This window comes from Hypanus sabinus, chromosome 7 (assembly GCF_030144855.1).
Source record: "Hypanus sabinus isolate sHypSab1 chromosome 7, sHypSab1.hap1, whole genome shotgun sequence".
In the NCBI taxonomy this organism is placed as follows: Eukaryota; Metazoa; Chordata; class Chondrichthyes; order Myliobatiformes; family Dasyatidae; genus Hypanus; species Hypanus sabinus.
In genome coordinates, this window is record NC_082712.1 from 10,313,724 (window position 1) to 10,457,902 (window position 144,179).

General features: G+C 44.8%; 3 protein-coding genes across 3 annotated transcripts in view; 1 reads left to right on the forward strand and 2 right to left on the reverse strand.

The window, feature by feature from the left end:
- Positions 1 to 5,553: 5,553 nt before the first annotated feature.
- Positions 5,554 to 32,127, reverse strand: LOC132396279 (sialic acid-binding Ig-like lectin 15). Its single transcript, XM_059973801.1, has 5 exons — positions 32,047 to 32,127; positions 24,478 to 24,858; positions 21,448 to 21,840; positions 14,550 to 14,652; positions 5,554 to 12,739 (listed from the first exon to the last, which is right to left on the reverse strand). Exons 1-5 carry the CDS (start codon positions 32,105 to 32,107, stop codon positions 12,706 to 12,708), a joined length of 972 nt encoding a protein of 323 aa, XP_059829784.1. The 5' UTR covers positions 32,108 to 32,127; the 3' UTR covers positions 5,554 to 12,705.
- Positions 32,128 to 57,798: 25,671 nt separating this feature from the next.
- LOC132396280 (uncharacterized) lies at positions 57,799 to 84,310 on the reverse strand. Its single transcript, XM_059973803.1, has 5 exons — positions 84,224 to 84,310; positions 74,758 to 75,123; positions 65,589 to 65,963; positions 63,747 to 63,846; positions 57,799 to 58,454 (listed from the first exon to the last, which is right to left on the reverse strand). The coding sequence occupies exons 1-5, from the start codon at positions 84,282 to 84,284 to the stop codon at positions 58,439 to 58,441; spliced, it is 918 nt and encodes a 305-aa protein (XP_059829786.1). The 5' UTR covers positions 84,285 to 84,310; the 3' UTR covers positions 57,799 to 58,438.
- Positions 84,311 to 114,034: 29,724 nt separating this feature from the next.
- The window catches only part of LOC132396558 (dual specificity testis-specific protein kinase 2-like), a 122,831-nt gene continuing 92,686 nt past the window's right edge, over positions 114,035 to 144,179 (forward strand). The window contains exon 1 of the mRNA XM_059974200.1: positions 114,035 to 115,723. Within this exon, the coding sequence (XP_059830183.1) occupies positions 115,505 to 115,723 (219 nt within the window). The 5' untranslated portion in view covers positions 114,035 to 115,504. The remainder of the gene's footprint in view (positions 115,724 to 144,179) is intronic.

A 144,179-nucleotide genomic window follows, 5' to 3' on the forward strand; every position in this document is an offset into this window, starting at 1 on the left:
GAAATTCCCCCTCATTTTACCCTTAAACTTTTGCCCCCTAAGTCTCAACTCATGTCCTCTTGTTTGAATCTCCCCTACTCTCAACGAAAAAAGCCTATCCACGTCAACTCTAACTATCCCCTCATAATTTTAAATACCTCTATCAAGTACCCCCTCAACCTTCTATGCTCCAAAGAATAAAGACCTAACTTGTCCAATCTTACCCTGTAACTTAGGTGCTGAAACGCAGGTAACATTCGAGTAAATCTTCTCTGTACTCTCTCTATTTTGTTGACATCTTTCCTATAATTCGGTGACCAGAACTGTACACAATACTCCAAATTCGGCCTTACCAATGCCTTGTACAATTTTAACATGACATCCTAACTCCTATACTCAATCCTCTGTTTTATAAAGGCCAACATACCAAATGCTTTCTTCACCACCCTATCCACATGAGATTCCACCTTCAGGGAACTATGCATCATTATTCCTAGATCACTCTGTTCACTGCATTTTTCAATGCCCTACCATTTACCATGTATGTCCTATTTGGATTATTCCTACCAAAATGTAGCACCTCAAACTGATCAGCATTAAACTCCATCTGCCATCGTTCAGCCCACTCTTCTAACTGGCCTAAATCTCTCTGCAAACTTTGAAAACCTACTTCATTATCCACAACGCCACCTACATTAGTATCATCTGCATACTTACTAATCCAATTTACCACCCAGTTTATCACGTCTGATATTGAGCTGCTAATCCTGTCCCTCCTGCAACCAAGGTTCACTAATGGTTACAACATCATAACTCCAGTTGCTGGTCCATGCCCTGAGCCCATCTGCCTTTCCTATGACACTTCTTGCACTGAAGTATACACAGCTAAGGACATTAGTCGCACCGTGTTCAACCTTTTGATTCCTGAATTTGTCTGAGGCCCTAAGCAATATCTGTCTCCACAACCTTCTCACAAACTTCCAATCTATTTCCCATACCCCTGCAAATCTAGTTTAAACCCGTACCTGCACCCCACCCCCCACAACCCCATACGGCACTATTGTCCATTTCTAGGTCAGGTGCAGACTGTCTCTTCTTTTTTTGCAGTTTGTCTTCTTTTACACGTTGCCTACTTCTCAGTCTTTGCATGCAGTTTTTCAATGAATCCGTTGTATTTCTTTGTTCTACATGAATGCCTGCATGAGAATGAATCTCGGGGCAGTAGATGGTGACATCGCCCCACTTTGATGATAAAATTACTTTCAATTTTGAAGGAATCTGGAAGCACATTCACAAGTCATCCACAATCTCACTAAATCACTAATTTATGTATTTGTTTCATGTGAAATGAACCATTTGCATTAACAACCAGCATTTAAGAATATTCTGGGGGCAATCCAGAAGGGTCGCTGGAATTGGTTTGGATCTTTCCCGTGAGCTACGCCTGAAACTTTACTCTATTCCACAACCTCCTCCACCCTACATGCCTTCAACTCCACCTCCCCGATTCCCTCTCAGGGTCAGACCCTCCTCTTCCACCCACCCAACTACCATCCTGAGCCCAGTTAACGGATGTAGGCATTTCGGTCATCCGGCCTTTCTCCACCCGTCAAAATGATTATGGCTGACCATCCACTTCAGGATGCTTATACCTCAGTCACTTTGTATTAAGATATTACGGAGCAACTCAACTGATCAGACAGGAATAAACAGTCAATGTTTTGGGCCGAGCCCCTTCATCATTACTGCAATGTTTATTCTTTTCCAAAGAATCTGCCTGACCTCCAGCATTTTGTGTGTGTTACGTTGGATTTCCAACATCTGCAGGATCTCTTGTGTTATTGATTTGGCATTAGGAAATTGTCTTATCAACTTAGACTCTTTTGCATTCTTGAATGGAGACAACTGTGCACTCAGAGATCGGGAAATTTCTGCTCATCTCCGTCTGAAACCCTATGTCCCAAGGCTGTGGCAACAGGTTCTAGACTTTACAGTCAGTGTGAGGAAATTCGTGTGAAGAATGAATCAGCAATAGTCACCTCGCCCTGAGATTGACACCAGAACCCTGCAAGAGCTTGTCACCCACACCTTAAATGCTGACCTTTTTCATTTGCTGTAGAGGGTCGAGGAATGATTAAACCACAAGATTGACATTTATGACTCAAAGGAATCAGGACGGAGAGTAAAATTATTCTTTGAACTTAAAGGAGCAATGGCAACGTGTGTCTCAATGCATTCACCACGTTCTGTGCAAATCAAACTTAGCCCGATCTATTAAACTGCACCCTTGCCCACTCCACATGACACCCCTCCCCTCCCCCTTCAACCCACCCAACCCAACACCACCTCTCCCCCTCCCCCCCCCCCCCCCCACACACACATCAACCTTAAAATTATGTTTTTTAAGGTTGGAGCAATTTGTAATCTGCTCTCGTTTGCAGCAATGGAGCATTGTGAGCCATTTTTGGGTCCTTTTTCTAAGATCATATGTACTGGTATTGAACAGGATCCAGAAAAGTTTCAATAAAATGATTCTGGGATTGATTGGATTAACATATGAGGAGCATTTAATTGTTCTGGGACAATAGTCGCTAAAGTTTAGAGGAATGGTGGGGGTGATCCCATTAAATTCTGACGAATATTAATAGGTAGAGCAGTTGCTGGGACTAGAGGCGACAGCCTCAGATGACAGGAACGTCGAACTAGAACAGAGATGAGGAGGAATTTCGCTGGCCAGAAGGTAGTGAATCTGTGGAATTCATTGCAGCAAATGGCTGTGGAGGCAATGTCATTGTGCATATTTTAAGTAGAGCTTGATAGGTTATTAACTAATCAGGGTGTCAAATGTTATGGGTTGAAAGCAGAAGAATAAGATTGAGGAGGATAACAAATTAATCATGATGGAATGGTGGAGCAGACTGGATGGGCCAAACGGCCTAATTCTGCTCTTATATCCTATGGCCTTAATTGTGACTGGCTTTATAAACAGACTGAGAACGAAGTAATACAGCCCACAGTCAACAATGTAAAAATACTCTCTCGGCTTTGTCCCATTGGGCCGGATCTCCTCCTTTTGAATAATATGTAACACTGCTTGAATTCATATAACATCTATACATACAGCTAAATAATTCACTACAACACACACAAAATGTTGGAGGAAACTAAACAGGTCAGGCAGGCTCTACTGAAATGAATAAACTTTTGACGTTTAGGGTCGAGACCATTCATCAGTACTGATATGGAATGGGGAAGAAGCCAGAGTAAGACAGGGGATGAAGGGAAAGAGTACAAGATAGGTGAAGCTAGGTGGTTGACAATGGGAGGTGAAGAAGGAAGCAGGGATGTGATAGGTGGTAAAGAAAAAGGGCTGGGGAAGCGAATAATCAGATAGGAGAGGATAGTGGGTCATGGGCGAAAGGAAAGTACAGTAGGAAGGCCACGAGGGGGAGATGATTAGCCGCTGAGGAGGTGAGAGAAATACGGGGATGGCAGAGTACAGAATTGAAGAAGGTGGAAGGGGAAATAGCTGAAGAAATCGATGTTCATGCCATCAGGTTCAAGGCCACCAAACAAAATATGAGGTGTTGCTCCTCCAAGCTGAGAGTGGACTCGCCGGGCCAGTAGAGGAGGCCATAGACCATCATGTTGGAATGGGAAAGGGGGTTGGAGTGCAAGTGGTTGGCCACTGGCAAATCCAATGTTTTGCAAGTGGAGCGAAGCTGCTCGACAAAGTGTTCCCCCAATCTGCATCGGGTGCTAATTTGCATCATTTCATGTTACCAGGATAAAAAAGTTAAATGCTTTAGTTCCTTAAAAATGTTGTTACAGGGATCAACAAGTCAGGGTGATTTCTTCTGATGAATTCCTTTCTATGTTCCTGGTGTTCAAGCAGGGCGCTGACAAGTAAAGGACAGAAAATAGGTTGCCATAGTTGCAGAGTCATAAAGAACTAGCATGGAATCTGGCCCTTCGGCTCATTAGCTCCACGCTTAGAAAATTAGAAAGGAACTGGGTAACATAGGTAGTTTCTAAGGTAAGGACATGTTCGGCACAGCTTTACGGGCTAAAGGACCTGGATTGTGCTGTAGGTTTTCTATGTTTCTAACTGTTATTCTGCCTGGTCTCGTTGATCCACACTGGGACCAATTTTCTCCATGTACATTACTAATTCCAACTTCTCTTAAATGTTGTCACAGATCTGTACCGTACAGAAATCAGCCTGTGGACCCTCTTCGTTCATGACAATCTTTCATCCATCAACACATCCCATTTGACCCCATTAGTTGCGTAGACTTCTCGACCTTGCATATTTATGTGACTGTCTCAATGTATCAAGTGCATTCCAGATAACAAACAGTCCGTATATAAATGTCATTCCCACAACACCTCTTTAAACCCCTAACTCTCTATCTGTATTATTGTATTTTGGATCATCTTTTTTGCAACACTTGTGGGAAATGGGAAAGACTCCTACAAACAGCAGATCAGATAATTGGTGGTCAGAGATGATCGTCATCTACTAATAATGAAGAGAAAACACTAATGTCCAAGAATGGAGACACCAACAAAAAATGATGGTTACTGCCCGGTCCGTCACAGGACTGGGCAGTACCCACCCTCTCCCCCCATCACCACTGAACACATTTACAAGCAGTGCTGCCCCAGAAAAACAACATCCATTATCAGGGATCCCACCACACCACCATCCAGGTCATGCTGTCTTCTCTCTGCTGCCATCGGGAAATAGATCTAGGAGTTTTAGGTCCCACGCCACCAGGCTGAGGAACAGAAATTATCCTTCAATAATCAAGAATCCTGACTAGCGTAGAAAACTGCCCTCACCTTAACACAAAACTGATCACTGAACACAACTTATTGGCTCAATTTCAAGGACCATACAAATCAAGTTTTTTGTATGTTTGCCTATCTATCTATCTATCTACCTATATATCTGTCTGTCTGTCTATCTATCTATCTATCTACTTATCTATCTACCTATCTGTCGATCGATCTATCTCTCTCTCTCTGTCTAACTATTTATCTATCTATCTGGCTGTCTATATAAATATCTATCTAACTATTTAACAAATCTATCTGGTTTTATTTATTTGTATTTTTTTTATATGGACACGGTTTAACTTGCTTTGCACATTGGTTACTTTTCAGTCTTTGTATATAGTTTTTCATTGATTCTACTATATTTCTTTGTCCTGCTGTGAATGTCTGCATGAAAATTAATCTTATGGTCGACCATGGTGATAAATACATACAGTACTTTGATAATAAATTTACTTTGGACTTGCAAGGAATCTATACCACATACACAGGTCATCCAAGGTCGTATTAATTCAGATTCAGATACGTTTATAGATTTATTACACCATTTGTGTTAATAGTCAGCACTTAAAGATGTGCTGGAGACTGCCTGCAACTTTTACCACAATTGAAAGTTGGGCCCTTTCCGAGTGCTGCATCTGAAACCAGACTCAATTCCACAGAGTCCCCCTCCCTCGACCCCACACATTCCCCCAACTTCTCCTCCCTGTTTCCCTCTTAGAAACAGTCCCTCCTCTATCCATTCCTGAGCTTCATCCCTCAATGCGTATGGCCCAGATCCACCTCCCTGTTTCCCTCGCAGTTTCAGTCCCTCCTCTTCCACCATGTTAACATGTGTAGGCCATTCGGTCATCCAGCCCAGCAGTCTACACTTTAATGGATGACCATCTACTTCTCTGCTGGAGACAAAAATGTCTGTTCTCTATTTGGGTGTAAAGAATTTTCTACTCAAATTTGTAACTTCATCACACTTGGAAATATCTGCTCATTTCAGACTATTACCGTGTGTCCTGAGGTTCTGGACTTTACAGCTTATGTGATGAAATTAGTGTAAAGAATGAATCAGCTATTGGTGCTTCCCCCTCCCCACCCCCGAGACTGACAATAACAGATTGGCTCAGAGCCAATCTGTCTTCTTTTAATGACCCAGCACCCTGAGTCCAGACAGCGGTAGGAATTCTTTCCAATATTCCAATATACATAGAAGAATAGAGAATACAAGAAAGTGTATACAAAAGGTCAGAAAAGATTTTTAAAACAGTTACATTTTGTCTGATCATAATAATAATTACATTACCCCGTAATCATATGTTAATCATTATTTATATTAAACTATACTAATTTATTACAAAAAACACTCTAACCCCTACCAAGAAAAGGTAAATACCTTCTTATATAATAAAAATTAATAATAGCCAACATCTGAGCTTAAATAACAAATTGAAGGCTTTGAAAATAATTCAGTAAAGGTCCCCACATTGTTTGAAAATCTTGACGAGATTCAGAAATTGAACAATGAATCTTCTCTACATCTAAACACGACATAACATCATATAACCATTGAGCATGAGTAGGAAGAAAAACATAAAACAAAAGCATCCTCCTAGCTATAAGAGAGCTGAAGGCCAAAGTATGTAAGTCAGATGTCTTTAGCTTAAAATCTTGTCCTGTAACAATACCAAATAGGTCCATCAGAGGTTTAGGCTTAAAATTGACTTTAAAAAGTAAGGAAAAAGTTTAAAAACTTCCTTCCAATATTTTTCAAGATTCGGACGTCCAAAACTTACGAATTAATGAAGCTTCTCCATTATTACATCTGTCACAGCAGGGAGGTATATCTGAATAAAAACGAGATAGCTTATCCTTAGTCATATGAGCTCTATGTACCACCTTAAATTGTATGAGGGAATGAAGAGCACATAGTGATGAAGTATTAACCAGTTTAAAAATTTCATTCCAAGTTTCCTCAGATAGCGATGCCTGTAAATCGTGTTCCTAGAGATTTTTAATTTTGTCTGAAGAAACATTCCTCATCTCCAGTAACATGCCATAAATCTTAGGTATTGAACCATTATGAAAAGGTGTCAAACTAAAAATTACGTCTAGTAAGTTCTTATCTGAGCTTATAGGGAATGTACATAATTGAAATCTTAATAAGTCTCTGATTTGTAAATATCTAAAAAAGTGACTTTTGGGTAAACTATATTTAGCCAACAATTGCTCAAATGAAGAAAGGTCTCCTCCAACAAACAGATCCCAAAATCATTCAATACCCAATCTGTCCTTTCCTTAAAAACTAAATCAATCATAGAGGGTTTAAAAAAAATAGAATAAATTGAGCTTGAAAGGGAAAATCTCAATAAACCAAAGTGTTTTCTAAATTGTATCCAGATCCTCAGAATATGTTTAACTATTAAATTATCAGTTAGTTTGCTTACAGATAAAGGAAGTGGGGATCCAAGAAGAGAAATAATAGAAAATTTGTCAACAGATTTAGCTTCTAATGAAACACTTACCGGAAAATCTACATGATTAATATAATATAGCCAAAACATAAGATATCATATATTAACTGCCTAGTAATAAAACCTAAAATTAGGAAAGGCTAAACCTCCAGACCTTTTTAGATTTTTGAAGATGAACTTTACTTAAACAAGGATGTTTATTTTTCCATATATAAGAGGATAAAATAGAATCAAGAGAGTCAAAAAAGGATTTAGGAATAAAAATGGGTAAAGCCTTAAAAAGATATATAAATTTAGGTAGAATATTCATTTTAATAAAATTAATTCGTCCAATCAACGTTATTGAAAAAGGTGATCAATTTAATGGTATCTTTTTTACATAATTCAATAAAGTAAGAATTTTTTTCTTTAAACAGGTGTTTGGAATTCTTAGCAACTGTTACACCCAAATAAGTAATTTGATTACTTACAAATTTAAAAGGGAGAATAGCATTAATTGATACCCAATTATTTAAAGGAAATAATTCACTCTTATGTAGGTTCAATTTATATCCTGAAAACTGGCTAAAACTGAGTAAAGAAAGAATGCAAGGTAACGAGGTCTCAACATAAGAGATGAACAGCAATATATCATCCGCGTAAAGCGAGATTTTATGAGTAACACCTCTCTTTAAAATACCACAGATATCATTAAATTCTCGAAAAGCAATGGCAAGAGGTTCTAAAGCTAGATCAAAGAGCAAAGGGCTCAATGAACAGCCTTGTCTAGTTCCACAATGAAGTTTAAATGGTTTGGAATTTTGATCAACCAGGGCAGAAGGACATAAATAATGTAATTTAATCCAATGAATAAAATCTGGTCCAAAACTAAATTTTTCTAAGATTTTTAATAAATAACGCCATTCAACCCGATTAAAGGCTTTCTCAGCATCTAATGATATCACATATTCCAATATCTCCTGGGATTGAGAGTAAGTAACATTTAATACACGGCACATATTAAAATGAGAATGTCGTTTTTTAATAAAACCAGTCTGTTCATCAGAAATAATAGAAAGTAGAATTTCTATTCTAAAAATTCGAGCCAGAATTTTAGAAAGGATTTTAGTATCAACATTGAGTAATGATATTGGCCTGTATGAAGAGCATTCAGTTGGGTCCTTCTACTTCTTTAGGATAAGTGACATACAGACTTCATAGAAAGATTGAGGCAAGCTACCCAATTAGAAAGAGTCAGAAAGACTTAAGTGCAACTGCGGTATAATTAATGAAGAAAAAGCCTTATAAAATTCTCCAGAAAATCCATCTGGGCCCGGAGCTTTCCCCGAGTGTAATGAACATATTAGCCTCGGCAATTTCGTCATAAGAAATGGGTTGATCCATCTGTTTACAGTTATCTGCAGAAAGTGCAGGGATATTTATTTGATCCAGAAATTGTTTCTTACAGTATTATCTTTAGAGGAATCAGAACTATAAAGTTTAGAATAGAATTCTGTAAAGGTATCATTTATTTCAGAGTGATCAGTTGTCCTATCCCCGTTTGTTCTGCAAATCTCTTTAATTTGTCGTTTAACTACAAAAGGTTTTAATCGGTTGGCCAATACGTTGCCTGATTTATCTCTGTGAACGCAAAATTGAGTTTTATCTTTAAGAAGTTCAGTTTCAATTGGATACGTTAACAGAAGATCATATTTAGACTTAACTTCAACACTTCTTTTATATAAAACAGGATCTGGAGCTATAGCATATTTTTGATCTAATTGTTTCAGCTGGTTGGCTAGATCTATTCTTTCTTTATTAGCTTTATTCTTAACGCTCGCAGTATAAGAAATAATTTGTCCTCTAATATAGGCCTTGAAAGTGTCCCATACAATAAGATTAGAAGTCTCTTCCTTCCTATTCTCTTCAAAAATAATATAATATGCCTCTCTATAAATTTTAAAAATACCTTATCAGATAACAAAGTTGTATTAAAACGCCAAATTCTGTTTGTTTGAGGAAAACCAGGGAGATTTAAAGATAGAAATACAAAAGCATGATCTGGAACAGCAAACTCTTCATATTTACAGGAACGAACTGATGAAATCATTTGACTATCAATAAAAAAAATCAATCCTGGTAAATGTATGATGAACATGGGAAAAAAACGAGTACGCCCCATCTAAAAGGTGTAAGAAACGCCAAATATCAAAATGCCACATTTCAATAAAAAAAAGATTGAATAAACAAAGCTGATTTGTTAAGAGACGCTGGTTCAGAAGATGATCGGTCTAAGATTGGGTCCAAACAGCAGTTAAAATCTCCTCCCATCACCAAACAATAAAGACTCAGATCTGATAGAAACAAAACAAAAACGCTCGAAGAATCCTGGATCATCTACATTGGGGGCATACACATTGGCAAATCCTATTAATTTATTATCTAGTTTTCCTGAAACTATAAAAAAAGTCCATTAGTATCAGAGACAACTTTATGTTGGACAAAGGAAAGTGTGTTATCTTTAATAATCGAAACTACTCTAGATATGTCGTGAACAGACAAATGAAAACAAATACCCTTCCAACGCCTAAAACAACGTAGATTATTACATTTGCGTAGGTGAGTTTCTTGTAGAAACATAATAGGGGCCTTAAATTTCCTGATATAAGCAGAAATCTTATTAATTTGACAGGATGATTTAACCCTTTCATGTTAAAACTGAGTAGATTAATGGTTTGGTCTATTTTTAGAATAATTTAAAGAAAGGGTTAAAATGTAAGTTAAAACGAATCCTTAAACCTTGTGAAATGGTAACCAAGCAACAAGTTGGGTGAAAAAAATTCGAAATCAGCTTCTGAGAAAAAAAACCACCTCCCAAAGAAAGAAAGTCGACCCATAGGAAGCCGACATCTACAACACAACCCCCCAAAATACCTCGTGATCGCTCCAAATAGTTTCAAGTTGTTTATATTCCAATCTAGTCTAAACAATTTCCAGACAAGAGATTCAATTCTCGCATTTCAAAAATACAGTATTAAAAAATATAAAAGGAAATTGGTTACAAAGGTTTGCCAAAAGTAAACGTTACCATTATTCATACTGGAAGACATTAAACGTTTAATCTTATATCTTCATGAAAAAAGGATAAGCAGTTAGCTTTTAAATTTAAAAAAAAATCTTTAAGCTTCAGCATTCCAAAGAAACCATTCGAAGGGTCCAGCTTTAATGTGATTCGCAGGCAAACTAGGTACCCAAGGGATGGGTTAACCCTTAATAAAAAAAATTCCAGCAAAGATTGTTTAAACTTAGCACATACCTGCATTACCTCGAGCAAATAGTCTTCGGGAATCTTAATATTGCACTTTCTAACGAACCATGCCGTTTTGGCGGGATTTGTGAGCTATACGTTTCCCAGGTAAAGACAGACTAAGCAGCTAGCCTTCGGATTTTACAAACCTTTCTGCTTCAGCTTCTGCTTTCGAAACCATTCGGAAGATCCGTTTTTCAGTGTGATTCTGAGATGGGCTGGATAACAGTTTAAAATCCTTATTAAAAATTTGGACATAGTTCTTTGAACTTATCACATTCCTGCATAACCTCCAGTGTGTAGTCTTCCACGATTCTAATCTTGCCGCCACGATAGGGAAGCATGCCTCTTCGACGAAATTCACGTATTAACGGATCCTTTGTTTTTAATTCATGAAAGCAAATGATTACAGATATTGGTCTATCTCTGTTATAACGAAACACGGGGGACTTGTGAACTCGGTCAATCACAGGCAAAGATGCCAAAATTTCCAGAAATAATTCTTGCAGAAAATTTTCAAAGAATTCCATAGGATGATTACCTTCGATTAATTCTTCGAGACCCAGAACCCGTAGGTTGTTCCTTCTACTTCTATTTTCTATGTTGATAATCTTCTGTCTTAGTTTTTCGTTGAACTTTGGTTGCTTTTCACAAAGTTTTTGCAGTTCATCCACTTCCGTTTCCAGAGACGACAATATTGCTTCGTTAGTTTTTATACGTATATCGTGTTCCTTAAGTGTTTGCTGAATAGAATTCAATATACCATCTATTTGTTTAAAGTCACAGCTGAATTGTTGAAACTTCTCAGAGTTTTCTCGTGTATGACTTTGCAGCAAATCCATAGTAGAATCCAAAGAAGCAGGGAGATCATCCTTTTTAGTACCTCTGCCACCCCATAATGTAGCCATAATGGAAAAAAAAATCACACTTAAAAAGGAGGTTTCAAGACAGATTGGAAATAGTAAGCTAATTAGAGTTGGAGCAACAGAAAATTGCTGCTATTCCATCGGCCACCACCAGGAAATCTCTGCGGTGGGAATTCAACCCCGACTGGTGCTCAATGCCATAACCGCTACTCTACTGAGTCACACGACTGAGCTTGGAGTAGGTTAAAAAGTTGGGTCAACGTTATGGGCTGAAAGGTCTTGAGTGTGCTGTGCTGGTCTATTCGGCGTGATAGAGCAAGAGCTGGAAAAGAACTAGGCCATTCTGCCCCTTGCCCCGTTCCTCTTCTCAAAAAAGGTTAGGCTGCATTTTAAATTCCCATGCTGTCTGCATCTGGAAGAACTTTGGATTTAAAACATCTGATTCCAACAACAAAATGGATGAGGAAACAGGTCTTTTCCCAGGTGGCAGTCAGTAATTGGAGGCCAACTAGAGGCATTTGTGTTTATGCCCAGTTGTTCAAAGTCGACAGCAAGTAAGTTGATGAGGGAAATAATTTTAACACCTCCAGCTCTGAGGGTGGCGCAATGCCCGGAGGAGATGACAATTTTTCTATGTGACTTGCAGCAGTTAGTCGGGAGGGCAAAGGAATGGCAGAGGCAGTTTAATGTAGACAAACATGAGGCTAAATATAGCAATGCAGATTGTTTTCTGAATGGTGAGAGGGAGGAAGGAAATGGATTTCCCGGTACACGAAGAACAGAAGTTGAGCAGTGATTATCTAGAAAGCAACTGTTACGTTGACATTCATCGCAAGGTATTTTAAGAACAGAAGAAAGGATGTCTTGCTATAGCTGTACAGGGTCTTGGTGAGTCCCTGTCTGAAGTCTGTGTAGTTTTAAATTTGTCTGAGTTGGGGTGATTTGTCACAGAGCGAGTGCAGTGAAAGTTTATGAGGATCCCAGGGTGTGCAGAACTGACCTGATGAGAGGTGGAATCAGTTGGCTCCATAGTCCCTGGAGTTGAGAGAAATGAAAGGGAACTCATAGAGCCGAGTAAAATTCTAACAGGACAAGACAGGCGTGACAAGAACAAAATTGCTGAATGTCAGAGGGGCTGGAACCGGAAAACACATAAAATCGGAAAGCAATTTGGAAATAAGAGCAGAAGTGCCCGCACCCAGAGTGTGGTAAGATGATGGAGCGAGGCGGGGCGGGGCGGCTGCACCTGATTCTTGGCAATCTGGTCTTCTCAGCCTCCTGTGTTGGATGACTCTTCTCCCTTTCTGTGGACAGAACAAGACCAATTAACACAAACCCTGCAGTTGTAAAATAAGACCTAATCCGGCCTCCCCATTCACTTACAACCTTTGAAGGGATTTAGATCGAGACTTGAACGGGATTTTCCACAGGATAAATATTATCGTTGGTATCAGTGTTTGACAACAAAATTGGAGATGAGCCCAGATACATAATGAATTGGCAGCTTTACAGTGACACACAATATACAGTGTCTATGAAAAGTATCCCCCCCCCGGAATTTTTCATGCTTTATTGTTTCACAACGTTGAATCAAGGTGGATTTAATTTGGCATTTTGGCGCTGATCAACAGAAAAAGACTTTTTCATGTCAAAGTAAAAACAAATCACTACAAAGTGATCTAAATTAATTAAAAATATAAAACACAAAATAATTGATTGCATAAGTAATAAACCCCACCTTCAAGTTAGTATTTAGTAGATGCACCTTCGGCAGCATTTACGCCCTTGAGTCTGTGTGGACAGGTCTTTATTCAATTTACACATCTGGTCATTGCAATTGTCCTTGTATTCTTCCTTGCAGAACTGCTCAAGCACAGTCAGATTGCATGGGTATCATGAGTGAACAGCCCTTTTCAAATCCAGCCACAAATTGTCAATTGGATTGAGGTCTGGACTCTGACTTGGCCACTCCAGGACATTAACTCTGTGTTTTTTAAAACCATTCCTGTGTAGCTCTGGCTTTATGCTTGGGATCATTTTCTTACTGGAAAACAGATCTTCTCCCAAGTCGCAGTTCTCTTGGTGTTCCTCCAGGGTTTCCCTATATGTTGCTTTATTCATTTTACCCTCTACCTTCACAAGCTTTCCCAGACCTGTTTCAGTGAAGGATCCCCACAGCATGATGCAGCTACCACCGTACTTCACGGTAGGGATGCTGTGTTTTTGATGGTGTGGGGTGTTTGGCTAACGTCAATCATACAGTAGGTAGTGTTGGTAGTAAGGAGGATGGTCTTGGACTAAGGGATAATACTGATAAATAGTACCATACTCAGATTAAGACCAGAAGACCAGAAGACTCGGAGCAGAATTAGGGCATTCGGTCCTTCTATTCTGGTCTTCTAGTCCATCGTGGTTGAGTTATTATCCCTCTCAACCCATTCTACTGCCCTCATCTCGTAATCTTTGACACTCTCACAAATCAAGATCCTATCAATCTGCACTTTAAATATACCCTCAGCAGATTGTGGCAATAAATTCGTTGAATCCTTTGCTCTAAAGGGACATCTTTTTACAAGTGGAAGATGCGATATTTTGCCTATAGCGCAGTTTTTGGAGAATAGACTTTGACTGTTATCTCTTATGATTATTGAGAAACAGAGAGAAATAGGCATACAAGGTGTTAGTAAATGCAAGGTATTGGGGACATGACAGGCAGAGGTTGTAAAATAAGTAGGAAACGGTTTGTCCATAATATAAGAGAAATGGGCACAATATACTGAGCTGCTATCCTACTGTGGCACTCTTCCCTCCTACATGTCCCTCCATTTTTCTATCATTCGGTGGCATTTACCAGGTACATTCGATACGAAAGGTTTTTTCAAAATATGAACAGCCGTTAGACACATTTGAAGCAGTCACTTTTATGATGTAGAAAATGCAGCAACCATTTTCTGCATTATCAAAAGCTCCCAGGCCAACAATGTGAAAATGAGGTGTTCATAGGCAAATACCGACTGGACGCTTCAAGTTTTTTAATCACTTCCCAACGCCCACTGACTGTCTGAGTGAATTGGATTTCACGGCATGAGCCTTCGGCATTAGTACATACAGTACCTGAGTTTGTCACAGTAGAGAACGGCGCCCATCACTAAAAGGGCGAGAGTTTTCAGTCCGACTGGGATACACAACATCAGCACGGTTTCAGAAGCGCCTGTCCCTGAAGAGAAAGTGAGAGAGGTCAATCCAAACTCAGGCAAAGGGGAAAAACCAATAATTTGCACAGATTAGAATCTGTAGATGTGGATCTGAACATATAATTTAGCAGATTTATACTGACAGAACTACGGAAGATTAAGCATGTATGAATGAACAAGTAAAAGATATTACTAAGAATGTAGACAATAGACAATAGGCAATAGGTGCAAGAGTAGGCCATTCGGCCCTTCTAGCCAGCACCGCCATTCACTATGATCATGGCTGATCATACACAATCAGTACCCCGTTCCTGCCTTCTCTCCATATCCCTTGACACCGCTATCTATAAGAGCTCTATCTAACTTTCTCTTGAATGCATCCAGAGACTTGACCTCCACTGCCTTCTGGGGCAGAGCATTCCACGTATCCACCACTCTCTGGGTGAAAAATTTTTCCATATCTCTGTTCTAACTGGCCTACCCCTTATTCTTAAACTGTGGCCTCTAGTTCTGGACTCACCCATCAGCAGGAACATGATTCCTGCCTCCAGCGTGTCCAACCCCTGAATAATCTTATATATTTCAATCAGATCCCCTTTCATTCTTCTAAATTACAGTGTATACAAGCTCAGTCACTCCAATCTTTCAACATATGACAGTCCCGCCATTCCAGGAATTAACCTTGTGAACCTAAGCTGCACTCCCTCAATAGCAAGAATGTCCTTCCTCAAATTTTGAGACCAAAACTGCACACAATACTCCAGGTGGGGTCTCACCAGGGCCCTGTACAGCTGCAGAAGGACCTCTGTATTCCTATACTCAATTCCTCTTGTTATAAAGGCCAGCATGCCATTAGCTTTCTTCACTGCCTGCTGTACCCGCATGCTTGCTTTCATTGACTGATGTACAAGAACACCTAGATCTCATTGTACTTCCCTTTTTCCTAACTTGACTCCATTTAGATAGTAATCTGCTTTCCTGTTCTTTCCACCAAAGTGAATAACCTCACATTTATCCACATTAAACTGCATCTGCCATACATTCACCCACTCACCTAGCCTGTCCAAGTCACCCTGCATTCTCATAACATCCTCCTGACATTTCACACTGCCACTCAGCTTTGTGTCATCAGCAAATTTGCTAATGTTACTTTTAATCCCTTCATCTAAATCATTAATGAATATTGTAAACACCTGCGGTCCCAGCACCGAACCTTGCGGTACCCCGCTGGTCACAGCCTGCCATTCCGAAAGGGACCCGTTAGTCGCTACTCTTTGTTTCCTGTCAGCCAGACAATTTTCAATCCATGTCAGTACTCTGCCCCCAATACCATGTGCCCTAATTTTGCCCACTAAACTCCTATGTGGGACTTTATCAAAGGCTTTCTGAAAGTCCAGGTACACTACATCCACCGGCTCTCCCTTGTCCATTTTCATAGTTACATCCTCAAAAAACTCCAGAAGATTAGTCAAGCATGATTTCCCCTTCATAAATCCATGCTGACTCGGACTGATCCTTCTACTGCTATCCAAATGTGTTGTAATTTCCTCTTCTATAATTGACTCCAGTATCTTTCCCACCTCTGACATCAGGCTAACTGGTCTATAATTCCCTGTTTTCTCTTTCCCTCCTTTCTTGAAAAGTGGGACAACATTAGCCACCCTCCAATCCACAGAAACTGTTCCTGAATCTATAGAGCATTGGAAAATGAGTACCAATGCATCCACGATTTCTAGAGCCACCTCCTTAAGCACCCTGGGATGCAGACCATCAGGTCCCAGGGATTTATCAGCCTTCAGACTCAACAGTCTACCCAACACCGTTTCTTGCCTAATATAAATTTCCTTCAGTTCATCCATTACCCTAGTTCCTTTGGCCACTATTACATCTGGGAGATCTTTTGTGTCTTCCAATGTAGAGATCACAATGACAGGGGTTAAATGTTAGAACAAAAAATAAACCTACAGTAAGACTATAGATCATAAGACAAAGGACATTCGGCTCATCGAGTCAACTCCGCCAGTCTCTCATGAATGACTAACCGTCTCAACCCCATTCTCCTGCCATCTCCCCATAAACTTTGATGTCCTTGCTAATCAAGAACTTATGAATCTCCACTTAAAGGCCAAAGACGACCTCCACATTCATCTGTGGCAATGATATCCACACATTCACCACCCTCTAGCTAAATACATTCCTCCTCATCTCTGTTCTTGAGGGTCGTTTCTCTATTTTGAGGCTGTTCTAGTCTCCCCCACTATATGAATTCTCTCCACATCCTCTCTATCCAGGCCGTTCAATATTCAATAGGTTTCAATGAGTCCCCTCTCCTGTCCCACTCATTGTACTAAACTAGCGAGAATAGTCCAGAGTCCAATCTGTGTTGGGAGCAGAGCACTGTGAAGAGTTTACTCGCAAGTCGGCGAAGCTATTATCAAAGGATTGCTTCGCGGGAGTTCGCACATTCCAGAGGTTCGATCAGCGTCGAGAGCACAGCACTGCGAAGTAAATGAAAGTATAGAAGGGGCAAGCGGGACGGCCATTGTTTGGAGTAGGCCAGCGGTGAGAGTGGGAGCATCAGGCTTGGACTCAGGCCACAGAAGACGCCAAGGCCAAAGAGTCAGGTTCGCGGATTTGGTATTGGATTCCCATTGTACTGTGCAGGCAGAATGGCAGATATGGCAGTGGAATGCTCCTCTTGTAGGATGTCGGAATTCATGGAACATGATAGTTTCCCTGATGACTACACCTGCGGGATGTGCAGCCAACTCCAGCTCATGAGAGACCACGTTAAGGAGCTGGAGCTGTCGTTGTATGAACTAGGGATCATCCAGGAGGGAACGCAATTGGCAGATATGACTTTCGAGCACATAATTACACCCAGAGTGCAGAATTCAGGGAGTCGATGGATGAATACCGAGAGAGGTAGAGAGAGAAGAAAGTCAGTACAGGGTCCCCTTGTGGCCATTCCCCTCAGCAAAAGGTATACCCCTTTGGGTACTGCTGAGGGAGATTACCTATCTAGGCAAGGCAGCAGCAGCCAGACCAATAGCACTGTGTTTGGCTCTGAGCCTCAGAAAGGAAGTGTGAAGTCGGCCAGAACAATAGTCATAGGGGAGTGTATAGACATTATCAAAGAGGATGTGCTGGAGCTTTTGAAAGGTATTAAGTTAGATAGGTCGCCGGGACTGGACTGGATATACCCCGGGTTACTCTGGGAAACAAGGGAAGAGATTGCTGAGCCTCTGATGATTCTCTTTGCATCATCAATAGGGACTAGAGAAGTCCCAGAGGATTAGAAGGTTGCAAACATATTCCCTTGATCAAGAAAGGGAGTAGAGATAATCCAGGAAATTATAGACCAGTGCGTCTTACTTCAGTGATGAGCAAGTTGTTGCAGAAGATCCTAAGAGGAAGGATTTATGAGCATTTGGAGAGAAATAATCTGATAAGGGACAGTCAGCATAGCTTTGTCAAGGGGAGATTCTGCCCTTGTATTTGGATTTCAGTAAGACATTTGATAAGGTTCCCCATTCAAGTCTCATTCAGAAAGTAATGAGGCATGGGATCCAAGAAGACCTTGCTTTGTGGATCCAAAATTGGCTTGACCATAGAAGGCAAAGAGTGGTTGTGGATGGTTCGTGTTTGGCATGGAGGTCGGTGACCAGTGGTGTTCTGCATGGATCTGTTCTAGGACCCCTCTCTTCTTTGTGCTGTCTATCAATGACGTAGATGAAGAAATAGAAGGGTGGGTTAGTAAGTTCGCTGAAGACACAAAATTTGGGAGTGTTGTGGATAGTGTGGAGGGTTGTCAGAGGTTACGGCGGGACATCGATAGGATGCAAAACTGGACTGAGAAGAGGGAGATGGAGTTTAGTCCAGATAAGTGTGAAGTGATTCATTTTGGTAGGTAAAATTTGAAGACAGAATATAATAATAATAATAATAATAATAATAATAATAATAATAATAATAATAATAATAGTAAGACTCTTGGCAGTGTGGAGGATGTGTGGGATCTTGGGGACTATGTCCATAGGACACTCAAAGCTGCTGTGAAGGTTGACAGTGTTGTTCAGAAGGCATATGGTGTGTTAGACTTCATCAACTACGGGATTGAGTTCAAGAGGCATGATGAAATGTTACAGCTATATAAGACCTTACTTAGACCCCACTTGGAGTACTGTGTTCAGTTCTGGTCACCTCATTACAGGAAAGATGTGGATACTATAGAGAGAGTGTAGAGGAGAATTACAAGGATGTTGCCTGGATTGGAGAGCAAACCTTATGAGATAGGTTGAGTGAACTCGGCCTTTCGTCCTTGGAGTGTCAGAGGATGAACGGTGACCAGATAGAGGTGTATAAGATGATGAGAGGCATAGATCATGTGGATAGCCAGAGGCTATTTCCCAGGCTGAAATGGGTAACACGAGGGGACACAGTTTTAAAGTGCTTGAAAGTAGATACAATGGGGATGTCAGAGGTAGGATTTTAACATAGAGAGTAGTGGGTGCATGGAATGAAATGCTAGCGAAGGTGGTAGAGGTGGATACAATAGGGTCTTTTAAGAGACTCTTCGATAGATACAAGGAGCTTAGAAAAATAGAGGGCTATGCGGTGGGGAAATTCTAGGCATGGTCGGCACAATATTGTGGACCGAAGGGCCTGTAACGTGCTGTCGATTTTCTATGTTCTGTGTTCTATAGTCCCAGAGCCATCAGATGGTCCTCATACGTTAACTGTTGTATTCCAGGAATCATTCTCGTGAACCTTTAATTATATGTAATTATTGTTGGTTGAAAGATGGGGGTGGATCTTTTGGCCCTAGTTGGGTGAGTTTAGAAACTAAATCGGTATCAGCTTATGCTCTGGGTTCTATTTTAGGGACTTCTCTCCCTTTTGCTCTTTCTAAATTGCCGAAACGAATTGACAACCCGATAGTTAAACATACTTTGTGTATATGGTTTCAATTTCGGAGATTTTTTGGGTTGACTCAATTCGTTTTAAATAGTCCTATGGTATCTAATTGTTTTTTTCACCCTTCTGTTATAGATCAAGCTTATTCGGCTGGAAAACTAAGGGATTACTAAGATTTTCTGATTTATTTTTAGATAATTGTTTCATGTCTTTTGAGCAATTATCCAACAAATATAACTTGCCCTGATTTCATTTTTTTTAGATATTTACAGATTAGACATTTTTTAAGTTCTGTACTCTCTACGTTTCCAAATTTTGTGCCTTCAGATATTTTGGAGAGTTTATTTGAATTAGACCCTTTTCAAAAAGGGCTTATTTCAAAACTTTATAATATAATTATGAAGATACGTTCAGAGCCTCTTTATAAGACTAAAAAGGATTGGGAAAGAGAGCTTAGTCTTAGTATTTCTAGTGAGAATTGGGATAGAATTCTTCAATTAGTTAATACATCATCGTTATGTGCCAAACATTCATTAATACAATTTAAGGTCGTACATAGGGCCCATATGTCCAAGGATAAATTAGCTCATTTTTACTCTCATATTAGTCCTATTTGTGATAGATGTCATTCTGAAATTGCGTCTTTAACTCATATGTTTTGGTCTTGTTCATTTTTGGAGAAATATTGGAAAGATATTTTTGATATTATTTCTGTGGTTTTGAATATTGATTTACAACCTCATCCTATTACCGCAATTTTTGGTTTACCAATCTTAGACTCACTGCATTTATCTTCTTCTGCCCGTCGAATGATTGCATTTCTAACTCTGATGGCTAGAAGATCTATATTGTTGAATTGGAAGGAAATTAATCCTCCCACTGTATTTAATTGGTTCTCTCAAACTATGTTATGTTTAAATTTAGAAAAAATTAGAAGTGGCACTTTTGAGACTTCTATTAAATTTGAAAAGTTATGGAGACCATTTATTCAACATTTTCATATGATGTAATATGACCCTGTGCCAAGTTCATTTGATTTCCCAGCTTTTAGCTTATGTATTTTGAGAGGACCGGAAGTGACGGCATTGATGAATACTTATTTTTGTGAGATATTATAAACAGCCCCCTTTTTTTCTCTCTCTTTTTTTGCTTCTTTTTTCTTCTATATTAGTTATTAGATTAGATTAGCTAGGTTTGCATTATATTTTTTTGTTTTTTTTCTTTCTTTTTTCTGTTTTCTTTATATCATATATTATGAAATATTTAGACTTACTATGTTCATACATATATTTTATGGCTTATGTCTTGGTAAACTCATTTATATTGTAACTATTATGTATGTTTTTTTCATATGCAATGGAATTTATATGTTGGTAATTTCTTTATCAATATATCATTTGTATTCTGTCCATATTACTAATATTAATAAAAAGATTTAGAAAGAAAGAAAGGATTATATGTAATTATGCAATATTTATAAGATTGTTGTATAACATCTTTACTCCAGTAAACACTCCCTTACTTACCGAGATCCCGCCGCTTTACTAAGTTTCTCCATGTTTCCCTAGATGAACATTGGACAATCCCTTATCCAACTCTCGTTAGGGTTATTTACTCCATTATTAAACAAAACGACAGAGTGTTGTATTTCTGGTCTGCCATACTCCAGCTGGTTCTCTTGGCCTCTCCGTGTTTCACTGAACCCTTCTCTAAACCCGCTACCACTTTTATCTCCCCCCTAACCCCGCTCTCCATGTGACAGCCCAGATTCCTACTGTCCAGACTGTCAGAGGCCAGGCTACAGCCGCCTGATCGTCGTTAGATGCGTCTTCCATTCCTCTTCCCCTTCCTCCCTCTGTCTTCCTCCCCATGCCTTGCAGAATGTGTCAATGGTTTCTTACCTGGTCTGACCTGCAGCCGGATCTCACTCTGAAACACATGGATATATGGGGGATTGAGCTGCTGTCCGTGGAAGTGTGGATAATGTTTGTCCAAGTCCCTGAACTCAGCCAGACACAGGTAGCCACCGGTGTCCTCCGCACTCAGCTGCTTTATCCTGGTCGAGGCGTTTCCCAGTTCTGGGTCCCCGACGAGCTCGTACCGAGTCACTCCGTTTTCCGCTGCCCACGATCCATTTCCTTGGTGCATGAAGGTGACGATGTGTCGGTAGGGTTCCTTCCTCATCCACGTCACCGTGTGTGCGGTGAGGCTCTGCCGAGGCCGTGTGAACACACAGGGTAACGCGGCCGAAGCTCCCTTGGTTCCAGTCATCACAGAGACACTCTCTTTGGGAGCTGAGGGAAGGACGAACATTTTTTTGCGTTACAGCAACTGGAAGGTGTGAGCTGGTTTTCAATACTGTAGTTATATTTATTAACACTGTTTGTGGACTGTTTGTGGCACTCCCATCAGGGGAAGAGGCAACGCGGCGTCCATGCCAAGACCACTAGACACAAAAACAGTTACTGCCCCAAGCTGTCAGACTGATCAGCACTTCCACCCATTAACCCACTCCACCAGCACTCTCCACAGCCCCTCAGAACCCTTCATCCCTCCACCAGCTGCCACTTCACACTTACACTCCACCCGTCATCCCTACGCCGACGTAAGTGTTTTCATAGGCTCTACTGCGACCAAAAAGAGTTCCTCGGGCCAAGAGACACTATGCGACTTTATCATTTCCTGTCAGAGTCACCTTGTCTACAGATACCAACCACCACTTTATGTACGTACAGTCTACATATATAGGTTAATCTTATCTCCAGTATATATGGACACACTCAGTTTCGTGTACCTTGGGCTTTAGAGGGATTGTTTTTATATTTATTGCGTGTGTGTGCTTTGCTTTTATAATTGTGTTTGTTATATTTATTGTGTATTTCATGTTGCGTCGGATCTGGAGTAACAGTCATTTCTTTTTCCTTTACAGTCGTGTACTGCAAAAAGGACAATAAACATTCTCGGATCTAGTATTTCGTAATTTGTAGGTTTTAAAAAATAGCAGGACCCAGTGGAGCGTCCTTTTTGTCCGAGCTGTGTTTGAGCTGCGGTGCAGTAGTTAAGTATATGCATCGAGGCTTTGGTTCAGGAGTCTGAGCAAGCAAGTTCAGCTAAGATTTTCCTTAGAATCAGTCACGTTATTAGAGCGTACTTGAACGTATCTAGGATCTTGCGGGACGCTGGGAGTATTACAAGAAAGATTTTTAGGTAGGTGGTCACACCTACGGTGCTGGCTGCAGATAGTTGGATGACCACCAGGAGAGGCTGGGGACGGAACCGTCAGTACAGGGCTCCCCCGTGACTGTTCCTCTCAGCAGCAATTCTGCATACATATATACATAGTACTGCTAGAGTGGACGGGGAGTTGTGGTGAACTTTTCTAGGCGCAACAGCAGAAGCCAGGTCGCACTGAGACTGTATCTGAATTTCAACGTGTATGTGAGATGCCAGAGAAGGCAGTAGCGAGGGGGACCATAACAAGTCCATAAGACATAGAAGTAGAATTGGGATATTCAGCCCGCTGATTTTTCTCTGCAATTCGATGATGACTGATGTATTTTCCCTCTCAACCCGATTCTCCAGCCTTCTCCCGGTAAACTTTGACGCTGTTACTAATTAAGAACATATCCAATTCCGTCTTAATATGCCCAATGACTTGGCTTCCACTGATTCATCACTCTCTGTCTAAAGAAATTCCTTTTCATCTCTCTTCTAAAGGGATGGCTTTCTATTCTAAAGCCGTGGCCCGATCCTAGATTGCCCCACTATATAAAACATCATCTCCACGTTCACTCAATCTAGGCCTTTCAATAATATGAGGTACGTTTTAATAAGATACTCATCCCACACTTCCACCTCCCCCACCCCGTCTTCTAGCGAGTACAGACCCAGAACCATCAAACACTCCTGATACGTTAACCCTTGCATTCCCGGAATCACTCTTCCGAAGCTCCACTGAACCTTCTCCAGTACCTGCACATCTTCATTAGGATAAGGACAGGGCCTTTTTTTTTTTTTTGCAGATCAATTTCCATCTACTGAACTGCCAGATATGGCAGTTTTGGATACGAACATGAATATGCCCGTTTTGGAGGGATGCGGATTATGTGTGGGTAGATGGGATTTAATTCGCCAACATGGTCTCACAGACTTTGCGGACCAAACGGTCAATTCCTGCACTGTGCTGTTTTACTTCCGATATTCCACTCTTTGTGTACGAAAAAAAGTGCCAGTGTAAACCTCTTTAAACTTTCTCGCACTTTACCTGAAAGCAATACGTTCAAGTATTTGCCTTCTCTGGTCCCCTGGACTGTTGGTTTTTATAATTCTGCTGCTTCGTTTTCTGGAGAAGGGGAAGAATTTGGAGATTTTCTGGGCACCTGTAACGTACAGGAGAGTTCCTGGAATTCCCTCGGAGTGACAGAGAGCTTACAGCCAGAAAGGAGAACATTCGGTCACTTGTCAAAGTCCCTGACTCTACACTGTCTCTATTCGCAGAGTTTAAATGCTATCAGATCACTCACCAAGTCCCATGCCCCCGCCCTTTGCTGCTCGTAATAAAAGAAGCCAATATTGTCCAACTTCTCCTGTTCACAACCACTTCCCAATCCATTGATCACTTCCTGAATACTCTCCAACACTTCAATACCCTTTGTCAAATGCAACTCTTAGATCAGCACAGAAATCTCCTAATGTGGGCTCTCCAAAGTTTTATAAAGCTGCAACACTTTTATAGCAAACAGCCCGACCAACTATACCAGAGCCAACGCTATGCAGTTCCTCAAGCACACTGCCCAACAGGATTTAATGGAGAGGGACCCGGGTCAGGATCCCCGACGCTTCGCTCCCACGTGGAGCTGATCAACATTTATTGATCAGGTTTGGACCATGGGGATCCGAGGCAGCTACAGTACCTGAAATTTGGTCCTCACCTGTCACAGAGAGCTTCGTTAGAACCACTGATCGAAGTTTATAAATATTGAGCTCCACCCGGCACTGATACTGACCACCGTCACTCCGGTTCAGACGCTCCACCATTATCGAGGCATCTCTCTTACCGTGGTTCCCCACGAATCCGAACCGCCCTCCTCCAGCTTCCTGTGTCATATTGCACCGGGAGCGGCCGGGAGCGAAAAATGTGCAGTTAAAAACCACTGGTGCAGCACCTGATCCTATCTTGGACCAGATGACAGAGCCGTTCGGGGCGACTTCAATGCGTGGGTGGGTGAAAGTACACGGTAACACAGCGGAGGCCCCTTCCACCGCAGAGACCACATCAGCGCCGGACATTGACCAAGCACCAATCGAATAGTCTGCAGAGAGGGAGAGACAGACAGAAATGGCGTGAGTATGAGAGAGAGAGAGAGGAGAGAGAGGAGAGAGAGGAGAGAGAGGAGAGAGAGGAGAGAGAGGAGAGAGAGGAGAGAGAGGAGAGAGAGGAGAGAGAGGAGAGAGAGGAGAGAGAGGAGAGAGAGGAGAGAGAGGAGAGAGAGGAGAGAGAAGAGAGAGAGAGAGAGATCAAAACAGCTGGTGAACAGAGTTTCAGAAGAAAACTGAACGGCAGTCTGAGCTGTAGTCCCACGTGCTATCGTAACATATCGGAGAGCCTGGTTTTTATATCGCTACAAACTCAAAATCCGGTTTATTATCACCGGTATAATACTATACCATAAGATATAGGTGCAGAAGTAAGCCATTCGGTCCATTGAATCTGCTCCACCATTCAATCATTCCAGTCATTCCGCTGCCTTCTCCCCATACTCTTTGATTCCCTGGTTAATCAAGAACCAATTTGTCTCTGCATTAAATGCACCCAATATCCACAGCCGCTCGTCGCGACAAATTCTACATACGTACCACCGTCTGACTAAAGTAATTTCTCTGCATCTCTGTTCTAAATGGACGTCCTTCAATCCTGGAGTCGTGCCCTCCTGTCCTGGACTCCCCTACCATGGGAAATAACTTTGTCGTATCTAATCTGTTCAGGCCATTTAACATTCGGAATGTTAGATTCCCCCTCATTCTCCTGAACTCCAGGGAATACAGCCCAAGAGCTGCCAGACGTTCTTCATACAGTAACCCTTTCATTTCGGGAACCTTTCTCGTGACTCTTCTCTGAACCTTCTCCAATGTCAGTATATCCTTTCTAAAATAACGAACCCAAAACTGCAAACAATATGGTCTCACGTGTGTCTCAACGTTACATCCCTGCTCTGATATTTTATAACTCCAGAGTAGAATGCCAACATTTCAATCGTCTTCTTCACAACCGACTCAACTTGGAGGTTAACCTTTAAGGTATCTTCAGCAAAGACTCCTAAGTCCCTCTGCCACTCTACATTTCGAATTCTCTCCTAATCTAAATAATAGTCTGCCCCTTTATTTATTCCACCAAAGTGTATGATCATACACTTGGATGGTATGACCATACACTTTAAAACATCGCATTTCCTTTGCCATTTCTTTGCCCATTCCCTTAAACTATCGCAGTCTCTCTGCAGGCTCTCTGTTTCCTCAATACCACCCGCCCCTCCACCTATTAAAATATTTTTTTAATTATTTTAAAATTATTTAATGAACAAATATAAAATACATGATTTAAAGTGAATGGGAGTAACGTAAATAAATGATATTTGGAACTGAATTTTGTGTTAAAAGATTATGATTTTTTTTGTTTTTGATGTGACGATCGATGCCAAATATGTTGTTGTATAGGGAAGAGGGGTAAGCGTAATAAGCTGTAGCTTCAGCCTACACACTTTCGGTCTGTTTTAAAGAATATCTATGTGTTTTGTTGCAATTTTGTCCTATGAAATCATTCTTATGAAATCATCATTGTAAATGGTGTTTTTTGTTATGTTTGTGCTGACCAAAATAAATTAATTTCATTCATTCTATCTTTGTATCATCGGCAAATGTAGCCACAAATCCATTAATCCCATAGTCCAAATCATTGGCATACATTGTAAAAAGCAGCAGTCCCAACATCAACCCCTGCGGAATTCTACTGGTAACCTTCAACCAGCCAGAATAGGATCCCTTTATTCCCACTCTCTGTCTTCTGCCGACCACTCATGCTCCAATGCTCCCCTCATGCTAGTAACTCCCCTGTAATTCCATGGGTTCTTATCTTGCTAAGCAGCCTCATGTGCGGCACCTTGTCAAAGGCCTCCTGAAAATCCAAATACACCCCGTCTACTGCATCTTGTTTGTCTACCCAGCTTGTAATTCCTCAAAGAATTACAGTAGGTTTGTCAGGCAGGATTTTCCTTTAAGGAAACCATGCTGCCTTTGGCTTATCGTATCATGTGCCTCCAAGTGCTCCGTAATCTCATCCCTAACAATCGATTCTAACGACTTCCCAACCACTGATGTCAGGATAACAGGTCTATAGTTTCCTTTCTGCTGTCTCCCACCCTTCTTAAATAGTGGAGTAACATTTGCAATTTTCCAGTATTTCGGTACAATGCCAGAATCTATCGATTCTTGAAAGATCATCGTTAATGCCTCCTCAATCTCTCTAGCTACTTCCTTCAGAATCCGAGGGTGCATTCCATCAGGTCCAGGAGATTTATCCACCCTCAGACCATTAGCTTCCTGAGCACTTTCTTAGTCGTAATTTTCACTGCACCTGCTTCAGTTCCCTGACGCTCTTGAATGTCCGGTATACTGCAGATGTCTTCCACTGTGAAGACTGATGCAAAATACGCATTCAGTTCCTCTGCCATTTCTGCATCTCTCATTACAATATCTCCAGCGTCATTTTGCATTGGTCCTATATCTACCCTCGACTCTCTTTTACCCTTTATATATTAAAAAAAGTTTTTAATATCTTCTTTGATATTAGTCGCCTGCTTCCTCTCATAATTTACCTTTTCCTTCCTAATGACCTTCTTAGTTTCCTTCTGCAAGTTTTTAAAAGCTCCTCAATCCTCTATCTTCCCACTAGCTCTGGCTTCCTTGTATGCTCTCTCTTTTGCTTTTACTTTGGCTCTGTCTTCACTTGTCAGCCATGGTAGTGTCCTTCTTCCCTTTTAAAAATTCTTCTTATTTGGAATATATCTGACTTGCACTTCCCTCATTTTACGCAGTAACTCCAGACATTGCTGCTCTACTGTCTTTCCTGCAAATGACCCTTTCCAGTCAACTTCAGCCAGTTCCCCTCTCATGTCATTGTAATTTCCTTTATTCCACTGTAATACCGACACATTGGATTTTATTTTTCCCTCTCAAATTTCAATGTGAATTCAATCATATTGTGATCACTGTTCTCTAAGGGTTCCTTATCCTTAAGCTGTCTTATCACCTGCAGATTATTGCACAACACCCAATCCAGCGCAGCCGATCCCCTCGTGGGATCAACAACAAGCTGTTCTAAAAAGCCATCCCTTAGACATTCTGCAAATTCTCGTTCTTGAGGTCCAGTACTGACCTAGTTTTCCCAGTCCACTTTCTTGTTAAAATCTCCAACGATTCTCATGACATTGCCTTTCTGACAGGCCTTTTCTACCTCCTGCTGTAATTTGTAATCCAAATTCCGGCTGCTGTTTGGAGGCCTGTAAACAACTGCCATTAGGGTCCTTTTACCCTTAACTCAACCCATAGAGACTCTACACCTTCCGATCCTACGTCCCCTCGGTCAGCTTCCTACCTTTATATCATCGAGGGGGGACAGGTGAGAGCTGATCCCGAGAAGATCCGGGCAGTGGCGGAGTGGCCCAAACCCACGGACCGCAAGCAACTCCAACGGTTCCTGGGGTTTGCGAACTTCTTTCGCCGGTTCATCAGCAACTACAATCAGGTGACGGCCCCCCTCACCCGACTTACCTCACCTGCCACACCTTTCCTTTGAGACTCCGAGGCGGACTCAGCATTCGCCGAACTGAAGAGGCATTCCACGTCTGCCCACGATCTGTTTCAACTGGACCTCTCCTGTCAGTTCATTGTGGAGGCTGACGCCTCTGACTCCGGGGTGGGAGCGGTACTGTCGCAACGTTCGGGCCCGGATCAGAAACTACATCCCTGTGCCTTCTTCTCTCGCCGACTGTCTCCCGCTGAACGAAACTACAACGTGGGGAACCGGGAGCTACTAGCTGTCAAACTGGCGTTGGAGGAGTGGAGGCCCTGGGTGGAGGGGGCGGAACACCCGTTCATCGTCTGATCAGACCACAAGAATCTTGAATATATCCAGTCCGCCAAACGCCGGAATTCCCGCCAGGCCTGTTGGGCATTATTTTTTGGCCGGTTCAGGTACTCCCTCACCTATCGTCCGACCTGATGCCCTCTCCCGCCAATACGTTTCCGAGGAGGATCTTCCCAACCCTGAGACCATTCTTCCACCATCCTGTGTAGTGGCTGCTCTCACCTGGGAGATCGAGTCCAAAGTCAAAGAGGCCCAAAGGACGCAACCCGACCCAGGCACCAGACCTCCCAATCGCCTCTTTGTACCCGATGCTGTTCGATCACAGGTCCTACAGTGGGGACACACTTCTCGCTTCCCCTGCAATCCCGGAGTCGATCGGACCCTGACCCTCCTGAAGAAGCATTTCTGGTGGCCCTCCATGGACGCTGACACCCGTTTCTATGTTTCCATATGTTCCGTCTGCGCCCGTGGAAAAGCCTCCCATCGGTCACCTGCGGGATTATTCCATTCCCTACCTGTAGCTGGGCGTCCCTGGTCCCACGTCGCTTTAGACTTCGTCACCGGTCTACCCCCTTCCCGCGGAAACACAACTGTCCTCACCGTGGTAGACCGATTCTCCAAGGCGGTGCATTTTGTGGCCCTCCCTAAACTCTAATCCTCGCAAGAAACCGCAGATCTTCTAGTCCGCCACGTCTTCCGCCTGCACTGAATCCCCGCGGACATCCTCTCCGTTCAGGGTCCCCAGTTCGTCTCGCAGGTATGGAGAGCCTTCTGTCGAGCCCTAGGAGCAACGGCCAGACTTTCATCCGACCTCCACCCCCAGACGAACGGGCAGACGGAACAGGTCAACCAAGACCTGGAGGAGACTTTATGTTGTGTAACGGCAAACCACCCGTCAACCTGGAGTGACCATCTCCCGTGGGTTGAGTACGCCCACAACTCCCTGGTGAGCTCTGCCATTGGGAGGTCCCCGTTCGAGTGCTCCCTTGGGTAACAACCCCCCGCTGTTCCCCGCTCAGGAAGAAGAGATCGCGGTACCGTCGGTTCGGGACCATGTTGATCGGTGCCGGAAGGTTGGGGAGGAGACTCGCACGGCCCTACTCAGATCGACAAACCGAAATAAGAAAACAGCCGACTGACACCGGACTCCAGCACCAGAGTACCAACCGGGGCAGATGGTGTGGCTTTCCGCCAAGGACATCCCGCTCAAATGCGAACCTAGGAAACTCGCCCCCCCCGCTTCCTGGGACCATTCAAGGTCGAAAGGATTACCAACTCCACAGCGGTTCGCCTCACGCTGCCTAAATCCATGCGTATTCACCCAACCTTTCATGGGCCCCAGATAAAACCTGTCTCCGTCAGCCTTCGTGCCCCCCAGCTGAGACTCCTCCCCCTGCCCGGCTCATCGACAGCCACCCGGCATACACTGTCCGACGACTGCTAGAGGTGCACCGTCGGGGCAAGGGCCTCCAACACCTGGTGGACTGGGAGGGGTACGGTCCTGAAGAACGTTCCTGGGTCCCCCGCTCCTTTATCCTAGACCTTTCCCTAATCTAGGACTTCCATCGGGACAATCCAGACAAGCCTGGAGGAACACAAGGAGGCTCCCATTTGGGGGGTGGGGGTACTGTCATGGTTCCGGTTCCCTTTAACACTTCTTTCTCCCTGATCATGCTCCAATTTCAGTCAATTGCTGCTAGTTACCCAATAATGGAACACCTGGCTTTCATCAGCGACTGGGAAATAAATACGATGGCGACTCTATCACAGGTTGCTAGTTCGTTGGTCAATTCTCGTGTGATACTTCGTTCCCTGTACCGATTAGAACCGGTAGTTAAGAGTTCGCCACTGACTAGGAGGGCCGTGATGGCCTGTCTCTCTGCTGTGATCGTTATATGTTATATGGTAGTTCTAAGTTCCGCTCTAATTTCTATAAAGTCCCTGGGAATCCCGTCCCCTTGTCAAGATCCGTCTGGTTTCCTGCTCGACGTTCAGGTCTACGCCATCCTCCCCAAATGAGTCGACGTGCCAGTGTCCTGCACTTGGGTTCTCCTCCGTCGCCCCGTGTAACACTCCCAGACTGACGAGCACCATCTACCCGAAGCATCGGTTTTAAGGCGCCAGAACCCGCCTTCGCCCCCTTCTCCTGTCAGTAGAAACGGTTCCGCCGGGCTTAGAGCCGAAGCCACACGAGAAGGCCAGGAGTTGGACTTGGTTGTCAGAGGCTATTTGAGGCGCCTGCCATGAGGAGCAATTTTAGGTAGTGGGAGCTTGTGCGCACTACCACTCCTCGGCTTGACAACCTTAGAACCAAGGTTATATATAATAACGGATACCCGGGAGTGGGTTACATGCTGGAAGCCTGTCGGGGTTTCGGGGGGTTGTAATTGTCTGTTCCCGGAATCTGTTGGCCTTAACAATCCTTCAGAGGGGAACAGCTTGGAGATTCGAGGGCTATGGGTAAGCCTAGTAATTTTTAATGTAGGGACATGCTCGGCACAGCTTTGTGGGCCGAAGGGTCTGTATTGCGCTGTAGGTTTTCTATGTTTCTATTCTGAGGCACCGGTTACGAACAGAAGAGTTCTAAGAATTCCCTCGGAGTGACAGAAAGCTTGCAGCAGGGTAGGAGGACATTCAGCCCATTGATTTCATACTGCCTGTCTATGAGAACAACCCACCCAGTCCCGTTTTCCCCCATCCTCTACCCGCAGCCCCACGAATTCCGTTTCAGACACTTGTCCCGCTCCTCTTTTCAACGCCCACTTCCAGCCCCACGTTTCACTCCGAACACGGTCAGAGTGGGAATAATGTTCCCGAGCAATTGTTTAGTTATTTAGCGATTCACTTTCGTTCTGTGACGTAATTTCCTACCACGCCCATCAATGGGAAGAGCCTCCCATAGTCCAAACTCTTCATAATTTTAACTTCTCACCTCCCCTCCTCCAACTAGGAATCCCTCCGACCTCCTTAACTGTAGGAGATCATCCGGAGTGTGAATTAGAAGCAGGAGGCCATTCGGCACCGCTAGATCTCACCGCTATTGAAAAAGTTTTCGGCTGATCTATTTAAACTTAACACCCGATCCTCCGCCATCGCCTCCTGTTTATCGAGGGTTCCACTCTGGGGTACAAAACTCTGGGATCTATATGTGTATTTCTCCAATTGCCCGACTACCAGATCACCTCCACCTGAGGGTGTGCAGTGTGTCAAGAAGGCGGATCAGATAGGAGCGCTTACGGTTGGACAGTTTCCCAACAACCTCCCACTCCCTCTGTGTGATACAGCGCTCAAACATCTGCAGAACTGCCACAGCGGAAACCCAAACAAGGAGATAATGAGGATAATGGGAAACACTTACTGTATCCCCGGACTGATACGGAAAGCAGAACCGTGCAGAGACAAAGCCGGAGAGAGCGCATCGCCAACGCGTTAGTCTGGTGTCCTTTTTTCCTTACTAAAGCTGAAATACAGAAGTTGCACGAAGTGTTCGTCATTTCCTTAAAGATCCGCAACTCTTATAAATTGGTTATAATTAGATAAATCACTGATTCATGACTGAACAGGGTTGGTATGTTGCAGGAACACGTACACGCCTTCAGCCGTGAACATATGAAAACGGAAGAGACCTTGGGGAGTTCGGAGAGTTCAGACGTGTTCCTAAAACTGAACTTGAGAGAGCAAAGGGTAGCAATAAAGTTTCAGTGGCATATATGATTAAGGAGGATACCAAAGCATTTCAAAACTCATTTACTCGCTTTCACCAACTCGTGAATCCCTTTGGGATGGGTCTGGTGAATTTCCATCATTTATTCGGGCTTCTGCAAGAATTCTGATTTCGCACAAGCAACTTTGAGTGAGGGAAAAATGCCCTGCTTCTCCGCGGGGGTGACGAGTTCATGGAAGGCGGTAACCAGAGTTAATGGCTGGCTGGAGTCGTCATGATTCACCATCTACGGTTGTGTGATCTCAATAGCTGCCATCCCAATCTGGGCATATCGTCTCCCTGACATCTCTCCAAAATAATTCCTACATTGAGCGATTGGTGAAAATTAAACAGTTCATACTTACGACCACAGTGTTGGCACTCAGTAATATTTCACTTCGAACTCATGAGTCCCTTTTGTGTAAAAGTCCTTTACCCCACAAAAATTCAATCTTATTCTTACAAACAAAAGCATTCTGAAACAAGTTTGATACTACCTGTTGTGGTAGTCACGGTTGAGTCTCGCAAGTGCAAAAGTACATCACATTTTAATCCCTTAAATACAAAGAGCTGTTGGCATGTGGGCCTTCGTAAATCTAAATATTGAGTACAGGAATTAGCAAGTTATGGTGACATTGATGTTGGTGAGTATTTGGGGATTTCGGGTCACGCGGGGGGGGGGGATTTCGGGTCACGCAGGAAAGATATCAATAAGTTTGAAAGAGTTCAGAGAAAATTTACAACATGTTACCGGAACTCGAGTACCTGAGTTATAGACAAAGGTTAAATACGTTAGGACTTTATTCCCTGAAGCATAGAAGAATGAGGAGAGATTTGACAGAAGGATACAAAATTATCAGAGGCATGGAGAAGGCCCATCAATCCGCCAAAAGCAGACCTGGTTTTCAGCAGAACATTTTAATTTTGATTCCCATTCTCGTTCTGACAGGTCAGTCCATGGCCTCCTCTTATACACCAATGAGGCTTCCCTCAAGCTAGAGGAGCAACACCTTATATTCCAACTGGGTAGCCTTCAAACTGATGGTATGAATATTGATTTCTCCTTCCAGTAAAAATAATCTCTCACCCTCCCCTCTTATTCTATTCCCTGGTCTAGCCTCTTACCTCTTCTCACCTGCCTATCACATCCCCTGGTATCCTTCCTCCTCCCTTTCTTTTATAGTCCACTCTCCTCTCCTATCATATTCTTTCATCTGCAGCCCTTTACCTTTCCCATCCAGCTGACTTCACCTATCACCTTCTCGCTTGTCCTTCTTCCCTTCCACCCACCTTCTCATTCTGGGATTCTCCCCCTCTTTTCCAGTCCTGAAGAAGGGTCTCATCCAGAAACATTGCCTGTTTACTCATTTCCATTGATGTTGCCTGACCTGCTGAGTTTCTCCAGCATTTTGAATGTGTTGCTCTGGATTTCCAGCATCTGCAGAATTTCAAATTATGGAAGGTATAGATAGAATAAATGCAAGGAGGCCTTTTCCACTGAGGTTGAGTGGAAAAACTGCCCTTTCGAGTTCAGTTTTAGAACTGGAGGTCATGGGTTAAGGGTGAAGGTTGAAATGTTTAGGGCAAACATGAGTGGGATTTTTTTTTCATTCAGAATGAGGTCAGAGTGTGGAGCAAGCCGCCAGCAGAAGTGGTAGATGTGGATTCGATTTCAACACTAAAAGAAACTTTGGATAGAAACTGATGTGAGTGATATGAAGGACTATGGTCCAAATGAAGGTCGATGGGACTAGGCAACATAATGGTTCAGTACAGACTAGATGGGCTGAAGAGCCTGTTTCTGTGCTGTACTGTTCAATGATTTTATTACTCTACATTGAGGTAGATTTAAGGCCGATCATATTTTACAATAGGTCTGATAGCAGTTGGATTGAAGCTGTCCTTGATGCTGGTGGTATGTGTTTTCAGGCTTTTGTATCTTCTGCCTGATGGGAGAGGAGAGAAGAGAGAATCTCTGAGGTGTACGGGCTACTTGGCTATTCTGGGTCTTTACTGAGACGAAGTCCATAGAGAAGAGGCTGGTTCCTGTGATGTGCTGAGCTGTGTCTACAGATTCTTAAGACTGCGTACAGAACAGTTGCCATACCATGACCTTATTTGTGCAGACGGTACACTTTATGTGGTGCATCGATAAAAATTGGTAAGATATATCCAGGATATACTGAATTCCTTTAGTCTCCTGAGGAAGTAGAGAAGGTCCAGAGGCAGTTCACAAGGGTGATTCCAGGAAAGAAAGGTTTATCATACAAGGAACATTGGATGGCTCTGGGTCTGTACACATTGGAATTTAGAAGAATGAGAGGGGATTATCTCACTGAAACCTTTTGAATTTTGAAAGGCCTAGACAGAGTAGATGTGGAAAGACTGTTTCCCATGGTGGGAGACTTTAGGACAAGAGGTCACAGCCTCAGGATAGAGGGGTGTCCATATAAAACAGATGCAGAGAAATTTCTTTAGCTAGAGGATGGTGAATTTGCGGATCTTATTACCACAGGGAGCTGTGGAGGGCAGGTCGTTGGGTGCATTTAAGACAGAGATTGATAGGTTCTTGATTGGACATGGCATCAAAGGCTATGGGGAGAAAGCTGGGCAATGGGGTTGAGGAGGGGATAAAACGATCAGCCATGATTGAATGGTAGAGCAGACATGATTGTCCAAATGGCCTAATTCTGCTCCTATGACTTATGGTCTTAAGTTGGTTGGGTTTTCTTGGTTGGGTTTTCTTTGCCATAACATCAATGTGGTTGAAGCAGGATAAGCTATTGTTAATATTCACACCTAGGAACTCAACTCTCTCAACATCAAGGTCATTGATGTAGAATGGGGCATGTGTAATGTCATTCCAAACCCACAACCTTCCCCACAGTCTGAAGTCAATGAACATCTTTTTTGTGCTGTTGACATTGAGTGAAGGGTTCTTGCCATGACACCAAGTCATTAAGCTCTCTGTCTCCTACCTGTACTCCAATTTAGAGTCTGCAAAGGCTGGTGGGACCCTGATAGAGACTACTGAATCTTTGCTACCTCAGACAAGGAACCAGCTGCCTGGAAGACAGCATAGGAGGGCTTAATTTATTCAGAAGAGTTGCAATGATTACAAAGCAGTTGCGATGAAGAGTCTTCAACATGAAACATCACTCTGTTTCTCTTTCCATACATACTGCCTGGCCAGCTGAGTATTTCCAGCATTTTCAGGGGTTTTTTTAATTTTAAATTTCCAATATCTGCCATTTTATTTTGAATTTCATGTAACTACCAACTAGTGATTCTTTGTATCAATGGAAGGGGAAATACTGGAAAACAACTTACAGAGCAGGAGCTATTTACAGAAATGAGGCAACAGCAGTTTGACCCAAATTTATACTCCTGAAGAACAATTCCAACGAAACCACAGATACAAATTGCAGCATCCAGCAAGTCAGCTGCCATTACAAAATGCCTTTTGCAGGATATGGGTGAATTTCAACACAAATTAATAAACAAGTTGGCAATTTGATTAATTTTGCAGATGTGGCAACAAATTATTGCAACAGAACAGTACAAGGAGAAGCAATAACGGAATGCAATATGAAGTGTTCCAGTTACAGAGAACATGCAGCGCTGGCACACGATAAGGTGGAGTGCCACAACAGAGTAAATTGCAAGGTCAAGTGTCAACCTAATCATACAATAATCAGTATTCTTATTACATCAGTATAAGTTTTAGGCACATGTATTTATAGTAGCTGGGGTCAATGTGGAGTGGAGAGTGAGGTTGTAAATCTGGTGGAAGCAAAAGGTGTTTGGAATGGTGAGGGCAGAGTGCTGTGAGAGGGGTGTGGGGTATGTGGCAGAGAAGGAGTGCGAGAGGCAAAGGAGTTGGCAGTGCAAGTTTCCATACCGTGAAGTGGTTCAGCATGTTAGGGTGCTCTCTATTGCACATCTGAAGGAAGGCATAAGTATTGATGTGCATAGTGTTCCTCTCTTCAGCCTCCTCATAAAGAGAGCTTTCTTGAATTGGATCCTTAATTTCCTCACATGTGGACCTCAGTCAGTTTGAATTGGCAACATCTCATCCACGGTCTCCATCAGCACAGGTGCACCACAAGGCTGTGCACTTAGCTTCCTGCTCTACTTGCTTTACTTATAAACGTGTGGCTGAGCACAGCTCTAATGCCATATTCAAGATTGCTGACACCACTATTGTAGGCAAAATCAAAGGTGGTGACAAATCAGCATATAGGAGGGATACTGAAAATCTGGCTGACTGGAGCCACAACAACAGTCTCTTACTCAATGTCAGCAAGACCAATGAGCTAATTATTGACTTCAGGAAGAGGAAACCAGAGACCCATTAGCCAGTCCTCATCGGAGGATCAGAGCTGGAGAGAGTCAGCAACTTTAAATTCCTTGGTTAAATCATTACAGAGGACCTATCCTGGGCTCAGCATGTAACTGCAATTACAAAGAAAGGGCAGCAGTGCCTCTACTTCATTAGAAGTTTGCAAAGATTAGGCATGACATCTAAACCTTTGACAAACTTCTAAAGATTGTCATGGAGAGTATGTTGACTGACTGCATCAAAGCCTGGTATGGAAAAACAAATGTCCTTGAAAGAAAAATCCTACAAAAAGTAATGGATCACAGGTAAAACTCTCCTCACCACTGAGCACATCTATACAAAATGTTGATGCAGAAAAGCAACACCCATCATCAGGGACCCCCACCACCAGGACATGCTCTGTTATTACTACTGCCATCAGGATGAAGGTACAGGAGCCTCATGACTCAGGCCACCAGGTTCAGGAACAGTTATTACCCTCAACCATCTGGCTCTTAAACCAAAGGGGATAACTTCACTCAACTTCACTTCATCATTGAAGTGTTCCCACAACCTATGCACTCACTTTCAAGGACTCTTCATCTGTTGTCCTCAATATTTGTTGCTTACTTATTCATTTATTATTATTATTTCTTCATTTTTGTAGTTGCAGTTAGTGTATTTTACACACTGGTTGAATGTCCAAGTTGGTGTGGTCTTTCATTGATTCTATTATGAGTAATAACAGAGGAATTGATTTATTAAGAATGCCTGAAAGAAAATGAATCTCCGAAATGTATATGGTGACATATATGTACTTTGATAATAAATTTACTTTAAATTTCAAACTGTGATAGTGTAGGATGTGTTCTTGGGACTATGAGAGGTTGTGTGAGATGTGCACTTCCAGGAGTTTGAAACCACTGGTAGGTTCCATCATACAAAGACATATAGAAGCTCTTCTTGAGCTTGGTCCTTTCTGGGATTGTATGATTTGCTAATGGGAGTGGGGATAAGGGAGCATGTAGATGAGGTGGGAGTCATATGGGGTGCTTTATCCTGAAAAGTGCTCTTCTATTAGCCTTCACCCAGGCAGGTTTAAAGTGTTGCATCACACTCCTGACTTGTGCCTCATGGACGGTGGGTGTCAGGAGATGAGGAACTCACTGCAGGACACACAGTCTTTGACCTGCTTTGTATTTATGTTGTGTTTCTAGCCAATTGTATGCCACCGAGGATACTGACTGTGGGGAACTCGGTAATACCTTTAAATGTCAAGAGTAGGCAGTTAACTCTCCCTTATGGGAGATTGTCATTGCCTGGGAGTTCTGCCCCTGCCTGATCATTGTTCAAACCTTGCCTCAATGCATGAGCTGCTGTGCCTGCTGCAAGGTTTAAAATAGAGTAGAACATTGAAAAGTACATCAGGGAATATCCTCGGTTGCTGAAGGTGATTGGACCTGGAGCATTACCCTGAGGAACTCCAGCAATTATGTCGTGGAGCTGGGATGATTGACATCCAACTATAAGACCCAGGCATAGGAGTGGAATTAGGCCACTCAGAGCATCGAGTCCTCTCTGCTATTCCATTATGGCTGATCCACCATCTCCTTCAACCCCATTCTCCAGCCTTCTCCCCGTAACCTTGAACACCTTGGCTAATCAAAAACTTAGCAATTTCTACTTTAAAAACACTCAATAACTTGGTATCCACAATTGTCTCTGACAATAAATTCCGCAGGTTCACCACACTCTGGCTAAAGATTCTTGTGAACCTTCTCTAGACCCTCTCCAAAGCCAGCATATCTTTTCTTAGATAAGAGGCCCAAAACTGCTCACAACACTCGAAGTGTGGTCTAACTAATGCCTTATAAAGCATTACCATCAGATACTTGCTTTTGTATTCTAGTCCTCTTGAAATGAATGCTAAAATTGCACTTACCACCAGTTCAAGCTGCAAGTTAACGTTTGGGGGATCCTGCACAAGGACTCCTAAGTCCATTTGCACCTCTGATTTTTTAATTTTCTCCCCATTTAGAAGATTGCTACACCTTTATTCCTTCTACCAAAGTGCATGACCATACACCCCCTTACACTGTTTTCCATCTGTCACTGCTTTGCTCATCCTCCCAATCTGTCAAGTCCTTCTGCATGCTCCCTACTTCCTTCACACTATCTGCCCCTCCAGTGTCTACCTTTATGAAACTTGTAAGAGATTGTGCAGATGCTGGAAATCTTGAGCAACACGCTCAAACGTTTCCAGGAACTCAGCAAATCATAAACACAAGAGGTTCTGCAAATGCTGAAAATCTTGAGTAACGCACATGCAAAATGCTGCAGAAAGTTGAAAAGTCACAATGAGGGGATGAGATCCTGATGAAGGGTGTCAGCCTAAAATATTGTCTCTTTATTCTGCTTCATGGCTGCTGCCTAACCTGTTGAGATCCTCTAGTCTTTTGCACATCTCCCTGATGAAAAATATGAATCCAACCACTGGAGTATTTTTATTTTAATGGCCCATTTTGGGCCCACTAGTCCCCATCATCTGTTCATTCCCCACAGCGATCTTAGCGACATCACTCACCCTTAACATTTCAGCATGGCTTAGATGGGCTGAAGGGGCTCTTTATGTGTTCTATGACTCTATGACTCCACTCTCCACCCTCTCAGAAACATACTAATTCAAAATTCTGATCACAACTCTTTCAAAAGGTGGAGCTCATCACAGCCTCATCTGTCAATTACTCTGAATCTGTGCCTTATGATTATCATCCCTTCTGCCAATGATTTTGTAGAGAAAACCATGACCTGCATCTCAAGTAGCCATTGGGATTAGGCTGTATCCTCCTGCAAACCCACACATTGGAATTTCCATTTCAGACCACGATGCCACCAGTTAGGATAACATCAACACTACATCAGTAGAAATTTCTTAGAATATTTGTTACAGCTATATTGGATCCTGGTCAGACCCCACATGGAGTGTTGTACTCAATTCTGGTCACCTCACTACAGGAAGGATGTGGAAACTACAAAAAAGGTTCAGAGAAGATTTACAAGGATGTTGCCTGGATTGGTGAGCATGCCTTATGAGAACAGGTTGAATGAACTTGGCCTTTTCTCCTTGGAGTGACGGAGGATGAGAGATGACCTGATAGAGGTGTATAAGATGATGAGAGGCATTGATCGTGTGGATAGTCAGAGGCTTTTTCCCAGGGCTGAAATGGCTAGCATGAGAGCACACAGTTTTAAGGTGCTTGGAAGTAGGTACAGAGGAGATGTCAGGGGTAAGTTTTTTTTGCAGAGAGTGGTGAGTGCGTGGAATGGGCTGCCAGCAATGGAAGTGGAGGCAGATACAATAGGGTCTTTTAAGTAACTCCAGGATAGGTACCTGGAGCTTAGAAAAATAGAGGGCTATGGGTAACCAGAGGTAAATTTCAAAAGTAAGTGCACATTCAACACAGCATTGTGCGCTGATGGGCCTGTATTGTGTTGTAGGTTTTTCTATGTTTCTATGCCAAATGTCCTGAATCTTCTAAGAGAGCAGAGACATCAGCGTACCTTCCTCACGATTATATCTGTGTGCTGGGCACAGGGCAGGCCAACCCAGATGTTAATCAGAACCTGAAGATGCTGACTCTCTCTGTCTCTGACTCACCGATACGAACAGATACATAGTCTCCTGTCTTTCGCTTTCCAAACTCAATGATCAGTTCCATGGATTTGCAGACATTGAGTGAGAGGTTATTATCATGGTACTGTACCACTCAACCAGGTGTCCTCCCTCACTCCTCTCCTCTGGAAGCTGATCCATCCCCATCTGTGATTTGTTTTTTTCTCTCCCTCTTACTGTACCATTAAATGGCTATGGTGTGTTCTTCGCACCAGATGATGGAGAACTGGGAGACACAGAGTCTCCCGGGGAACCACATCTGCGTTAACTGCATCCGGCTGCAGCTCCTCGAAAACTGTGTTAGGGATCTGGAGCAGCAACTGGATGACCTTCGGCTTGTACGGGAGAGTGAGAAAATAATTGATCAAAGTTACAGGGAAGTAGTCACCCTGAAGTTGCAGGAAGAGAGTAGCTGGGAAAAATGGAAATAGGCAATTAGAGCAGAGCACCCCTGTGGCCATTCCCTTTAAAAACAGACCGCTTTAAATACTGCCGTGGGGAATAATGTCCTGGGAGAATACCATGGCGACTGGGTTACAAGCACTGAACTTGGGTCAGTGGTGCTGAAGGGAAAGAGAGAGAAGAAAGGAGCAGTAGTGATAGGGGACACAATAGTGAGGGGAACAGACAGGAGATTCTGTGGATGTGAATGGGACACCGAGATGGTATGTTGCCTCCCAGGTGCCATGGTCAGGGATGTGTCAGATTACATCCACAACATTTTGGAGAGCGAGGGAAAGCAGTCAGATGTCTTGGTATATATTGGTACCAATGACTTAGGAAGGAAAAGCAATGAGGTCCTGAAAAGAGAATTTAGAGAGCTAGTTAGAAGGCTGAGAAGCAGGAACTCCCCAGTGGTAATGTCTGGATTGCTGCCTGTATCACACAGCAGTGAAGGTAGAAAAAGGATGATTTGGCAGATTAATGTGTGGCTGAGAAACTGGTGCAGGGAGCAGGGCTTCAGGTACTTGGATCTCTTCTGGAGGAGGTATGATCTGTTCAAAAGTGACTGGTTACACCTGAACCCGGGGTCCAATATTCTCGAGAGCTGTTGGGGAGGGTTTAAGCTAATTTGGCAGTGGGGTGGGAACCAGAGTGGAGACACTCAGGATAGGACAAATAGTAAAAAAGTAAAGATAGCGTGCAGTCAGATTGTCAGGAAGGGCAGGCAGGTGGTGGGACTTAGTTGCAGCCACCAGGCTGTGTATCAGAACATTAGGGAAGCACAATCAGAAAGGATAGCAAATACAGTACTTGAGGTGTTGTATCTAAATGTGCGTAGTATAAGAAATAAGGTGGATTATCTTGTTGCAGTATTGGGGGATCAGCTATACTAGGCTGGGTGTTATGTAATAAACCAGAAGTGATTAAGGAGCTTAAGGTAAAAGGACCCTAAGAAACTAGTGATCACAATATGATTGAGGTCAACTTATCTGATAGGGAGAGAGTAAAGTCTGATGTAGCAGTATTTCAGTGGAGTATAGGAAATTACAGTGGTATGAGAGAGGAGTTGGCCAAAGTAAATTGGAAGGAGCTGCTTGCAGGGATGTCAGCAAAACAGCAAAGGCATGCGTTTCTGGGAAAAATGAGGAAGATGCAGGACATGTGTATTCCAGAAATGAAGAAATACTCAAATGGTAAAGTAGTACAACCGTGGCTGACAAGGGAAGTCAATGCTATTGTAAAAGCAAAAGAATGGACATACAACAAAGCAAAAATTAGTGGGAAATTAGAGGATCAGGAAGTTTTTAAAAACCTGTAGAGAACTAAAAGAAATTATTAGAAGGGAAAATATGAAATATGAAAGCAAGCTAGCAAATAATATCAAAGTGAATAGTAGAAGTTTTTTCAATAATGTTAAAAATAAGAGAGAAATGAGAATGGATATAGAATCACTAGAAAATGAGACAGGAGAAATAATAACAGGGGACAAGGAGATGGTTGATGAACTAAATGAGTATCTTGCATCAGTCTTCACTGTGGAAGACACTAGCAGTATTCCTGATGTTGTAGTGTGTGAAGGAAGAGAAGTTAGTGCAGTTACTATTACAAGAGAGAAGGTGCTCGAAAAGCTGAAAGACCTAAACATAGAAAACATACAGCACAATACAATGTCGAACATGTACTTACATTAGAAATTACCTCAGGTTACCCATATCCCTCTATTTTTCAAAGCTCCATGTACCTATCCAGGAGTCTTTTAAAAGACCCTATTGTATCTACCTCCACCACCATCACCGGCAGCCTATTCCACACACTCACCACTTTCTACATAAAAAACTTATCTCTGACATCGCCTTTGTACCTACATCCAAGCACCTTAAAACTGAGTCCTAAAGGTACATAAGTCACCCAGACTAGATGAAATGCACCCAAGGGTTCTGAAACAGGTAATGTAAGAGATTGTGGTGGCATTAGAAATGATCTTTCAAAAATCATTGGACTCTGGCATAGTGCCAGAGAACTGGAAAATTGCAAATGTCACTTTACTCTTTAAGAATGAAGGAAAACAGCAGAAAGGAAATTACAGATCAGTTAGCCTGACCTCAGTGGTTGGGAAGATGTTAGATTTAATTGTCATGGATGAGGTGATGGAGTACTTGGTGACATAGGGCTAGATAATGCAGAGTTAGTATATTTTTCTTCAGGGAACACCTGCCTGATGAAGCTGTTGGAATTCTTTGAGGAGATTACAAGTAGGACAGATAAAGGAGATGTTGTATATTTGGACTTTTAGAAGGCCTTTGACAAGGTGGCACATGTGAGGTTGCTTGCCATTTAGAGCCCATGGTGTTACAGGAAAGTTACTAATATGGTTAGAGCATTGGCTGATTGGTAGGAGGCAGAGAATGAAAATAACAGGATCCTTTTCTGGTTGGCTGCCAGTGACTAGTGGTGTTTCACAGGGGTCGGTGTTGGGACCACTTCTTTTTATGCTGTATATAGATATTTAGATGATAGAATAAAAAGGTTTGTTGGCAAAGATAGATGATACGAAGATTGATGGAGGTGCAGGTAGTGTTGAGGAAACAGGTCGGATGGAGAAGGACTTAGACAGATTAGGAGAATGGGCAAGAAGGAGGCAAATGAAAATCAATGTTGGAAAATGCATGGTCATGCACTTTGGTAGTAGAAATAAATGTGCAGACTATTTTCTAAATGGGGAGAAAATCCAAAAATATGAGATGCAGAAGGACTTGGGAGTCTTTGTGCAGAACACACTGAAGGTTAACTTGCAGGTTCAGATGGTGCTGAGGAAGGCAAATACCATGTTAGCATTCATTTCAAAAAGTATAGAATACAGGAGCAAGGATGTGATGGTGAGGCTTTATAAGGTACTGGAAAAGCATCACCTTGAGTATTGTGAACAGTTTTGGGCTGCTTATCTTGGAAAAGATGTGCTGGCATTGGAGAAGGTCCAGAGGAAGTTCTAAAGGATGATTCCAGGAATTAAAAAGTTATCATACAAGGAATATTTGATGGTATGCTGTAATTCAGAAGAATGAGCAGGGATCTCATTGAAATCTGTCAAATGTTGAAAGGCCTAGACAGAGTAGATGTGGAAGGAGTGTTTCCCATGGCAGGACAGCCTCAGGATAGAGGGGCGCCCTTTCAAAACAGATGTGGAGAAATTTCTTTAGCCGAAGGGTGGTGAATTTGTTACCACATGCAGCTGTGGAGGTTTGGTCATTGGGTGTACTTAAGGCAGAGATTGATCTCTTAATTGGACATGGCATGAAGGCCGGAAACTGGGGTTGAGGCGGGGGGACAAAAAGGATCAGCCATGATTGAATGGCGGAGCGGACTTGATGACCAGATGGCCTAATTCTGCTCTTATGTCTTATGGTCTTATGGTGATTCAGTCAACAGCGGTGAACTTTGTTGGTAAATTTGTAAATGGTGGTGGAGCTGTGCTTAGCCACACAGTAGTTGGTTAATGGAGAAAAGAGCAGGGGTCTAAGCAGTCAGCCTGACTGCACCTGTACTGATTGTCAGAGAGGAGGAGATGATGTTCCTGATCTGCCAGTGACGAGGCAGAAGGACGTGTAAGAGAGATCCAGGTGTTGGCCCTTGGTGATGAGTTTAGAACTGTAGTCGATGAACAGTATGAGCTCCTGTTGTCCAGAGGGCCCAGTGGAGAATGGAGAGCCAGAGAAATCACATCTGCTGTTGACATGTTGTTGTAAAAGGCAAACTGGAGGGGGTCCAGGTAACTTCTGAGGCGGGAGTTAACTTGCGTCACAGCCAACCCTGGGAAGCATTCCATTACACTACATGAAGTTGTTGACCTGCCACACCACAGATTCAATAGCTTGTTGCCTGATGCACTGTCATATGGGGGGCATTCAGAGTGGACCCAATTGCAAGACACAGACACTGAACTACCAGGAACAAGACTAGGCATGAGAAGGAAGCAAGGGAAGTGAGGAAGAAAGGACGTTGGACATGACACAGGCCCCGGACGAGACAAGGATTCTGGGCCTGGGCAAGGACTTGACAAGGATAGTGGAACCAGGACATGGAACTGGGAACTAGGAGCCTGGGCTTGGACTATGAGCCAGAGACTGGGCAAGGACCCAGAACCTGGGTCTTGACTTGGGCTTAAAGTGGGGCCTGGACAAGGGCTAGACGAGGCTAGGGTTCTTCGAGGTTTGGGTCTGGATTTGGAGCCAGAGACTGGGCAAGGACCCAGAACCTGGGTCTTGACTCAGGCTCAAACTCCAGAACCAGGCAAGGAGAAGACGTGGCTATAAGATGAGGAGAGACAACAGGACTGGACGGGAGACTCCAGGACAGAACAAGGGAACCCCAGCACAAGATGGGAGAATCCCAGCACCAGGCTGGGCGAGGCATGTGGACAAGATGAGAACACAAAGCCACGGCTTGGACAGGACAAGGTTCTTGGACGTGGCTAGGACTGGACAAGACCCCGAAGCCTTGATGTGGTCAAGGAAGAGACAGGAATGAAGAGCCTTAGTCGAGGGAGAGACAGAATGCAGAGCTTTGGTCGAGGGAGAGACAGGAACATGGAATACAGAGCTGGGACCTCTCCTTGGGTACAGGTCATAGGGCTGGGACTCATTGCACAGAATGCAGAATACGACGAGATGGCTCACAACACAAGGTAGTGGCAGACGGCTGGACCTACCTAGTGAAGGCATGGACACAGAGACAGTTCAAAACAACAAAAGAAAGTTCCTTATCATGCTCCAGTGGTAGAACTAGACAGCCGTGCAGGCGAGGCTCCAGGAGGAAGGTGAAGGGAAGGGATACAGACAGGGGGTTTGGACAGGATCAATCCAGCAGCCAGAGGCTGAATCCTGAAGCTATTTATGAAGCCAGCCCAAACGAGAATAAGCTGCCTCAACAGAAACTGGGGATACCTGGAAAACCTGGAATAAGAAGCATGGACCGGATCATGAACAGAAATGCAAATTTCTCAGACCAGACCATGACAGTACCCCCCCCCCCCGCAACTCTATGGGAGCCTCCTGGTGACCCAAAAAGCTTCCCCAGACTAAGGATGACACAGGCAGATGCAGGGGGTCATTCAACAGGAGAGAACCCAGGATGCAAGAGTTAAACGACAGTGTTTGTGTTGCTGGGTCCAAGTCTGGCTGGATTGTTCTGTCATATGGGGGGAGGCGTTCAGAGTGGACCCAAATGTAAGACACAGACACGGAACTACCAGGAACAGGACTGGTAGTGAGAAGGAAGCAAGGGAAGTGAGGAAGAAAGGATGCTGGACATGACACAGACCCTGGACAAGGCAAGGATTCCGGGCCTGGGCTAGGACTGAACTAGAATAGCAGAACCAGGACATGGAACTGGGGACTAGGAGCCTGGCTTGGACTCCGAGCCAGAGACTGGACAAGGACCCAAAACCTGGTTCTTGACTCGGGCTCCAGAACCAAGCAAGGACAAGACATGGCTGCAGGATGAGGAGAGGCATCAGGACTGGATGAGAGACTCCAGGACAGGACAAAGGAACCCCAGCACAGGACGAGGGAATCCCAGCACCGGGCTGGGCAATGTACTCATGGACTGGGTGATGCACATGGTCAAGATGAGAACACAAAGCCATGGCTTGGACAGGACAAGGCTGGGTGGGTTCCAGTGATGTCATCGTCGAGAATGGCAGCTTAAGTCCTCCAGAAAAATGCACATTAAGCCTCATTAACCCATCAAATATAGTACTTTTCAAAAGTATTTGAACTGATAAGAGGGGCAAGAATGGGGAAAAAGAATGGAAATTAAAAAAGTGACACTGCAGAGCCTGTGGCTGAGAAGAGTGCAGCAAGCGGCTCTCCTACCTGACCATGTGCTAGCGAGGCGGACGCTGGGCCTCGATCAGGCGAAGCAGCAAATATGATCGCAATTTTGAAAGAGATAAGGGAGTTCCAGAAAGATATAAAACAGCAGCTACAAGATATTAAGTCAGAGCTCGCCAACGTCAATCAAAAAATAGTGGTGGCAGAGACTCGAATTGAGAAGGTGGAAGATCGCATTCAAAACATGGAACGGATACTAAGTAAGACAATAAAAGTATTAAATCAACAAGAAGGTAAGCTGCTTGACCTGGAGGGAAGATCACGGCGGAAAAATATCAGAATATACAACGTTCCCGCAGGTGCAGAGGACTTGTCTATGACGGAGTTTATTGAAAAGTTGCTGCAGGATGTGCTAGAGCTTCCTTTGACTATGGAGCTGGAAATTGAGAGAGCACATCGTGCACTCATCCCGAAGCCTACCCGAGATAAGTCACGCTCAAAAATAATTAAATTCCTTCAATACAGTACCAAGGTGGGTACTGAGAGGGTGTAATGAAATATCTTATCAAGTTTTTCCATCCAAACTCCCTCCATTTCTGTGAACTGGTATACTTCCATTGATACCTCCATATTGTTGTCCATTCTTCCTCAGATATAATTTGGATGGAAAAGCTTGATAAGATATTTTATTACACCCTCTCAGAAATCCCATTATGATAGTAACCTCCCTGTTTGCTGGAGAAATTGTGGAAATCAAAATGCAAATCATTATCATATTTTTTGGGACTGCCCTGTTATCAAAAACTATTGGAGGGGGATACACAATGCCCTACAAGACATCTTTAAATGTGAAATACCTTTAGAGATTAAAACCATATATTTTGGATATATACCTAAAGAATGGTTGAAAAGAGGTAAATATTTAATGAATATACTGTTGGTGGCTGATAAAAAGACTTTTACTAGGAAATGGTTATCACAGGAGAGCCCAACTTTAAATGCATGGATGGAAATTACAATGGATATTTACAAAATGGAGAAGGTAAAAGCATCTGTTAATCATAAGCTGGAACAATTTGATTCATACTGGGAAAAATGGTTTAACTACATAATGCCTCACAGGCCTGATTTTATTCTCACAAATCAATGAATCTGTTGTAAAAAAAATCACTCCCTACTTGTACATCGTTTTTTTTCCTTTTGCTTGTTTTTTCTCTCCCCTCTTTTCTGTAAGTGGATACCTCAGATAAATACTATGTGGAGATGTGTGATATATATGATTATATCATATATATGTAGAGTGTCTGAAATACATCTTATGGAAATGCTTGTTTGATGATGAACTTCAATAAAAAAATAAAGTACAAAAAAAGGACAGGACAAGGTTCTTGGATGTGGCTAGGACTGGACAAGACCCTGAAGCCTTGACTTGGTCGAGGGAGAGACAGGAACACAGAGTCTTGGTTGAGGGAGAGACAGGAACGCAGAGCCTTGGTCGAACATGGAATACAGAGCTAGGGCCCCTCCTTGGGTACAGGACATAGGGCCAGGACTCATTACACAGAATGCAAAATACAATGAGACGGTTCCCAACACAAGGTGGCAGCAAATGGCCAGACCTACCTAGCCAAGGTGTGAACACAGACAGTTCCCAACACTAGGTAGTGGCAAACAGCCAGACCTACCTAGCAAAGGCATGGACACAGAGATAGTTCAAAACAACAAAAGGCAGTTCCTTATCTTGCTCCAGTGGTAGAACTAGACAGCGGTGAAGGCAAGGCAAGGTGAGGCTCCAGGCAAGACGAGGCAAAGCAAGGCTCCAGGCAGAAGGTGATGGGAAGGGCTACAGACAGGGGGGTTGGACAGGAACAATCCAGCAGCCAGAGGCTGAATCCTGAAGCTATTTATGAAGCGAGCCCAAACGAGAATCAGCTGCCTCAACAGAAACTGAGGAAACCCAGAAAACCTGGAATAAGGAGCATGGACTGGACCGTGAACTGGAATATGGATTTCATGGACCGGACCATGACATGCACTGGTATCAGGGGAGACGTTGGTTTGGGACGGGAGATGGTCATGCACTTTGGTGGAAGAAATAAAGGGGCAGACTATTATTTAGATGGTGAGAGAATATGAAAAATGCAGAGATGCAAAGGGGCTTGGGTGTCCTTGTGCAGGATACCCTAAAGGTTAACCTCCAGCTTGAGTCAGTGGTGAAGAAGGTGAATGTAATATTAGCATTCATTTCTAGAGGTATGAAGTATAAGAGCAGGGATTTGATGTTGAGGCTAGATAAGGCACTTGTGAGACCACACTTGAAGTACTGTGTGCAGTTTGGGCTCCTTATTTTAGAAAGGATATACAGACATTGGAGAGGTTTCAGAGAAAATTCACACGAATGATTCCAGGAATGAAAGGGTTACCATATGAGGAATGTCTGGTAGCTATTGGGCTGTATTCCCTGGAGTTCAGGAGAATGATGGGATATCTCATAGAAACATTCTGAATGTTAAAAGACATGAACAGACGAGATATGGTCAAGTTATTTTCCATGGTAGGGGAGGCTAGAGCAAGAGGGCACTACTTCAGGATTGAAAGAGGTCCATTTAGAACAGAGATGCAGAGAAATTTAGTCAGAGGGTGGTAAGTCTGTGGAATTTGTTGCCATGAGTGGCTGTGGAGGCCAAGTCATTGGGTGCATTTAAGGCAGAGATAGATAGGCTGTTGATTAGCCAGGGCATCAAAGGGTATGGGTTAAAGGCAGGGAAGTGGGGATGACTGGAAGAATTGGATCAGCCCATGATTGAATGGCAGAGCAGACTCGATGGGCTGAATGGCCTACTTCTGCTTCTATATCTTATGGTCTTATAGTCATTACAGGATCCTGAAGCAGTTTAACTCACACTGGTTACTTACACTGGCACAATCAAGAGGCAAACATCATTCATCAAAATCTTGCTTTAAAATACAAACTCATATAAGACATCATACCTTACTATAAATACAAGCCTGGCCCAGTTTTAGAGTCAGTCCTACAAATTACATTCTGACCAATGCTTAATTACACAAAGAGACATGATATTAATCATCCAGATATGACATTTGAGAAAAAACATGTAAGAACAATTTACTTTAATAGATCTGTCCATTCCAAATACATGTAACATACAGAAATCAATAAGTGAAAAATACCAGAAATATGCTGAATTAACAGGGGAAGTTGAAAGACTATGGAACATGAACAGGGTATACATTGACCCAATAGTAATATTTACAACTGGTATCATCCCAAAGTCACTGCACAATACCATCAAACAGTTAACCCTACACAGTAATATCTATGTAAATCTTCAGAAAGCCACAATACTAAACACCACTAGAATAGTTCCTACCAGTTGTGAAATTAGTAGGCTTGGCTATGCCTGCACCTCAGGTTTTGCCAGCTTGAGCTGAGAAAAAGTAAATATATAATAACAGTGATAATAATAATAATAATAATAATAATAATAATAATTGGTTTAGAGTGTGTGTTTCATACAAACAATGTTGTTCAAAGCACTTTGCAATCAGATAAAGTAAAAATCTAAAAGACAAAATAACGTTAATTAAAGCAAGGTTAAATAAGTAGAAATTGAACTGGCGTTTAAAAGTGTCTGCTGAGTCTGCATCCCTTATAGTTTTAGGTACTGAATTCCTCAATTTAGGAGTAGAGTGAAATAAAGCTGATGTGCCAATTTTCTTTTGAGGGAGGTTGTTTAAATTTAAGATTCCGGCAGAAGAAGATTTGACAGTTCGAGCAGGATTATAAAACAAAGGTGATACTGTGATGTGCCCCGGTCCTTCCAGAAGACAAGTGATCAATCCTGTGACCCTGAGACTCGCCTTTTGCATGACCAGCAGGAGTGCAAGGACAATGTACACGGATGCTGCCAGGTCTTGAGGGCTTGAGGAGAGGCTAGGACTTTACTCCTTGCAACTTACAAGACTGTGGGGTGACCTTATAGAAACATAGAAAAACCTACAGCACAGAACAAGCCCTACGGCCCACAAAGCTGTGCCAAACATGATCCTACCTTAGAACTACCTAGACTTACCCATAGCCCTCTATTTTACTAAGCTCCCTGTACCTATCCAGAAGTCTCTTAAAAGACCCTATCGTTTCTGCCTCCATCACTGCCGCTGGCAGCCCATTCCATGCACTCACCACTCTCTGTGTAAAAAAATTACCCCTGACATCTCCTCTGTACCTACTGCCAAGCACCTTAAAACTGTGTGCTCTCATGCTAGCCATTTCAGTCCTGGGAAAAAGCCTCTGACAATCCACACAATCAATGCCTCTCACTATCTTGTACATCTCTATCAGGTCACCTCTCATCCTCCATCGCTCCAAAGAGAAAAGGCTGAGTTCACTCAACCTATTCTCATAAGGCATGCTCCCCAATCCAGGCAAATCCTTGTAAATCTCCTTAGCACCCTTTCTATGGTTTCCACATCCTTCCTGTAATGAGGTGAACAGAACTGAGCACAGTACTCCAAATGGTGTCTGACCAGTGTCCTCTATAGCTGCAACATTACCTCTCAGTTATTAAACTCATTCCCACGATTGATGAAGGCCAATACACCATACACCTTCTTAACCATAAAGTCAACTTGCAGAGTCAGCTTTGAGTGTCCTTTGGACTCAGAATACCTCTAATTCTCCACACTGCCAAGAGTCTTACCATTAATGCTCTATTCTGCCATCATATTTGATCTACCAAAATGAACCACCTCACAATTATCTGGGTTGAACTTCATCTGCCACTTCTCAGCTCAGTTTTGCATCCTATCAATGTCCCGCTGTAACAGCTGACAGCCCTCCACGCTATCCACAACACCCCCAACCTTTGTGTCATCAGCAAACTTACTAACCCATCCCTCCACTTCCTCATCCAAGTCATTTATAAAACTCTGGAAGAGTAAAGGTCCCAGAACAGATCCCTGAGGCACACCACCGGTGATCGATTTCCATGCAGAACATGACCAGTCTACAACCACACTTTGCCTTCTGTGGGCAAACCAGTTCTGGATCCACAAAGCACCTTATCAAATTGTGGGCTGAAGTGCCTGTAATGTTCAGTAATGTTCCATGTTCAATGTTCTAAGTCCACTGTCCTTTGAAAGACTGAAGTTCGGCTTCCTATGTTCCCTCGAATCTCTCCAGGAACAAGTTTTCACATTGCATTTGAACTTACTGGGACCCATTCTTTGACTCAGTGGGGCTGACCCAGATTGCTTAATTTCAGGTTAAGATGGCCCTATTGAACATGTGCGACAGCCCTGTGGTAGTCAAACAGCTCAGAAATCCAACTAAAAACATCAATAAATTTTCAGAAATGTTTCATATTTATCTCTTAAATTATAAGTAATTTTTTCTAATGGAATACAACCATAGATTTCTTTCTTCCAAGAGTCTATACTTAAATATGTATCCGATTTCCAAGTAACTGCAATAGCTTTTTTGGCTACTGCCAGTGCAATTTTTATAAATTCTTTCTGGTATTTATTTAGTTTGAGTTTTGATTTTATCCCTTCAATATCACCTAATAAGAGTAATATTGGATTATGAGGAAATTGTGTTCCTGTAATTTGTTCCAATAAAAGTCTTAAATTTGTCCAAAAAGGTTGAATTTTAGAACAAGACCATGTAGAATGTAAAAAAGTACCAGTTTCCTGGTTACATCGGAAACACTGATCCGATAAGTTTGGATTTAATTTATTTATTTTTTGTGGTGTGATATATAATTGATGTAGAAAATTATACTTAACCGAACATTTATTGTATTTGTCATACTATCAAGACATAGTCTTGACCAATTTGTTTCTTCAATTTTAATATTCAAGTCACTTTCCCATTTTTGTCTTGACTTATGGACTCCTTGTTTAATTGCCTGTTTTTGAATCAAATTTGGAGCCCTTATTTACAAAAGACAGGATTAAATCTATAGATGTTCTGAAGATGAAACAATTGGTTATTTGGGGAAATAAATAAATATACGAGTTCCATGGAGCATGTGGAGATCTTCCAACAACCAGGCACTCTTTCTTTCTTTCTTTTCTATAGGGCAGTTAGGGGGGAAGGGTTAAGGGGAGGGGGCAGGGTTATATACATTTTTTTTCCATACTTCATTTTGTAACTACTTAAAAATGCAATAAAAAAAGTTTTCAAAAAAAAAACATCAATAAATATACCTTTTCTGAAGTAAATTGTGCTAAGTTATTGCTGCAGACAGTGAAGTGGTGAGCGGTGGCCAGGCAAGTTTGAGGGAGGAGCTGAGTTGCTGTGTGTTGCAGATGGAGTTCCAATGCCTGTGCAGCTGACCTGAGTGTGAGGTTGGATCACCCTGGGTGCTAAGAGGAGAAGTTGGAGCCCAGGCAGAGGAGCTCGGGTGGTCATACAACTATCACGCCTGCAAGGTTGGATCTCTCTGGGCACCAAAAGGAGAAGTCAGGGCCCAGCAGAAGAGATTTGTTCCCCCTACCACTGGCCCAGCTGCAAGGTCCGATCGCTCCGGGCACTGATCTGATTTGAAGAACTTGAGAGTGACTTCAGGCTGGGTGACAGAACCGGGACCTGGAGCAAGACACTGGGTGGCATGGTCTAGGCCCAGAGCCTTTTGCTGAAATAATGTCCAGGTCCTAGACGAGAGCCAATTTTGCTCGCTCTCTGCAATGGTCATCTCCGTGGTGCTGAGGCTATCAAGACTGCCCCGATGCTGTGCTCCGTGCCCGCTAATATGATGAACTGATAAGCAAGGCTTTGGGCCTGCTCTCGGCTGCTCCAAGGTTCAGATCTGAGGGCTCAATTTCGGTTCGGAATGCTGTTGTTCGCTTCAATTGTTTGCATGATTTGTATTATTCCTCTTTCTTTTGCATACCAAATATTGGTCTTTTATTTTTATTTTCATTCTCTTTTTATTTAATTTGGTTCTTTCAGGTTTCTTGATTTGTGGCTACCTGTGAGCAAGCAAATCTCAAGGTTGTATAATTTACACATTCTTTGAGAATAAATGTTCTTGAATCTGGAATCCTTGCTGTTCCTGTGATACACTGAGCCAGTTCATGCTCTCAGCTGACAGAGCGGGCATGGTGCCAGGATGCCTGGTGACATACAGGAACACAGTGCTTACTCTTTCTGGGAAACACTAAATCCCAAGTTCCAGGATTCCCTCTAAACTTAGCAGAAAGCTGGTTCCTTCATTCCATTCAAATTCAATGGAGGCAATTTCCCATGTTCCTTGAAACTGAACGGATTAACTGAAAGTGTTGTAATGTTGTTAAGATGTGTTGGTGCATTAACAGGAAGGGCAGTAGAAAGTCAGTGACACAGAGGTTATGCAGATTATAGAAATACAAAGTAATGCACACAAAATGCTGGAGGAACTCACTGGGTCAGTCAGCATCTTTGGAAATTAATAAACAGTTGATATTTCAGGCCGAGACCCTTCATTAGGGTCTCATCCCTTCATCTAAAACATCTCGGCCTAAAACGCCGACAGTTTATTCACCACCATAAATGCTGCCTGACTTTCATAGCTCCTTTGTGGCACCCAGAAAGAGTAGGTTTTCCCAGTGGCCAGCCAATTTAATTCCAGTCTCCATTCCCATTCTGACAGATCAGTCCGTGGCCTCCTCTACTGCCACGATGAGGCCACTCTCAGGTTGAAGAAGGATCACCTTATATTCTGTATGCTAGCCTCCAACCTGATGGCATAAACCTCCAGGAATTTGTCCAACTTCCAGGAAGTTTACCCTTTGCCCTTCCCTAATTCCCCACTATGCCCCTACTTCTTCTCTTCCCCTCACCTCCTGCTGGTGCCACTCCTCTTACCCTTTCTCTCATAGTCCACTCTCCTCACCTATCAGATTCCTTCCTCTCCAGCCCTTTACCTTTGCCACCTCTCACATCCCTGCTTCTCACTTCATCCCCCTCACACACTCAGCTGCCTTCACATCTCACATTCAGGTTTGTACACCTTCCCTGCCCCCCAACTTCTTATTCAGACTACTTCCCCCTTCCTCTCCAGTCCTGAAGAAAGTTCTCAGACTGAAACACTGACTTCCTTACCACAGCTGCTGAGTTCCTCCAGCATTCTGTGTGTGTTGCTTTTGATTTTCATCATCTTCTGAATCTCGTATTTCTGATTTGCTCAGTTCCCAGAACCTTCTGTGTGTGTTGCTCAAGAATATAGAATATAGAAATCTATAGCACAATACAGGCCCTTTGGCCCACAATATTATGCTGATCATGTAATCTACTCTAGAAACTGTCTAAAATTTTCCTGCCACATAACCTATTTTTCTAAGATCCATGTAACTATTTAAAAGGCTCTTAAAAAAAAACCCTTTGTATCCGCCTCTACCACCATTGCCAGCAGTGCACTCCACACACCCACCATTCTCTGTGTGAAAAAACTTACCCAACATCCCCTCAGTACCTATTTCCAAGCACCTTAAAACTGTGCCTCCTCGTGTTAGTCATTCCAACCCTTGGAAAAAGCCTCTGGTTATCCATTCAATCAGTGCCCCTCATCATCTTATACACCTCTATCAGGTCACCCCTCATCCTCCGTCACTTTGAGGAGGAAAGGTCAAGTTCATTCAAGGTACACCCTCCAATCTAGGCAACATACTTGTAAATCTCCTCTGCACTCTCTCTATAGTATCCACATCCTTCCTGTAGTGAGGTGACCAGAACTGAACACAGTACTCCAAATGGGTCTAACCAAGGTCTAATAAAGCTGTAACATTAACTCATGGCTCTTGAACCCAATCCCGCAGTTGATGAAGGCAACATTGTCAACGTGTGCAGCTGCTTTGAGTGTCCTATAGACATGGACCCCAAGATCTTTCTGATCCTCAACACTGCCAAGAGTCTTACCATTAACATTATATTCTATCTTCATATTTAATCTACTGAAATGAACACTTCCACACTTACCTGGGTTGAAGACTGTCTGACACTTCTCAGCCCAGTTCTGCATCCTGTTGATGTCCCACTGCAACCACTGACAACCATCCAGATTATCCACAACGCCCCCAACCTTTGTGTCATCAGCAAACTTTCTAACCCACTCTTGTACTTCCTCATCCAAGTCATTTATAAAAATCACAAACAGGAGGGGTCCCAGAACAGATCTCTGTGGAATTCCATGTGTCACCATCCTCCATGCAGAATACAAACCACCTACAATCACCCTTTGCCTTCTGTGAACAAGCCAATTCTACATCCACAAAGGAAGGTCTCCTTGATCCCATGCCTCCTTATTTTCTAAATGAGACTTGAATGGGGAGCCTTATCAAATGCTTTACTGAAATCCATATACACTACATCCACTGCTCTACCTTCATCAATGTGTTTAGTCACATCCTCAAAAAATTCATTCAGACTTGGAAGGCATGACCTGCTGTTGACAAAGCCATGCTGACTATCTCTAATCAGATTATGTCTCTCAAAATGCTCATAAATCCTGCCTCTCAGGATCTTCAACAACTTGCCCACCACTGAAGTAAACTGGAGGGGCAGGTAGAGGAAACAGTTAGGATGCAGGAGGACTTAGACACATTAGGAGAATGGGCAAGAAGGTGGCAAATTAAATACAACATTGGAAAATCCATGGTCACGCACTTCAAGAGTAGAATTTGATGGCTTTGGGCCTGCACTCACTGAAATTCAGAAGGTGTCGGTGGGGGGGACGACTTCATTGAAACCTTTCAAATGTTGAAAGGCCTAGACAGAGTAGATGTGGAAAGAATATTTCCCATGGTGGGAGAGTCTAGGACATGAGGGCACAGCCTCAGGATAGAGGGGTGCCCTTTCAAAACAGAGATGTGAAGAAATTTATTTAGCCAAAGGGTGGAATTTGTGGAATTTGTTACCACAGGCACCTGTAGAGGCCAAGTCATCGGGTGTATTTAAGGCAGAGAATGATAGGTTCTTGATTGGACATAGCATCAAAGGTTACGGGAAGAAGGCTGGGAACTGGGACTGAGGAGGAAATAGAAAAAAGGATCAGCCATGGTTGAATGGCGGGGTAGACTTGATGGGTCAGATGGCCTAATTCTGCTCCTACATCTTATGGTCTTATGTGTGAAATATCCAATATCAACACCGTAAGCCTGCAATTACTCCACCATTGGCATACAGTGGCTTCAGTGTTATCACCTACAAGATGCACTGCAATTAATCACCAAGGGCACTCAATTACTCCTCCCAGACCCACCACCAACTCTCCCATCAGTAGGGATCAGGGCAGTGGCTGGCAATATCCTGATCCTGACAAAAATTGTACACATTGAAAGAAAATGATAGCACAGGATAAGCACGATGGGCTGAGTGGTCTCCCACACTCTGACTTTATGAAACATTGTATTTCACATTATCACTAAACATGAGTCAATGTCCACATGATTATCTGTAGCATGGTCCTTGGTCAATCAATTACTTTGATACACTCAGCAAAACACAGAGCGTCATATTGACAGAGGTAAGAAGGACAAATACTGGGGATCCTCGCAGGGGCTGAAGAGCTGAATTAACCAGAGCCAAGGGGCAAAAGTTAATCCTGTGTATGTATACTTTGGCAATAATATATTCTTCTGCCTTCACTACTGTGCTTGTGTCCACCTTCAGGTTTTTTCTCAATCATTCCTCCCACACTCCATCAGCTCTCGTACTCCTTCCTACACCCCTTCCACCCTCTGCCCCTCTTCCCTCCACTCTCACCTCCCTTTCTCTTTGCTACTTTACACCCACCCCGCGTGAAATAAATGTGCCCAAATTTCTGTCCCTGGGTTTTTATGAAGATCCTTATTGGAGGAGAATACACACTCATTTACTGGGAATGCTGGTATGGAGCATCAGACATGCAGAGTAGCTCTTTAACAAGATGGAATTTGCATGTTGGACCAGCCACCACCATTTTTACAGCTATTTTTTTACAGCTGTGTGGATCAACCATTGCTCTGAGCAGGAAATATCTTCCTTGCCTCGAAACTGCATAGAACTTATTTTTGTAATATGTATACTATGTATATTTAGAATGAAAATTGAAAAATCAAATTCTTTTTAATTTTATTTATTAATTGAAGAGTATAATGAATATAGCACAACAATGAAAATATTTCACATTTCATAAACTTTTAAACTTAGACAATGTCGACATTCAGAAGGCTGATAGCTTATTAACAATGAGATACAGACTTCCATTGTCCTGATGAAGGGTCTTGACCCGAAATGTCAACTGTGCTTCTTCCTATAGACGCTGTCTGGCCTGCAAAGTTCCACTAGCATTTTGTGTGTGTTGCTTGAATTTCCAGCATCTGCAGATTTCCTCATGTTTGCTTCCATTCGGTGTTTATTTTTACAATTTGTAACAGTATTGTGACTTGAAACACTGACAATGTAAATATGTTTCAAAGTAAAGGTTGTGGTACATTTATTATTTAGAAAATTTATAGATTATAGTTACTAACATAATTAATTACACATTTGTATTAACAGGGATTTTAAAATTATATTAACATAATGTAAAAGAAAATTCCAGCAATGTGGCAACAAAGGCTAATGTACACGGGAACATTTAAGTCACGGCACAGCCGCACACCCATGCACCTTGGAGGGAATGGCAACAAATGATCGCTGCTCAGATCAGCAAAAGCATTCAGTCGCAGAGAGGTTGGGGCAGGAGAGGTTCCTGCGTGTGAAGGGAAAAAATTAGGTTCTCGGTCTCCAACAATGGATTAGTCTGGATCATCTCTGTGGATAAAATAAGAACCATTAAAAACAGTTTCAGTAATTGTATGAGGAAGACACGTTTCCCATTTATTGACATTTTAGAAATATTCCTCCCCTCCACCATCGGATTTCTGAATCCATGAACAGTAACTCACTGTCTACTCTCTTTTTGGACTGCCCATTTATTTTCTTTTCCTCTATCTCTTATTGTAACTTTTAGTATTTTTAATGTATTGCATGGTACTGCTGCCACAATACAATAAATTTCACATGTCAGTGATAAACCAGATTTTGACTCTGATTCACAGAATTACAGAACAGTTCTAGTATAGAAGGATGGTCTAAGCACTCTATAGTTTGTCCACCCTGCCTCTCCTCACACATTCTCTATTTCCAACCCAGGGACATTTCTTATTGAATGTAGGCCAGTATATCACAGAAACCAGCTTCCCCTCCATGGATTCTGTCGACACTTCCCACTGCCTCAGGAAAACATCCAACATAATCAGAGACCCGTCCCACCACAACTGTTCTCCTTTCTCTCCCCTTCTTTCAGGCCAAAAGACTCAAGAGCCTGAAAGCACATGCCAGCATCTCAGGAACAGCTTCTGCCCCACTGTAGACTCTTGAACTGACCTCCTCTATGATCATCTTATGATCTCTCAATCCAGCACATCGTGGTCCTGTCACTGTCTAGCTGCACTGCACTTTCTCTGTAACTGTGACACAATGTTCTACATTCTTTTATTTAATAGCACTACCTCGATGTACTTGTGTGTGGAGTGAGCTCTCTGGATAGCACACAAGCAAAAGTTTTCACTGTATCTTGGTACATCTGACAATAGTGTATCTATTACTCACTTTCAAGTACACTACAACTCCTGTCCTCGGTATGATGTACTTACTTATTCATTATCATTATTTCATTGCTTTTTTTGTATTTGCACAGTTTGTCTTCTTTTGCACATTGGCTGTTTGTAGTTTTTAATTGTTCCCATTTAATTTGTTTGTTCTACTGTGAATATCTATTGTAATTTTATTGTGTTTTTCTATCTCTTGTGAATGCCCACAAGAAAATACATCTCTGCATAGCATAAGGCAATATAGTTGTTTGTTCGTTCATTATGTGCCATGTTGTATGACATGGGTAATCTTAGTCTTTCCGTGACCGTGAGTGTCCTTGGCAAATTTTTCTACAGAACTGGTTTTCCATTGCCTTCTTCTGGGCAGTGTCTTTACAAGACGGGTGAGCCCAGCCATTATCAATACTCTTCAGAGATTGTCTGCCTGGTTTCAGTGGTCACATACCCAGGTCTTGTGATATGCACCAGCTGCTCATACGACCATCCACCACCTGCGCCCATGGTTTCACATGACCCTGAGTGGGGGGTAAGTAGGTGCTACCTTATCCAAAGATGACCTGCAGGCTAGCAGAGAGCAGAAGCACCTTACAAATCCTTTGGTAGAGATGTATCTCCACACAGCTACTCAAAAAGTAACATATACATTCTTCGATAATAAATTTACTTTGAACTTTGAGTACATCAGTGCCCTTGACCTTAATGGGTTTGAGAGATGCTGCCAAAGGCATAGGTTATTTATCAGTCTTTGTGTGCAGTATTTCTAGGAATATGGTGTATTTCTGTGTTCTGCTGCAAATGCTTAATTCAGAATAGTACATAGTGACATAAATGTACTTTGATAATAAATGCCTTAGAACTTCATTACTAATAACGGAGACACAATAGAGTCTGTAGATGCTGGAAATCTTGAGCAACACTCACACAATACTGGAAGAACCCAGCAGGTCAGGCTGCATCAATAGAGGGAAATGAACAGTTTCGGGCCAAGACCCTTCATCTGGACTGGAAAGGAAGGGTGCAAAAGCCAGAATAAAAAAGTAGGGAAAGGGAAGGAACCTAAGCTAGCAGATAATAGATGAGTTCAATTAGAGTCCTGGAAAAGAACAGCACAGAAACATGCTCTTTGTCTATCTAGTCAGTGCTGAACCATTTAAACTGTCTGGTCCCATCAACCTGCAGCAGGACCATGGCCCCCCGTATCACTACCATCCATCTACCTATCCAAACTTCACTTAAAAGTTGAAATCAAACTTGCATGCAGCACTTGTGCAAGCAACTCATACTCACAATCCTCTGAGTGAAGAAGTTTCCCCTTGTGTTCCTCTTAAATTTTTCGCTTTTCACCCTTAACGCTTGGCCTCTAGTTGTAGTCCTACCCAACCTCAGTGAAGAAAGCTTGCTTGCATCTACCCTATCTATATCCCTCATAATTATGTACATCTCTATCAAATCTCCTCTCATCTTCCTGTGTTCCAAGGAATAAAGTCCTAACTTAGTCAACTTTTCCATATAGCTCATCTCTTTAGCCAGAGGTAACTTGAGGCAACATCCCTGTAAATTTTCTCTGTACTCTTTCAACCTTATTTACCATAAGACCAAAAGATATAGGAACAGAATTAGGCCATTTTGCCCATTGGGTCTGCTTCGCCATTTTATCATGGCTGATCCAATTTTCCTCTCAGCCCAACCCCAATCTCTTGTCTTCCCCAGCATCTCCTAATTCCCTGACCAATCAAAAATCTATCAACCTCTTCCTTAAAGATACATATAGACTTGGCCTCCAAAGAATTCCACAGATTCACCACTCTCTAATTAAAGAAATTCTTCCTCATCTCCGTTCTGGAAGGACTTCCCTCTATCGTGAGTCTATGTCTTCTGGTCTTAGACTCTCCTACCTTCGGAAACAACCTCTCCATATCCACTCTATCAAGACCTTTTGCCATTCAATAGGTCTCAATTAGGTCACTGCTCATTCTTCTGAATTCTAGTGAATAAAGGCCCAGAGCCATCAATAACTCTTCATATGACAAGCCATTCAATCCTGGAATCATTTTTGTAAACCTCCTTTGAATCCTCAACAGTTTCAGCACATCATTTCTAAGATAAGGAGCACAAAACTGCTGACATTACTCCATGAGGCCTCACCAGTGCTTTATAAAGTTTCAACAATGCATCCTTGCTTTTATATTCTAATCTTCTTGAAATGAATGCTAACATTGCATTTGCCTTCCTCATCACAGACTCAACTGGCAAATTAACCTTTAGGGAATCCCACACAATGACTCCCATCCCTTTGCACATCAGTTTTCTGTATTTTTTCTCCATTTAGAGATTAGTCAACCCTTTCATTTCTTCTAGCAAAGTACATAACCATACACTTCCCAACACTGTATTCCATCTGCCATTTCTTTGTCCATTCTCATAATCTGTCTGTCCTTCTGTAGTCCCTCTACTTCCACAAATTGACCTGCCTCTCCACCTATCTTTGTATTATCTCCAAACTTTGCAACAAAGCCATCAATTCCATCATTGACATATAATGTAAAAAGGATCAGTCCTAACACAGATCCCTGTCAAATACCACTAGTCACCAGCAGCCAACCAGAAAAGGCTCCCTTTATTCCCATTCTTTGCCTCCTGCCAATCAGCCACTGTTTTATCCATAGTCAAGTCTTTCCTACTCCAAATTAGGCCTCACCAACTTATGCAATTACTTATTCCAGTTACTAATAACTGCAGGTTCAGAGGGGAGTAAGGTAGAAGGTGTGAAAGGACTGGATGAGCCAAGGCAGTTACACTATATTGCTAATTAGCAATGGATAGATCAATGACAGAAGGTAAGAGGCAGGAGTGAAGGGTGCACTGAGAATTTAAGGATGGGAGAAAGAGTCTGTGTGTTCCTTAGGCTGGAGGATAGTGAATAGTGATGTTCTTGAGGCATTGAGCTGGGTCCAATTTTATTTTGAGCTCCTAGACACATAGACACTTCTAAATTTGCAAATGACACAAAGCTTGCAAAGCAGCAAGGACAGCAATAGGAGGTGAAGAGACATGGATTGGGTGTTGGAGAGGAGGGCAAGTGGTAGGTCTAAAAAAGTGATAACCTGGGAATGGATTATAAAGAGAGACCACACAGACTTTGGCAGTGGGCCTGTGGCATTCAGGTCATTGAAAATACTGGTTATGGCAGGAGAATCTATGCAAGTAGATGGGATAGTAAAGAAGCCTATAAGGTATGGGACAGAATCAGGCCATTCAGACCATTGAATCTGCTCCATTATGGCTGATTTACTATCCTTCTCAGTCCCATTTTCCCATCTTCTCCTTGTAAACTTTGGCACCCTGACTAATCAAGAACCTATCAACTTCACTTTAAATATATCCAATGACTTGGCCTCCACTGCTGACTGGCAAAGAACTTCACAGATTCATTACTCTCTGGCTAAAGAGATTCTTCCTCAATGCCTGCATTTGTTGGTCTAGACATTGAGTATAAGATTCAAGAAGTCATATTGCAGCCATGTAAAACTTTGACTTGGTTGCCCTGAGTACTATATACAACTGGAGTATTGGGGTGACATGGTGATGTAGTGGTTCGTGCAATCACTTTACAGCAAATGATCCCCGCTGTCTGTATGTTCTCCCTGTGACCACATGGGTTTCCTCCCGGTGTTCAGTTTGCTTCCCAATCCTCCCTTCATTCCAAAAACATGCATTGAGGGTTGGTAGTTGTGGGCACACTATGTTGGCACTGGAAGCTTGGGACCTCTGCTGGCTGCCCCCAGCACCAACCTCGCTGATTGGATTTGGTGCAAGTGATGCATTTCACTGTCTGTTTCAATGTACATGTGACAAATAAATTCTGGGCTGTACCTCCTGTGCCTAATAAAGTGGCCACTGAGTATAAATTTGTGGTCTTCTTCTGGTGTCATCCATCCACTTCAAGGTTCAACGTGTTGTGTGTTCAGAGATGCTCTTCTGTTCACCACTGTTGTAACATGTGGTTATTTAAGTTAATCTCACCTCCAGCCAGTCGGGCCATTCTCCTCTGACATCTCTCAAAAACAAGGTGTTTTCACCCACAGAACTGCTGCTCACTAGATGTTTTTTGATTGTTGCACTATTCTCTGTAAATTCTACAGTCTGTTGTCTGGGAAAATCCCAGGAGATCAGCAGTTTTTGAGATAATCAAATCACCCTGTCGTGCAACAACCATCATTCCACAGTCAAAGTCACATAGATCAAATTTCTTCCCCATTCTGATGTTTGGCCTTAACAATATCTGAACCTCTTGACCATGTCTGCATGCTTTTGTGCATTTCATTGCTGCCACATGATTGGCTGATTAGATATTTGTATTAATGAACAGGTGTCCCTGATAAAGTGGCTACTGAGTGTGTAAGTCACAATTCGGACATTTAAAGGCAAATCTCCCAGCAACTTGACATACCTGAGTTTGATCTTGCATAAAATGATGCCCATCACTAACAAGGTGAAAATTTTCATTTCAAGTGGGATACATAGCAGCACAATGGCGGATATCTGCTTGACTGAAGAGAAAGTGGAAGAGGTCAAACTAGGTTCCAACAAAGGGGGAGAGAGCCCAATAATGTAGGAACATTTAATTCAACTCTGTGGGCAGACTGATGAGTGTGTAACTCAGATGCAAGTGACAATGGTCAGAGGGGAGATGAGCTCGGCAAAGGAGCAGTAAAGTGGAGAGAACCAAACAGGTTGGTCACAGGATTTCCCCTAAGACTGAGGCAGCAAGAGACCTTAATAATGATTAGAATTTAGACCATAAGGCCAACCTGACATTCCATCATGGCTGATTTATTAACCCTCTCAATTCCATACTCCTGCCTTCGTCCCATAACCCTTGCCACCATGACTAATCAAGAGCTTGTTAATCTCCACTTTAAATTTCTGGTCTGTGGTAATGAATTCCACAGATTCACCACCCTCTGCCTAGAGAAACTCCTTCTCATCTCTGTTCTAAAGGGACATCCCTCTATTGTGAGGCTGTGCCCTCTGGTCCTAGATTCTCCCACTATAGGAAACATGCTCTCCACATCCATTCTGTCTAGGCCTTTCAATATTCTATAGGTTCCAGCAAGATTCCCCCCTCCCCCATCATTCTAAACTCCAGAGAGTACAGGCCAGTGGCCAGTTAGCCCTTTCATTTCTGGGATCATTCTCATGAACCCCCCGGACCCTCTCCAAAGCCAGGACATCTTTTCTTAGTATGGGGCTCAAAACTGCTCACAATGGTCCAGTCTGACCAAAGCCTCGTAAAGCCACATCATCCCATCCTTGCTTTTATATTCGAGTCCCCTCAAAATGAATGCTAACATTGCATTTGCCTTCCTTACCACTGACTCAACATGCAAGTTAACCTATAAGGAGTCCTGAATGAGGACTCCCAAATCCCTTTGTACCTCTGATATGCTGAACTCATTTTCATGTTCTTCCCACACCAACCTAGATTCTATCAATCACCCCAACTAGGGGCATTTTACATAACATGACTTGCACGCCTCTGGGGTGTAAAAGGGTGTCAGAGAAACCCAGGCATTCACGGGGAGATAGTACAAACTCCACACAGCTGATGCTGGTGGTCAGATCCCCAGTGATTGGGGTTCACACCCACAGATAACTCCAAGTTGCTGTGCTCATTGATGGGGTGGTTCGGAAAGCGAATGGTGTGTTAGTCTTCATTCGTCCAGGGATTGAAATCAAGAACCACAGGACCCTACAAAACCCTATTTAGACCACACTTGGAGTGTTGTGTTCACTTCTGATCACTTCATTAGAGGAAGGACGTGGAAGCTCCAGAGAGGGTGCAGAGGAGATTTACTGGGACGCAGCCTGGACTAGAGAGCATGCCTCATGAGGATAGATTAAGCAAGCTCAGGCTTTTCTCTTTGGAGCAAGGGAGGTGAGGGCCGACTTGACAGAGGTGTACCAGATGATAAGATGATAAGGGTTGAAATGACTAATATGTCGAAGCAGTTTTAAAGTGATTGGAGGTAGGTCTTTACACACAGAGTGGTGGGTGCTAGGAGCCCACCCACCAGGGGTGGTGGTAGAGGCAGGTACATTACGGACATTTAAGATACTCCTGGATAGGCAAATGAATGGATGGCAGAACGGAGGCAATGTGGGAGGGAAGAGTTAGATTGATCGGAGGGTAGGTTATAAGGTCAACATTGTGGGCTGAAGGGCCTGTGCTGTGCTGTACGGTCCAATGTTGCATGCTCCCCTTCCTCCCTCACCCCCTGTGGTTTCTCACCAGGTCTGACCCGCAGATGGGCCTCATACTGGGACAGATGGATGCTCGAGGGCGAGATAATTTCGAGGTCAGTCCTGGTCCTGAACTCAGCCAGACACAGGTAGCTGTGACTGTCCTCCACACTCAGCTGCTTTATCCTGGTCCAGGCGCTTCCCCGCTCTGGGTCCCCGATGAGCTCGTACCGCGTCACTCCGTTTTCCACTACCCACGATCCATTTCGAATACGCCTGAAGGTGACGATGTGTCGGTAGGGATTCTTCCTCATCCACGTCACCGTGTGTGCGGTGAGGCTCTGCGGAGGCCGTGTGAACACACAGGGTAACGTGGCCGAAGCTCCTTCAGTTCCAGTCACCTCCGAATCTTTTCCATCAGAAGCTGAGAGGAGGACAGACACCCGACAGGATTGATTCATAAACAGTTCCAAGCAAAGAGTGAGGAGAAGAGAGGGAGGTTTCTTAGACAAACTTGGAAATCTGAACCAGTGCCTCGAATCACACTGAATAAGTTTTAGACACAACACTGGACATCCCAGTAGGAAGGGTAGAGAGATCAGAGGCCCGATGCCCAGAAAGAAAGATCTCGAGCCGTGTGGTGCAGGTTGTTCCCCAGGGATCAGATCCCGTACTCTTGGTGGTGGGGTCTGAGGTCTCACACTGGTGTTGAAGATCAGTGAAGATGTGGCTGGTCAGTAACTCTATCATCCACATCCCAGAAGATCCCTAGTGCAGTTGGTGCCCAACACACACACATACACACTCCTACAGTGCATGTACCCAGAAACAAACACAAACACACACATCGCTCCTTCTTATACCATTACCACACTTCAGACTTCCACACATTTCTGGCTGATCAGCCACAGCAAGCATGTCTCACCGATGCACTTCCCGCTCACTTGTACACTGGAGGCAGTTGGAAAGTGAGCCAGTGACAGCCTCTGGATGTGACGGTGACAGTGGTAGTGGTGGAAGACACTGTCCAGTGACTGCACAAGCAAGACCAGTCCACCCACTACCATCATTTGGATTTGGGCCTCAACCTCTCACATTGCCTGGGTGCCTTTCTTCGTTCCGATGTCCCGGGAACACCAGCCACTCAGGGTGTCACTATTTAGCAGGAGAACAAAGGCGGCTGTCACTAGAGAAGGTGTGGTCAGCCACCAGCTCAGACCCTGGCACTCCTCAACCCAAGTCAGCCAAGGGGACATCTCCTCAGAGGGTGGCTGAGGGACTTGATGTCCGAAAAGTATCTGCTGCACTCTGTTGGATTGGAGTGCAGAATTGGTATTTTTTCTAGTAATTAGCTTGTAGTTTAACCCTTCTGTGCTTGCTTCTAATTTTTATATAATCGCTGTACGTAGACTCAATTGTTCAGTAAATTTTCTAGTGATTATAGTATAGCTGATTCTCTATTTTCTCAGCAAGACGTGAGGGCTGGGGTCAGTAAGTTGTTGGCATGCTACGTTGATGCCAAGAGAAGGGCAACACTTACGGGATGCTCTCCAGAACATCTTTGGTCTGTGTTGGTTGCTGACGCAAATAACACATATCACTATATGTTTTGACATGACAAATAAAGTGAATCTGACCTAACCTCCCATGCAGTCACTGGGGGATGCACAAAGCTCCTTACAGACAGTGGTGGGAATTGAACCAGGATCACTGGCACTGTGAAGTGCTGTGCTAACTGCTACACTACCATTGCCCACCCCTATTTGTCTCTGAACTGTGGTGGCTGTTATGAGTACACCACACTGGCAAGTCTGTTGTGTTGCAAGCCAAAGTTCAAACTTTATTTATCCATATAACCATATAACAATTACAGCACAGAAACAGGCCATCTCGGCCCTTCTAGTCCGTGCCGACGCTTACACTCACCTAGTCCCACTGGCCCACACTCAGCCCATAACCTTCCATTCCTTTCCTGTCAATATACCTATCCAATTTTGCTTTAAATGACAATACCAAACCTGCCTCTGTCACTTCTACTGGAAGCTCATTCCACACAGCTACCACTCTCTGAGTAAAGAAATTCCCCCTCATGTCACCCTTAAACTTTTGCCCCCTAACTCTCAAATCATGTCCTCTTGATTGAATCTCCCCTACTCTCAATGGAAAAAGCCTATCCACATCAACTCGATCCATCCCCTCATTATTTTAAATACCTCTATCAAGTCCCCCCTCAACCTTCTATGTTCCAAAGAATAAAGACCTAACTTGTTCAGCCTTTCCCTGTAACTTAGGTGCTGCAACCCAGGTAACATTCTAGTAAATCTTCTCTGTACTCTCTCTATTTTGTTGATATATTTCCTATAATTCGGTGACCAGAACTGTATACAATACTCCAAATTTGGCCTTACCAATGCTTTGGACAATTTTAACATTACATCCCAACTCCTATACTCAATGCTCTGATTTATAAAGGACAACATACCAAAAGCTTTCTTCACCACCCTATCCACATGACATTCCACCTTCAGGGAACTATGCACCATTATTCCTAGATCACTCTGTTCTATTACATTCTTCAATGCCCTACCAATTACAATGTAAGTCCTATTTGGATTATTCCTACCAAAATGTAGCACCTCACACTTATCAGCATTAAACTCCATCTGCCATCATTCAGCCCACTCTTCTAAATGACCTAAATCTCTCTGCAAGCTGTGAAAACCTACTTCATTATCCACAATGCCACCTACCTTAGTATCATCTGCACACTTACTAATCCAATTTACCACCCCATCATCCAGATCATTAATGTATATGACAAACAACATTGGACCCAATACAGATCCCTGAGACACACCACTAGTCACCAGCCTCCAAGCTGACAAACAGTTATCCACCACTACTCTCTGGCATCACCCATCCAGCCACTGTTGAATCCAGTTTACTACTTCAATATTAATACCTAACGATTGAACCTTCCTAACTAACCTTCCATGCGGAACCTTGTCAAAGGCCTTACTGAAGTCCATATAGAAAACATCCACTGCTTTACCCTCGTCAACTTTCCTAGAAACCTCTTCAAAAAATTCAATAAGATTTGTCAAACATGACCTTCCACGCACAAATCCATGTTGACTATTCCTAATTAGACCCTGTCTATCCAGATAATTATATATACCATCTCTAAGAATACTTTTCATTAATTTACCCACCACTGACATCAAACTGACAGGCCTATAATTGCTAGGTTTACTCTTAGAACCCTTTTTAAACAATGGAACCACATGAGAAATATGCCAATCCTCCGGCACCATCCCCGTTTCTGATGACATTTGAAATATTTCTGTCAGAGCCCCTGCTATTTCTACACCAACTTCCCTCAAGGTCCTAGGGAATATTCTGTTAGGATCCAGAGATTTATCCACTTTTATATTCCTTAATAGCGCCAGTACTTCCTCCTCTTTAATCGTCATAGTTTCCATAACTTCCCTACTTGTTTCACTTAACTTACACAATTCAATATCCTTCTCCTTAGTGAATACTGAAGAAAAGAAATTATTCAAAATCTCCCCCATCTCTTTTGGCTCCACACATAGCTGTCCACTCTGATTCTCTAAGGGACCAATTTTATCCCTCACTATCCTTTTGCTATTAATATAACTGTAGAAACCCTTCGGATTTATTTTCACCTTATTTGCCAAAGCAACCTCATATCTTCTTTTAGCTTTTCTAATTTCTTTCTTTACATTCTTCATATTCCTCGAGCACCTCATTTACTCCATGCTGCCTATTTTTATTGTAGATCTCCCTCTTTTTCCGAACCAAGTTTTCAATATCCCTTGAAAACCATGGCTCTCTCAAACTTTTAACCTTTCCTTTCAACCTAACAGGAACTTAAAGATTCTGTACCCTCAAAATCCACTCCTTCTAAGTCCTTTCACATCTCCTCAAAGTTAGCCTTTCTCCAATCAAAAATTTCAACCCTGGGTCCAGTCCTAACCTTCTCCATAATTATATTGAAACTAATGGTATTGTGATCACTAGACCTGAAGTACTCCCCAACACATACGTCCGTCACCTGACCTATCTCATTCCTTAACAGGAGATCCAACACTGCCCCTCCTCTAGTTGGTACCTCTATGTATTGTTGCAAAAAAACTATCCTGCACACATTTTACAAACTCCAAGCCATCCAGCCCTTTTACAGAATGGGCTTCCCAGTCTATATGTGGAAAATTAAAATCTCCCACAATCACAACCTTGTACTTACTACAAATATCTGCTATCTCCCTGCAAATTTGCTCCTCCAATTCTCACTCCCCATTAGGTGGTCTATAATACACCCCTATAAGTGTTACTACACCTTTCCCATTCCTCAATTCCATCCAAATAGTCTCCCTAGATGAGCCCTCTAATCTATCCTGCCAAAGCACTGCTGTAATATTTTCTCTGACAAGCAATGCAACACCTCCCCCTCTTGCCCTTCCAATTCTATCACACCTGAAGCAACGAAATCCAGGAATATTTAATTGCCAATCACACCCCTCCTGCAACCATGTTTCACTAATAGCTACAACATCATATTTCCAGGTATCAATCCATGCTCTAAGCTCATCCACCTTTCTTACAATGCACCTAGCATTAAAATAGATGCATTTAAGAAACTTTACACCTCTTCCTCTCTGTTTATCCCTAATGATGTGATCCACTTTATTATCTTTTTCTTCCTTCTCCCCTACATCTTCGGTCTGAGCGCTCCCCTTCTTTATCACCTGTCTATCCTCCCTCACACACGGTCTACTAGCTTTCTCTATTTGTGAACTAAACTCCTCTCCCCTAGTCTCTTCAAATTGATTCCCACCCCCTAACAATTCTAGTTTAAAGTCTCCCTTGTAGCCTTAGCAAATGTCCCCGCCAGCATATTGGTCCCCCTCAGATTCAAGTGTAACCCATCCTTTTTGTAGAGGTCACACCTGCCCCAGAAGATGTCCCAATGATCCAGAAACTTGAACCCCTGCCCGCCCTGCTCCAATCCTTCAGCCACGCATTCATCCTGTACCTCATTCCATTCCTACTCTCACAGTCGCGTGGCACAGGCAGTAATCCCGAGATTACTACCTTTGTGGTCCTTCTCCTCAACTGCCTATACTCTCCTTTCAGGACCTCTTCCCTTTTTCTTCCTATGTCATTGGTACCTATATGTACCACGACCTCTGGCTCCACACCCTCCCACTTCAGGATATCTTGCACGCGATATGAAACATCCTGCACCCTGGCACCAGGGAGACAAACTACCATCTGGGTCTCCTGATCACGTCCACAGAATCACCTATCTGACCCCCTAACTATCAAGTCCCCTATTACTACTGCCTTCTTCTTCCTTTCCCCTACCCTTCTGAGCTACAGGGCCGGACTCTGTGCTAGAGGCATGGCCACTGTTGCTTCCCCCAGGTAGGCTGTCCTCCCCTTATTATCAAGCAGTACAGCCACTGGGGTGCTCTCTAGTACCTGACTCTTCCCCTTCCCCTACCTGTCTGCCTCTTGTGGCCCTGGTGTGACCACCTGCCTATAATTCAACTCCTCACCCTCCCTGACCAGATGAAGGTCATCGAGCTGCAGCTCCAGTTCCCTAACACAGTCCCTTAGGAGCAGCAGCTCGGCACACCTGGTGCAGATGTGGATGTCCGGGAGGCTAGGAGACTTCAGAACCTCCCACATCCAACACTGGGAACAACAAGTTGCCCGCACGCTCATACTTCCCCCTTTCCTCAAATAACAGGAAAAACTGAAACCTAAACCTACGTTGCCTCACCTGTTTCTGCCTAAGCCCATTGAGCCAAAGCCCTTAAGCCTTCACTCTGCTCCCGGCTCACTCCGCTCCCCGCTGTATAAGGCTGTGTTCCTTTTAAATCTTCCGCGCTTCACTGCCCGCCGTCACACGACTGCGAGTCCTGCCTCTCTTAACTCCAATGAGAATAAGAAACATTCAAGATGGCTCCCACTGCACTCCTGTTCGGATCCTCCAACTTCTTTCTCCATACTTCTATCAAACTATGTATACTTCATACAACTTTCAGATTCATCTCCTTGCAGGCAGCCACAAAACAAAGAAATCCCAATAGAACCCACCAAAACAAAAGAAAACCATCAGACCCAGTGTACAGTGAGAAGAAAAACAATAGAAGTAAGTAAATGGAAATCAGAACTGAAGCTCATGATTCAGAAGCCTGTTAGGTGCAGGCCTCAGCCTCAGTTCAGGGCAAAGACCAGTAAACCTTGAGTAGCAGCAATCTGAACCAGACCATCCCTCACCTCTGGTCCTGATACCATGAGTTTTCAATCTGGCCATGTGCTTAAATCATCCAAACCTCAGGTCATTCCTCAATCTCAGACCCAGGCCCTGCCACACAAGGTAAGTGAGACAGACCTCCTTCCCGGACTATAGGAATGAAGTAGATTTGGTTTGACTAACACTGCAGTTCCACAGTTCATCTTAACTAGGATTAATTTTAGTTTTCATTACAATTTTATTTCAATGTTTCATTTAAAACCCTGGAATGATATGAACTCACATTCCCTTGATTGATGACAGGATCTTTATGTCCTCGTTATCCACGGGAATGATACCAGAGGATTGGAGGGAGGCAAATGTTGTCCCCTTGTTCAAAAAAGGTAGTAGGGATAGTCCAGGTAATTACAGACCAGTGAGCCTTATGTCTGTGGTGGGAAAGCTGTTGGAGTTCTTAGAGATAGGATCTATGGGCATTTAGAGAATCATGGTCTGATCAGGGACAGTCAGCATGGCTTTGTGAAGGGCAGAGTGTGCCTAACAAGCCTGATAGAGTTCTTTGAGGAGGTGACCAGGCATATAGATGAGGGTAGTGCAGTGGATGTGATTTACATGGATTTTAGTAAGGCATTTGACAAGGTTCCACACGGTAGGCTTATTCAGAAAGTCGGAAGGCATGGGATCCAGGGAAGTTTGGCCAGGTAGATTCAGAATTGGCTTGCCTGCAGAAGGCAGAGGGTTGTGGTGGAGGGAGTACATTCAGATTGGAGGGTTCTGACTAGTGGTGTCCCACAAGGATCTGTTCTGGAACCTCTACTATTTGTGATTTTTATTAACTACCTGGATGTGGGGGTAAAAGGGTGGGTTGGCAAGGTTGCAGATGACACAAAGGTTGGTGGTGTTGTAGATAGTGTAGAGGATTGTCGAAGATTGCAGAGAGACATTGATATGATGCAGAAGTGGGCTGAGAAGTGGCAGATGGAGTTCAACCTGGAGAAGTGTGGGGTGGTACACTTTGGAAGAACAAACTCCAAGGCAGATTACAAAGTAAACGGCAGGATATTTGGTAGTGTGGAGGAGCAGCGGGATCTGGGGGTGCATGTCAACAGATCCCTGAAAGTTGCCTCACAGGTAGATAGGGTAGTTAAGAAAGCTTATAAGCTTATAAGCGGAAGCTTTCATAAGTCGAGGGACAGAGTTTAAGAGACGCGATGTAATGATGCAGCTCTATAAAACTCTAGTTAGGCCACACTTGGAGTATTGTGTCCAGTTCTGGTCGCCTCACTATAGGAAGAATGTGGAAGCATTGGAAAGGGTACAGAGGAGAGTTACCAGGATGCTGCCTGGTTTAGAGAGTATGGATTATGATCAGAGATTAAGGGAGCTAGGGCTTTACTCTTTGGAGAGGAGGAGGATGAGAGGAGACATGATAGAGGTGTACAAGATATTAAGAGAAATAGGCAGAGTGGACAGCCAGCGCCTCTTCCCCAGGGCACCACTGCTCAGTACAAGAGGACATGGCTTTAAGGTAAAGGGAGGGAAGTTCAAGGGGGATATTAGAGGAAGGTTTTTCATTCAGAGAGTGTTTGGTGCGTGGAATGCACTGCCTGAGTCAGTGGTGGAGGCAGATACAATAGTGAAGTTTAAGAAACTACTAGACAGGTATATGGAGGAATTTATATTGGAGGCAGGGATTAAGGGTCGGCACAACATTGTGGGCCAAAGGGCCTGTAATGAGCTGTACTATGTTCTATGATAACACAATCTCATGGTTTCAACCAATGCCCTTTCTTTTACTGGCCTGGTCAACACCAACACTTCCCTTGTGAAAGCTGCTGATCTGATGCTGTTTAATTAATAAATGTATTTATTTATTTATTTAGAGATACTGCAGCATGAAACAGGCCCTTCTGGCACTTTGAGCTGCAGCCCACTTATTTAACCCCAGCCTAATCACAGGACAATTTACAATGACCAATCATCCCTCTAACTGGTACGTCTTTGGAATGTGGGAGGAAACTAGTGCAACCAGAGGAAGCCCATACACTCAGGGGGAGAACGTACAAGCTCCCTACAGACAGTACTGGAATAAATTCCGAGCTCCGACATCCCGAGCTGTAATGGCTTTACACTAACTGCCACACTCTGTGCTTGGGATGCTGCGCAAGTGAGTGTGTGTAACTTCAACTTTTATCAAGCAATGGCTTACTTAACTGTGGGAGTATCTCAGGCAGCCCCTGTTTGCAGGAACACGCCTCCCAGCAGGTTTCGCTACAGAGGGGTTAGTTCTGTAGGCCAGACATACGGGTTTGTGTCTGACCTTCTTCTGCTGTCTGTGTGGAGTCTGCATGCACGCCTTGTGGTGGCGCGTGCTTCCGTTTCGTTCCAGGTTCCAGAGACGTACGGGTGGGCAGGTTAGCAGGTGGTGGGCATGCCACGTGGGTGCTGAAAGCATGTGAGCTGCCTCCACAGAATCCTTGGTTACGGATGCAAATGTGAAATCTCACTGCCTGCTTCCATGTGCGCGGAAGAAACGAGGCTAAATTTGGACACCGCGGTAGGGTAGTGGTCAGTGTGATACTCTAACTGCTCGAGGCGTCTGTTCCAGCGCCCTCTGTCAGAAAGTTTGCATGTTCTTTCTGAGAGCGGCTGGGTTTCCACTGAGAGCCCCCGTTTCCTCCCTCAATCCAATGACAGTCGGCTCAGTAGGCGAGTTGGTCATTGTAATTACAGACCGCTACAGAGGGAGTTAGTCCTGTCGGCCAAACATACATGCTAGTTGGTCATCCTGTGATTAGGCGAGGGTTAAATCAGTGGGGTTTTGGGCAGTGCAGCTCGTTGGGCCTGAACAGCCTGTTCTACGCTGTCTCTCTAAATAAATAAGAATAAAAAATAAGCTTTAATTTTAAATCTGAACATTGCTCCTTACCTCTGACCTTCAGGTGTGTATGGTCCGCTGATACAAGTATCCCACTGCTGTCCAGAATGTGACACTGATAATGACTGCTGTCCGCCTGCTTCAGACGCTGCACCATTATCGAGGCGTCCCCCTGGCTGAGGTTCCCCGCGAATATGATCCGGCTGCCTTCTCCTTCCTGAATCATGTTGTTGCATTGGGAGCGGGGGGGACTGGGATATGTACAATTGGCCACGGGTTTGTAACCCCGCAGGTCGCCTTTGAGCCATGACACAGAGAAGGGGAGGGTGAAGTCTCTGAGAGTACATGGCAACACCGCAGAGCCTCCTTCCACCGCAGACACTTCACCAGCGTAGGGAATGGTCCAAACGTCAGTGGCTGAGAGAAGGGAGAATGACAGGTTTTAATTGTTGTGCCTAAATTTAGAGAAGCATCGTGAATCAAGCCCTTCCATCCCGACAAGTCGTGTTGCCCAGCAACCCACCAATTTAACGCTGGTTTAAACACAGGTCAATTTACAATGACCGATTCATCTACTAACCGTAGACTGTGGGAGGAAATCGGAGCACCCGGAGGAAACCCATGCTCACACAGGAAGAACGTACAAACTTCTCACAGCTGCCACTGGGACTGAACTCTGAACTCTGACACCCTGAGCCGTGATAATATCGTCCTGACTGCTACGTTACCGTGGCGTCGCAATTCGTTGCAGCCGAGTGATAGGCGGAGGCAGCTCAGTCGTGTGGTGAACAGAGAAGCTGCATCACAGCTCCAGTAACACAGGCTCAATCCCGGATTCCGGCACCGTCTGCACGCCCTCCCACCTCCGGTCTCCAGTTTCCTCGCAACGACCCTGGGATGTGGCAGGGTGGGGTGGGGCGGAAGGGGGCAATGGCAAATCACTTCTCTAGAAAAATTTGCCAAGAACAATCATTGTCAAAGACCGTGATCACCCACATCACAGGACGTGCCTTCGCGATGATGATAACTGAGTGTACATTGATTAAAAACCCATCATCAGGCCTTCTATCCACGTTGGGGTTTATCAATTTTGCAGGAGGGGTCAGGCTTCAAGCATTTTGCACGTCAGGTGCTACAAATAAGGAATTACAGACAAGGGCAAGACCTTTGAATACAAGCTCTTGTCAGGTGAGAAACACCTGACTTGTGCACAGCCTATACAGACAAGCAAGCTTTGCCCTGGGAAAAACACGGTGAATGTACACACAATCTATACCCGTAATGATTTTATACACCTCTGCAAGCTGTATCAGAAACCGCAGAAACACATCAACACATCGGGGAACCAGCGGCCCCTGCCCCCCTCCCAGCCCACCTCCATGGACAACATCCTGTACCATACAATGGTCACTTGGCCTCACAATCTATCTCGTTATGATCGTACATTTATCATTTACCTGCACTGCACTTTCTCTGTAGGTCTTACCCTTTATTCAGCATTCTGTTCTTGTTTAACTATGTCCTACCTCAATGATCTGCAGGAACTGTATGCGAGACAAGATTTTCATCACAGCTTGGTACATGTGACAGTAATCAACCAAAGTTAGAGTTAGTAAATTGTGGGCATGTTGCTTTGGCAGCAGGAGCATAGTCACGCTTGCGGGCTGCCTCCAGAACATGCTCGCACAGTGCCGGTCGTTGCCACAAGCCATGCATTTCACTGTATGTTTCAACGTACGTGGGACAAATAAGGCTAATCTTTCATCTTTTAAGATTAAATCTTTAAGGGAGGCATGGTAGTATAGCAGTTACAATGATCAATAAAGAAAATCCCCCACCCAGTCACCCATTGAACATTAATGGAAGTGGAAAACAGATTTGAGACCGGGTTCAGATTTGTGTGAGCATTGTGAATTGTTCCAGGACCCCCTGCCTACAGGGAAGATGTCAAGAAGACTGAAAGATTGCAGAGACAATTTATAAAGGTGATGCTGGGACTTGAGGACCTGAGTTAGTCTTGGTGTATTGCGAGCAGTTTTGGGTCCCTTATCTAAGAAAAGATGTGCTGACATTGGAGAGGATTCAAAGGAGGTTCGTGAAAATGATTTTGAATTGAAAAGTTTTCGTTTAAGGAGCGTTTGATGGCTCAGGGGCTGTATTCACTGGAATTCAGAAAAATGAGGGAGGAATCTCATTGAAACCTAGTGAATGTTGAAAGGCCTCGATAAAATTGAATTGAATTAAATTGACCTTATTTCTTACATCCTTCCCATACATGAGGAGTAAAAATCTTTACGTTACATCTCTGTTGAAATGCATTCATAGTAATTTATAATAATATATAATAAATGGAACAGTGAATGTAACATAGAAAAATACACTCAAATCAGTGTGAGTCAATCAGTTGGATGGTCTGTGCCAGGGGCTGTTGGTCCTGGCTTTTATCCTGCAGTACCACTTCCCAGATGGCAGCACCTAGAATAGTTCGTGGTTGGGGTGACTCGGGTCAATTTATTGCCACAGACGGATGTGTAGACCAAGTCATTGTGTATATTTAAGGCAGAGATTGATAAGTCAGGGCATGAAGGGATATAGAAACATAGAAAACCTACAGCACAATACAGGCCCTTCAGCCCACAATGCTGTGCTGAACATGTACTTACTTTATAAATTACCTAGGGTTACCCATAGCCCTCTATTTTTCTAAGCTCCATGTGCCTGTCCAGGAGTCTCTCAAAAGACCCTGTCGTATCCACCTCCACCTCTGTCAGCAGCAGCCCATTCCTCGCACTCACCAACCTCTGTGTAAAAAAACTTACCCCTGTCATCTCCTTTGTACCTACTTCCAAGCACCTTAAAACTGTTCCCTCTCATGTTAGCCATTTCAGCCCTGGGAAAAAGCCTCTGACTATCCACACAATCAATGCCCCTCATCATCTTGTACACCTCTATCAGGTCAACTCTCACCTCCTTCACTCCAAGGAGAAAAGGCCAAGTTCACTCAACCTATTCTCATAAGGCATGCTCCCCAATCCAGGCAAATCCTTGTAAATCTGTGTTTATATGGGGAGAAGGGTAGTCATAGCCAAAGGGTGGTAGTAAGGATGAGCTCCCACTGCTAAACAAAAGCTCTTCACAGCCTCTGAGAACCAAGTCGAACCCCTGGCCTTCACGTGTGGCATGGTTCTTATGCCCGGCAGAGCTGTTCTCACTGACGGAAGGGGCAAGGGTGGGCCACTGGCGCCTTAAAACCAGTTGCTCTGGACAGATGGGGCTCGCTAACCACGGATGATAGCTCATCTAGGGGAGGGAAAACTCCGATTTCAAACCTCTGCTGCCTTTCGGCTCTACCCACTCACGGAAAAGGCTTTAGGATAAACCCCGAGGAAAAATCTGGAGTGGGAGTCCCGAAGGCGGCTGACTGCTGTACCCAGCACCGGCACGGCAACTCCTGCAATGCTGCTGGCACCAAACTGTACCGACCTCCGTCGTTCCTTTGGACCCGTCATCAGCATGGAGAGGGGGGTCCCACTGCATGGACAACAGACGGATCTCCATATCAATCAACTCTGCCCTGGCTTGCACCTTAGAGAAGCCACTCCCAGTGACTACCAGAGGCACAGTACCCACGGTCGACCACGACCGACGGAGGCCACACAATGGGGAGAATGCAGGAAAATGGAGCTGAGGGGAAAAATGGATCAGCCATGTTGAAATGGTAGAACTTGATGGGCCAAATAACCTAATTCTGCTCCTATATCTAAACAGATGAAAGGTAAAATATAGAAGGTGGAATGTCTTCACTCAGAGGGTGATGAGAGTGCGGAATGAGCTGTCAGAAGAAGTGATGAATTTGGCTTGATTGCAGTATTTAAGAAAAATTTGTATAAATACATGGATGAGAGGGGTACAGGGCATTAGGGTGCAGATGGAACAAGGCAAAATAACAGTTCAGCACATACTAGATGGCCCAAAGGGCCTGTTTGTGTGCTGTTATACTTTATGATTTTCTGAGTGTAGTGACAAAGAGCCAATTGACATTAAAAGCCACACTATAGCTCAGAGCCTTTGTGGTGTGTGACCACTGACTGCAGAACATTCGTGTCAGTTCCCGTTGTAGACTGAACTTTGATATTTCATCACTTCTGCGGCCAATGTTGACATTGCTTTCACAAGAATGTAGGAAATGGGAGGTCAAGGTGATTCATCTCCAAAAGCCCTGTCTGCCATTCTTCGAGACCTTGACCGATCCTTTATCTCAATACCATGTCCCTTGTCTCTCAATGCTCTTAACATCTAGAAACTTATCACTTTCTTTTTAAATGAACCAAAACCATCTGACCATACAACATAGGAGCAGAATTAGGCCATTCAGTCATCAAGTCTGCTCCACCATCCAATAATGGCTGATTTATTATCACTCTCCAGCCTCCTTCCCGTAACCTTTGACCCCCTGACTAATATAACCATATAACAATTACAGCACGGAAACAGGCCATCTCGGCCCTTCTAGTCTGTGTCAAATCAAGGACCTCTGCTTTATCTATGCCACATGACTGTCTGTGACAATGGATTCCACAGACTGACCAACCTCTGGCTCAAGACACATGTCCTTATCTTTGTTCTAAAGAGAAGCCCGTCCATTCTGAGGCTGTGCCCTCTAGTGCTAGACACCCCCACTATAGTAAACATCCTCTCCGCATCCACTCTATCTAGGCCCTTCAATATTTGATAGCTTTTAATGAGATCCCCCCCCCCCCATCCTTTTCAACTCCAGTAAGTCCAGACTCAGAGTCACCAAACGCTCCTCATACGTTAATTCCTGGATCAGTCTCTTGAGCTCCTCTGGACCCTCTCCAATGGCAGCACACCCTTTCTTAGATGGGGCCTAAAACTGCTCACAAGGCTTCAGGTGTGCTCTGGCCATTGCTTTGTAAAGCTTCAGCATTACAGTCTTGCTTTTATATTCCAGCCCTCTCCATGTGAATGCTGATTGCTTTCCTCACCACTGACTCAACCTGCACTAGCACTCTCAAGTCCCTTTGCCCCTCTGATTTCTGAATTTGCTCCCCATTTAGAAAATAATCTACATCATGAGAAAATCTGCAGATGCTGGAAATCCAGAGCAATCTCTGTGGATCTCACCTACTCCCAACATATCGATGCAGCTATGAAAAAGGCAAGACAGCGGCTATACTTCACTAGGAGTTTGAAGAGATTTGGCATGTCAACAAATACACTCAAAAACATCTATAGATTTACCGTGGAGAGCATTCTGACAGGCTGCATCACTGTCTGGTATGGAGGAGCTACCGCACAGGACCGAAAGAAGCTGCAGAGGGTTGTAAATTTAGTCAGCTCCATCTTGGATACTAGCCTGCAAAGTACTCCTTGAGAGTATCCTCAGGGAGTGGTGTCTCAGAAAGGCAGCGTCCATTATTAAGGACCTCCAGCACCCAGGACATGCCCTTTTCTCACTGTTACCATCAGATAGGAGGTACAGAAGCCTGAAGGCACACACTCAGCGATTCAGGAACAGCTTCTTCCCCTCTGCCATCTGATTCCTAAACAGACATTGAACCCATGAACACTACCTCTCTTTTTAAATATATATTATTTCTGTGTTTTGCATGATCTTTAATCTATTCAATATACACATGCTGTAATTGATTGACTTATTTATTTATTATTATTATTTTCTCTCTCTGCTAGATTATGCCTTGCATTGAACTGCTGTTGCTAAGTTAACAAATTTCACAACACATGTCGGTGATAATAAACCTGATTCTGATTCTGACAAAATGCTGGAGGAACTCAGCAGGTCAGACAGCATCTGTGGAAAAGAGCAGAGTACTGATGAAGGGTCTCGGCCTGAAACTTTGACCGTTTACTCATCTCCATTGATGCTGCCTGATCTGCTGAGTTGCTCCAGCATTTTGAGTGTGTTACATCTTTATTCTTTCTGCCAAAAGTGGGTGATCGTACACTTCCCTGCACTGTAGAAAGCAATATGAGGATGTTGGAGATTTTAGCAGCCTGGCCTCTGGCCTGGCCGTGAGCGCCTTAACTCCACAGTTCAACTTTTTAGGCTACGTTTACTATTGCCTGCCCCTGAGTGAGAAACAAAATAACAAAAGGGCTTCGAGAGCTGGCAGGATCCCCTCTGGTGTTCTGAAACTCGGCAGAGAGAAACCTCAGTACAGACCTGCAAACTCCCACATCTGGAAAGAGAATATTCCAGGGGTGAGGGTTTGCTTGGAATATGGCAGCGATCAAGATCTACGTCGATGATTCGGCTGAGGGCACAAAATGTCAGCCTGGGGTCAGGTGCAATATACTATGGAAAAGTGTGAAGGAATCCACAGGGCTGAATGAAACAGGAATGTAGGGCAGTTGTTAAATAGTGGGAGATTAAGTTCAAAGTAAGTATTTTATATTCAGATCCCAGAGCTGAACATTTTCACCCCTACCTCGAGGCATAAATGTTAGTGGCAACTCCTCTTTGCTATGTTCTTGCAGTGTTCCAAACAACCGAGGCATTTGAAGACTGGATAGAATGGTCTGTAGATGTCTTCTTTCCAACCCAACCACTTTACATATTATCTAAGTACATATACTACCTGAGATTCATTTTCTTGCAGCATTCACAGTTGAACAAAGAAATGCAACAGAAATAATAACTATTGTTTGTTGTCTAAGCAACACATATGAAGCACTAGTGGCATTATATTTTGGCCTGTGTTGTAAATGCACCTTATTATTTGTTAATCTATTTATGGTAATATTGTCGTATGTATTGTGTGTGCGTTTTATGTACTGTGTGGTGCACCTTGGCCTGGAGGAAAGTTGTATATATGTGTGTGGTTGAATGACAATAAACTGGAACTTGAACAGTGACTATTGTATAGTTAATGACATACTAAGGCTGGCAAACAACAATGTACGAAGACAACGTGTACAAATACAAAAGTTATATATTGATAAATGATACTGAGAACATGAACTGTGGAGTCCTTAAAAGTGATTCCACTGGTTGTGGAATTAGTTCAGAGTTGAGGTGAGCAAAGTTAACCACACTGGGTCAAGAGCCTAATGGTTGAGGAGTAAACACTGTTCCTGAACCTGGAGGGGTGGGACCTATGGCTCTTGTATCTCTGTCCCTTATTAGCCTCAAATCCTGAGCCTCTTGTACCTCTGGGACTAGATCCCTGACTTTGTCGTCATGAGACCACAGTCAGTGCAGATCAGGGATAACATCTCCTCCTTCCTGACAATAAACGCAGGTGAACCTCAAAGATCCCTGCTGGGCAATGCTTCCTCTAATTTGTAATGACCAGTGTGTGCAATTTTTTGCCCAGTGACAACAACAATTGGGCTCTGAATAACTTCTTCAATAAAAACAGTATAAATATGTCAGTTCTAAAATCTGCAGACAAATCATTGCAAACTCTGCGTTGTCAACACCGCCCGCATCAGCCACTGGAAAAGGAAATGTGATTGTGTATGATAGTGAAATAAGCTTAACGTAGCAGCAAGGTCGAAGGTGTCAACCTCTAGTGCGCAGTTTAAATTCCTTTATGCACTAGTAGCAAAAGGATGTGTGTGCATGTGTGAGCACCTTAGAAAGAACATTGGCGCTTAGTCCGTTGCTGCACTTTCCCAGCACTCTGGCTTGTGGTAGCATCGCAGTTAGCACGAAGCTTTACGGTGCGTCAGCTGTAGGATCGGGGTTCAATTCCTGCCACTGTCTCTAAAGAGTTTGTATCTTCTCCCTGTGACTGCGAGGGTTTCCTCCCACATTCCAAAGACGTACGGTTGGGGTTAGGGTTACTGAGCTGTGGCCGCATTATGTTGGCACTGGAAGTACAGAGGTACTTGCAGGCTGCCCTCAGCACATCCTCGGACCGCGTTGGTCACTAACGCAAATGACACATTTCACTGTGTGTTTCATAAAAACACAGAAAACCTACAGCATAATACAGGCCCTTCGGCCCACGATGCTATGCTGAACACGTACTTACTTTAGAAATTACCTGGGGTTACCCATGGGTAATTTTGATGTACATGTGACAAATGAAGCCTATCTGTGTTGCTGAACTGTGGTGATCAGACTTGTGCCAGTCGGTTCAACAACTGAACGGTCGAAGAGAAGTCATTGTTACCGATCCAGTGCTGTAGAACTTCAGAACTTTTGTTTTGTCATGTTTTGTTTATTTATTGAGGCACAGCACAGAACAGGCCTGTTCAGCCCTTCCAGAGCCACCCAGCAATTCCTGATTTAATCCGAACCTAATCATGGGACAACTTACAATGATCAATTAGCCTGCCAACCGGCACGTCTTCGGACTGTGGGAGGAAACCGGAGCACCCAGAGGAAACCCACGTGGTCACAGGGAGAACGTATAAACTCCTTACAGGCAGCGACGGGAACTGAACCTGGGTCACTGGTACTGCAAAGTGTTTTGCTAACCACTATGCTACCGTGCGGCCGAGCTGTGAGAGGATGAAAATAGCCCATATGGTGGGGATCTTTGCCTCGTGTAGACACCACCGATGGTGGGGAAGGATGTGCCGGTGAGGTATGGGGCAGAATCTACTACTTTCTGCTGCTTTGTACATTTCCATAACTTTCCAAAGACCATAAAACCATAAGACAAAGGAGCAGAAGTCGGCCATTCGGCCCATCGAGTCTGCTCCGCCATTTCATCACGAGCTGATCCAATCTCCCCTTTAGTCCCATTCCCCTGCCTTCTCACCATAACCTTTGATGCCCTGACCATTCAGATACCTATCAATCCCTGCCTTAAATACACCCAATGACTTGGCCTCTCCTGCTGCATGTGGCAACAAATTCCATAGATTCACCATCCTCTGGCTAAAAAGATTTTTTTTGCATCTCTGTTCTGAATGGGCGCCCTGCAATCCTCATGTCGTGTCCTCTCATGCTAGACTCCCCCACCATGGGAAACAACTTTGCCACATCCACTCTGTCCATGCCTTTCAACATTCAAAATATTTCTGTGAGGTCCCCCCTCATTCTTCTAAACTCCAAGGAGTACAGTCCAAGAGCGGTCAAACGTTCCTCATATGTTAACCCTCTCATTCCCGGAATCATTCTTGTGAATCTTCTCTGAACCCTCTCCAATGTCAGTAAATCCTTTCTTAAATAAGGAGCCCAAAACTGCACACAGTGCACACAAAGGAGCTACAGGTTAACACCTGGAACGATACCCACCAGGAGGTGGCATGGCCTGAATGGTGGGGATCTTTGATGATGGACATTGTCTCCTTGAGGCAGCTCCTCCTGTAGATACCACATCTGGGGTGTTGATCACAGGTTCTTCAAGTAGGTCAAGCCAGCTACCAGCTGCCAGTATCCCAACCAGTATTCACCGTGCGACCACTGGCCGCCACAACCTGCTCCGATAGCTCCACCTCTCGGATTCCCTGGTGCTGACCCTGCCCTTGGAGATGAAGTGAAAACTTAAACAGTCTGAGCAAAATAAAAAGCACTTACTGCCACTGAGTACAGAGCCCAACAGCAGGGCAGCAGGCAGCCAGGCACTCAGTAAGCTCATTTCCAACTCGATCCTCAGTGCCCTCTTTGTCTCTGCACAATAAAATGCAGAAGTTTCGGTAAAGGTTGCTTCACTTCCTGACGGATTCCCATCCCACCATGACGTCAACGACAAACAAGGGAAGCAATTCTCTATACATCAGCAGAAATGGCCCCAACAGTCACTACACGCTCATTCTTACAAAACACCACTGAAGAAGGCCACTCGGCCCACAGTCTCCCTTCAAGGTCCAAGATTGGTTATAGTCATGCTTCAGTCCACAAGTATAAGGAGAACAAAACAATTGTTACTCCGGATCCAATGCAGCACAAAAAAAACAATAAGATAAAGAACACAATAAATGTAAATATAAAAGCAATCCTATAAAACACAACGCACAAGCAACTCTTTTAATGTGACCTTAAATACATGTGCTTAGTTTATATACATAGACTGAATAAAGTACATGAGGTGACACTCGTTGCTGGAGAGTCTGAACAGAAGGTGAGTCTGACAGCGAATGATAAAGTGACGAGGTGACTCTCGGCAAGAGGGACTCTTCGAGGTATTTGATTCACCACGATCGTATCTGTATCAGTATCAGGATTATTATCACTGACATAAGGTGTGAAAATTGTTGCCTTGTGACACCAATAGTGCAAAGACTTAAAAACAGGTCAATTATAACAAGGATCAGAATCAGATTTCAGAGTCAGAAGTATTATCACCAGGTATATGCTGCAAAATGTGTTGTTTAACGGCAGCAGTAGAGTGCGTCCATTCATTTTGTGCCAAGCCGTATGACGTGGGCGATCGCGGTCTTAGATCAGGATTGTTCTTGGCAAATTCTTCTACTGAAGTGGTTTGCCATTGTCTTCCTCTGGGCAGTGTCTGTACAAGACGGGTGAACCCAGCCATTACCAATACTCTTCAGAGATTGTCTGCCTGGTGTCAGTGGTCACATAACCAGGACTTGTGATGTGCACCGGCTGCTCGTGTGACCATCCACCACCTGTTCCCATGGTTGCATGTTGCTCTAATCGGCGGGGGGGATGGGGTAAGCAGGTGCTACACTTTTCCCAAGGCTGACCAGCAGGCTAGCAGAGGGAAGGAGCACCTTACACCTGCTTTGGAACAGACGTCTCTCCACCCAAGCAATACATAGATACATGCCACAAGATCACAAGATCACAAGACAGAGGAGCGGCAGTAGGCCATTCGGCCCATCGAGTCTGCTCCAACACTCCATCATGAGCTAAACTATTCTCCCATCTAGTTCCAATTTCTGGCTTCTCCCCCATATCCCTTGATACTCTGAATAATTAGATACCTGTCAATCTCCTCCTTAAAAACCCTCAAGGACTGCGCCTCCACAGCTATATGTGGCAACGAATTCCATACATCCATGACCCTCCAGCTAAAAAAATTTCTCCTCATCTCTGTTTTAAATGGGTACCCTCTAATTCTAAGACTGTGGCCCCTTGTCCTGGACTCACCCACCAAGGGAAACAGTCTTTCCACATCTACTCTGTCCAACCCTTTCAACGTTCAAAATGTTTCTATGAGATCCCCTCTCATTCTTCTGTACTCTAATGAATACAATCCAAGAGCTGACAAACTCTTCTCATATGTTAGTCCCTGCATTCCAGGAATCATCCTCATAAATCTTCTTTGAACTCTCTCCAATATCAGCACATCCTTGCTAAGATAGGGGGCCCAAAACTGCACACAGTATTCCAAATGGGGTCTCACTAGTGCCCCATAGAGCCTCATCAACATTTCCTTACTCTTATACGCTATTCCTCTTGAAATGAATGCCAAAATAGCATTCACTTTCCTTACTGCCGATCCAACCTGGTGGTTAACCTTTAGGGTTTCCTGCAGTAGGACCCCCAAGTCCCTTTGCACTTCTGATTTTTGAATTTTCTTCCCATCTAAATAATAATCTGCCCGATTGTTTCTTCTTCCAAAATGTACAACCGTACATTTCTCAACATTGTATCTCATCTGCCATTTCTTTGCCCACTCTCCTAAACTGACCAAGTCTCTCTGCAACCTTTCCGTTTCTTCAACACTTCCTGCTCCTCCATCTGTCTTGGTGTCATCTGCAAACTTAGCCATAAAACCATTTAATCCATAATCTAAATCATCGATATGCAGTGTAAAAAGAAGCAGCCCCAACACCGATCCTTGTGGAACACCACTAGTAACCAGCAACCAACCAGAATAGGATCCCTGTATTCCCACTCTTTGCTTTCTGCCTATCAGCCAATGCTCCACCCATTCCAATATCTTTCCTGTAATTCCATGAGCCCTCATCTTATTAAGCAGCCTCTTCTGTGACACCTTATTGAAGGCCTTTTGAAAATCCAAATACACAACGTCCACAGCCTCTCCCTTGTCAATCTTATTCGAGATTACCTCAAAAAATTCCAATAGGTTGGTGAGGCAGGATCTTCCCTTCATAAAACCATGCTGGCTTGGGCCTATCTTGTCATGCACCTCAAGGTAATTCATAACCTCGTCCTTGAGGATCGACTCTAATAACTTTCCAACTACCAATGTCAGACTAATAGGTCTGTAATTTTCTTTTTGTTGCCTCCCTCCTTTCTTAAACAGCGGAACTACATTTGTGACCTTCCAGTCCTCCGGAACCGTGCCAGAGTCTACTGATTCCTGGAAGATTATTTCCAATGCCTCCACAATCTCCAAAGCCACTTCCTTCAGAACCCATGGGTGCACTTCACCCGGTCCGGGAGACTTATCTGTCCTTAGTCCATTTAGCTTCCCAAGCACTTTCTCTCTAGTAATCTTGACTGTACCTAATTCTATTCCCTGAGACCTCCAGCTATCAGGTATGTTGCTAATGTCTTCCACTGTGAAGACTGATGCAAAATACTCATTTAGTTCCTCTGCCATCTCTTTGTTACCCATTATAATTTCTACAGCGTCATTTTCAATCGGTCCTATATCTACCCGTGTCACTCTTTTACTCTTCATATTTTTTTTAAAACTCTTAGTGTCCTTTTTTATATTAATTGCCAATTTCCTGAAATAATTCATCTTTTCTTTCCTAATGACTTTCTTAGTTTCTTTCTGTAATTTTATAAAATTCGTCCAGTGCTCAGTTTTCCCACAAATTTTTGCTTCCATGTACGCTGTCTCTTTTGCTTTTATTTTAGCCTTAACTTCTCTCGTTAGTCACATTTGTGCCATTTTTCCTTTTATGATTTTCTTTTTTCTTGGAATATACTTTTCCTGCACTTTCCTTATTTCTTGTAGGAATTTCATCCAGTTCTGCTCTACTGTCCCTCCATTTAGCTTACTTTTCCAATCAACTGGGGCCAGTTCCTCTCTCATACCACTGTAATTTCCTTTGTTCCACTGAAATATCGATACACCTGATACCGGCTTCTCCTTTTCAAATTTGAAACTGAATTCAATAATATTATGATCACTACTTCCAAGGGGTTCCATTACCTCTCGCTCCCTAATCACCTCAGGTTCATTACACAGCACCCAGTCCAAAACAGCCGACCCCCTGGTGGATTTATGGACAAGCTGCTCCAGAAAACAATCCCGTAGGCATTCTACAAACTCCCTCTCCGGAGATCCAGAACCTTCCTGACTTTCCCAATCCACTTCCATATTAAAATCTCACATAATTATCTTGACATTTACCTTCTGACACGCTTTTTCTATTTCCAGCTGTAACTTGTAGTCCACATCCCAGCTGCTGTTTAGAGGCCTGTATATAACTGCTATTAGTGTCTTTTTACCCTTGCAGTTTCTTAACTCAACCCATAGGGATTGTACTTCTTCTGATCCTGTGTCCCTTCTTTCTAGTGATTTCTAGTACACTTAGATCAGTATCTGTTACTGATTTTGTTATTTATCTATCGCACAGCAAATTACCCTGTCTATTCACCTGCCTGTCCTTCTTGCCATCTTTGCTGCACAGTATCCTTGACTTATTTCTATTTTCTTCTTCTTCAACCCTTACACCCTGATTTCCTTCCCCTTGCCAATTTAGTTTAAACCCTCCTTAACAGCTATATTAAACAATCCTGCCAGGATAATTAGTACCCTTTGAGTTCAGGTGTAACTCATCGTTTCTGTATAAGTCATGCCTCCCCCAAAATAGATCCCAGTGATCTAAGAATTTGAAGCTCTGCCCTCTGCACCAGTTACTTAGCCACACATTCATCTGCTTTATTCTGCTATTCTCACCATCGTTGGCACGTGGCTCAGGCAGTAATCCTGAGATTATTACTCTAGAGGTCCAGCTTTTCAATTTTCTTCCTAGCTCCCAGTACTCTTCCTTCAGGACCTCCTCTCTTTTTCTGTCCATCTCATTGGTACCAACATGTACCAAGACTTCTGTTTGCTCGCCCTCTCTCCTGAGAATACTCTGGACCCGATCCAAGATATCCCGTACTCTGGAACCAGGGAGGCAACACACCATTCGAGTATCCTTGTCCGGCTCGCAGAATCTCTTGTCTGTTCCCCACAGGATGGAATCCCCTATAATGACAGCATTTCTCCTTGCTCTCTTGATCACGGCACTGGGCAGAGTGCCAGAGTCCCGTTCATTGTGGTCTTTCTCCGTCTGGTCAACCTCTCCAACAGTATCTAATAATATATATCGATTCCTGAGGGGGACTGTCACAGAGGGGCTGTCCACTATCTCTCTATAGGTACTATCGATCACCTCCTCACTTTCTCTAATTAGCTGAAGGTCATCAAGTTATTGCTGCAGATCCCTCACACGATCCCTAAGGAGCTTCATCTCATTGCATCTTGAGCAGATGTAATCCTGGGGGAGAGGAATCTCCCAAGGTCCCCACATCTGGCACTCCAGGCACAACACTAATCCTAAATGCATACCTCTAACGCTACTGTTATCTCTAAATAAATAAACCTGTAACCTACCACTTAACTGTAAGACTCAGCGATTGCAGGGAGCCTCTTCCCATTTCCGCCAAAGCCCTATCACTCTGTACCCATTCACTCCGCTGCCTGCTGGATATGGCGGTATTCTTTTTAAATCTTCCGCGCTCTGAGGTCACGCACCTGCGCAGTCGTGCCTCTTTTATCTCAAGTAGTTTGAAAAAACAATCTGAACTTTTTCCCGGAAAACCACAATGCATGGATTTTCAGGCATTGCAAATAGTAGCTGCAATACATAAAAATCCATAAATTTCAGAAATACTGCAAAAACAAGGTAGCATTCATGGGTTAATGGACCATTCAGATGGGCATAAACCCCTTTAATCAGTGATTGTGGGTCCTCAGACTCCTGTATCTACTCCCCGACGACGTGCCCCAAGCAGTGAGAGTGATTAGTGACAATGCTGCCTTCTTGAGGCAGCACCTCTTGAAGATCCCCCCTGGAGGTAGGGAGAGTTGTGCCCAGGTAGGGAGGTAGGGAGAGTTGTGCCCAGGTAGGGAGAGTTGTGCCCAGTTAGGGAGGTAGGGAGAGTTGTGCCCAGGTAGGGAGGTAGGGAGAGTTGTGCCCAGGTAGGGAGGTAGGGAGAGTTGTGCCCAGGTAGGGAGGTAGGAAGGGTTGTGCCCAGGTAGGGAGGTGGGAAAGGTTGTGCCCAGGTAGGGAGGTAGGTCAATAACTCTACTGGGTGATATTTATAGACCGTCTAATAGTAACAGGGACATCGAGGAGCAGATAGGGAGACAGATTCTGGAAAGGTGTAATAATAACAGGGTTGGCGTGGTGGGAGTTTTTAATTTCCCAAATATCGATTGGCATATCCCTAGAGAAACGGATTTAGATGGGGTGAAGTTTGTTAGATGTGTTCAGGAAGGTTTCTTGACACAATATGTAGATAAGCCTACAAGAGGATAGGCTGTACTTAATCTGGTATTGGGAAATGAACCTGGTCAGGTGTCAGATCTCTCAGTGAGAGAGCATTTTGGAGATAGTGATCACAATTCTATCTCCTTTACCAAGCATTGGAGAGGGATAGGAACAGACAAGCTAGGAAAGTGTTTAATTGGAGTAAGGGGAAATATGAGGCTATCAGGCAGGAACTTGGAAGCATAAATTGGGAACAGATGTTCTCTGGGAAATGTATGGCGGAAACGTAGCAAATGTTCAGGGGATATTTGCGTGGAGTTCTGCATAGGTATATGCCCATGAGACAAGGAAAGGATGGTAGGGTACTTGAACCGTGGTGTACAAAGGCTGTTATAAATCTAGTGAAGAAGAAGAGCTTGTGAAAGGTTCAGAAAAACTAGGTAATGATAGAGATCTAGAAGATTATAAGGCTTGCAGGAAGGAGCTAAAGAATGAAATTAGGAGAGCCAGAAGGGGCCATGAGAAGGCCTTGGCAGTCAATATTAAGGAAAACCCCAAGGTATTCTACAAATATGAGAAGAGCAAGAGGATAAAATGTGAGAGAATAGGACCAATCAATTGTGACAGTGGAGAAGTGTGCATAGAACCCAAGGAGATAGCAAAGGTACTTAATGAGTACATTGCTTCAGTATTCACTATGGAAAAGGATCTTGGCGATTGTAGGGATGACTTGCAGCAGACTGAAAAGCTTGAGCATGTAGATATTAAGAAAGAGGATGTGCTGGAGCTTTAGAAAAGCATCAAGTTTGATAAGTTATCGAAACCACATGAGATGTACCCCAGGCTACTGTGAGAGGCGTGGGAGGAGATTGCTGAGCACTTGGCAATGATCTTTGCATCATCAATGGGGATGGGAGAAGTTCCAGAGGATTGGAGGGTTGCGGATGTTGTTCCCTTATTCAAGAAAGGAAGTAGAGATAGCCCAGGGAATTATAGACCAGTGAGTCTTAATTCAGTGGTTGGTAAGTTGATGGAGAAGATACTGAGAGGCAGGATTAATGAACATTTGGAGAGGCATAATATGATTAGGAATAGTCAGCATGGCTTTGTCAAAGGCAGGTCGTGCCTTACGAGCCTGATTGAATTTTTTGAGGATGTGACTAAACACATTGATGAAGGAAAAGCAGTAGATGTAGTGTATATGGATTTCAGCAAGGAATTTGTCGTGATTATCGTAATTACTTTTTTAAACCTTCCTGGAGTGATCCAACTTTTTTACTTTTGAAAAATAAAGGTATTAATTCTTTTTTGGATTTATTTAAAGAAGACAGTTTGATGTATTTTGAACAATTGGTCGATAAATATTCTCTCTCATATTCACACATCTTACAATACCTTCAAGTTAGACATTTTTACAAAAATATTTAAGTAATTTTCCTTACATATTGGAGGCTGACTTGTTAGATACTATTATGAATATGAACCCTTCAATAAAAGGTTCTATTGGAAGAATTTATAATTTATTATTACAATAGGATAAGCGATCTTTACTTAAGATTAAACAGGATTGGGAGAAGGAACTCAATTTGACTTTTATATGGGACGCAGATTCTGAAGCTGGTTAATTCTTCTTCGATCTGTGCTAGTCACTCACTGATTAAATTTAAAATTGTACATCGTTACCGCTTAATGAAGAAGAGACTTTCTAAAATATTTCCCAATGTTGACAAGTCTTGTGATAGATGTAAAACTGGGATATCTACACTGACACATATGTTCTGGTCATGTTCTATATTAAAATAATTTTGGAAGTCAATTTCGACAATTTCTAAAGCACTCAGAATCAACTTACAACCTAATAAGTTGACTGTGCTTTTTGTAATAATTCCACAAAATATCCATGGTATTTCTGTGTCTGACCAACATGTTATTGTGTTTGTTTCATTGATAGCTAGGACGGCCATCTAGTTGAAATGGAAGGATATATCAGCTCCTACTTTATCACAATAGTTTTCTCAAGTGGTGCTGTGTCTTAGCTTGGAGAAAATTATAAGTTGAACCTCTTCCCACCCTGTCTCTTGTAAAAATGCTATCCCCTTCTCACAATTCCTCCGTCTCCGCCGCATCTGCTCTCAGGATGAGGTTTTTCATTCCAGGACGAAGGAGATGTCTTCCTTTTTTAAACAAAGGGGTTTCCCTTCTTCCACCGTCAACTCTGTTCTCAAATGCAACTCTCCCATTTCCCACACATCTGCCCTCACCCCATCCACCCACCACCCCACTCGGAATAGGGTCCCCTTTGTCCTCACCTACCACCCCACCAGCCTCCAGATCCAACGTATAATTCTCCATAACTTCCGCCACCTCCAATGGGATCCCACTACCAAGCACATCTTTCCCTCCCATCGTTCTTTCTGCTTTCTGTAGGGATCGCTCCCTACGCGACTCCCTTGTCCATTCATCTCCCCATCCCTTCCCACTGATCTCCCTCCTGGCACTTATCTTTGCAAGCGGAACAAGTGCTACACCTGCCCTTACACTTCCTCCCTCACCACCATTCAGGGCCCCAGACAGTCCTTCCAGGTGAGGCGACACTTCACCTGTGAGTCGGCTGGTGTGGTATACTGCGTCCGGTGCTCCCAGTGTGGCCTTTTATATATTGGTGAGACCTGACGCAGACTGGGAGACCGTTTCGCTGAACACCTATGCTCTGTCCGCCAGAGAAAGCAGGATCTCCCAGTGGCCACACATTTTAATTCCATGTCCCATTCCCATTCTGATGTCTATCCATGGCCTCCTCTACTGTCAAGATGAAGCCACACTCAGGTTGGAGGAACAACACCTTATATACCGGTTGGGTAGCCTCCAACCTGATGGCATGAACATTGACTTCTCTAACTTCCATTAATGCCCCTTCTCCCCTTCTTACCCCATCCCTGATATATTTAGTATTTTCTCCCTCTCCCTTTTTTCTTTCTTTCTCTCTCTGCCCATCACTCTGCCTGTTCTCCATCTCCCTCTGTTGCTCCCCCCTCCCTCTTTCTTTCTCCCGTGGCCTCCCGTCCCATGATCCTTTCCCTTCTCCAGCTCTGTATCACTTTTGCCAATCACCTTTCCAGCTCTCAGATTCACCCCACCCCCTCCGGTCTTCTCCTATCATTTTGCATTTCCCCCTCCCCCCACTACTTTCAAATCTCTTACTATCTTTCCTTTCAGTTAGTCCTGACGAAGGGTCTCGGCCTGAAACGTCGACAGTGCTTCTCCTTATAGATGCTGCCTGGCCTGCTGTGTTCCACCAGCATTTTGTGTGTGTTGCTTTGAACCTTTATTTGATTTTGAGAAGAGATGGGGCTCATTTGCTTGTTATTAACATTTCAGTTAACTGATATATTTCCTCCACGATCTAAGTGTAAATTTTTTTTTGATATATCTCTCTTTCTTGTTGGTGATTTGATGTTTATTTTTAGAAGCTTTCTGTAGGACGCATGGGTCTGGGGTTGTACCCCCAATGGGTTTCTTTTTTTTTCTCACTATTCTTGCTTAGTAGGGTTTTTTATTATTCACAAAAATTTTCAATCTTTAAGATAATTTCTTTTTTTTTTGAGGCATTGTAAGTGTTGTTACATCGATGTACCTGGGTTATTTTTGAATAATAATAAAAAAATTTGAAAAGAAAGCAAGGAATTTGATAAGGTACCCCATGCAAGACTTGTTGAGAAAGTAAGGAGGCATGGGATCCAGAACTGGCTTAGCCACAGGGATCTGTTCTGGGACCCTGATTCTTCGTGATTTTTATAAATGATCTAGATGAGGAAGTGTAGGGATGGGTTAGTAAGTTTGCTGATGACACAAAGGTTGGAGGTGTTGTGGATAGTGTGGAGGGCTGTCAGAGGTTACAGCGGGACATTGATAGGATGCAAAAGTGAGCTGAGAAGTGGCAGATGGAATTGAACCCAGATAAGTATGAGGTGGTTCATTTTGGTGGGTCAAATATGATGGCAGAATATAGTATTAATGGTAAGACTCTTGGCAGTGTGGAGGATCAGAAGGATCTTCGGGGTCCAAGGACACACAAAGCTGCTGAGCAGGTTGGCTCTGTGGTTAAGAAAGCATGTGGTGCATTGGCCTTCATTAATCGCAGATTGAGCTTAGGAGCTGAGATGTAATGTTGCTGCTATATAGGACTTTTCTAAGGTAAGAACAAGTTTGGCACAGCTTTGTGGGCTGAAGGGCCTGTATTGTGCTGTAGGTTTTCTATGTTTCTATGAATCTAACCATTACCTCCTACACAGCCTTCATTATTTTTCATTGTGTGCCTGATCTGTCGTGCTGACCTAATTAAACCAATGACTCCTGCTGAATCTCATCCACCTTCACCTCACATTGACCGTTTCCCTCTTTCTCTGCACATTGATTTGCATATCTAGGAGTCTCCTCAAAGCTGCTGTGTTACCACCACCCCGACAGCACTTTCCTGGCATCAGACACTCTCCGTGAAAACAAAACCTGACGCAGCACTCCTCCTTCAAACTGGCCTCCTATCACCTTTAAAGCATGCTTCTGTTAATGGACATTATCATCCTGGGGAGTAAAGAGCAGGCTGGCTGTTCCCAATATGCCGCTGGTGTTTCGGGCAGCAATGAAGGCCTTCTGTTTCTGACAGTGTTAGGACTTCCTCCATCATGTCAGCCGCTTCCTCTCCATTTTCACTGCTGTCAGTCATGCAAGTCCCAGTTGGAGGCTCAGGAATATTGTTCCACTCAGATGTAGAAGGGTTCTCCATTGCTGTTTCCTTTACAATTTTGTTTTACCAGTCAGGGTTGTTGCCCTGCGCTGAACCACCACACCCTCCCCCCAAAATGGAGGACTGGTGGGCCACGCTAAGTCCGTCCTCTACCCTTTGACCTGTTTGACAGGGGTGACCCTACCAAGAGCCAAAGCATAAAGCCCTGACTCCAGCCAGCATAGCTCTCCGGATCATTGAGGCATGCAGGCCTCCTACCCTATGGCAAGGTTGTGGTCCTTTTAGTGGTGAGGCCAAAAAGATAACTTCTATTTGTCTCATCTAGATCAAAAACATACAGTGAGATCTGTCATTTGCAGGAAGAAGATACCAGATGACATAAGAAATTCTGTGGGAGCTGATAATGTTCAGCAAAGTGAAGCAGCTATGGATGAAATAAACATTTCAGACCTGATGATGGATTTTGGCTTGAAGCAGTGACAGTTCATTCCTCTCTATAGATGTTGCCTAACTTGTAGTTCTTCCAGCATTTCATGTGTGTTGTTTTGTGCGTATTGCTCAAGATCTACTCTAATCTACGCCTCGCAGAACTGTATAAAGTTCTCCCCTCAGCCTTTCCCACTCGAAAGAAAGCAGATCCTGCCTGTCCAACCTCCTGGGGCTGAGGTTGTCCTTGAAATGGAGTTAAATGGTGTCTGATTTCAACGTAAACTTATTATCAAAGCGCAGTGAAGAAGAAGAGAAGAAGGCCCTTAACTCCGAGTGGAGTCATCTGGACGCCGCTGTGACAGCGGTTTTTTAGCAGGCTTTCTTGTTTTCACGAGGCCGAGTTGCTAGCTCGAACCTCAACCCAGCACGGAGGGAAAGCGTGCAAAGGAGCCAGCTGGATTCGAACTCGGGAGCCTTCACTCCAAAGTCTGGCGCTGATGCCACTACGCCACCAACTGGCCATCAAAGTGCAGTACTGATCTGATTTTGTTGCACAATCTGACGAATTGCACAAGGTTTAAATGATTCACTTTCTAGAATGTTACGAGTCATGTTATTAGCTTTATTTATTTAGTTATTTATTCATTTCTTATCTATCTCTTGTTTGCCTATTTATTTATTTTTCATTATTATGTTTTTTTTTGTACTTCCGCAGCTTTGTCTCCTTTTGCGCATCGGCTGCTTGTCCGGCTTTGTGCGTCAGTCTTCATTCATTCTATCGTGCGTCTTTGTTCTACTGGGTATGCCTGCAAGAAAAGTTAAACTTCAAAGTAAATTTATTATCCAGGTGCATATATGTCACCTTAAATAACCCTGAGATTCGGAGATTTGTTTTCTTGCAGCTGTAATCAGTAAATCCAAAAACCATAATAAAATCAATGGAAGACCACACCCAAAGAATAAATAATGGCAACATGGGATGAAGAGTCCTTGAAAGTGAGTCCATGGGCTAGGGGAACAGGTCAGTGATGGGGTGCATGAAGTTATCCCCTTTGGTTAAAGAGTCTGATGGTTGAGGGGTAGTAACTCTTCCTGAACCTGGTGGTGAGGGACCAGAGGCTCCTGTATCTTCTTCCTGATGGCAGCAGCTGGAAGTGAACACATCCTGGGTGGTTGGGGGTCCCTGATGTCGGATGCTGCCTTCCTGTGACTATGCTCTGTGTGGATGTGCTCAATGGTGAGGCGGGCTTTACCAGAGATGAACCGTGCTGTGTCCATTGCGTTGGGTAGGATTTTCAGTTAGAGGGCATTGGGATTTCCATACCAGGCAGTGATGCCAGTCAGTATACTCTCCATTTCACATCTACAGAAGCTTGTCAAAGTTTTAGATAACATAAATGAATCTTAAAGTAGTATATGGTGACATATACGGTATGTACTTCGGTAATAAATTCACTTTGAGCTTTAACCTATTTGAACGTTGGTATAAATAATGGTTACTTTTCTAATTACCACACCCATGATTCTCGGCAAACTCAGAACTGCTCACTGTCTTTTTGTATTTGCACAGTCTGGTGCTGATTCTGCTCTGGTTGGGAAGTCTTTTACTGATTCTGTTATCATTATTATTCTAGTTATTGAGAGTGCCTACAGGAAAATGAATCTCTGGGTTGTTTGTGGTGACATATAATAAATTTACTTCGAACTTTGAAAAGCAGAGTTGTTAAGAGATATCATACTAATGAAGTGTAGAGGTAAAGCAACACAAAAGTATTCTTAAAGGCTTGTTAAACTCGACTTCTTGCATCACAGGTACTGCTTGATCTGATAACCTCCTGCTGCATTGGCCTGTGCAATCATGAGGTGCTTACAGCAGCATCACAGGCACAGGTCATCAGATAAGCAGAGTTCACAAGAAATACTCAAGTCATACATAATAACCACATGGGTTTCCTCTGGGTGCTCTGATTTCCTTCCAAAGATGTAGAGCTTGGGTTAGTAAACTACAGGCACACTATGTTGGTGCTGGAAGCAAGGTGACACGCGTGGGCTGCCCCCAACACATCTTTGGACTGTGTTGAACATTGACGCAAATGATGTCAATAAACTAAAAATCCTTTACATAGGTGTTTCATGGGCTGAAGGGCCTGTGTCACTATGATGATAAAACCCTGTCGTCTGTTCACTGTTGACCTGGAAGTTAAATCCCTCTAAGAATGTTCAAGTTCAATTTATTGTCATTCAACCGTACACATGTGTACTGTTAAACAAAACAATTTTCATCCAGACCAAGGTGCACAACACCGTACATATAACTCTCACACACAGCACCTGAAGTAATATTACAATAAACAAATTAACAAATAATGAAAATAGATTCCAGAAGATTGACATTTAGCACAAGGTGCAATTACAACACAGGTTAAAAAGTACACAGTGTAGTGCTACTGGTGCTTCTTTCGTAATGGGCGGCATCAACGAGGACTTAAATGTGACTTCAAAAGTAAAGTGTGGGAGGAATTCAACAGGTCAGACAGCATCTGTGGGGGGAATTGAACTGTTGGAGTTTCCAGTCAAATCCCTGGAGATTGGAGAGGGTAGATGGGCAGAGTAAAGAGAAGGAATCTATTTTTATTATTTGCTATTTTTATAGTAATGCTACTTTATGTATTGTGTGAGTTATATGTACTGTGTAGTGCACCTCGGCCCATAACGCCATCTGTTCACTCTTTTCCATGGAATACACCTGACCTATGGAATTCCTCCAGATTTTTGTGTGTGTTGCTTTGATTTCCAGCATCTGCAGACTTTCCCTTGTTTGTAATTCCTTCTCCCACATCAGATGCTGCCGAATTCCTTCTGCAGATTGCTTGTTCCAGATTCCCGCGTCTGCAGTCCCTTAAAGTTTAGGGATCAGCTTTATTCATCACCCATACATCGAAGTATTGAATGTCGTGCAGTTGAGAATGTGCTGAGGGTAGCCAGCAAGCATCGCCACACTCCCGGCACCAACTCTGCAGACTGAACTTACTGACCCTTATCCGTCTGCCTTTGGACTGTGGGCGGAAACCAGAGCACCCAGATGAAACACACGCGGTCACGGTGGGAATGTACAAACTCCTTACAGGCAGTGGCAGGAATTGAACCCAGGTCACTAGCACTATAAAGGGTTACACCAACTGCCACAGTACTATATCAGCTTTGATTTAATGGAATTCCATCTTTATGCTGGTGATTAATCGTTGGATTCCTGTTCACTTTGCAACCTCGGTTTGCTCTCAGTGTCCAACAGTTAACATTGACCAATTAATTGTCTTAACTCCTACGAAGAGATTCATTCTACAGATGGGCACTGCAGAGCATCCCAACACGTTGCATCACTGTATGTTACGGAAACCGCACTGCGGTGGCCAGGAAGGCTCGACAACGAGGTAGCCAGAACTGTCCAATGCATCACTGGCACCAGCTTGCCTACCATCAGGGACATGCATACAGAACGTTGCCAGCAAAGGGCTAGTAACATCATAAAGGATCCCACACACCCTGCCCGTGGACTGTGTGTCCCATTCCCATTAGTTACAGCCACACCAGGGCCACCAAACACAAAAACAGTGACTTTCCCCAAACAGTAAGGCTGACCAACACCTCCACCCACTAACCCAGCTCTCCACACCCCCCACCACCACTACTTTATCATTTCCTGTCAGTCACTTTATGCACAGACACTGCTGTGCCCTGCGTCACTTTATGGGCGTACAATCAACCTGTGTATATGAGCAAACAAGAGGAAATCTGCAGATGCTGGAAATTCAAGTAACACACACAAAATGCTGGTGGAACACAGCAGACCAGGCAGCATCTATAGGGAGAAGCACTGTCGACGTTTCGGGCCGAGACCCTTCATCAGGACGAACAGAAAGGAAAGATAGTAAGAGATTTGAAAGTAGTGGGGAGAGGGGGAAATGCGAAATGATAGGAGAAGACCGGAGGGGGTGGGATGAAGCTAAGAGCTGGAAAGGTGATTGGCAAAAGTGATACAGAGCTGGAGAAGGGAAAGGATCATGAGGCGGGAGACCTAGGGAGAAAGAAAGGGGGAGGGGAGCACCTGAGGGAGATGGAGAACAGGCTGAGTGATGGGCAGAGAGAGAGAGAGAAAAAAAAGGGGAGGGGTGAAAAAAGTAAATATATCAGGGAAGGGGTAAGAAGGGGAGGACGGGCGGTAACGGAAGTTAGAGAAGTCAATGTTTATGCCATCAGGTTGGAGGCTACCCAGACGGTATATAAGGTGTTGTTCCTCCAACCTGAGTTTGGATTCATTTTGACAGTAGAGGAGGCCATGGATAGACATATCAGAATGGGAATGGGACGTGGAATTAAAATGTGTGGCCACTGGGAGATCCTGCTTTCTCTGGCAAACCGAGCGCAGGTGTTCCACGAAATGGTCTCCCAGTCTGTGTCGGGTCTCACCAAAATATAAAAGGCCACACCGGGAGCACCGGACGCAGTATACTACACCAGCCAACTCACAGGTGAAGTGTCGCCTCACCTGGAAGGACTGTCTGGGGTCCTGAATGGTGGTGTGGGAGGAAGTGTAAGGGCAGGTGTAGCACTTGTTCCGCTTACAAGGATAAGTGCCAGGAGGGAGATCGGTGGGAAGGGATGGGGGTAACGAATGGACAAGGGAGTCGCATAAGGAGCAATCCCTGCAGAAAGCAGAAAGAGGCGGGAATAAAAGAAGTGCTTGGTAGTGGGATCCCGTCGGAGGTGGCGGAAGTATATAAGCTATCTCATTTATTTATATTTATAGTGTTTTACATTATTATTGTCTTCTTTAAGTTATTGTATTTTTGTGCTGCTTCAGATCTGAAGTAACAATTATTTTGTTCTTCTTTACAGCTGTGCGTTGGAAATGACATTAAACTATCTTGAATCTGAAATCAGAGCCTACGCGGTGCAGTTCCTGAGGTACGTCACTAGAGGGGGCGATAGTCCCTCTTCCGTCAGTGTGATTGATTACTACAGTGGAGCCGGGGAAACCGGATCTGTGAGCACTCATCCCCAGAAACCAACTATTGAGCGAGTATCCATAGATACTGTATCCTTGGAAACTACACCTAGATGGAGTTGCTATGGTTAATACGTTTACAATTGATTTACTGCTGATGTCGCAGCCTTATAAGCAGCTATGGAAACCACAGCCGCTTTCCTGTTTTTACTGGTGTGCAGCCTCTCCTGCTTTACTGCACATTTTGTAGGGTTGCTCAAAATCCAGTACGCAGGAGGCCATTTGGACCGTCTCGGTTGTGCCAGCCTAAACAAGAGCTCTCCGGACTGATCTCACCTGCCAGCAATGGGCCTGTCGTCCTCTTCAGGGAAATATGGGGAGGATTTCGGCCTGTCCCACGCCCTCAGAGAGAGAGTTCCGGACAATTCCCAATCCCCCCCCCACCCCCACTGGCCACGCCTCAGGTAGAAGTAAACTTTTCTACATTCCCCCCCCCCCACCAGTCCTTCAGGTTACCAACTCCTCTCCCGGTTTCCACAGCAACACCACACAAAACGCTGGAGGAACTCAGCAAGTCAGGCAGCATCTACGAGGGGAATTAACCAGCCTAAAATCTAACTTCGTTGACATTTAGAACAGAAATTAGGAGGAATTTCTTTAGCCAGAGGGTGGTGGGTTCGACTGCTGTAGAGGTCAAGTTATTGGGTATATTTAAAACAGAGATTGGTAGATCCTTGATTAGACAGGGTGCCCAAGGTTACAGGGGGAAGGCAGGAGAATGGGGTTGGACAGGAGAGGGAAAGTATGATGGAATGCCGGAGGAGACTCGATGGGCTGAATGGCCTGATTCTGCTCCCATGTTTCACCTTCTTGTGGACATTCTGCACCATCCAGTTATTTGTGTGGGTTGCTCAAGATTACCCACATCTGCAGAACCTCGTGTTTGTCCTCCTGGTTTCCCTGCCATAATATTGGCACACCCCCTTGGACCTCCTCTAAATCCCCTCCAGTGCAAAAGAGGAGTATTGAGGTAGTGCTCATGATGGTGGAGGGAAAAACGTTAAGGAGTCTTAAGGCTCTTGTGTCTCCTCCCTGACGGTAGCAATGAGGAGAGACCATGTCCTGTGTGATGGAGGCCCTTAATGATGGAAGCCACTTTTTGAGACTCCACCCTTTGAAAATGTCCTTGTTGGTGGGGAAGTTTGCAACACAGAACAGTAGAGGCCCTTTGGCCCACAATGTGCCAACCTGACCTACTCTAAGTTAAGTCTAACCCCTCCCTCCAAAGCTGTCCATTTTTCCCTCATCCATAACTGTGCCTGGTCTCGTGCCCATGGTGGAACCGGCTGCGAGAGAGAGGGATTGGTGACCTCACAGTCTACCTTGCCATGACCTTGGACCTTATTGTCTACCCGCATGGCTCTTTCCGTGTAACTGAAACAATTCATTCTGTGTAACACACACAAAATGCCAGAGAAATTCGGCAGGCCAGCCAGCATCTAGAGAAGGGAATAAAGAGACAACATCTCTTGCTGACACCCTTCATCAGAACTGTCCCTTATTCTGCATTCCCTGGTGCTACCTCAATGTACTGATGTGATGAAATAATCTGTATGGATGGCTTGTAAAACAAAGATTTTCATCATAGCTCAGTACATGGTGGCTCAATAATGAACCAATTTACAGGGAAATGATGAGAGTGGTAATCACTTAAAGAGGGCGATGCGGTTAATATACTGGGAGTCTACATGTATCTGATGGACTGAATGGCCTCTGCTGTGTTGTCATACTGTCTTAAGACCATAAGTCCATAAGATATAGGAGCAGAAGTAGGCCATTTGGTCCATCGAGTTTGCTTTGCCATTCAATCATGGGCAGATCCACTTCATCAAGTCATCTCCACTCCCCTACTTTCACCCCATACCCTTTGTTGCCCTGGTTAATCAGCAACCTATCTATCTCTGCCTTAAATGCACCCAATGACTTGGCCTCCACAGCCGCTCGTGGCAACAAATTCCACAGAATTACCACCCTCTGACTAAAGTAATTTCTCCAAATCTCTGTTCTAAATGGGCGTCCTTCAATCCTGAAGTCCTAGACTCCCCTACCATGGGAAATAACTTTGCCATATCTAATCTGTTCAGGCCTTTTAACATTCGGAATGTTTCTATAAGATGCCCCTTCATTCTCCTGAACTCCAGGGAATACAGCCCAAGAGCTGCCAGACGTTCCTCATACGGTAACCCTTTCATTCCTGGAATCATTCTCATGAAACTTCTCTGAACCCTCTCCAATGTCAGTATATCCTTTCTAAAATAAAGAGCCCAAAACTGCACACAATACTCCAAGTGTGGTCCCACGAGTGCCTTATAGAACCTCAACATCACATCCCTGCTCTTATATTCTATACCTCTAGAAATGAATGCCAAAACTGCATTCACCTTCTTCACAACCGACTCAACCTGGAGGTTAACCTTTAGGGTATCTTGCACAAGGACTCCCAAGACCCTTTGCATCTCTGCATTTTGAATTCTCTCCCACCTGAATAATAGTCTGCCCGTTTATTTCTTCCACCAAAGTGCATGACCATACACTTTCCAACATTGTATTTCATTTGCCAGTTTTTTGCCCATTCCCCTAAACTATCTAAGTCTCTCTGCAGGCTCTCTGTTTCCTCAACACTACCCACTCCTCCACCTATCTTTGTATCATCAGAAAATTTAACCACAAATCCATTAATCCCATAGTCCGAATCATTGACATACATCGTAAAAAGCAGCGGTCTCAACACCGACCCCCGTGGAATTCCCCTGGTAACCTGCAACCAGCCAGAATAGGATCCCTTTATTCCCGCTCTCTGTTTTCTGCCGACCAGTCAATGCTCCACCCATGCTAGTAACTTCCCTGTAATTCCATGGGCTCTTATCTTGCTAAGCAGCCTCATGTGTGACACCTTGTCAAAGGCCTTCTGGAAATCCAAGTACACCACAACTACTGCATCTCCTTTGTCTACCCCGCTTGTAACTTCCTCAAGGAATTGCAGTAGTTTTGTCAGGCAGGAGTTTCCTTTCCGGAAACCATGCTGGCTTTGGCCTATATTGTCAGGTGCCTCCAGGTATTCCATAATCTCATCCCTAACAATCGATTCCAACAACTTCCCAACCACTGATGTCAGGCTAATGGGTCTATAGTTTCCTTTCTATTGCCTCCTACCCTTCTTAAATAATGGAGTAATATTTGCAGTTTTCCAGTCATCCAGTACAATGCCAGAATCAAATGGGTTCTTGCAAGATCATTGTTAATGCCTCCGCAATTTCTCCAGCTACTTTCTTCAGAATCCAAGGGTGCATTCCATCAGGTCAAGAGATTTATCCACCCTCAGACCATTACGCTTCCTGAGCACCTTCTCAGTTGTAATTTTCATTGCACAAACTTCACTTCCCTGACACTTTTGAATGTCCGGTATACTGCAGATGTCTTCCACTGTGAAGACTAATGTTAAATACGCATTCAGTTCCTCTGCCATCTCTGCGTTTCTCATTACAATATCTCCAGCGTCATTTTCTATTGGTCTTATGTCTACCCTCAACTCTCTTTTACCCTTTATATATTTAGAAAAGCTTTTGGTATCTTCTTTGATATTAGTCACCAGCTTCCTTTCATAATTCATCTTTTCCGTACTAATGACCTTCTTAGTTTCCTTCTGCCAGTTTTTTATAAGCTTCCCAATCCTCTATCTTCTGACCATAAACATCCTGCCATTAGAGGGGGTTGGACAATTGTGGTTGGAGCTCTTGCAATTTCCTCTTGCGCTTCGTTTAACGGCCTGTGGTACACTTCATTCAGATGTGGCAACTTCTTCACATTCGAAGACGCAAAACTCCTTGGCATTTCCTATTTTAGCGGGGACTCCGCGCTGCAGTGGTTAGTGCTGATGACCCAGGTCCAGTGAGGGGTTTACCCTGTGACCATGTGGGACTGGGCCACAGCAAAGTCCCCCTCACTTCCAGATACATGTCTCTCCCCAGCAACACCACTCCCAGACTACAACAGTAAGTCTTTCAAATTCAAAGTAATCTTATCGTCAAAGTACACAGGGTTTTTTTATTTATTTAGAGATACAGCATTGTAACTGGCCTTCTGCCCCCCCCCCCCATTACACCAATGTGACCAATTAACCTACTAATCGGCACGCCTCTGGAATGAGTGTGGGAGAAGACCAGAGCACCCAAAGAAAAGCCGCACGGTCACGGGGATAACGCACAAACTCCTCACAGGGAGCGGCGGGAATTGAACCCGGGCCGCTGAAGCTATAATAGTGTTACCCTGGTGCTACGCTACCGTATCACCCCTTAAATTATGCCCCCTGGTATTATCCACTCAACTCTGACATGGACGGTCCCAAGCCCGGCTGTGAAAGGAGGAGGGTTGGGCAAGGGTCTAGCAACCCCACCCCGTAAAATCCCAGAAATACAGAAATGTCAACAGAAGCTCCGAAGTCCTCATCGCTGGGACAGGAAGAATCTTCGATCGTCTGCTCCTGGGAACACTTGAAAGACTGGCCTAGGACAGAAGCCTCTGGCAGCCTGTACCCCAGTACGAGTGATGGGGGGGGGGGAGCGTTAGCCACTTCCTCCCCTCACGGACAGAGGCAAGTGCTGTAAAACATTGCGCTTTACACAAGAATCTGACAAAAATCTATACTTAAAATGACAGACAACCAAAAAAGACAAACTGTGAAAACAAAAGTAAAAATGAGTTGTGAAGGGCCCTTGAGAGTGAGCCCAGGGGTCACGAGATCAGTTCAGGGGAATGCTGAGTGAGGTTTTCCTCTCCGGTTCAGGAGCCCGATGGTCGAAGTGTAACAACTCTTCCTGAACCAGGTGATGTGGGACCTAAGGCTCCTGTATCTCCTGCCCCAGGGTGCAGTGAGAAGAGAGCATGACCTAGATAGAGGGAGGGGTCTTCAATGATGGTAGTGCTCCTTGTAAATTTACTCAGTGGTGGGGAGGGCTTTGCTTATGATGAACTGGGCTGTCTCCACCACATTCTGCAGACTTCTCCATTTCTGGGCATTGATGTCCCCAATCCAGGTCATTGCGCATCCGGTTAGGAATCGCTCCATCGTTCATCAGTAGAGTTTTCTGGAACACCGTCTTGCGCGCAAAGGGACAACTCTAGACGAAGCTAGAATCAGAAATGATGCTGTGGCAGGGCTTGCCTGTTATTACATCCTACAAGCCAAGATCCAGTAACATTAGTGGCAATAACCCATCACTTCCAGATGAACTGGATGATTTTTATGCACACTTTGAAAGACAGAGCAATGACACAGCTACTCAAGCCCCCATAACTCCTGATAACCCTCAGACTCCAAGCCAGAAATTAGAACATCCTTCAATAGGGTGAATCCATGCACAGCATCCAGGCCAAATAGTGTTGATGTCATAGCCAAGAAAGTTTACTAACGCTTCTTCTTCCTCAGGAGACTGAAGAATTTCAACTTGTCCCTGTCAACTCTTACCAGTGCTACCGAAGCACTGTAGAACATGGCAACTCCCCACGGACAGTCCCGATCCCAGCTGGGAATGAACTCCCCACGGACAGTCCCGATCCTAGCTGGGAATGAACTCCCCACGGACAGTCCCGATCCTAGCTGGGAATGAACTCCCCACGGACAGTCCCGATCCTGGCTGTGAAAGGAGGGGGCGCTGGGAATGAACTCCCCACGGACAGTCCCGATCCTAGCTGGGAATGAACTCCCCACGGACAGTCCCAATCCTAGCTGGGAATGAACTCCCCACGGACAGTCCCGATCCTAGCTGGGAATGAACTCCCCACGGACAGTCCCGATCCTGGCTGCGAAAGGAGGGGGCGCTGGGAATGAACTCCCCACGGACAGTCCCGATCCTAGCTGGGAATGAACTCCCCACGGACAGTCCCGATCCTAGCTGGGAATGAACTCCCCACGGACAGTCCCGATCCTAGCTGGGAATGAACTCCCCACGGACAGTCCCGATCCTGGCTGCGAAAGGAGGGGGCGCTGGGAATGAACTCCCCACGGACAGCCCCGATCCTGTCTGTGAAAGGAGGAGGGGGCCGGGAATGAACTCTCCATGGACAGTCCCGATCCCGGTTGGGAATGATCTCCCCGTGGACAGTCCCAATCCCAGCTGTGAAAGGAGGGGGAGCTGGGAATGGGGCTAGCAGAAGCACTCATCCCTGGGAGAGGAAGGATCTTCAATGACGGACCTCACCTGGGGACAACTCGAAAGGCCGGCCCAGGACAGGGGACTGTGGTGAGCTGCCATCAGTGGCCTTTGCTGACAGCAACTCGCTTGTCTAAAGTTACCACCTGCTTCAAAAGGGTATCCGTAAAATCAGTACTGAAAAACGGCATGGTGGCTCCCGTCTGGCCACATTTCCATCCACTCCAATGAAGTGCTTCGAGGGGTTGGTTTTGGCGTGAATCAGATCTGCTTCAGAGATAACCTGGGCTTATTCCCCTCCAGAGATGCTGCCTGAATTGCTGAGTTCCTCCAGCATTACTCCACTTCCACTTGGGCCCATCTCCATCGTTGGGGTAAGAGGTGACGTCTCAAAAAGCCTGCATCCATCATTAAGAAGCCGGTCACCATGGACGTGATGTCTTCTCATTGCTACGGTCAGGAGGTACAGGAGCCCGGGGACCCACGTTCAACACCTTCCTCTCCGCCATCACATTTCTGAATGGACAGTGAATCCACGCACACTACCTCACTATTTTTTCCCTTTGCACTGCTTATTACGTACAATATAATATTTATACTGTAAGTATGTACAGCACTGTGCAAAAGTCTCAGGCACATATATGTATCTGGGGTGGCTAACACTTCTGCACAGTACTGTATGTATGTATACAGACTGTATGCCAGTGAAATTAAACCTGATTCTAATTCTGCCTACCACCACAACAGGTCAACAGCAGATACAATCTCACTGACTCTCCACTCTGCTATGGACCACCTGACAACTGAAGTGTGCATTAGGCTGCTGTTCTTTGATGACAACTCAATGTTTAACGCAACTGCTCCATCTCAACTTCATCTCCAGTCCCCAAGACCTGGGCCTCTGCACCTGGATCCTTGATTTCCCCATTGACGGACCTCAATCCATACAGATCAGGAACAACATCTCCTCCCCACTGACCATCAGCACAGCTGCACTCCGAGCTGCGTGCTTAGTCCTCTGCTCTGCTCCCTGTACACCCATGGCCAAGTGGCTGAGCACATCTCCAACACCATCTACAAATTCACCGACGACACCACTGTTTAGGCCGAATCACAGGTGAGGATGGTTCAGCATACCGGAGTGAGGTAGGACACCTGGTTGAGTGATGCCACAATAACAACTCATCGTCAGCAAAACCAAGGAGTTAATCATTAACTTCAGAGAGGGGAAGTCGGGAGACCAAATTTCTGTTCTCAGTGGAGGGGTGGGGAGAGTCAGCAGCTTCAGATTCCTGGATGTTAATATCCTGGACCTATCCTAGGCTCAAAACGTAGATGCAACTATGGAGAACTATGATCATTTCTGGTCACCTCATTGCAGGAAGCATGTGATACTATGGAGAGAGTGCAGAAAGGAGATTTACAAGGATGTTGCCTGGATTGGAAAGTGTGCCTTATGAGAATAGGTTGAGTGAACTTGGCCTTTTCTCCTTGGAGTGACGGAGGATGAGAGGTGACCTGATAGAGGTGTATAAGATGAGGAGGGGCATTGATCGTGTGGATAGCCAGCGGCTTTATCCCAGGGCTGAAATGGCTAACATGGGGGGAATAGTTTTAAGGTGCTTGGAAATAGGTATTGAGGGGATGTTGGGGTAAATTTTTTACACAGAGAGTGGTGGGCGCGTGGAATGAACTGCCAGCAATAGTGGTGGAAGGGAATACAGTAGGGTCTTTTAAGAGACTCTTAGATAGGTACATGGACCTTAGAAAATTGGAGGGCTATGTGGTAGGAAAATTCTAGGAGGTTTCTAAAATGGGTTACATGGTCGATACAACATTATGGGACGAAGGGCCTGTAATGTGCTGTAGATTTCTATGTTCTATGTTCTAAAGCACAACAGCACCTTTTCTTTTATTGGAAGCTTCAGGGGATTTGGCATGTCTCCAAATACTCGAAGAAATACCAATAGATGTACTGCTGAAAGTCTATTGACTACTTGCTTTGAGGACTAGAATGGAATTGCAGCATATAGCACTGTAAGAGGCTGCAGAGAGTAGTGGACACAGCCAACTCCCCACCACTGACAGCATCTACAAGAGGCTTGCCCTCAGAAAGATAGCATCTAGCGTCAATACTAATGAGTGGTCTCAGCCCGAAACATCAACTGTTCATTCATTTCCATCGATGCTGCCTGGCCTGCTGAGTTTCTCCAGCATTTTGTGTGTGCTGCTCTGGATTTCCAGCATCTGCAAAATCTCTTGTGTTTACGATCTATCATCACCATCTGGACTATGCCAGATTCTCACTGCAACCATAAATCAGGAGGTACAAGAAGCCTGAAATCTCACACGACTGAGTCGAAGAACAGCTTCATTCCAACAACCATTGGATTTTTGATCCTGCCAGCACATCCAAACTGGAACACTACAGACCATCCCTTGCACTGCCAGGGGCTCGTCTCAGATTGTGTATTAATTATTTAATTGGGCACCACGGTGGATTAGTGATTAGCACGATGCTATTACAGCTTGGGGTGTCTGAGGTCAGAGTTCAATCCCAGAGTCCTCCATAAAGAGTCTGTACGTCTTCCCTGTGGAATGCACCTCCAGGTGCTCTGGTTTCCTCCCACTGTCCAAAGATGGCTAGGAGGGTAATTGGTCATTCTAGATTGTACCATGATTAGGCTCGGATTAAATCTGGGGATGCCGGGTGACACAGTTCAAGGTGCCAGAAGGGCCGGTTCTGTGCTGTGTCTCTAACTAAAGAATAAAATAAAAAGGTACAGTAGGGTAACAGGGCCTTCCAGCCCAATGAGCCCATGCTGCCCAGTTACACCCACGTGACCAATTAGCCTACTAACCCATACATCTATGTGAGGGGAAACCGGAGACTGCGAGGTGACAGGGAGAACGTTTAAATTCCTTACAGGCTGTGGCAGGAATTGAACCTGGATCACTGGCACTGTAAAGCATTAGACTGTCTTACTATGCAGTCCTTTTCTTCACGGTCTTCTCTAATTTATAACTTATGTCTCTGTGTGCTGTTTCTACTTCTATGCCTGTCAAGCTGCTGTAGGCAAGTGAACATTAATTGTGCACATGACTTGATGTGATAGTATCGGAGAGGGTGCTGAGGAGATTCACCAGCAGGTTGACAGAAGGGACTGCACACGCTTGAATCAGAGCGAAATACTGCTGGAGAAACCTCTGCAGGTCTGGCAGCATCTGTGGGAGGGGGTGGGTGGAATGAATGAGTTACCTTCCAGGTCAAGATCAGTCCAGATGTAAGATATCGACCCGCAACGTTGACTGTCCATTTTCTGCTACAGCCTGCCCTCCAGCAGACTGATTTTTTCACCCGTCTTTCTACTTGGGCTGGTTCAGTCATGCTTCCATTGAGCACATTGACAAGGAGCACTGTTGCAGGAGAGCATTGTCAACAACCCCCACCACCCAAGCCATGCTCTCTTCTCACTGCTGCCATCAGGAAGGAGGCACAGGAGCCTCAGGACCCACCACCAGGTTCAGGAACCCCTCAACCAACAGGCTTCTGAACCAGAGGGGATAACTTCACTCACCCCATCACTGAACTGATTCCACAACCTATGGACTCAGTTTCAAGGACTTCATCTCATGTTCTCAATACTTATTCATTTATGCTTATTTATTGTTTTGCATTCTCTTGTCTTTTGCACATTGTTCTTGTCGTCTTTGTTGTGTGCAGTTTTTATTGATTCCAGTGTGTTTCTTTGTGAATGCCTGCAAGAAAATGAATCTCAGGCTAGTATATGGTAACACATACATATGTACATAAGTATGGGGAAAGAGATTCAACATTCAAATTTAATTATCAGGTACACATCGCATGCCCACGGTATTCGGCTGAAGAACGCAGATCACTACAAGCAACAAAAGCACAGAAGCAAAACAAGGCCCATTCCTCCCTCCTGTGCATGCACAGAACCCCAAGACAGCCTGTCTTTCACCTCTGGCCTCCAGCAGATTGGCATTCAGACACACAGACAGATTGAGAGGGAATCTGAGAGGCACTTTCTTCACCCGAGGGTTGATGAGTACCTGGAACGTAGTCAGAAAGAGGGTGGAAGTATATTTGTTCAGTAATACTGCATGGAGACAGGCTCCAGGCTCCATCTGCCATGGCTGGTGAATACAAGAAAGGAGACTAATACAGTAAAGGAGTTTTAAAGGCTGTCAGATTGGCAAAGTTCAAAGTAAACTTATTATCAAAGGACACATACATCACATATACAACCCCGCGATTTGTCTTCTTGTGGGCATACTCAGTAAGTCCAATAACAAACAGAATGGACAAACACTGTACAAAACACAACAAACTACAAATACAAAAACAGAGAAAACAAATAAATACATAGATAAATAAATAACAAAACAAAACATTAGTTAGAAACATAGAAAATGAGTCCATAGCTTGTGGGAACAGTTCAGTAATGGGGTGAGTGAAGTTATCCCCTTTGGTTCAGGAGCCTGATGATTGACGGGTGATAACTGTTCCTGAACCTGGTGGTGTGAGTCCTGATACTCCTGTACCTTCTTCCTGATGGTTAAGGGGTAATAACTGTTCCTGAACCTGGTGGTGTGGGTCCTGAGGCTGCTGTACCTTCGTCCCGACAACAGCGACAGCAAGAGAGCATGGCCTGGATGGTAGGAGTCCCAGATGAGAAATGTTGCTTTCCTTTGACAGTGCCCCATGTAGATGTGCTCAGTGCTGGGGAGGGCTTTACCTGTGATGGACTGGGCTGTATCCAATACTTTTTGTAAGATTTTCTGCTCAAGGGCATCGGTATTTCCATACCAGGCTGTGATGCAGCCAGTCACTATACTCTCTAGTCAAATTCAACAGAGTTAAGAGGCTTTGTGAGATGCACATAAGGAAGCAGAGAATTGAGGGATATGGACATCATGTAGGCAGAAGACGAACACAACGCTGGAAGAACTCAGCAGGTCAGGCAGCATCCGTAAGAAAAGAGTAGCCAACGTTTCGGGCCGAGACCCCATTCCTGATGAAGAGTCTCGGCCCGAAACGTTGGCTACTGTTTTCTCACAGATGCTGCCTAACCTGCTGAGTTCTTCCAGCGTTGTGTTCATATTCTTTGATCCACAGCATCTGCAGTTGTATCTTTATGATGCCGGCTTAGTTCATAGAGTACTACAACAGGGAAACCCAGCCCTTTGGCCCATCTAGTCCATGTTGACCTGGTTTCCTGCCCGGTCTTTTCAACCTGCACCTGGACCATCCCCACTAAGCCCCTCTCATTCTTGTACTTTTCCAAACTTCTCTTAAATTTTCCAGTTGAATTTACATCCACCACTTCCTCTGGCAGCTCGTTCCACACTCACACTACTCTCTGAGTGAAGTAGATTCCCTCTTAGGTTCCCCTTAAGTATTTTACGTTTCACTCTAAACTATGACCTCTAGTTCTAGTCTCACCCAATGCCAGTGGAAAAAGCCTCCTTGTATTTACCCTATCTATACCCACCATAATGTTGTGTGCCTCTATCAAGTCTCTCTACAACTCCTGCTCTCCAGGGAATAACATATTTAACTTTTCTCTAAAACTCAAGTCCCGGCATAATTTCTTAATTTTTTTTTTACAAAGTTAGGCATTTAGTTTGGCAGAATATCATTTACTGAAGGGCCTGTGACAGTGCAGTACCATGGTGCACGCCCAAAATGGCCCCAATTGGCTGCATTCATATTCCTCTGAAACCCTTCTGACTCCTCATCTAATGTCTTTTTAAACATCATTGATGTACCTGCCTCAAAGACTTCCTCTGGCTGCTCCTTCCATTTACTGACCACCCTCTGTGTGAAGAAGTCGCCCCTCGGGTCCCTTTTAAACCTCTCCGATCCAAGACAAGTTTTGCACTGCACCTCCTGAATGTGACAATAACAAAACTCATTCCACAGCCACGGCTCCTGTACCGGCTTCACAGACCTCGGCAGCCGGCGGCTGTCGACTCACTTTTGGGAATTCCACGGTTTGACGCTTAGTGTTTCCTTTTGTCTTATTTGTGCACTTGTTGCTGTTTGCACAATTTGTTCACTCGTCTGATGGTCAAGTTGTGTGGACAGAGGTTTCAGATGGATTTCTTTGTTTTAGTGGCTGCCTGCAGGAATACTAAGCTCAAGGTTGTATACTGTATACATTCTTACTTACTGCTGATGTTTCGGGCAGCAATGAAGGTCCTCCTTCTCTGACAGCGTACACGGCTTCCTTCATCATATCAGTAGCTCTCTCGGTTTTCGCTACTGTCAGTCGTGTAAGTCCCAGCTGGAGGCTCAGGTATACCGTTACGCACAGATGTCGAAGGAGTCTTCATTGCTGGGTTTTTTTTCATAACTATCTTGTTTTACCAGTCGGGGTTGTTGCCCTGAACTGAACCCCTAAACCTGGAGGACCGGTGGACCACTCTTAGTCTGACCTCTACCCTTTGACCTGTTTGGCATGGGTGACCCTACCAAGAGCCAAAAGCTCTGACTGCAGCCAACACAGCTTTCCGAGTCATTGAGGCACACAAGCCTCCAAACCCTATGACAAGGTTTTGGAGCTCTTGGAGGACACTGTATAATAAATGCACTTTAATTCCTGAGCTAATTAATCAATTTATTAAATTTTAGCTCCCTTTCCCTGTGAATAAGACAGTTGTGCATTCACCTTGTTTTATGCCCCTCAATGGATTTGTAGACTAAAGCCTCATTATCACTTGAATTGCCCGGGTACTGAGGTCTGAGGCCCTGTACAGGAAGCCGGGATTAATCGGGATGGGTTGCTACTGCTTGTGATGGGCCAAGTGGACTGTTATGGCTCTCTGAGCACCAATGTAAGACAATCAGTAAACGGGTTAATGTCCTGAGGGGGTGCAGGGTTATCACTGTGGTTCTCCTCCCACAGGAGATGAGCTCGATTGACGTGGCGCCACAAATTCAAGTTTATTGTCACCAGACTCTACATATTTGCCACCAAACGAAACACTGTACCTGCGGACCACGGTGCACCCCCAGTCCATATATCACACACAGCACTTCAAACAAAATATCACCATAAATAAGTTAATAAAATAATTCAAAAAAAAGCATATAATGTGCAGCACAGGTAAACAGTACAGTAAACCACTGGAGTGACGAGACCTCGTTGGTGACAGGGTGTTCATCAGTGTCACGGCTTGGGGGAAGAAGCTGTTACCCGGGCTGTCGGTCCCGGTCCTGCTGCTCCCGTCCCTCCTTCCTGACGGTCGAGGGTCAGAGAGATTGTGGGGTGGGTGGTCGGGATCCTCAGCAATGCATCGGGAACTTCGACAACGCTCCCGGTAAATGTCACAGATAGGGGGAGGGAGACCCCGCTAGTCCGGCACGGCAAAGCTGCAGATGTTCGGGGGCAGGTCCCCGATGGGGGAGAGAGCCGGCGCCCCTCACGCTCACCGCTTTGTCCGGACGGGGACGGGGGCGGGGGGCGCGGTCACAAGCTGCTGGGCTCGGGAGCGACCCGCAGGCGGCGCCCGGTGCCCGTGGCCGGTGGCCGGCGGCGGGGCGGGCGAAGAAGGGAGCGCCGCCCCGCTGCAGCCTCTCCACATAAGGAACGGGAGCCTTTCGGCGTGCGCAGGGCGGCAGCTCCGTGATCCCGAGAGCGGGCGGCGCTGCAGGCGGAGCCTGGGTGGGGGGAGCAGCGGGAGGCCTGACCCGTCTGGAGCGGGCTGCGGAGCTACTGGCGGCAGAGCCCGGGCGGATAAACCGGCAGCCAGGAGCAGTTAGACTGGGATCAGGCCAGGAATAAGACCGGGATCAGATCGAGAGTCGGTAGACCTGGATCAGACCAGGAGTCGATTGACTGGGATCAGTACAGGAGTACATAGACTGGAATTAGACCAGGAATAAAGAGGAGACAGACCGAGATCGGATCAGGAACATACACCGGGAATGGATCAAGAGCCAGTAGGGGAAACTGGGATCAGACCAGGAGCAGATAGACTGGAATTACATAGAGAATAAGGAGGAGACAGACCAGGAATGGGGAGCAGTTAAACAGGGATCAGACCAGGAATCATGATGGGATAGACTGAGATCAGACCATGAGCCGGCAGAGGACACTCGGTTCGGGCTAGGAATAGGGAACAGTTAAATTGGGATCAAACTAGGAGCAGTTAAACTCGGATCAGACCAGGAGTTAGGAGCAGGTGGACCAGGATCAAATCGGAAGGCAGCTGAGAAAATCAGGAGTCAGGAGCAGACTGGTTGGGATCAGACCAGCAGCAGTTAATCCAGAATAAAATCAGGAGTAGGCTGAGGGGTATTGGGACCCGAGCGGGAGACTGGGTCAGACCTGGAGTCTGTTTTGATCCTTCTGTTTGTCTAGCACGTTGAAGGGCGGGGTCCTTCCCGAACAGTGCTAGTCCGGGGCTCCAGCATTGGTTTGCCTTGTCCAAGACTGTGCCCAGGATGAGGATCCATAGACAATGAACTCTTCTCTCTGGTGAGAGGTGATAATTGACTCAAGTTCAGGACATCTACTGCTCTTCAGTTTGAGGGCTTGACGATTGACTGGATTTTCGCTTGACACAATCTTACCATTATTGGATTATGTATTGATCACGACCAGGTGTATTGATGAATGGACCATCGTTTTACTGATTTATCAATATTGGATTATTGTTGAACCATTGCTGGGCTGCAGATTGATCAGAATCGGATTACCAATTAACCAGTGGTGGACCGTTGATTGACTGATGGATTATTATCTGTTATTGGGTAACTAAATGATTTGCAAACCAATCCAGGCCAGTCCTGGAGTATTGTCTACTACCCGTCTACGGTCGCCTGTCAATGGCCCTGCTGATACGGAGGATGCCCAGAGTGGATCTAATCTTCGGTTTGATGGTGTGAAGACTCTTCTCTAAACTCACAGAAACGCCCTTTTCCCTGCCACCACCCTGTCGACAGCCAGAGGAAGATGTGAATCAGGGTTGGGTTGAGTTTGGGTGGGAAGGGGTTCACCTTTGCAGAAAATGTCGCGTGAGCCAGCACTCCGATTGGACTTGTCCAGTGACATCCTGGTACCTGACTGTGGACCTCACTCGGCTCCCGCATCAGGCTCCATGTCCGGGTGCAACTGCCTCCGCCCCTCGTCGTACAGGGCCCTCCGTAGCGCCGTCTCCACCCTGGCCAGGATCGACGACTTCTACTGCGAGAAGATCGGATCGGGATTCTTCTCTGAGGTGTTCAAGGTAGGTGGCTTGGAATGGTCCCTGTGCCCGTGGTTGGCGTCGCCTCTTGAGTACCGGGCAAGTTCTGTGACTGGAGACTTGCCCGTTTCTCTGTGACTTGTACATGGCAGAGGGTTGCAGTGTCGACCACCGTTTCACATGCAGTTGGTTTCCGGGTTGACCACAGACAACCTGTTAGACATGGGAAGAGCAAGATGGAAATGCACATTGACTGGTCTGCAGTGTTAAACCCTGCCTGGCAGAGTCAGGTGAAAGGATGTACCTGGAGGTCTGCGTACAGCTTTGGTCACCCTGTTACAGTTCAAAGTAAATTTATTATCAATGTACAGCACATTATTAAATAGTTTAGGGGCAGCATGGTAGCATAACACTCTTGAAGCGCCAATGACCAGGGTTCAATTCCTGCTGCAGTCTGTAAGGAGATTGTACGTTCTCCCTGTGACCACGTGGGTCTCCTCCGGGTGATCTCATTTCCTTCCAACTTTGAATGTTAATGGGTATAATTGGGCAGCATGGGCTCGTTGGGATGGAAGGGCTTGTTACCGTGCTGTATCTCTAAATATGAAAATGTAAAATAAATAAACACTTACATGTCACAGTTTGCTGCCATCAGATTGATATTTTTGTGGGCATTCACAGTAGAACAAAGAAGTACAACAGAATCAATGAAAAACTACACACAAAGATTGAAAAAAGAACCAACGTGCAAAAAAAAGTGCAAATACAAAAAAAAGTAAATAAATAATGTTGAGAATATCAGTTGTATTGACTTGAAAGTGAGTCCATAGACTGTGGAATAATTTCAGTGTTGAGGTGAGTGAAGTTATCCAGGCTGGTTCAGGATCCTGATGTCTGTAGGGTAAAGATGCTGTCAAACTGGAAAGAGTGCGGAAAAGATTTACGGCAATGTTGCCAGGACTGAGTGAGGGGGAGAAGTTGCCGGGTCTTTATTCCTTGGAATGTAGGAGAATGAGGGATGACTTATGTTTAAGATTATGAGTGATAGAGAAGGTGGGTGGGAACAGGATAGGGGAGACAAAAACTAACAAGTGTAGATATAGGGTGAGAGGGAAAAGTTTTAAACGGGACCTGGGAGGTGGGTTCCTTTCACGCAGAGGGTGGTGAGTGTATGGAACGAGCTGCCAGAGCATTTGGTCAAGACAGGTACAATAGTATAATTTTAAAAGCACTTGAACAGGTACATGGAGAGACCAGGTTTAGGGGGATGTGGGTTAAATGCAGGAAATTGGGAGTAGTTGGGTGGGCACCATGGTTGGCAAGGACTGGTTTTGGCTGAAGGGCCTGTATCCACTACTAATTGTTGTCAGATGTTTCCTGAATGTCAGAAACCTCATTAAAGTCACTGATGGGTTTTACAGTCGACTGTCCTACCCATACCCTGCTTTGTCAGCTGTCAGACATGTTAAAAACATCTCAGGTGCTGTCCTCCTTACACCCTGATTTGTCAGCTGCCAAACATGTCAAGGAAGTCTCAGGTATTTCCTGCCCATCCCCTGCTCTAACCGCTATCAATGATTTCCAGTGCTGTCCTCCCCATTCCCCGCTTTGCCAGCTGTCAAAAGTGTCTCAGGTGCTTCTCCAGCGGATTCCTTAGCACTGGGATCTGGCTGCCCGGACATGGAATCTGGATAGTGAATGAGACAGATCCCCCCCATGTTCAGACAGCTGTGGGTGGGCGGTCACCAAGGTCAGGCCCACAGACGGTGCTGGGAAGTTTTGGTGGAAATTCACGTCAACAGATTGCATACCTGGTACCTTTAATAGAGAAAATAAAGCATCAAAAGAGAAATCGAGAAATAGTGCAGCGGTTAGAGCAACGCTGTTGCAGTTCAGGCTATTCCAGAATTTGGAGTTCAATTCCAGCATCGTCTAGAGTTCTCCCCATGTGCTCCAGATTCCGTGCGCAGTCCAAAGGCATACACTATGTTACCGGTAGTAGGTTACTTGGTCTTTGTAAATTGTCCCGGGATTAGGCAAGGGTTACATCAGGGGTTGCTGGGCAGCACAGCTCAGCGGGCCAGAAGGGCCTGTTCTGTATCGTATGTCTAGTAAATAAATAACTACCTACATAAATAAATACATTCTGTCTCCCAAACACATAAGATCACAAGACAAAGGAGAAGAAGTAGGCCATTCAGCCCATCAAGTCTGCTCTGCCGCTCCGCCATGAGCTAAACTATTCTCCCATCTAGTTCCAATTTCCAGCTTTTTCCCCATATCCCTTGATACCCTGACTAATTAGATAACCTATCAATCTCCTCCTTAAACACCCTCAATGATCGGGCCCCCACAGCTGTACGTGTCAACGAATTCCATAAATCCACGACTCTCTAGCTAATAAAAAAAATCTCCTCATCTCTGTTTTAAATGGGTACCCTCTAACTCTAAGATAAGATCATGGTCAGTTTGGTCATTGTGACCTTGACTCTGCATTCTTGTCTGACTCCTGGTGGCCTTTCAACATCCTCTATCAAGAATTCTTCTGTCTTTGCCAGAAAAGTGACTCACAGTCTTTGCATCCACTATCCTTTTGAGGAAGAAAATTCCAAAACACTCATAAGCTCTCCAAGTGAAAATGTTTTCCTTGTCTCTCTCGCTCTCTCTCTCTCTTAAATGGAGGATTTTTTAAAACTTTTCGAAGTGTAATCACAGTGATCAAAGAGGAAATGAGGCAAAAACAGCTTCCAACGAACTGCAAGCAGATATAGCTAAGATAACCCGTTCTTGTGTGTCAGTTGAGATAAAAATTTCGACCAGGACACTGGAGATAAGTTGTCCATTTTTCTTTGAGGGAAAGCCGGCAGTTGGGGAGATTTTATCACTTGCTCCCATCTGAGAGTGGGGCTGTAGCAACAGTTCAGTGGGATCTCCCAGCACTGTGCTGGGATTGTCAGTGTAGAGTTTCTGGGTTCAGACTCCGGAATGGGATTCAAACCCACTATCACTACCTCTTCAAACACGGTGCGGAGGCGTAACTTCCAACGCTCTCCTTCCCTGAACTTTAAACACCACAAGGTCTGAGCCATGTTGAATGCCATCTTGAAGAGGCTCACTCCCTCTGGCTCTGAGTGAATAAATCCAGTTCTCACTCAACTTCAGATTCAGATTGGAATTTGTATTTGGATATGGATTCATTTGTTTATCATGGGCACGTTGAAACATACTGTACATCACTTGTGTTAACGACCAACTCAACCTGAGTACGTGCTGGGGATAGCCCGCAGTGTCACCACACATTCCGACTCCAACATAACATAAACACAATGTTCTGCAGAACAACAACAGCCAAACAATATCCTTTTCTCCCTCAACCCACCCACGCACCCACTCTAATACACAGACAGGCCTACAACTCCATGATAGGCCTCCTGTCCCCATTAGATTCGTAGCCTCACAGGTATCGGGCCTTGAATTCCAGGCTTCTGATTGACCTTCGGTATCGACCCCAGGAATCGCCAGTGATAGGAACCCAAACTCCAGGCTTCACAGTGTCACAGCGAGAGCATGACCTACGCTCAACACATTGGGAGCACTTTCTTCCCCTCCCTCATCAGATCTCTCAATGGGCCACGAACACTGCTCACTATTTTTGCTCTTTTTACACTACTGATTTATTTTTTATATATATTTCTTATTCTAGTATGTTTTATGTATTGCATTGTACTGGTGCTGCAAAGCTACGCATTTCACGACATATGTCAGTGTCAATAAACCTGATTCTGATTCTGAAAATTCCATGTAGAGAGCACCAGAAGTCAGGATCAAACCCGGTGTCTGGAGTCGCTGATTAGTTGAAGGAGCAGACGCCTTCATCTCCATGGAATTGAAATTCAAAAAAAAGAAGGAAGTGACCTTCAGTGGTGAGAGGGTTGATTGGATCTCAGCCAGAGCAATGCAGATCTGTTCTGCAGTGATGTTAGTGGTGGCTCAGCTAAACGCTGAGGTGGGAATCCGAATGGAATACCTGCAGAGAGGCCCTGCTGCAAGAAAGCAACGTCCTCCTTGCAGGCCGTGCCCTTTTCTCACTGCTGCTATTGGGAGGGAGGTACAGGAGCCTCAGGACTCACACCACCACGTTCCGGAACAGTTATTACCCCTCGGCCGTCAGGTTCCTGAACCCACGTTGCTAGCTTCACTCACCTCAACTGATTCCACAGCCCATAGTCACACTTTCAAGGATTCCACAACTCATGTTCTCAATGTTACTTCTTCACTTTATTTGCCCAGTTTGTCTTATATTGCATGTTGGTAGTTTGTCCGCCTTTGTGTGTAGTTCTATTGTACTTTTGTGTTGTACTGTGAAAGAAAACGAACCTGGGGATTGTATATGATGACATATACCTACTCTGATAATAAATTTGCTTTGAACTTTGAAAAAAGGTGAAGACAGATGAAATCCAGAAAGAACAAACAGTGTGCATGGCCTGTGAAAGACAAAAGCTGTTTCACCCTCACTGATGTCTGCAGTGTAAACAGGCGATGGAATTTATCTAATGGTTGAAGGTTTTAAGATTGGAAGGACAGATTATTATCTGACTGGTGATGGATTGGGCTGGGGGAGGTGCACCGAGACCTGGCTTCCTTATGAAGCATTCACACAGGTGCAGTAGGCCACTGGAATGACAACACCCCTGGCAAAGGGATTTGAGCAAACTCCTTACAGGCAGCAACAGGAATCGAACCCCAGTCTTACAGTTAGTGTTGTGATGGGTTAGGCTAACCACTATACCATAGTTCAGCCAGAATACCCCCTGAAATCACTGCCTCCCCCCGCGACCTAGTACGAAGGAGTTGGGTCGAAGTTCCTCTTGCCATGGTCTAGGTCTCTGACCTCACTGTTGTGTAGGTCATTCTGCATATCTCCTTTATATGATTCTGGATATACTTGCCACATGCACATCGAAACATTGCAACATGCAGCGGATGCATCCTTTGCGTCAATGCCCAACCCAGTCCGAGGGCAGCCCGAAGTTGCGCCACGCTTCTGGTGCCAACGTAGCATGTCCACGACTCACTCACCCTAACCTGTATGTCTCCGGACTGTGGGAGGAAACCAGAACACCTGGAGAAAACCCTTGCAGTCACAAAGAGAGCTTACAAACTCCTTATAGACAGCAGTAGGAATTGAAACCCTATTTTCTAATTACTGGCACTGTAAAGCATTACACTGACCCGTACAGTAGGGTTGGAGGGTACAGGAGGGTGGCCTCCAACCTGATGGCATATATATCAATTTCTCTTTCCGGTGAACAGATTTCCCCTCGCCCCTTTCTCTTTTCCCCACTCAGACCTTTCATTTCTTCTCTCCCTGATCCCCTCTTTCTTCCCTTTCTCCTGTGGCCTACTCTCCTCTTAAATCAGATACTCGCTCCACCTTTCCCACCCACCTGTCTTCACTGTTACCTTCTGGCTGGCCTTTATCCCCTCCCCTCACCTTTTCAACCCGGCATCTTCCCCCTTCTCTCTCCGTCCTGATGAAGGGTCTCGGCCTGAAATGTCGACTGTTTACTCTTTTCCGCAGAGCTTCCTCCGGTGTTTTGTGTGTGATGCAGATTTTCTTTTGTCTGATTTTCTGAGCAGTTTTGGTCTTGTTGCAGGAAGGTGCTAGATACAACACAAACAGGTCCTTCAGCACAACCTGCCCATGGTAACCATCGAATCCAGTCCCGCTGCCTGCCTTTGGTCAATAGGCCTGTCTAAAATGCCTTTAAGCTTTGTGATTGTTCCCGTCTCTAGTCTCCTCTAGCAATTTATTTCATGTGCGGATCACCCTCTGTGTGGAAACGTTTCTGCACAGGTCCCTTTTAGCGAGGCTGCCCTGACCCATTTTAACCAACTTTGTACAGGAGCACCATTGGGAGGCTGCTGACCACCGGCACCACCATCTAGTACAGGAACAGCAAGGCGCCCGATCGCGAGACCCTGCAGAGGATTGTGAGGACAGCTGGGGTTCCTCTTCCGCACATTAGAGATATTCATCAGGAGCGCTGCATACACAGGGCCTTTAGCATTGTCAATGATCCCTCCCATCCATCCAGCAGTCTCTTTGACCTCCCACCATCGGGCAGGAGGTACCACAGCATTAGGGCCAGGACTGTCAGGATGGGAAACAGCTTCTTCCCCCCGCAGGCCATGAGACCACTGAACTCCCTGCCACCAGCCGGGTCTCATCACCTGTGAATCGCCAATAATATTATACTGTTTACTTTTTAACAAGTCACAAAAGCACCTTATTGTTTGTTAATTTACTGGTGGCAATAGTACTCTACATGTGATGTGTGAATTATATGCAATGTGTTGTGCACCTTGGTGCAGAGGAATTTTGCTCATTTGGTGGTATGTATGTAAAGTTAAATGACAGTAAATTTGAACTGGAACTTTAAAATCTGGCAATGCTGGGATTTTCCTTTGGAACAGAGAAGGCTGAGAGGAGAGCTGATTGAAGACCTGGGGGTCTGTCGGCAGGACAGGGTCATCAGGGTGGGTCATTTTGTTTGGAACTTGCTGCCTGGTAGGGGCTGAAGAAGGCAGCAGCCTCAGCACATGTAAGCTGTTATCAAAAGTGGAGTTTATTGTCATTGTAGGCACAGGTGCAGTGAGAAGCCGACAGCAGCATCACAGGCAGACTCAGAATTAGAACCAGGTTTGTTTCTCTGCCTTATGTGATGCAAAATGTCTTGTTTTACAGCAGCACTGCAGTGCAAGGACAGAAAATTAGCTATAAGTTACAAAATAAAGGGAGTGATGCAAAATTAGGAATACAAGGTATTAGTATGGGTTCATAATCTGATGGGGGAGGAGAGGAAGCCGTTCCTGAGCTATTGAGTCTGGGTCTTCAAGCCCCTGATGGTGGTAATGAGAAGAAGGCATGTCCCAGATGGTTAATGAGGGATGCCGTCTCTTGAGGCAGCACCTTTTGAAGATGTCCTTGATGGTGAGGAGGCTTATGCCCATGATGGGGCTGGCTGAGTCAACAACCCTCTGACGTCCCTCCAGACCAGGTGGTGATGCTACTGGTCAGAATGCTCCTCCCCCTACATCTGTAGAAGTTTGCAAGAGTCTTTGGTGGCATACCAGATCTGCTCAAACTCCTATTGAACCAGATCCACTGGAGTACGTCCTTCATGATTGCATCAATGTGAGAGATCCACCACCATGGTGTCACCCAGGAACTACGAGCTGCTCGCCTCGTCCACCTCCTCGTCACCTGCAGAGATTTTACCAATAGCGGCGGTTTCATCAATGAACTTATAGACCAGGGGTTCCCAATCTTTTTATGCCATGGACCCCTACCATTAACTGAGGGGTCTGTGGACCCCAGGTTGGGAAAGCCCCGTTACAGTGTGTGTTTGAGTTAGGCTTAGTCACACATTCATGAGTGTGGAGAGAGTAGATCAGTGATTCAAAGTTCAAAGTAAATTTATTATCAAGTTACATACATGTCACCTTATACAACCCTGAGATTTGTTTTCTTGCAGGCATACTCAATAAATCCATAGAATAATAACCATAAAAGACTCAATGAAAGACTACGCCAGCTTGGGCATTCAACCAGTGTGCAAAAGACAACAAACTGTGCGAATACAAAAATAAATAAATAATTGCAAATAAGTAAGCGATAAATATTAAGAACATCAGATGAAGAGTCTTTGAAAGTGAGTCCATGTGTTGTGGGAACGATTCAATGATGGGACAAGTGAAGTTATCCCCTCTGGTTCAGGAGCCTGATGGTTGAGGGATAGGATCAGCCGTGATTGAATGGCGAAACAGACTCGATGGGCCAGATGGCCTAGTTCCGCTCCCATGTCTTATGGTCTTGTAACTGTTCCTGATCAGCAGCTGGTGTTCTCCTGAGGCTGAGGCTCCTGTACCTGCTTTCATGTAGATGCGCTCAATGGTGTAATGTGTGAAGAGTTACGCATTGTACAATTCAGAAATGCTCCATGCTGACCATCGTCCACTGATCTCTCGCACCCACATTAGAGATGGACAATTCTGAAATATAAGCACCACACACAGAGTGCTGGAGGGACTCAGCAGGTCAGGCAGCATCTGTGGAAAGGTGTAAGCTGTCGATGTTTCAGACTGAAATGCTGACTACTCTTTTCCACAGATGCTGCCTGGCCTGCTGATTTCCTCCAGCATTTTGCGTGTGTTGCTTGGATTTCCAGTATCTGTAGATTCTCTCTTGCTTGACAATAGGAAATATGCCTTGTTTATTTATAGAACACAGAACACAGCAACACGGTACAATGTTGTGCCAACCCTCTACTCCAATCCAACCCTTGCTTCACACATAACCCTCAATGTTTCTGTCATTATATGCCTATCTAAGAGTATTGTGAATATCCCTAATGTATCTGCCTCTACCACCTCCAATCACCTTAAAATTATGTCCCTGATATTAGCCATTTTCACTCTGGGAAAAAGTTTCTGGCTTCCCACTTGATATCTGCCTCTTATCATCTTGTACACCTCTATCAAGTCACCTCTCATCTTCCTTTGCTCCACATTGAAAAGCTGTAGCTCACTCAATCTGTTCAGGTGCTTGTCGAGATGCCTGTATCCTGTATCTGCCTCACCATTCCTCTTTACAGCTGATTACATATGAAAACCATTCCCTTCCGATACCCTCTCAAACTCCTCCCCCTCACCTTTCAGTTGGATGACAGATACTGGTGGCAGGGCAGAACGCAGTGTGGGTAGGGGAGCGCCCACATTCTTAATTTAACGGCTGATCTCTCTCCTCCTCCTGAGAGAGCTCTTCTCATCCCCAAGGCCTGGTTCAGGCTGCTTCCCAGCGTCACAATATGTGTGTGGCAGTATGTCTCTCTCTCCCTCTCATTGTGTGTGTGTGTGAAAGAGAAAGGGAGAGTGACCACTGTCACCTCCTCCCCAAATTCCCATTCCCCTCTCCATCTCATTCTCCCTCTCCCTCTCCCACCAACCATAAAAGATCTGTGTACTGGCAGAGCCAGAGCTTGGGGAATCGATTGTGGGAGGCCAGATCCCTCAACCTTGAACCAAAACTCACTCGGGGAATTGACTGTGGGAGAGAAGGCCTCACAGCCTGGAGCCAGACTCACTTGATTGAGTTCTCACCTCCACTCAATCTCCAGACACAGCATCTGTCAGACATCACAACACTATCAAGTTGAGGACGTGCCTTTCTCACCTGAATTCAATGCCCTCATGCATCTCTCACTTGACACTCAGTGATGCCATACCTCTGGCAGTGGCTGCCAGTGCTTATTGTCTGCGCTGTTTACTTCACATCACACTTCCATCTGCCCATCAACACCTCTTTCCCAATTGGCTCAGAGACAGACAGGGCTATTGACACTGACATAATAATGAAAGGGTTAAAGTGTGAGGCGTGTTTGATGGCTCTGGGCCTGTACTCACTAGAATTTAGAAGAATGGGGGCGGGGTGGGATCTCATTGAAACCTATCAAATATTGAAAGGCCTAAATGGAGTGGATGTGTAGAGGATGTTTCCTATAGAGCGGGAGTCCAGGACCAGAGGGCACAGCATCAGAATGGAGGGATGGCCATTTAGAAGAGAGAGAAGGAGGAATTTCTTTAGCCAGAGGGTGGTGAATCTGTGGAATTCATTGCCACAGACTGCTGTAGAGGCCAAGTCATTGAGTATATTTAAAGCGGAGGTTGATAGGTTCTTGATTAGTCAGGACATAAAGGTTAAGGGGAGAAGGCAGGAGAATGGTGTTGAGAGGGATAATAAATCAGCCATGATGGAATGGCTGCGCAGATTTGATGGGCCAAATGGCCTAATTCCGCTCACGTGACTTATGGTTTTAGGGACATACAGTATGCCATGTAATTTGTTGTTTTGCAGCAGCAGTACAGTGCAATACATGAAGTAAAAATACTATAAATTACAATAAGAAATGTACACAAACATAAATAAGTAGTTCAAAAAGAGAGCAAAAAGTGAGATAGTATTCATGGGTTCTTTGCCCAGTGATGGCAGAAGGGACGAAGCTGTTCCTAAAACTTTGAGTGTGTATCACCTCCTCCCTGAAGGTCTCATGTCCTGGGTGGTGGGGGTCCTTCATGATTTTGAGGCATCTCCTTTTGAAGGATGTCCTTGATGGTGGGGAGGCTATTTCCCATGATGAGTTACATCTCTGCAACCTTCTCCAGTCCTGTGCAGTGGCCCCTCCATACCAGATGGTGATTCATCTGTAGAAATCTGCTGCAGTCGTTTGTGGGCGCCTGAAGAGTATCCAATCCGTTTCACAGAACCACAGAGATGTATGGCATCATCTCAATCACAGTGCCTGGGCAAAGAGATCCCTCCTCGGTCCTCGTGAGGTAATACTGCAGCACTATAAAGCCCTAGTTAGACCACATTTGGGGCTCTGGTCACCTCATTGCAGGAGGGATGTGAAAGCTTTAGAGTGGGTGCAGAGGTTTACCAGGATGCTGCCTGGATTAGGGTTCCGAGGTTGTCAAGCCGAGGAGTGGTAGTGTGGACAAGCTCCCACTACCTAAAAATGCTCCTCACTGCATGCGCCTCAAATAGCCTCTGACAACCAAGTCCAACTCCTGGCCTTCTCATGTGGCTTAGCCTCTAAGCTTGGCAGAACCATTTCTACTGACAGGAGAAGTGGCAAAGGCGGGTCCTGGTGCCTTAAAACCAGTGCTTTGGGTAGGTGGAGCTCATCAGCCTGGGAAGGTAGTCCATCTAAGAGAGGGAAAACTCTGGTTTCAAACCTCCGCTGCCTTGCGGCCATACCCTCTCATGGGAAAGGCTTCGGGAGTAAACCCTGAGGACAAATCCGGAGCTGGAGTCCCTAAGGCAGTCCGACGTTGTCTTCAACCTCGCTCTGGCAACTCCTGAAACGTCACTGGTGCCAAGCTGTATCAGCCCTTGCCCTTCCCTTGGACAACATCGGTGTAGTGGAGAGGGGAGACTTGTAGCTTGGGCAACTGGCGGTCTTCCATACAACCTCGGCCAGGCCTGGAAACTATTCCAGGCACAGATCCATGGTCTCGTGAGGCTAACAGCTGCCACCTAGATTAGAGAGCATGTCTTATGAGGATGGGTTGAGGGAGCTGGCACTTTACTCTTTGGAGTGAAGAAGGATGAGAGATGACTTGATAGAGGTGTGCAAGGTGATAAGTGGCATTGACAGAGTAGACAGCTAGAGCCTTTTTCCCACACAGAAGTGGCTACTACAAGGGGGCAGAATTTTAAGGCGATTGGAGGAAAGTATAGGAGAGATGTCAGAGGTAGGTAGGTTTTTTTACACGGAGAGTGGTAGGTGTGTGGAATGCCCTGCTTTGGGTGGCAGTAGAGGCAGATACGCTAGGGACCTCTAACACAGGCACGTGGATGAGAGAAAAATGGAGGGCTATGTAGGAGGGAAGAGTTAGGTTGATCTTAGAGTAGGTTAAAAGTTAGGTGCGACACTGTGGGCTGAAGGGCCTGTACTGTGCTGTAGTGTTCTATGTTGCAGTGTGATGTTACAACCTGACAAAACGGCAAAGGCCACGTTTGAAACAGTTCTGGTCACCTTGCTATAGGAAAGATGCCATTAAGATGGGGCGCCACAGTAACATACTGGTCAGCTTGACGCTATTACAGCTCGGGGTGTTGAAGTTCAGAGTTCAATCCCAGAGCCGTCCGGAAGGAGTCTCTGTATACGTCCTCCTGGTGGAGTGCATGGGTTTTCCCCAGGTGCTCGGTTCCCTTCCACGGTCCATTACATACGGGGGAGGTTAATTGGTCATTGTAGGTTGTCCTGTGATTAGGTTAGGGTTAAATCAGGTTGTCAGGGTCTGCTGGGGCAGCTTGGCTCAAAGTATCGCTATATATATAATAAAAGCTGAAGAGAGAGTGCAGAGGAGAGTTACGAGGATGTTGAAGGACTGAGCTATGGGGAGAGGTTAAACAGGTTGGGACTATTTATTGAGCGTAGGAGAATGAGAGATGATCTTGCAAAGGTGAATAAAGTTATGAGGAGCAGGGTTAGGGTGAATGTAAATGTTTTCACATTCACATTTTCCGATGGAAAGCAGACTGACTGGGCAGGAGAGGTCCTTGATCACGTTTCTAACTTTCCTGGGGAAGCAGGAGGTATATTGAAAGAACTTTGCTCGGGGCGATGTTCAATTCCGAAGCACCAAGGCTTAGCAAGCAGAGATTCCAGGAAAAGAGATTACTTCAAATTCATAAAGTAATTAAAGGAACGTAAAGTGCCCCTGAGCTGGGTTCTGCTGGAGATTAACTGTAATCTGATTGAATACTGGAACAGAGCTCCAAAGGTTTAGTAGCCTTCTGTTCTTCATTCTATTCTGATGCAAGTGTTTTCTTCTGGAGAGAAAAAATGTCCAACATCTCACCTGCAGGGAAATAAATTAATTAAGACAAGCCAGTGAGGATTTGTGAAGTGCAAGTTGTGTTTGATAGAATTTTCTGACGAGGAGAAGCAATCAAAAAATTTCACAGGGTCAAAGAGTCATCTGCTATGGAACAGGCCCTTGAGTCTTTACCAACCAGCTATATAACAAATTTACACTAATTCCACTATTATTATTTCTACACTAAATCTGCACCGATTGGAATCAGAATCTGATTATTATCACTAACTTGCATTGTATAGTCCCCACTTTGGCCCTTTCCTTACCTCTTCTCTCCTCCTCACCTGCCTTTCACCTCCCACTGGAAACCCTCCTCCTTCCCTTTCACCCATAGTCCATGCTTCTCTCCTATTAGATTCCTTCTTCTTCAGCCCTTTAACTTTTCCACCTATCACTTCCCAGCTTCTAACTTCTTACCAACCCCCCCCCCCAACCACCACCCACCTGGCTTCAGCTTCTAGCCTGTCCTCCTTTCCCCTCCCTCACCACTTTATTCTGACATAAAAGGAAGAATGAGGTAGTGTCTGTGGGTTCAATGACCGTTCAGACATCTAATGGTGAAGGGGAATATTGTCGCTGGGTCTGAAGGACCTGAGGTTAGGACTTTTTTTCTTAGAACATAGAAGATTAAGAGGAGATTTGACAGAGTTACACCAAATTATGAGGGGTATGGGTAGGGTAAATGCAGGCAGGCTTTTTCCACTGAGGTGGGGGCCTTCAACCAGAGGTCATCGGTTTAAGGTGAAAGGTGAAATATTTAAGGGGAACATGAGAGGAAACTTCGTCACTCAGAGGGTCGTGTGAGTGTGGAACAAGCTGCCAGCACAAGTGGTGCACGCAATCTCAATTTCAACATTTAAGCGATATATGGATAGGTATGTGGACGGTAGGGGTATGGAGGGTTGTGGTCCTGGTGCAGGCTGATGGGAGCAGGCAGTTGAAATGGTGCAGCACAGATTAGATGGGCCCAAGAGCCTGTTTCTGTGCTGTACTCTATGACTCTAAGCTGTTCCTGAATCATCGAGTGTGAGTTTTCAGGCTCCTGTATCTTCTCCATGATGGTAGTAACGAGAAGAAGGTATGTCCAGGATGGCGGGGTTCTTGAAAGATAAGGACTAGCTTTATCTGTCACTTGTACATCGAAAGATGTAGTGAAATGTGTTGTTTGTGTGAAGTTAAATCAGTAAGAGTTGTGTTAGGGACTGGTACTGACATGGGATGCCCACAACTCAATAACTCTCGTGGTACGTCTTTGACTTTTGAGATGCCAGGTTTTGAAGATGACCCTGATGGTGGGGAGGGTTGTACCGGTGATAAGTCCACTCCACTGAATGCTTATTCTTTTCAGCTGTCCCACCCCACCCCACCCCGCACCTACACACCAATGACAATTTATAACAGCCAATTCACCTACCAACCCGCAGGTCTGTGGAAGGAAACCAGACAACCCTGGGGAAAACCCACACAGTCACAGGGAGAACGTACAGACTCCACACAGACAGCAGTGATTTTGAGAAAAGAGCTTGCTTCAAATTCATAAAGTAATGAAATAGCTGAGACTGGGTTTTGGTGGAGATTAATGATTGAATCCTGGAACGGGCTTCGAGGGTCCAGACTCCAAGTCAGTATTGAACCGAGATCTCCAGATATGTGAGGCCTGTTGTCTCTGAGAGTGACCAGATTTAATGATTTCCCTGGCCTGAGTGATATTAATGCAGTGAATAAGCAGGCTGGGCACCAGAGGCTATATCTTGTTATATACTTTATGCTAGAGCGGAGTTCCCAACCTGGAGTCCACAGACCCCTCGGTTAATGGTAGGGGGCCATGGCATGAGGAAGGTTGGAAACCCCTGCTCTGGAGAAAGCTCAGGAGACTTTTCTCATTGAGTCATACAGTATGGAACCAGGCCTTTCGGCCCATCTATTACATGCTGACGAAGATTCCCATCTATGCTAGCCGCACTTGCCCATATCCCTCTACACCTTTCCTATCCAAATGCCTTCTTACTTATTATTAGTCTTACCTGCCTCAATGACTTCAGCTCGTTCCATATACTGACCACCTTCTAGGTGAAGAAATTGCCCCTCAGGAACCTGTTAAATCTCTCCCCTCTCACTATAAGCTGCTGCTGTCTGGGACTGTGTGCATTGCCCTGTCTGCCCCTCATGATTCTATATACTGGTGATGAAGGCATCTGGCATGCTCTCCTTTATTAGTCAGGGTACAGAGTTCACGAGTCAGGAAGATGCAGCTTTATAAAACTCTAGGCCGCACCTGGAGTATTGCTCTCAGTTCTGGTCACTGCACTAGGAAGGATGTCGAGGCTTTGGAGAGGGTGCAGAAGAGGTTCACCAGGGTTTGAGGGGCATGAGCTATCACGTGGTTGGATAAACTTGGGTTGTTTTCTCTGGAACAGCAGAGGCTGAGGCGAGTCTGATAGGGGTTTAGGGGCGAGTCTGATGCTGGTGGACCTGAGGAGGGCTAAGGCACCGGTGACTTCTGTTTCCATCCAAGGGGTCTGTGTAGACATGGTGGAGGATTACAAATACATGGGGATACGAATTGACAATAAACTGGACTGGTCAAAGAACACTGAGGCTGTCTACAAGAAGGGTCAGAGCCGTCTCTATTTCCTGAGGAGACTGAGGTCCTTTAACATCTGCCAGATGCTGAGGATGTTCTATGAGGCTGTGGTGGCCAGTGCTATCATGTTTGCTGTTGTGTGCTGGGGCAGCAGGCTGAGGGTAGCAGACACCAACAGAATCAACAAACTCATTCGTAAGACCAGTGATGTTGTGGGTGTGGAACTGGACTCTCTGACGGTGGTGTCTGAAAAGAGGATGCTGTCCAAGTTGCATGCCATCTTGGACAATGACTCCCATCCACTCCATAATGTACTGGTTAGGCACAGGAGTACATTCAGCCAGAGACTCATTCCACCGAGATGCAACACTGAGCGTCATAGGAAGTCATTCCTGCCTGTGGCCATCAAACTTTACAACTCCTCCCTCAGTGTATCAGACACTCTGAGCCAACAGGCTGGTCCTGGACTTATTTCCACTTGGCATGATTAACTTATTATTTAATTATTTATGGTTTTATATTACTATATTTCTTCACTATTCTTGGTTGGTGCAGCTGTAACAAAACCCAGTTTCCCTTGGGATCAATCAAGTATGTCTGTCTGTCTGTCTTATAAGATTATGAGAGGCATAGATATAGACAGACAGTATCCTTTTCCCAGGGTTGAGATGTCTAAAACCAGAGGGCATGCATTTAAGGTGAGAGGGGGTCATTTCAAAGGAGATGTGAGGGACTGGGGTTTTTTTACGCACAAAGTGGTGGGCACTGGAAAGTGCTGTCTGGAGTGGTGTTAGAAACAGAATCAGTAACGGACTTCCAGATTAGGTACGTGAATACTCTAGGAAGTGGAAGGAAATGGATGTTGTAAGGTGAGGTGGGAAGGTTCAAAGGGTAAGTTTTCTTATCCCCACAGGGTGGGAGTGCCTGGAATGTGGTGGGGAGTGGTGGAGGCAGGCATGAGAGAGGTGATTAAGATACCTAGGTACATGAATGTGTAGAGAACGGAATGAAATGGACCTTGTTGAGGCAAAGGGTTTATTTACACAGGGATTTAAATTGAAGTTCAGTTGTCATTCACCCATACACATGAATGAATTCAGCTAAACCGAAACAGCGTTCCTCTGGGGCCAAGGTGCAAAACACAGAACCAACAGTCACACACTCAGCACGCAGTATGTATCGTTACCGTAGCAGAAAGACATACAGTCGCAAAACATATGTCGCCCAAGTCCCTGAGTGTCACGATCTGCGGATGGTGTCCTCGACAACTTAACTTTGTAGTTTAATTAGTTTGGTAGCCTAGCAGCTGGCCCGGTACTATTACAGCTCAGGATGCTGAAGGTCAGAGTTCAACTCTGACGTGATCTGTAAGGAGCTCTCCTCGTGACTACTTGGGTTTTCTCCGGGTGCTCTGGTTTCCTCCCACATTATAAAGACAAACTGGTTGGTAGGTTAACTGGTCATTGTAAACTGCCCCGTGATTAGGCTAGGGTTAAAAAGGGATTGCTTGTCAGCACAGTTCAGAGGGGCCAGAATGACGTGTTCCACAGTGTATCTCAATAAATAAACATCATGAGCTGCAGGGCCTCTCCCTGGTCTGAACACTTCAGTGTTCTCCTGCTCTCTCTGGTGTCCCTGGTCTGAACAGTTCAGTGTTCTCCTGCTGTCTCTGGTGTCCCTGGTCTGTACGGTTCAATGTTCTCCTGCTCTCTCTAGTGTCCCTGGTCTGAACGGTTCAATGTTCTCCTGCTCTCTCTGGTGTCCCTGGTCTGAACAGTTCAGTCTTCTCCTGCTCTCTCTGGTGTCCCTGGTCTGAACAGTTCAGTCTTCTCCTGCTCTCTCTGGTGTCCCTGGTCTGTACAGTTGAATGTTCTGCTCTCTCTGGTGTCTCTGGTCTGAACAGTTCAGTGTTCTCCTGCTGTCTCTGGTGTCCCTGGTCTGAACAGTTCAGTCTTCTCCTGCTCTCTCTGGTGTCCCTGGTCTGAACAGTTCAGTCTTCTCCTGCTCTCTCTGGTGTCCCTGGTCTGTATGGTTGAATGTTCTCCTGCTCTCTCTGGTGTCTCTGGTCTGAACAGTTCAGTGTTCTCCTGCTCTCTCTGGTGTCCCTGGTCTGAACAGTTCAATGTTCTCCTGCTCTCTCTGGTGTCCCTGGTCTGTATGGTTCAATGTTCTCCTGCTCTCTCTGGTGTCCCTGGTCTGTACGGTTCAATGTTCTCCTGCTCTCTCTGGTGTCCCTGGTCTGAACAGTTCAGTGTTCTCCTGCTCTCTCTGGTGTCCCTGGTCTGTACGGTTCAATGTTCTCCTGCTCTCTCTGGTGTCCCTGGTCTGAACAGTTCAGTGTTCTCCTGCTCTCTCTGGTGTCCCTGGTCTGTACGGTTCAATGTTCTCCTGCTCTCTCTGGTGTCCCTGGTCTGTACGGTTCAATGTTCTCCTGCTCTCTCTGGTGTCCCTGGTCTGTACGGTTCAATGTTCTCCTGCTCTCTCTGGTGTCCCTGGTCTGAACAGTTCAGTCTTCTCCTGCTCTCTCTGGTGTCCCTGGTCTGAACAGTTCAGTCTTCTCCTGCTCTCTCTGGTGTCCCTGGTCTGTACGGTTGAATGTTCTGCTCTCTCTGGTGTCTCTGGTCTGAACAGTTCAGTGTTCTCCTGCTGTCTCTGGTGTCCCTGGTCTGAACAGTTCAGTCTTCTCCTGCTCTCTCTGGTGTCCCTGGTCTGTATGGTTGAATGTTCTCCTGCTCTCTCTGGTGTCTCTGGTCTGAACAGTTCAGTGTTCTCCTGCTCTCTCTGGTGTCCCTGGTCTGAACAGTTCAATGTTCTCCTGCTCTCTCTGGTGTCTCTGGTCTGAACAGTTCAGTGTTCTCCTGCTCTCTCTGGTGTCCCTGGTCTGAACAGTTCAGTGTTCTCCTGCTCTCTCTGGTGTCCCTGGTCTGTATGGTTCAATGTTCTCCTGCTCTCTCTGGTGTCCCTGGTCTGTACGGTTCAATGTTCTCCTGCTCTCTCTGGTGTCCCTGGTCTGAACAGTTCAGTGTTCTCCTGCTCTCTCTGGTGTCCCTGGTCTGTACGGTTCAATGTTCTCCTGCTCTCTCTGGTGTCCCTGGTCTGAACAGTTCAGTGTTCTCCTGCTCTCTCTGGTGTCCCTGGTCTGTACGGTTCAATGTTCTCCTGCTCTCTCTGGTGTCCCTGGTCTGTACGGTTCAATGTTCTCCTGCTCTCTCTGGTGTCCCTGGTCTGTACGGTTCAATGTTCTCCTGCTCTCTCTAGTGTCCCTGGTCTGAACGGTTCAATGTTCTCCTGCTCTCTCTGGTGTCCCTGGTCTGAACAGTTCAATGTTCTCCTGCTCTCTCTGGTGTCCCTGGTCTGTACGGTTCAATATTCTCCTGCTCTCTCTGGTGTCCCTGGTCTGTACGGTTCAGTGTCCTCCTGCTCTCTCTGGTGTCCCTGGTCTGAACGGTTCAATGTTCTCCTGCTCTCTCTGGTGTCCCTGGTCTGAACGGTTCAATGTTCTCCTGCTCTCTCTGGTGTCCCTGGTCTGTACGGTTCAATGTTCTCCTGCTCTCTCTAGTGTCCCTGGTCTGTACAGTTCAATGTTCTCCTGCTCTCTCTGGTGTCCCTGGTCTGAACGGTTCAGTCTTCTCCTGCTCTCTCTGGTGTCCCTGGTCTGAACGGTTCAATGTTCTCCTGCTCTCTCTAGTGTCCCTGGTCTGAACGGTTCAGTGTTCTCCTGCTCTCTCTGGTGTCCCTGGTCTGAACAGTTCAGTCTTCTCCTGCTCTCTCTGGTGTCCCTGGTCTGAACGGTTCAATGTTCTCCTGCTCTCTCTAGTGTCCCTGGTCTGAACAGTTCAGTGTTCTCCTGCTGTCTCTGGTGACCCTGGTCTGTACAGTTCAATGTTCTCCTGCTCTCTCTGGTGTCCCTGGTCTGAACGGTTCAGTGTTCTCCTGCTCTCTCTGGTGTCCCAGTGTTGAATGGTTCAATGTTCTCCTGCTCTCTCTGGTGTCCCTGGTCTGTACGGTTCAATGTTCTCCTGCTCTCTCTGGTGTCCCTGGTCTGAACGGTTCAATGTTCTCCTGCTCTCTCTGGTGTCCCTGGTCTGAACGGTTCAATGTTCTCCTGCTCTCTGTGGTGTCCCTGGTCTGAACGGTTCAGTGTTCTCCTGCTCTCTCTGGTGTTTACTCCAGGGAACAGGCTCTTTATTTTCCCTCTGTGCTTAGACAGAGCAAACCTAAACAGTGGGTGCCCAAGGGAGAGGCTCAAATAGACTCAGGGCCATTTCATCTCTGTGATTCTCGGCCCTCCCGAAACATTGACTATCCATTTCCTTCCACAGGTGCTGCCTGACCCGCTAAGTTCTTCCACCATCTTGTGCATTGCTCCGGATTCCAGCACCTGCTCCTGATTTAAATCTCTACAGCCTTTGTCTGCCTTGTGTCCTGGGTTCTGAACGTTCCTCTCTGATCGCTCTCTTCCTTTAAATGTCCTTAAAATACCTCGTCTACCCTGTGCCTATTTGCAAACATCATCATGTTGTGTTTGCCAATTCGGCCACCCCCTTCCACAGTCTACACGTCTCGCTGCCTCATAATCAGAAACCCCAACCACCCTGGATATTCTGTCTTCTCCCCTCTCCCGGGAGGCAGCAGATACAACAGCATGAAAGCACATACCACCAGCATCTATCCCACTGTTGTCAGACTATTCACATGCAGGGTAAGATGGACTCTTGTCTTCACAATCTACCTCATTATGTTCTTACACTTTATATTGCTTACCTGCACTGCACTCTCTCTGTGGTTTTAGCACTTCATTAGAGCGTAGAACATTACTGCACAGTACAGGCTCTTCGGCCCAGAATGTTGTGCTAACCTTTTAACCAATACTGAGATCGATCTAACCCTCCCCTCCCACATAGCCCTCCATTTTTCTATCATCTCTTAAATATCCCCAGTATATCTGCCACTACATCAGCCCTGGTAGTACGTGCCATGGACTTGTTACTCTCTGTATTAAAAAAGCCTACTTCGGACATCCCCCTTATACTTTCCTCCCATCACCTTAAAATTAAGATTCTGTAGATGCTTTGGGCTTTTGAGCTTCAACGTGAAGAAATTCTCCCACCTTATGTGAGAATTTGCACTTTCTATTAATGTTGCACATAATAGAACTGTTTTGAAAATAGAAAGTTGCTCCTGAAAACACAGTTTTAATCATTAGACAGAGCGCTGCACTGTGTTTAAGGGGGAGTGGCATCGTAATTAACATTACTGGATGGTTAATTATTCAATATTTTGCCTAATACTCTGGTAATTTTGTGTGAAAGAGGAATGCACAGTTGGCTTGCATGTGAAGGAGAATGAGAGGTGATTGGATAGAGGTGTGCAAAATGAAAAGAGGCGTATGTATATCAAGTGGACAGCCAGAGTCTTTTTCTCAGGGTGGAAATGGCTAATACGAGTGGGCATAGTTTTAAGGTGACTTAAATTATTATTTAAATTATTGTTTCCAGCATCTTCAGAATCTCTTGTATTTATTATTTTAAGGTGATTGGAAGAAGAGAAATGTCAGAGGTAGTTTTTTTTTACACAGGGATTGGTGGATGTGTGGTACAGCCTACTAGGGAATGGTGGTAGACACAGATACATTAGAGACATTTAAGAGACTCTTAGATAGGCATATGGATGTTAGAAAAATGTTGGGCTGTATGGGAGAGAAGGGTTAGATTGATCTTGGAGTAGGTGGAAGGGGTGGCACAACATTGTGGGCTGAAGGGCCTGTACTGTGCTGTAATGTTCTATGTTCTACGAATATGATGAAAACAAACTGAACACATTTCTAAAGCAGTAGTGTAGCAGATACTTTTGCTTACTACCTGTTATGCCACTAGCGTTTCGGGCAGCAATGAAGGGCCTCCATCTCTGGCAGCATTCAGGGCTTCCTTCATCGTGTCAGTAGCTTCCTCTCGGTTTTCACTGCTGTCAGTCATACAATTCCCGAGTGGGACTCAGGAATACCGTCACACTCAGATGTCGAAGGATTCTTCATTGCTGTTTCCATAACAGTTTTGTTTTTTACCAGTCAGGGTTGTTACCCTGAGCTGAACCCCCGAACCTGGAGGACCAGTGGACCACTCTTAGCCTGGCCTCTACCCTTTGACCTGTTTGGCATGGGTGACCCTACCAAGAGCCAAAGCATAAAGCCCTGACTCCAGCCAGCAAAGCTCTCAGGGTCATTGAGGCTCACAAGCCTCCAAAGCCAACGAGGTTGTGGTCCTCTTGGAGGAGTGTAGCAGTTAGTGCAATGCTGTTACAGCTTGGGGTGTCAAAGTTCAGGGTTCAATTCTGACGTAGTCTGGAAGGAGTTTGTACATTCTCCCCATGAAGGTGTGGGTTTCCTCCCACAGTCCAAAGGCGTGCCAGGTAGGAGATTAATTGGTCATTGTCAGTTGTCCTGTGATTAGGCTGGGGCTTATCAGGTGGGTTTCTGGGTGGTGTGGCTCGTTGGGCCGGAAGGGCCTGTTAAATGCTGAATCTCTAAATGAATTGTAAAGGCAGAGATTTTATGTGTGCACATTTCATTGAAAGCGGCTGGGAAAATTTAGAAACCATAAAGAAGGCAGAGAACACAGAGGGAGGAGGTCTCCGCAAACCTTTACTGCTTTGAGCCCAGGTGCAGCATTGTGCTTAGTTATGGGTGCCTCACCTGTGGAAAGGTGTGTAGGCTTTGGAAAGGGGGGTGCAAGTTGATTTAATGGTTAAGAAGGTGACTGGTTGGGGGATTAAAGAACTTCATTTATGAGATGGACTGGAAAGTCTGGGGGCTTTGTTAGAATACAAAGAAGCAGGTGTAGGCCATTCTAGCCTTCCTGCCATTCGAAATGACCAAGGCTGCTCTGCCCCGTGACTCGCCTCCCCCTCTGTGCCAGTTTCCCCTCGCCCTCAATCCCTCTGATCAAACAGAACAGACTCATTCTTTGGAAGCTGGAAGAGGTATCTGAATACGAAGGAATTGGCAGGATCATGGGGGAATTAGCTGGGGTTGCTTTTGCAAGGAGCTGGCATAGGCCTGTGGGGCCAAAACGCCTCTTTACTTGTTGAATAATAATGGGAAGGATGTGCAGGCGTTATGAACCACAGTTTCTGCTTTAGCAAGCTGCTTGGCAAGTCTGCAGGGGAAGTTGTGATCATAGAAAGCTCTTACCCACTTTCTGGGGGGGGGTGGAGGGGGGGAGAGAGAGAGAGAGAGAGAGAAAAAAAAAATCAGGTTTATCATCACTTAAATTACATGAAATTTGTTATTGTTTTGGCAATTGGTACAGAGAGGGAAGGGGAGGGGACCGTCAGAGGTATAGAGAGGAAGGGAGAGGGATCTTCCGAGGGTGTGGGGGGGGGGGGAGGGACTGTCAGAGTAAAACACCAGCAGGAACAAAGCTTAAAGTAAATTTATTATCAAAGTGCATATATATCACCATATACAACCCTGGGATTCAATTTCTTGCAGGCATTCACTGTAGAAATACGCTAGAGGGAACGTAAAACATAGACTGACAACCAACGCGCAAAAGAAGACAAATTGTGCAAAGTCAGTAATACTGCGTACATAAGTTATAGCTTTTCTGACGGTAGGTTGTGGAATCAGTTCAGTTCCGATACTGTGTGAGAAAGCTGCACCGAAGCAGACGGTAATGGTCGGTGTGAGGATGCGCTCTCTGTTGGCAATGTAGGATTGCACTAGTCCAGGGACTTCCAGCGGCTCCACGGACCCCTTGTTCAGTGGTATTGGTCCATGGCATGAAAAAGGGTGGGAACGCCATCTCTGTTATGTTCTGGGGAAGATGGAATTTTACCTACTGCCTCAACTACATCGTCTACCGAGCCTTTTTGTTAATGAAGGAGATCTGGTTCTCCCACATGAGGTCCGGCAAAATAATGATGACAAGGAGCCCGGATGTTGAAATGGTGCTGACTGTAGAGGTAGTAGATTAAGGAAGGATAGACTTGCATTTGTATAGCGCCTTCTGCTGGCCCTCCTCCCTGAAGTGCCTCCCAGCCAACGAGGAGCTTTTGAAACTAAGTCCTTGTTGCCATGTGGGAAAGTGAGGGTGTAAAACGTGGTGATGTCGACATTTAAACAAAATTCATGTGTGTATATTCATGCATGCATGTAGATTTTCACAGGAAGACTCTTTAACATTTCTGCAGATGGACCGTGGAAAGCATTCTGACTGGAGCAGTGCTCTCTGGCACGGAGGCACCACCGAACAAGATCGGAAAGAGCTGCAGAGTTGTCGACTCAGCCAGCTCCATCATGGGCACTAGCCTCCCCTAAAGCATTGACTCTGATCAAGCATTTTAGTAAACCTCACTCCCGCCTGCTCTATCATGTGGAACGAGCTTCCAGTAGAAGTGGTAGGGGCAGCTTCGATGTTGTCATGAAAAAAAATTGGATAGGTATATGGACAGGAGAGGAATGGAGAGTTATGGGCTGAGTGCAGGTCGATGGGACTAGGTGAGAGTAAGCATTCAGCACAGACCTGAAGGGCCGAGATGGCCTGTTTCCGTGCTGTAATTGTTATATGGTTATTTGAGTATCTTTAAAAGACAGGGCCTGAAAACAGCAACATCCATGACTAAGGAGCCTCACCATCTGGGGCATGGCCTCCTCTCGTTACTACCATCAGGGAGAAGGTACAGGAGCCTGAAGACCTTGTCAGTGTGTTAGAAACAGTTTCTTCCCCTCTGCCGTCGGGTTTCTGAATGGTCCGTGAACCATGAACATTGCAGTGTACTGGACTGCCACAGCAACGTCATATTTCATGACAAGTGTCAGTGATCATAAACCTGAGTCTGGGGAATCAGAGTCAGGTTTAGTTTCGCTGACATATGTCATGAAATGTTTTGTACAGTGAAATACACAAAAAACAAATTGTAAGTTGCAATAAGAAATAAATAATTAAATAAGAGTACAAACAGAGAGGAAAAAGAGTGAAGTTGTAGTGTTTATGGGTTGGTTCATTGTTCAGAAATCTAATGGTGGAGGGGCAGAAATTTGATGGTGGAAGGACATTTTCAACCTCTCACTGTTACAGGCGGAAGTTCCCACTTGCTTCAAAAAGGCAACAATTATACCAGTGCCTGTGGGCAGCCTTAATGATTATCGTCTGGTAGCACTCACATCGAGAGTGATGAAATGCTTTGAGAGGTTGGTCATGACTAGACTGAACTCCTGCCTCAGCAAGGACCTGGACCCATTGCAATTTGCCTATCACCACAATAAGTCAATGGCAGATGCAATCTCAATGGCTCTCTGCACGGCCTTAGACCACCTGAACAACACAACACCTGCGTCAGGATGTTGCTCATCGACTACAGCTCAGCATTCAATACCATCATTCCCACAATCCTGATTGAGAAGTTGCAGAACCTGGGCCTTTGTACTTCCCTCTGCAGTTGCATCCTTGACTTCCTAACTGGAAGACCACAATCTGTGCAGATTGATGATAGTATCTCCCCTTCACTGACGATCAACACCGGTGCACCTCAGGGGTGTGTGCTTAGCCCAGTGCTCTACTCTCTCTACACCCATGACTGTGTGGCTAGGCATGGCTCAAATACCATCTATAAATTTGCTGATGATACAACCTTTATTGGTAGAATCTCAAGTGGTGATGAGAGGGCGTACAGGAGTGAGATATGCCAACTAGTGGAGTGGTGTCGCAGTAACAACCTTGCACTCAACGTCAGTAAGACGAAAGAGCTGATTGCGGACATTAGGGAGAGCAAGGAGAAGGAACACGTACCAATCCTCATAGAGGGATCAGAAGTGGAGAGAGTGAGCAGCTTCAAGTTCCTGGGATCAAGATCTCTGAGGACCTAACCCGGTCCCAGCATATTGATGCAGTTACAAAGTAGGCAAGACAGCGACTATATTTCATAGGAGTTTGAAGACATTTGGCATGTCAACAAATACGCTCAAAAACTTCTATAGACGGACTGTGGAGAGCATTCTGATAGGCTGCATTGCTTTCTGGTATGGGTGAGGGGGCGGTGACTACTGCACAGGACCGAAAGAAACTGCAGAGGGTCATAACTTTAGTCGGCTCCATCTTGGGCACCAGCCTGCAAAGTACCCAGGACATCTTTAGGGAGCGGTGTCTCAGAAAGGCAGCTTCCATTATTAAGGGCATCCAGCAACCAGAGCATGCCCTTTTCTCACTGTTACCATCAGGTAGGAGGTACAGAAGCCTGAAGGCACACACTCAGCGATTCAGGAACAGCTTCTTCCCCTCTGCCATCTAATTCCTAAATGGGCATTGAACCCATGAACACTACCTCACTTCTTTAATGTGTATTATTTCTTTTTTTTGCACGATTTTTAATCTATTCGATATACATATACTGTAATTGATTTATTTACTTGTTTATTTACTGTTTTTTTCCCCTTCAATATCATGTATTGCATTGAACTGCTGCTGTTAAGTTAACAAATTTCACGATACATTCTGATGATAGTAAACCTGATTCTGATTCTGAGAAGCTGTTCCTAAAACAAGTGTGTGTCTTCAGGCTCCGTGATGGTAACAATGAGAAGAGGGCATGTGTGATGAGGTTTCTTAATGATGGCTGTCACTTTCTTGAGGGATTGTCTTTTAAAAATATCCACAATGCTGGGAAGGCCAGTGCCCATGTTCCCAATCCCCTGCAGTTCCCTCTCCATACCAGCCGGTGTTGCGACCAGTCAGAATGCAGCCCAAATCTGCAAGGCTAGCTTGCCATTTCTAACGACAGTGGATTGGCCTAGGTTTAATAAGGGGAGAAGAGTGGAGGGGTGGAAGGGTGGAGGTGCCACAGGAAAAGGAAATGGTTAATTTGCTGCCCAAATGCTTTGTATATCCAATGTGCAGACAAGCTGGGAGCCAAAGGGTTAAACTTGCGTAGGTAGGTTTCGCAAACATGGCTTGTGTTGGAAGGTGTGATCTTGGAAGTGTTTACGACTATAACAGGAATTGAAAGTAAAGGGTTTGGTGGAACAACAATTTCCTCAAAAACAAGAGGCCTGGCTGAGCCAAAGTCTTCAGGAAGGGGATTTAGAAACAGTTGCACGTAGTCAGTCAAAATATGGTCCCCTCACAGGAAACTGCCTGGACTCTTGCCTGTCCGTCTCGTAGGGTTATGTCCGTTCCGGGGTGTTCCCAGAGAAGGAACGTGCGGTCTATGTGTACGTTGGGGAGTACCGAGGCCGGTGGGCACCATGGGAGCCTGAGTGCATTATGGATAGCGATGTCCATGTGTACACGCGAGATTATGTCCAGGTTACAATCCGATAAAGTAACCCACACAAAATGCTGGAGGAACTCAGCAGGCCAGGCAGCATCTGTGGAAATGAATAGACACCTGACGTTTCAGGCCATGAGGACTGGAAGGGAAGGGGGAAGATGCCAGAGTAAGAAGGTGGGGGGAGAGGAAGGAGGATGGCTAGGAGGTTATAGGTAAAGCCAGGTGAGTAGGAAAGGTGAAGGGCTGGGGAGGGAGGAATCTGATCAGAGAGGACAGAGGACCAGAGGAGAAGGGGAGTAGGAGGGGTAAGAGGGGGAGGTGATAAGGCAGGTGAGAAGATGTAAGAAGCCAGAGTGGGAAACAGAAGAGGGGAGGGGGAGGGACAAATATTTTTACTGGAAGGTGAAATGGATATTCATACCATCAGGTTGGAGGCGACCCAGATGAAATGTAAGACGCTGCTCCTTCACCCTGAGGGTGGCCTCATCTTGGCACAAGAGGAGGTCATGGACCAGCATGTCAGAATGGGAATCAGACTTAAAGTGTTTGGCCACTGGGAAGTTCCACTTCTGGCCGATGGAATGTGAGGTACTCGACCGTGCGGTCCCCAATTTACGATAGGTCTCGCCATTGCAGAAGAGCCTGTATCAGGAACACCGGATGCAATAGGTGAAGTGTTGCCTCACCTGGAAGGAGTGTTTAGAGCCCTGAATGGAGGTGAGGGAGGAGGTGAATTGGCAGCTACAGCACTTTGGCTGCCTGCAGGGATAAGTGCCAGGTAGGAGATTAGTGGGTAGGGACAAATGGACAATATTCCATCTGAGAAGCCTCCGGCCTGATGGTATGAATATCAATTTCTCCTTCTGATTAAAAAAAATTGCCTCTCCTTTCCCTCTTCTTCTATTCCTCACTTTGGCCTCTTACCTCTTCTCACCTGCCTGGTGTCCCTCTTCCTTCTGTTTCTCCCATGGTCCATCTCCTCTCCTATAAGATCCCTTCCTCCCCAGCCCATTACCTTTCCTACTCACCTGGCTTCACCTGTCACCTTCTAGCCATTCTCCTTCCCGTGCCCCCAGCTTTTTATTCAGGCGTCTTCCCCCTCATTTTCAGTCCTGAGGAAGGGTCTCATTGACTGTTTATTCATTCCCATAGATGTTGCCTGACTTGCTGAGTTCCTCCAGCTTTTTGTGTGTGTTGCTGTGGATTTCCAGCATCTCTTAATCAGAAGAATCTCTTGTGATCATGAAGTACTGCAATATTGTTTGAATATGATGTTGTAATGAAAGAATAAATCTCCTTTGGAAAAGAGAAAATAACCTCTGGGACACTGGGATTAAGAGCAGCTCCCGACACCAGTCAGCCCTTTGGGAAGAGAGGCTGTGGTAGCGAAGTGAGAAATTTGCTTTCTTTTTGTATTTTTAAAATTTATTCTTATTTTTATAAAGGAATAATGCTTGATGACTCTTGAGGGTGTACTTGCTGGAGTTTAGAAGAGTGAAGTGGGGGAGGGGGAATCTCATTGAAACCTATCAAATATTGAAAGCCATAGTTAGAGCGGATGTGGAGAGGATGTTTCCTATTGCAGGAGAGTCTTGGACCAGAGGACACAGCCTCAGAATAGAAGGATGTCCATTTGGCGCAGATATGAGAGGAATTTCTTTAGTCACAGGGTGGTGAATCTGTGGAAATCTTTGCCGCAGACAGCTGTGGAGACCAAATCATTGGGTATTTTTAAAGTAGAGGCTGATAGGTTCTTGATTAATGGGATCAAGGGTTACGGGGAGTAGGCAGGAGAATTGGTTTGATGGAGTGAGAGGCATAATGGAATGGTGGAGCAGACTTGATGGGCCAAGTGGTCTAATTCTGCTCCTATGAATTATAGTTTTATGGTCTGTTGTAATTTATGATAATTTTTATGTCTTGCACTATACTGTTGTTGTAAAGCAACAAATGTGGGTGATATGAATCCTGATTCTGATTCTGAAGAGGTAAGCTTGTGCAAGGTTTCCATGATGGCCCAGCTGAATCTAACTAAAGGACACAGATTTGATTTGAGGGCCCGAATGGCCTCATTCTGTCTCAACCTGTGCCTTCCACCAAAGGAAGTGGGCCTCAGCTCTCAGTGCAGGGGCTGGTAGGTGAGACGAATGGCAAGGAGAGACATGAGGTCCATTCCAACTCGTAGCACAGTGCCTGGTA

Bases quoted from the DNA above. Each gene is read 5' to 3' on its own strand.
- LOC132396279 (XM_059973801.1), bottom strand. From the start codon at position 32,107: ATGCGCTCTCTCCGGCTTTGTCTCTGCACGGTTCTGCTTTCCGTATCA. The intron at 21,841-24,477 runs GTGAGGACCAAA...TCCTTCCCTCAG, and splicing joins AACGAAGCTCTCTGTGACAG to CTCCCAAAGAGAGTGTCTCT. The intron at 12,740-14,549 runs GTACTGTATGTA...TTCTGTCCACAG, and splicing joins CTCTACTGTGACAAACTCAG to AAAGGGAGAAGAGTCATCCA.
- LOC132396280 (XM_059973803.1), bottom strand. From the start codon at position 84,284: ATGAGCTTACTGAGTGCCTGGCTGCCTGCTGCCCTGCTGTTGGGCTCT. The intron at 75,124-84,223 runs GTAAGTGCTTTT...CCCTTCTCTCAG, and splicing joins GGGCTCTGTACTCAGTGGCA to CCACTGACGTTTGGACCATT. The intron at 63,847-65,588 runs GTGAGAAACCAC...CTTTCTCTTCAG, and splicing joins CCATCTGCGGGTCAGACCTG to TCAAGCAGATATCCGCCATT.